The sequence below is a fragment of the Cygnus olor genome, chromosome 1 (genome assembly GCF_009769625.2).
Source record: "Cygnus olor isolate bCygOlo1 chromosome 1, bCygOlo1.pri.v2, whole genome shotgun sequence".
Taxonomy (NCBI): domain Eukaryota; kingdom Metazoa; phylum Chordata; class Aves; order Anseriformes; family Anatidae; genus Cygnus; species Cygnus olor.
The window spans coordinates 198339694-198483872 of NC_049169.1; the positions used below are offsets into that span (position 1 = coordinate 198339694).

The window sequence follows — 144179 nt, forward strand, 5'->3', positions numbered from 1 at the left end:
CTTAGGTGCCTGAAAACAGAAGCAAATAACTATCAGGATCTTCAGCTGCTCTCAAATGCCTTATGCTTCTTTATTGCCATGATAGCTGCAAATAGCTAGACGATATGTAGATGTATCTGTACTATATGGAATATATAGTGTAGTACAAAGTATACATTATGTAGTATATAGTATATATAATGTAGATATACTATACAGTATATAGCGCATATATAGTATGTATTATATACACACAAATATATACTATATATGTATATATAAAAATATAGAATCATAGAGTGGTTTGGGTTAGAAGGGACTTAAAGATAATCTAATTCCAACGCCCTGCCATGGGCAGGGACACCTTCCACTAGATCAGGTGGAAATATATATATATATATATATATATATATATATAAAATATATATATAAACTAAACTTATATAATCTATATATATATAAAATTCTCACTATACATTGTATAAAAACTAAGGGAATAGTTGCTATGACGAGTAGCAATACACTTGCATTTGAGCATGGAAGATTGACACCGAAGTTAAAAAGAAGTATTTTGCTGGTGAGGATGATGAAGCACTGGGTGGGCTGGCAAATTGCCTTTACTCAAAATCTATAAGAACGAGACAGGTGAGCCCCAGGACCATCTTCCAACTGCATGAGTCTGTGTTACTATAAATGGATGCTTTTGAGTTTGATTTTATGATACTAAATTACATACAAATCATTTTTGATCAATTTACTGGAAAATATACTGCTAAAGTACAAGTGTATTGAAATAGAATTTTTGCCAAAAATATTCACATAAGCAAAAAACAATCTTTAAAATAACCCAACAGTGTCTGACTCAAAGTTAAATTTGCTGTGCTGTGAGAATTTCTGAATGCTTGATAGGATCCATTTGTTAGTGTTTATTACTGAGGGAATGTCTTATTTATGCTCTTCATTTTTGTGGATTGGTTTTCAACTTCATATGATGAATAATAACACAACTATTAATTGCAATTGGAATATTAGGTATTTTTGTTTCTTTTTGGCATGTGTATAGCATGGTTAACCATAGGTAAGGTTGGATTATTCTTAGATTTATTAAGATAAGTCCAATTTTTGTCTTTTTAACAAGTCTAAATCTGACCAGGATAGTCATATTGGTGCTTTTCCTCAATGTAATCCTTTCTTCGCTCAAGATGATCTCTTGCATGTCTTTCTATCATATTGCATACATTTTTTGGTATTATTTATTTGCTTACAGAAGTGTTTGTAAGCAAACAAACACGCAGTGTTGCTGAAGAGGGTGGGACTGTGAGCCAGAAGTGAATAGAAGGTGCTCTGGGAAGCAGTACAGCTGGGGAGGTTAAACAGCTCCTGCTGCCTACAGACACGAAATCTCACCCAGCTGACGTTTTATAGCTGTGCTAAGCTGGCTAACATGGTTTCTGGCAATCGTTTATCATGTACGAGGCCACGTGCTAAAAAGGGCTGTGATGTTAAGAGGATCTGAACAAAACAACTGACGTCGATGTTCAGGCAAGCCAAGGGACTTCTGCTGATGGATGTTGGTTCTGCCATGAGAAACTGAGCTCGCTTAATGGATGGGCTGGGAACTGATTACAGTTATGGCTCTGCAAGACATCAGTAACCACTGCCTGCCGCTGACACAAAGAGCAGAAGGCATCACGCTGACCGTGGAGTGCCCGTTGGTACAGGCTGTGCTTGTGTCACAGCGCCTGGGAAATGCCAGGTATCTCAGAGGGCTTTCCAGGCCCTCCCTTGCGGGCACGCTTCCACAAAATGTCCGCTAGCTTTTTGTTTGTGCCGTGATTTGTGGTAAGAACAATTTGCATCCTCCCGAGTGCTAAATGGGAGCTTGCAGTGCTCTGGGGTGCTGCAGGCAGCCCCAGGTCATCCGGGGTGAAATGCACAGGACCACATGGAGACTGGGCTCAGCCTTCCCGTACTTGACTCTGACACTGAGAGCCTTTATTATCGGCAAATTTCTGCCATTCATCTGCACTAGCCAGGTATTGGCTTTGGTCAATAAGACTATTTTTGTAGAGCTTTTTCTTACAGAATAGATATTGGAATTCTTTACAGCCTGTTAGGCTATTATGAGATATATTTAGAAACGCAATTAGTGATCCTAATTCTCCATTCCTCTATCCCCAGAGGAACTTCATTGAAATTGTTTCAGGTTTAAGCCTGTGCAGCAAAATAATATGGCTTATCATATGAGAAAAACATTTTGTGAAGATAAACAGAAATTTAAATATTTTCAGTGAAAACTGCATTCTTCTTGGGTACAGAGAGAGATAAGATTATGTGGCAGGTGTTGTAATAAATGCATTGTTTTCCATAAAGGAGGCAAGAACAGAACAGAGTTAAGCTACATGAGTACTTGTTTCCCATTTTTTTTTTCCCATTGCATTTTTTTTCCCATTGCATGAAAAATTACATTTTAAAAATAATTTCTGTCCAACTGGTCTTTCACCTAACTTCTAAGGAGTGTTTCAATTACTTGTAATGTATAAGTAGTTTTCAAACGTAATGCTGAGTGCTGAGTAGCACAGCACACCACAGCACTGCTCTGTCATCAGTAATCTCTGACTTGTCCCCTCTGCCCTCTTTAACTCCAAATTGAGTCACAGTACAGAGGCAAAAGCCTAGGTTATCATGACCGATCTACTGCAGATCTGTTGGTGGACAACAAATTCTGTCATAAACCCAAGATTCATTTGTCCCATTTAATTTGGAATGACCGTTCCTGCTATTGAGAGTAGATTGGGAAAGTAGATTTCATTTTCTGTCTCCAAGAAGTGTGTGAAAGATCCACCAGGGAAACATTTTTTCCAAAGGGATTTTTCTGTGTCAGATTTACCACACGTACAGTTCCTGAAAAGATCTTTTGGAAACACAGAAGAGGTGGGATGAGCTCCATGAAGAAAGGCAGTACAGGAGCAACCTCTTCCCTCACAGAAGAGAGAAGTTGGAGACATTTGTGATGGCCTTAGACTGGAGAGCTCAAGATGGAACCAGGGACCTCCACCTGTAAAAGTTCAGGAGCACTTGGGAAGGGGGGGTTATAAGTGGTGGCATTTCGTCACTGATTTTTCATATTTTGAATGGTGTTGCATTGCTGCAAGGTTGCCAGGTAGGAGTAATATAAAACATTATCTCTGCAAAGCCAGCTGGGATTTGTCACCTATTACGAAGTCCATTACACAGCAGTAACATGTGAAAGACAAATATGTAAAAAATCTAAAATGAGTCGATTAAAGTACCAAGTTAATATCCCAGTCATAAAGCTATGACTTGAGCTGGTCGGTATGGGCTGGAGTATGTGTTATGTAAATTGCAAATTAATTGAATGTGTGAAGGTTAGACATTTCCTGTGGATCATTCCTCAACATTATTTAACTTACCTCTGTGTTTGAAATTCAGCCATGTAATACCTGGCTCTTGATTACAACAGCTAGCTGATCCTTACAGGACAGACTTTAAGCATGTCCACATGCAAACATACACATATCTTACATATACAAAATCTCTCACAGGACATACTGCCTGCAAACACAAACTTTGAAGTTGATAATTGATGAAAAGAACTGTTTTTAAACAACAGGGTTTTGTTTTTATTTTGTTTTGTTTTGTTTTTAATGACTACTTAAATCCATCCCTCAGTTGCTTTTCCCAGTTATCTGAGGACAACTATTTTTAGTGAAGCTGAATATGGATGTGAGGACATGAAAACTGTAGATTAATTGAAATCACATAAATAACTGAAACTAATCATTAAATGACTTAACATCCTCTCCCAGTGTGAGGATGTGCATGCCAGGAAAGCATTTGATGGAAAACTATCTTTGCCACAGAGAGTGCTGTGCCTGCTGCAGCAAGCCCTGTCTGTCCAGGGCGGGCTAGGCTGGCCAGAGCACTGGGCAGGAGCATAAGTCAACCATAACGAATATCTGTGACTCTGTAAGAGTGAAGCAAACTGAGGATGGAGCATAAGTTTTGAGATGTTATATATTTAAGAAGTTGAGGCCTTCTGTTGAAAATTACTAATTAGCCATTTTTCTAATTGATGTTCTGTTCCAGCAGGAAGGCAAGGATAAACAAAACTTGGCATTAAACGATAAGTTTGTCCCATGATTGCAGACAGCCCAAATGTCCTGCTGGATCCCCTAGTCCACTTAAAAACAAACAAAAAAGTAAAAATCTAGAATCAGGAAAAAAAGGCATCTTCTATTGACTGGGGTAAGTTTTGTTATGGTTCACCACCTGCATCCCGTTAGCACTTCAGAATAAACTTGTGTTTACACTGATGATACCATTGCAGTTACGTTGGCCGGCTGACAAGGGAATTGGGCCCTCAGTAGCTCAGTTTACTGCTGTCCCCAAATGTTACCGCAGAGCAATACTGTTAGCAGCTGTTTTCCTCCACATGAGACATTTGCCATTGTGCTCTAATTTGTACAGTTTAACTCCTGCAATGGGAGCAATTACAGTATTTCATTAGTAGTACTCCTTAACAATGAACTCCTCAAGGAGCAGAAGATTACCAAGCGGCAGTAGCAGCTAAGATCAAAAAGTCCTACCTACTGTTTGGTTGTATCTTCTTTGTATAGAGAATAAACCCATCAAGGTATCACTGAAGACACTGGCCTAGCCATGACTGAACATTAATACAAACCATGAGGAACCACAGAATAAATCTTTACCTTTAAATAAATGCAAACTCATTTTTATTTAAGCAAATACCATCGGAACCCCTGATTAATTTTCTTCCAGAAAAGTATCCAAACACAGGCTTTGGAATTGCTATTGGCTTATATTAACATGTGTGCTGTTACTATCCTGCCCCATTATATCTCAACAGTATTTGGGCTCTACCTAGGAGTATTTAAACTTTTTTTCTCTCTGTTTAGAAATGACCTCCATATCCTGTGCCCAGCAATTCTCAGTGATAGATAAAGACATAATGTGATTTTTGTTGTTTATTAAATGGTAAGCCAACCATGTCTTACAAGCCTGAGAGTGTCTGTAACTTCTCTGTGAGGTGTGAGCTGGCATAATTACTTCTAATACTGAGAACTAGCTGCTGAATGGAAACTAATTCTAAGATCAGGCAAGGCCTGATTTTTTTTTATTTTTTTTTTAGGGTTGCTTAAAATGAACTGGATGGATATGCATGCATGTAGCAAAGGGATCTTTCTGTGACAAAAGAAAATATTTTAAAAGGGATACAGCTAATTAATGGTGTTACTTGTCTACCGATAAATTCTATCTACTGCTGCTCTGCCTGTCCTTAGTTTGCAATGGAGCATCTCAGGATGTAGAAGTGTACAGTTCCTTGACGTAGATGTTCTTTGCAGAACATGTGTGCATCTGAAGTAGGCTTTTTCCAGCAGAATAAAGGGACTAAGAAGGGCATGTGCGTAGTTCTTCACACACTCCCTACCAAACCTGCATCACTGCAGGCAAGCTCTGTGTTTGCAAGCAACACAGAAAAGAGCTGTTTTGGTAGAAAGTCCTGTCTTTTATGGGTAAAGCCTAAACCTCCATAACACAGCAGAGATAGCTGGTTCAGCTGTACAAAGGACTCGATAATTATTCTGCGGTAGAAATCAGAATTGTGTTTTATGGCTTCTTCTCACTGGCTTGCTTACACAGACTTGTGGTTTAACACACCTCGTGTCTATGTCAAACTCTTGAGCTCACCTGAACTTGATTTCCTGAGCTTGATTTCTGGCTGTGAAGATGCTGGGCTGGTGCTCAGGAACAGAGTTCTGGTTTCCTGCATATTGCTAAATAAATACAAAAAATAGCTGATGAAACAGCAGTTAATGATGCTGAGTTCACATAAAAATCAGTTCTGGAAACCACGCTTCTATAAGGAAAATATTTTACTACATTGCCCAAACTCTGGATCACTTGCATAGGACACAAAGTCTCAGATTCTAGAGGTTACCCAGATTTCTGGTTTTTCTTCTCAGTTTGTTAATCTCTAGCTTTAACATCTAAAGGTTATAATAAGGTTTAACATCTAAAGGTTAAAGGTTTAATTTAAAGTTTATAATAAGGTTTAACATCTAAAGGTGATAATTGTTTTGCTTACTTACTCAAGGTGGAGCCTAAACCCATGAAAGCCTATGAGCATCTTAATATTTATGCCAGAGAAACCGGGTAGTCTCCTGTGCCAACAATGTCAATGACTCCCAGGAATGCAATGTGAATTAATTGGTATGCAACCAAGACACAAGCAAAGGACAGAATGCCTTTATATAGACAAAAGGAATCAAAAAGTCTTTTGAATTAATTGCTTAGATGTTGCTAGAAAGGATAGCAGTGTAACATAGTGATGTATTTCCTTCTTCTCAGTGGAAATAGCATTGCTTATCCGTATTTACACTGCAGTTCACACCAGCACAAAACCATTATCATCACTAGAAAATCAAGTACCATTTAAACAGGCATCAACACGTAACAGATTGTGCGGTTTGGATAGAAACTCAGTGGGCTTGATGTGAAAATAAGCTTGATAGGTGCGTGTTAGCCTTGTGTAGACATCACGCTAAAAACACTAATTTGCTGAAAACTGCAAGGATTTTGTATTTTCAAATCATTCTCAACACAAAACTACTGACAGAGATAATAGGACAGCTGGGGCTTGGCAGCCAATAATGCTTCAAACTGTACCTCGTCACAGCACCGATCACACCACAGCCACCACTGTAGCGTGTTGTCTAGAGCAACTCATTTTCTAGGAGAGCACGTGGTTTCAGTGCAGAAAGGAAAGTTTACCACAGCCATTTTTAACAGGTTGTTGAAATTTCTTCCAAGCACCATCTTCACACCCAGATCTTGCTTTTCATTACTACAGAGGTTACTGATTTGTGTTTATTAGTGGAAACCTGATTCAAGAATCTCTGGGCTCTAAGGACATTTTGTTTTGGGGACTCTTCATGGAGTATCATTTATTAGACAAATCTGGTTGACATGTATTATAACAGTATGCTATTTTCCCAAACTTGCTTGATTACACTTCTGTCTTGGATCAGCTATGATGATATTTATTCCAACAGGATCTCATTAGTTGCAATGCAGGAAATTATTGCTAAATTAAATGGCTCAAAATATTACCTCAGTATATATTTACTCCTAGAGCTATTTTTAAAAATCTGTGGGCTCAGTAAGTATAGAATTCTTCTTGAATTAAGTGATGCACCCATGTTAGTAGCTCAGTCTTTTGAGTCTGCCAGTATTTAGGGCCCAACATTCAAGTTATTGAAGGTGTAGGAAGGTTTGCATTATCTTAGATGAGCTTTGGATCAGACTGCTGATGGTGAAGCTCCTTTAGATAATGTTATATGTAAAAGAGAATAAGGGTTGTAAGAGAGACTAAGGGTTAGTTTTATCCATTTACAAAGCTGCCATTGAGCTTTGAAAGCAGAAATAGATCAAGCAAGATTTTCAGAATGAAAAAATATAATGGCTGATTTTGGAATAAAATTTAACAAGGTAACTTCTTACAGAGTCTTAGAAATTTTAAAACAGCATTTTCAACACTTTTGATCCTCTTCTGGCCAATTCTACCTCAAATGGTATTTTTAAAGGATATTTGGTGCACTGAAGTGGAAATAAATAGAGGACTTTGCAAATTTCCAACTTTTCTTGTGTTCATTTATAATTGCCCATTATTAGTTCTTTACACATCTATGACACAACAGTCGCTCCTGCAACTCTTTAGGCAATAAGCCTGTTATTTTTCCTATGTATGGTCTTTATTAGGTATACAGCCTTTGCTATTTGAATTATTTTCTGCAGAAGGACTGGTTAAATATGTTGGACACATTCTCAGAGTTATTATTTAAACATCTTTGGAAATAAATTAACTGAATTGAACTGAACTGCTGGCCTTATAAAAGAAATACATCCCCATATCACTATTCAATAAAGATCCAGAACACTGCTCCTTACTGCAGAGTACTCGCTGCCAAGGGATTTCTTGTCTTTTACTTAAAGAATATCAGTACAAATAAGAAATTAAATCTAAATTTAAATTTAACTATTTCCTTACATTCTCAGGAAAGAGAAGGATATTTACATGCAACAGCTCCAAAAGTTTTTAGCAATTTTGGGCTCCGTGGGCTGCTTGTTTCAGCAAAAAAATCAAATTTCTGCAATCCATGATGAGAAGAAGCTCTCCAAACTCTGAATTTATGTATGTAAAATGATATTATTTAAATTTTCAGTCTGCCTCTTTTATTTCCCAGCAGTATGGATGTAGCCAAGGGCAATGGCTGCAGTACCACATTAAATGCATTCTCCAGCACTGGGGCCAACTTCCAAACTCTTTTTCCCTCCCAAATCGAGCGACTGTTTAATTGAGAATGGTGCATGGCCTGTGCCAAGTCCTAAATTATGCCTGGGAGTTGTTTAGGAAACTTTGAGCATAAAAATACCCCAGGCACTATCCTAACAATTAAATAGGATAAACTATAATTTGTTAGTGCCCTGGCATTGTTTAATTTACTATTCTTGCTCATAGTAGTACATACTGGTGATACAAAGTGCCTCGGATGATATCAATTCTGAGCCATGCTTAGATGCTGAATATAATTCAGAAATGGATAGGTCCTATGTTGGAATAAAACCCAAAGGAGTTATTTCCTATTTAAGAGCTAGAAATAGTTATTTATTAACTATCATATGCTCACATGGGATAATTCCCTGCTTTGCATTCTGCCCACTACACTCCTCAAGAGGGCAAATGCTTACTCTTTATAGATGTCTGATGAAAGTTGCATTCATTTGGGTCATTATCCCAAGCACACGAGCGCCCAGATGAAGTCTGGCAGCCAGGTTCCTGCAAGCATGCAGCTGCTTTCCAGGAGCATCCTTTCTGGAGCATCCTTTCTGCGGCTCTGGCCTCAGGTCAGGCCTCAGCTAGGGCAGGGAAGGATGTAAAGTTAAAATTTTGTGTTCATTTAAGGTTTTACTGTAGGTGTTCAAACCCTTAGTTTTTTTTTTTCTTACAGTCTTCTGGAGTGAACTTTCCTCACAAGATTTTAACCTTGAATCTTAAGATGAAAAGCAAGCTTTCTGTTTTGATGGTGGCAGTGGAAAGTTTGTGAACACAGCTTCGTTAGGAGGCTCAAAATCCTGGAATCAACAGAAGAAATCAACATATATATATATATATATATATATAAATCTCCTCACTTTCCCTCTCCTAAGAAGATGTCTTGAAGAAACAACAATATCTGAATAATTGGGTTTATTGATACATAGCAAAGTTCGTTATAAAATTCTGAGAAATGGGGCTATTGCCTTACACTGCCCACTGAAGTTATCCTATTACAATAAGTTATTCATCGCATGCTCGTTTAGTTATAGAAAAACAATCTAATTGTCACTTCTGCTAAAAATCACTTGGCCTACAGACAAAGTACTTGTTCAGCAAATTAATTAAAAAAAATATCAGAGTGAAATATTTGGTGTGTGAATGTAGCCACTAGATGGGAGGCAAGAGCTGGTTAGGAACTGGGAGCGTCAGCTTGGATGCACTTCGGGAGCTCTCATCCGCTGCCACCGCCAGCTGCGACACGCCACACTAATACATCTGGGACCACTTCTGTAAGTGTACACAAGTAGCTTATTCACTGAACTGGAAAGCTTTTTTAAAAATTATTATTATTTAAATGAATCGGCAGCGGTGGTGATGCATTGTTGAGGGAGTAACGTATTTCAGAAATAACTGTGATAATTCTTTGCCTCTAAATGGCTTTGCTGTAGGAAATTCTCCACTTTCATCGGCAGTGCTGACGGAAAGGAGGAACATCCTTCACATTATCTCATCTACATGATGACTATTAAAGATACATCTGCCAAAAGCTTTTATGGAGCAGGAGTGGTATTAGTCTATGTGTTGAGAGAGAGGAGTTCAAGTCCTTACAGCGTCACAGATTTCAGTGTAGCTTCAGGCAAGCTGCTTTTTTCCTCTGTACTTTAGTTCTTCCTATGCTTCTCTCTCTATTATTTTTTCCACTATCTTTTTTAAGTGGCATATAATGGAACTTTCTTCCCCAGTGGAGATAAACACTATAGAGATTGCACTATCATAATACTGTAAAACACAGAAATGTCTTTGAGTAATTTGTGGATATATATTTTTAATAAGAAAACATCAGTTTTTTTTTTTTTTTTAATTTTATTTTATTGGTGTTGTGTGTCTCCTTATATTTTAACCTTAGCCAGGGTAAAATAAATTTGTTCCACCCTGCTGCATGAAATAAGACGTAAAAACTCATGAAAGTGAAAAAATAAATTTAATAATTTAAGTCAAAAGACACACCGTTCTCAGATAAAATCTGTGCTCAGGTTACATCTAATAACCAAAAGGGACGTGGATTGAGTCCTCACTGGACTAAACTGGTCAGATAAGAAATTAAGACTAGCAGATGAATAAAATAACGAAATAAAAGGCAGATTTAGTCCAAACCTTTTGCTGAAGTTTGAAATATACTGAGACAGACAGAAAGAACTGTAATTTAACATCTCTGATAAATGACTTCTGTAGAGTCCCAATAGGACCTTGAAACACATTGCAACATGAGTGTACTTTCACAGTCCCAGTTTTGGGAATATCACTATCTTCACTTAGACAGAGAGAAGGAACAGAAGGATCCCTCAACTCCACCTTTGCCAGCTTTGGCAGTGTCTTGACATTGGACTGGAAAGATTGAAAATTCATAGATCTTGGATTCCTGCCGTTGGAATTATGCTTTAAATATGATACATGGGGGAGGAGGGTCGTACTTTGGAGAAGCAGGAGCATGTTTCTGGCAGACCAGAAACAAACCTGGGCTTCTAAAGCTCAGTCCCCCATGATGACACAGTCTTCTTTGGACAAGCAGTTCCCCTTTTGCTTTGGCTCTAACCTCTGTAACAGATAGACAATGAAACATAATGCTGTAGGTTCGTTGCAGAGATTGAGTACAGGCTAGTTTTTAGCATGATGTTCTAGTTGTGTAATCTGTTAGCTGTACTGCAAACATCAGGTAGGTCAACCAAATCCGAACCAGAAAGTTGGTGACCTCAAAGACATGAACTTTATTCCAAAAGAGGAGACATTGATAACATTGTCTACATTGTCAAAGCTTATCTTCTGGATCATACCGAGAGTTATAGCCTAGCCAGCTCTGGTGTAGCAGATGGACACAGAAACAGAGGTCAGAGTTTCCTGCATCCAGTTCTCTCTGCCAGTACCCAGTAACAGGGGCTGTAATGCCTTTTTTTTTGGTAATAGCTCGTTCCACGGCACCTGACTCGGTGGTAGCCAGACCAATGGCAGTGACTGGTGAAAATAGGTCACAGTTATTTTACCTTGGCCTGTTCAGACAAATTAAGGTGGTATGGAAATAAAAATATTAGCAGCAGACATTTATCAGCTGCTGGTTCTGATAGCACAGCAGTGGGAGGCTCTGAGGAAAGCACGGATGTGATTTCTGCTCATTTCATCCAATCTGGGTCAATCTCTCCACCACTACAGAGTTATAATTACTAGCCATTCAATAACATTTCACAAATGAGAGTGTTGTGCAATTTGTTCCCCTATTCAGCACAGCACTTCTGCTCTTAAGGGACAATCCCAGCCACAAAACAACCTGAGGCTCCATGAAGAAAGGCTATCACTCCTTGGGGAACAGAGGGGAGAGAACCAAATAAGCAAGGTCTCATTTGTATATTTGTATTCTAGGTATGCAATAGTTTGTGACATTTTGGACTGAAGTGAAATTTTGCTAATAAAAGGCTGATAACATGGGAGAGGGAGGGCAGAATCAGAGGAGATGAAATATGGCTGGGCTAAGAGATGATCCTGGATAAATTGGGTCTATAGGGTATAATAAAGCTGGTTTACAAACCAGAAGGAGAGACAAAAGGGTATCTTCCTTCCTAGTCACAGTATACGAGGGCTTTACATGCTACTTAGTCCTCCACAAACACTTTGAACCTCTGTACTGATAAGAGGGCACAGAAGGCTTTTCAAAGTGGGTAAGGCTCCTGTGTCACGTAACAGAGGTGACTGCCTCCTCTCTGGATTTCACAGGCTCTGGAGAGGACACCAGCTCCTTTGGGACATCTCCATATCCCACTGACCCAGCTACATGGGAGAGGAGGTGGTCACTGTACTGATAAAGGCAATGCCACGCAAAGTCAGTATTACAGAGAATGACAACTGTCATTAGTGCATTCTTCTGCTCCTCTAAAGGCTTTACTTATGGGGTTTGGGACACGCAGATTTATGGAGCTGATATCCGGAAGCAAGCATTCTACCGAGAATTAGATCCTTAGGGTGAAAAACATTTGTGACAGGATGTAGGAAGATTTATTTCTAATTACAGTGCAGCACTACTTTGTGAATAGAAGACACCACCTCATTGTGTTTATACCAAAAGCTGAGATGATGGCAGCTCACTTGTAACACTGGCATTTCGTGAATCAAATGGGATGGCTATAAGATGAAAAGTGCGTGAATTTTCTACTGCTCTCCTTCTCCCTGTCCCTTGTGCACTTCCATTCATTCTGCTCTGGCTACCAGTATTTCTTACATACCTTGGATGTTTTTTGATTATTATTTTTTATAATGTTTGCTTCAGTGTAGCTTTATCGATTCCGTGAGGTTTAATTTCATCTCACTGTACTCATGAATGTAGGTGGACAAATAAAATCTCACAGCACGCCAGTGAGAGAGGCTTCTACAAGCACCTTCAGTTATTGAAAATGGGATTGATACATGAGTAAAATCTCGGATTAAGGTCAGCATAAGGGAAAGGGATTGCTTTGGTTGGCAGTCACAGGAACTAAGTTAGAATAGTAAAAAACATTAATAATTTTCCATTGCCTATTCTCCCTTCCTACCTTCACAGAACCACAGAATGGCTGAGGTTGGAAGGGACCTCTAGGTCCATCTGGTCCAACTCCTGCTCAAGCAGGTACACCCAGCAGGTTGCCCAGGACCACGTCCAGGCAGCTTTTGAAGGTCTCCAAGGAGAGGAGGCTCCACATCCTCTCTGGACAACCTGTGCCAGTGCTCTGTCAGAGCATTCCTTCAGGCATTATTGTTTGAGTGGTGGATAATGTGAAGATTTCTGAGCACACACTGTCTGTGGACCCAGCACTACCTACACCATGTGAAGCAGAACAGCCCAAAACCTGACCTTCAGAGGTTCCTTCCAACAGGAACCAAAAAGGAACGGAACCTGAATCAGTGCCTATGCACTGACAAACAGGAGTGTGCATGCAAGGAGAAGTGGTGGCTATTCTTGATTATATTGCAGTGGTACAGATGGCCTATTGCTTGCTTGCAGATTTAATACATTATGCAGGCAGAAACAGGTCATCAATCATTTTCTGAATTACTCACACTGGGTCTGGCTATAAAGACAATGTGTGTGATTGATTTTTACCCTGTTTAATAGAAAAGAAATTTAATAGAAATTCTGTGGATAGAAGGACAGCTTCTAAATGTTTCCTGGTGTGTTGCTGAACCTGAATTTCTAAAATAAATGCCAAAGGGTAGACTTTTTAGTTTTCATTGAACATTAAATAAATCTAAGAGCAGATGAAAAAGAGTTGGATCACCATGTTCGCTGAACAAATCAGTGCTACTGCAAGTCTTGTACATACAGACCAATTTCAGAACAGGGAATAATGATCCTGGAAAAATTCTATAGATGTGCTCACTGCAGTGCTCAGTTGTCTGATTATAGATTTCCTAGGATCTTCCTGGCTCTTTCCAGGATGCACTAAATAGTTGTTTGATTGTTTTGTTGTTTGATTGGATTAATTTCTTCCTTTGAATTAAATGGAAATTATTTACGTAGCCATTTTTTTTTTTGAATTTCTATTATTTACGTTTCCTGTAGCTTTAAAAATATTTCCGGTAACATCTTTTGATCACCAACAGGCTATGATTTTACGGTGTCCTCCAACTAGTTTTACTTCAGGAAGCTCAATAAGGCAGATAATCCTCTCTCCCTTCACACTCCACTTTGAACACTACTTCAGAGGAATACAAGGGCCATGAAAGCTGAAGGGAGAATTCCCACAAGATGCATGAAAGGAGTCCCCGCAGTGCACGTGGCGGTGTGGATTTTCAGTTGCTCTGAGCTGTAGTTCTCTGGAGGTTTTCTTAAATTAGAGCAGACTCTAAGAGTAATGCTTCATGCCATAGGCTATGCTAGTTCTCAAAGCAGACATGAATCATAGGAGCACGAGGGTGGCTGACAGCCACCCTGGGGCTCTGCTGCTGGACCACGTCTTCTTGTGATATCACAGCCGGTGCCTACAAAAGAGTTCTGGGCTTATGTATTGTCTAGCTGTGAAAACTAGGAATAGTGGAATTCCCTTTTAAAAAGGGAGAGATTTGTCTTACAACACCGTGATTCCTTTTCTTTCTTCTGTCATCTTTTATCCATTCCTGTATATGTATTAAATGCTCATGGAACACTGCATGAAGATGTGTGGGCTGTCTGAAGGTGCAAAGGCTGCTGGAGTAGTGCTGGGGGACTGTGGAAATGGGGATTCTTGTCCACAGTGCTTTTTCGGAGCAGTCTGTAAGGGAACTGTCCCTTGAACAGTCCGTGGACATAGTCTTGCAGAACTCTGATTAGAGGTCCAGAACAGGGCCACAAAATAAGACCTTCCTGACCACTTTTATTAAAGAGCATGGATGCTCCCAAGATTAGAGTAGTACAAGACACAACCTGCCATAAGCTGGAGACCGATGTCAAAACCTAAAGTGTCTCTGGCTATGTGCAAGATTTTAGACACCTAAGTAATTTCACAAGCATTACGGTAGGTCCATACAGGTGTTCAGACTAAATAGTGTTATACTTCTAGAACACCTGCAGAGTTCAGGCACTGCTCTTCAGATTGTAACAAAGGTAAAGGTAGTAGGATAGTATGGAAAAGCATTACAAATCTGAGAAATTACCCCAAATTATCACATGATCTCCTTAGTGTGACTTAGTAAGTTTGTCATGCAGTATATCTGGTCATCTTTATTTTAAATATTTAAGATGAATGATATAAGAACTTACAAAGATTCACAAGCATCTAAACATCTGTGGTATTTTCCCAAGTGATCTACTTTCTTCTCAGAAAGAGCAGTCAGGCCTTGGGACGGGTTGCCCAGGGAGGTGGTGGCATCACCGTCCCTGGGGGTGTTCAAAGAAAGGTTGGACGTGGTGCTTAGGGACGTGGTTTGGTGGGTGACATTGGTGGTAGGGGGATGGTTGGACCAGATGATCTTGGTGGTCTTTTCCTACCTTAATGATTCTATGATTCTATGATACTTATTGAAGGGATGCTGCACTTTGACTTTGAACTGTACTGAAAGGAAATTTACAGTGGCAGCCCATTAAGTTAAAAAACAAAAGAGAACCTTGATGTTGGCAATGCTTGATTGATAAGTCCCAGTATATACAGATCCATATGAAAATATAGATCTTTTATTTTCATTAAGTGACAGAAAAATATGTTACTTAGGCCACATGATGATGATTCACATTGGGAAAAAACCTGGTGGCTTTCTCGTATGTTTCTGATATTTGAACTGTGCTGAGAATTTCTATTTGAAGTGTGAACCACCAACAGCACTTTTGACAGCTGCAGCATCTTCTGCAATCATATTTATTCTTCATCAAAGCTTAAAGAGAATCAACACACACCAGGCTTTTAACATTTTGTTAATCAACAGCTGTATTTTACAGTGGGCTCCATCTAAAACGTTGTGTTCATCTCAGCTGTAGCAATCAAACGTGAACAGCAGTTTGGGAGTTTTAAGCATAGCTGTTGACCACAACGGTCCTTTTAAGATTTGTATTCTTAATTGGTGACATTGACAACATGACTGATCTTCAGCTACAAAGTACTTCTTGTACTACTCCTCAGTACAAGAGAGACCTGGATATGATGGACAGAATCCATCAGAGTGCAACCAAGATGATGAAGGGCCTGGAGCACCTCTGCTGTGAGGAGAGGCTGAGGGAGCTGGGACTGCTCAGCCTGGAGAAGAGAAGGCTCAGGGGATCTCATCTCAATGTCTATAAACACCTGAAGGAGGGTGCACAGAGGTTGGAGCCAGGCTCTTGTCAGTGGTGCTCAGTGCCAGGATAAGAGGTAGTGGGCACCAACTGGAGCACAAGAGGTTCTGTCTGAATATCAGGACACTTTTTTACTGTGAGGGTGATCAAGCGTTGGCACAGGCTGCCCAGAGAGGTTGTGGAGTCTCCCTCCTAGGACATGCTCAAACGCAGTCTAGATGTAGTCCTGGGAAATTGGCTCCAAGTGGCCCTGCTTGTGCAGGGTGGTTGGACCAGATGACCCCAGAGGTCCCTTCCCACCTCAACCACTCTGTGATTCCATGAATCTATTAAATGCAATGGAAAACCAACCTCCAGACTTTCTTTCAAAAATCTTTTCATGTTGAAGAAAGGCAAGCTATTCCACGCATAGCATGAAACTTCATAGCAAGAAGGTGTAACAAAGTAGTCCCTGAGACAACACACATCAAACTAACTCCCCCTAAAAACTTTAGTCTGCTATCTATTACTTGTTTTGAGTAGTACTGACCTTTAAGATGCTGACATTTTCAGACAGTTTAGGATTTTCAGTGCTTGATATTTGTACTGAGAAAAAGCAAAAATAGGAATCCTTGGAAATGAGCCTTTACAGACCAGAACAAAGAAAGTAAGGAATTTATATGAAAGGAAGCTCACGTTTGTGACCAGGGAATTTGAAACAGGTAAATATATATATGTATATATATATTTTTTCAGGTCAGTGATAAAATGACCAGAGATACTGGTTTTTGATACGTGGGTAAGCAATAGGCTATTTTGGATCTAGTGAAATGGGGACGCAGTATTCGTATTCAAGGTGATTTCAAAGTGTGCTCTTAAATATGAAACAGTGATACGAACCTTGGAGCAATGCCAACCATTTGCCAATCAGACAGGATTATAGTCCACTGGCAAACAGATGGCAACATAATAGAAGGCTACCAATGGCTCATTAAAACATCATGCAAAGTAATCGCCTTGTAACTTAGTACCTGAATAAAAGTTAAAATGTGAACTGTCATAAAAAGAAGTAAGAAACAGTCAGATGTAGGTGGAAAGCTTTTTAGTCTGTTTGTATGTCTGCGCTTTTGACGTCCCCAAATGAAAATGAACACAGAAGATCTAGAAAAGACAGAAGAAAGGGACAAGAATAATCAAAAACACTGAATGGCTTCTCTGTGAGAGGAGGTTAAATAGACTAGGAGTCTGTCTGAAAAAGATAGGAGAGAGTACATGACAGTTATCTGTAAACCAAGAATGACTTGGAGAATGTAAACAAATAATTATTTTTTTACATTACTAAACCGCAGGTTAGCAGTTAAATGTCAGGTAGCAGGCTCAAAAGGACACACATTTTTGCACAATGCATAATTAAACTTTGGGACTTACTGCCATAGGGGTTCTCAAAAAAAGATTTCATGAAGAAATGGGAGAAAAATCCAAGACTTAAGAAGTCCCTAACCTAAAGCTAGCTGACATCTGTGTGGAGGCATTGCATACAAAAATAATATATTTCTGTCTATTTGTTCTGTTCGTATATTTTTTTCCCCTAAGAAAGTTTGGAAGTTCAGCCAAAAATTAAACGTGGGTTTAGAAAGACCTAGCAGAGCAATTATTCTAATAAAGAGCATTTAGTAGTCAAAATCCTTCCTGAAAACATACTTTGAGGATTTCAGGGTTAACTTTGAATAAAAAAAATTAAACCCCAAGAAGCTGTATATCCTACTCCACCCAGCCTTGTTCTGAACCAACAAAAACGACATGAACAGAATCCATGATTTCTAATAGGCAAGTTTTATAAGCTATTCAGAATATGAACTTTGGGTAAATAAGCATTTGGTGACTGCAATATTCACATCATGAAGTAAATTTGCATTGATGGATGAATGACTAGAAATAAACCAGATGTTTGCATTAAAGCAAATCTTCCTGTCCTTGTTAAAGAGAAACAAGACAAATAGTACAAATTCACGAATATCCATCACAGCATAGACTTGTGAATTTTCTGAACATTTATCGATCACCACTGGCTGCTCAGGTACTTGACACATTTATTGGAGCATACTACAAAAATCTCCCTGAACAGATCATAAACCTCTTCCCTGAGGAATGATCTCTGATGCAAATAGTGGCAAGTAGTAGAAACAAATGGTTTTCCTCTGGATAGGATGTGAAATAATGATGTATTATGTCCTCAAATCTTTTCAACACATATGAAGGATTTATTGTGTGCTAAGTCCTGAAATGCAATGACAAAGTAGAAGAAATGAACGCTCTTAGCTGAATACACATTTTTAACATAAATTAATGATTGGATACACTTTTCTGCAGGCAACAAACTTTGGTGGTGTTAGAAACAGCAGAGAATATAGAATATCCATGAATATAAACAAAAGAAATATATACTAAGTAAGTGATTGACTCAAAAATTGTAATTAGCAAGTCAGTTCCTTAAATCAATAACATGCAGTCACAGACTGCCTACAGAGACCCCTCTTCCAAAATAAATTTGAGGAAGCCAACAGCTCACATGCACAGTTCATTTTTGTAATGAAACTTTGGAGAAGCATGATACTATGAAATAAACATAAAACTGGCAAAAAGAATGTCAATGTTTTTCCTACTGGAAGTTATACTTTGTAGATAATTGAATTAATGATGCTTGTATGAAGATAATTGAAGCTTCTTGGAAGCTTCAGAAGATTCTTGCATTTCTCCTAGGTAGAAAAGAAAAAAGACTAATTATTTCGTTGTACACTCCCATTGCAAAAACAGTGCTCTGATTTAGGAAACTGACAACTGGAAACTTTATTACTTAAATCATATCAGGCATAGATACAGGCAAAAAGTTGTGATAAAAAAATACCGATGGGTTATTCTGGGAGCAACTACCACAAAGATGCTAGTTAAAGTATGGGAGCCAAATTAATGGGAGATCAGTCTCCAAGTGTTGAAAAGTAGCAATAGAGTAAGCTTGACTGGAGAAGGTTTTATCAAAGGCTGTTCCTTTTAGGCTAGATAGCATAATTTCAGCTGAAAATCATTGGAGCTTTGTGTGTTTCTTTAAGATAAGACACCATACCTTCCATTCCCTTCTTCTCTTACCTCTGTATCCTCAAATAGCATTATATTAAGGTCTTCAAACCATGGAAATAAAAATTCATGGAATTATAGAAGCTTTTATTGTACACTGCTCAAAATGCTTAATTTCAGAGTAAAGGTTCAGGGAGCAAGGATTCTGAATATTACTTCAGAGTGACCTGGAGTTCTGGTTATATCTTTGATTACAGACTATAGCTGAAATTTGTTTTAACACCTTGAAAGACTTGATTTCCGAAGATTAAAAAAATAAAAAAATAAATAAATAATGCTAGTTTGTTTGGACAATGATAAATATTACAGAAAATACTTTTTTTTTTTTTTTTTTTTTTTTTTTCCCCTAATATGGATAGAAACATTTACTTATAAGCAAAAGTTTTCGTAAAGTGTGCTGCTTCAAACTGTTTCACTTTCTATGTTTCCCTGAAGTTTATTTTGCTTATTGGTGAAGCTCTTAGGAAATCATACTTGTATCTACAGGAGAGCACAGAGAAAATGCAGTATTTCTGTGGAAGTTCAGAAAGTGAGGAACTTCATAAGAAACAACTGCTTATAAATAATGTATCATATCAGAAACTCTTTTCTTGTTCCAGCTGTTGATGCATAATTAACTATGATTGTTCCAAATATCCTTTTTTTTTTTTTAATAGTTTTTTGTTTTCATATAGGGAAAACAATTTGAAATTGTTGGAGCTGGTGTGCTTTCAGGCAGCCAAATCGCAAATCACCAACAGATCTGTTAAGCATTACCGAATTCTTGACTCCAACCTTGTGTTCAGTCTTTGCTTATTAATCACGGCTTTGTCACAGCAGTGCCTTGCCTGAAGCTGGGCTCCCCACTCTCACAGAGGGTGGCAGATGTCACCGTCCCTGGGGGTGTTCAAGGAAAGGTTGGACGTGGTGCTTAGGGACATGGTTTAGTGGGTGACATTGGTAGTAGGGTGACGATTGGACCAGGTGATCTTGGAGGTCTTTTCCAACCTTAATGATTTTATGATTATATGCCAGCGGAACTTTATGGGGTCACCAGACCTGGGACTGCAGCAGACACAAGAACCATCAGGCAGCCTGTGCTGGCTTAAGAGCAGCTGCTCCTGAAAGATATAAAGGAGATTAAAGTGGATGCAAGTTAATTCCGGTAGCAATGGAAGGCAAAAGTGTACTATGCATTGTGTACACAAGGGGCGAGCTTTGCCTCAGGCTATGCGACCCTGAGGGCTGATTACAAGGTGGAGGCAGGAGCTCCCTCACCACAGGGTGCTGTGGGGAAGCCGTGGGGAAGCAGTGCACAGCCACCACAGGTGGCCACCCTGAGAGGCCCAGGAGGCTGAGGGAAAGGCTGGGCCAGCTCTGAGGGCCATGAGGGGAGGCCTCCAGCAGCACTGACCCTGACCTGCAGCACAGCCCAAGCAGGGACAAGCCCCACTTGTGCAGATTGGAGAAACTCGGGTATTTGAAAGGGCAGGAGCTTAGCAGGGCGCTCAGTGACAGGACCTCATCAATGTATATAAATATCTGAGGGGAGGGTGTCGAGGGGATGGAGCCGGTCTCTTTTCAGTTGTGCCCAGTGACAGGATGAGTGGCAACAGGTACAACCTGAAGCACGGGAGGTTCTGGCTCAGTATGAGGGGGCACTTCTGTACTGTGAGGGTGATAAAGGACTGGGACGGGCTGCCCAGAGAGGTTGTGGAGTCTCCTCCTCTGGAGATATCCCAAACCCGCCTGGATGCCATCCTGCGCAATGTGCTCTAGGTGATCCTGCTCGGCAGGGCGTCGGACTGGGTGATCTCCAGAGGTCCCTTCCAACCTCGGCCATTGTGTGATTCTGTGACTGGTGTTGTGTTGGGGCACAGACACAAGCTCCGGGCTGAGGAGGCGCCATCCCCTCTCTCCCTCCCTCAGCTCTCTCCCTTCCGCCGGCTCTCTGCGGCTCGCCCCCGCTTGCCAGGCGCATGCGCAGCGGCTGTGGGCGCCGGCCGGCTCCACCGTGACGGAAGGAGAGGAGGCCGGCACGGAGATGGACGCCGCCGGCAAGGAGGAGCTGGGTGAGCCGCGCCGCGCCGCCCGCCGACAGGGCCAGCCTCGGGGCAGCGGGGCGGCAGCGGGCCGCGGGACGGAGCGGGGAGGGCTGCGAGGAGCCGCCGGCCGCTTTCCTCCTCCCTCCCCCCGGAGGCGGAATGGTTCGGCCCGCGGGGGGCTGCGCTCGGGGCGGCGGGGCGGGCGGGTCGAACCATCCCACCCGCGGCGGGGGGGCGTCGCTGCTGGGTGTGGGAAGGGGCTGAGGGGAGGGGAGCGGGGATGGGGGGTTCGGGGGGCTTTGGGGGCTCAAGGGGCTTTGGGGGCTCGGTTCCCGCAGCCAACAGCCGGGCTGAGCCGGTGGGAAGGAGCCTGCGGGGGTGTTAGGGGAGCAGGCGAAGGGATTGGGAATCACTGCAGGGGTGTGAAGACCCCCAGAGCCTCCCCTGCCCTAAAGACCCCGTTCCCAAAGCCTGCCCCCCACCAAAGCCTCCCCCCACAAAGCCCGACTCCCCCCCCCAAGGCTCCCCCAGATGGTTTTGGAGTTCGTTAAGAGGTTATGATCTTGGCTAAAAGTTTCTGGAAACCCTTTCCGTTCACTGCTTTAATTTTTCATGACAAACTCCGTGTCTCGTGTGTCCGTGTGTGGATATTTTAGCTGTATTTCTTGCAGATTGCTCCTCAGACCTACTCTCAGTGTGCGTGGGTACCTGTATGTTCACCTCTTTATTTGAGAAAGATTTTACTTCTTTGATCTTTTTTTACTTCTTGATCTGTCTCCGAAGAGTTCTTCCCGTCCAGGGCTGCTGGTGGAAGCAGGAGGCTGACCAGATTTTATGTTCCCTCAGGCTGGTCCATCTTGCAGCGAGCGATTGCTACCTAGGGACTAAAGTGAAAGGAGGAAATTTTAGCTTCCCTGTCAGCTGCTCAGGTTCACAGACCTGCCGGAGGTCGTGGAATACCTAGAACCAGATTATTTTTATTTTACAGGATTACCTGTTTAAAAGTGGAGATAAAGACCTGATAAGATTTCAGAAGCTTTTTACATGGTTCTGTCGTATTGACGACTTAATTTAAGTTCCTACTGATAAACTATCAGTGAACACGCTATCAATCAGACTGTCAATTAGCAATTGGCAGTGTGTTAATCATGTAGAAATGTGTAGTTTGTTCTGGACAGGACAGTGGATTATTTAAGACTAATCTTTTCCCACATAAATGATCCATTGTTGGTTGGGGTAGAAATGTTTCTCTGAGAGAGAAGAGAGTATAATAAGCTAGGAAGACCTTTGGTTTTATAATTCAAGTGTCTTGTTCTATTAGTCTTCTGGATTTGGGGGGTTATGATGCAAAAGCAGACAGTTCTTCCTGCTTACTGAGTGACATTATTGACTTCTCAACATTTATTAATGTTGATAACTTTTAGTCATAAACAAATGCTATCATAAAGTTGGATAAATTGACTTTATTACATTGCAGTCTGCCATAATAAAACATTGCAATAGCTTTAGAGTTCATGGCAAACAAACAAAGCCAACGAAAGGTAATGTGAAACAGTATTCTTCTGGAAAATATATCTAGTGGTACTTTATAGCAACTAAAAAAAAAAACATTTATTTTAAAACAGATGAGGTTTCCTTTTTAATTTTCATTCTGGAAAATGCATTTATTTTATTTTTATTTTTTTATTTCTCTTGCATCCAGTAGGAGTTAGAGTTGTGGAAAATAAGAGGGAGATGATTTGTGTGTGGTTGAATGGGATTATCTGTTAGCTGCCCCTTGAACTAGAAATAGACTCAAAATACATCCAATCCAGGCAGTCCTGCCCCTGCCACTTGTGTTCACTGTCACTTCATGTTGATCAGGAGTTCCTGCGTCCGTTGTGGGAGCACATGACTGAGTAACTGGGTACATCCCATGGGAGTCCATTGTTTGGAGAGTACTTTATAGTTTGGCTTCTGCAAAAAGTGTTGTGAAGGTTCTTCATAGGCTGAAGTTTGGGGAGTGGTATTTGTGGTTAAAGGATTAACTGAAGGTTGTATTGTGAGTTGCTTACTGAACCAGCTGCAGATTCTGGAAATAACGAGTGTTTCTTTGGAACTAAATTTTTAGAGCCTCGGTTCAGACTGCTGAATCGAAGAGCTCTTCCACAGCTTTAAGATGATAAATTTACCACCTGTAAACTGAACCAAGTTGCTGAGCAAGCCAAGTGCTTGTCGCAATGGTGGCTGTTGCCTGATGTGGGTGTGTTTTCTGTGTTAAAGACCAGGGGAGCTCACTGCAGGGCATCAGCTGCTCAGAGACAGTCATGAATCTTGTCCCGTAGGAGAAGCCTGCAGGTTTGGTTAGGTGACAGCACCTGTAGGCATGCTTGTAAGTTATGAGTATGGCACTCTACCCTGCGAGAAAATACCAGCATAAAACCCTGTTGGGGCTAGTATAAAGATTAAGTGGGTCTAATTTTCACTTCTGTGCAGCGATCAAGGCAACAGCAAATTAAATTGGGTCTGTATCCCTCTTACAGAGAGAGGTAATAAATCTTTCACGGGACTGAATCTTCTGCCGTGTTTCTGGCCGTGTTAGCATGTTCTTGTGTAGAAGCTGTGACTAACTGAATTATCTACAAGCCCCCCTTTGATTAATGCTTTAGCAAAGCATTTTGCACGTTGAAAGTGCTGCTCCAGCAAGATCTGTCTTCCTTCTCCCATAAACGGAGCAAAACCAGCTGGTGTAAGTGATGATAAGCTATATCCTGTCCCCCAAGCACTTTATACTTATACGTCAAATCCAGTTCTTTGTAAGATCGTACTGACTTCAAAAGCCCTCAAGGAAAAAAAGAAAACAAATTGTTAAATTGGATTTGGAAAACAGGTTTTAGATAGGAATTTGCTTAGGAGGTGACCTTCTCAGAAGGAACAATGGCAGATTGTATTTGACTGTTTTTAGTATTTCCTTTGTCTTTAACTTGTGAGGCAGCTGTGGCAAACTGCTTCATCGTTTTGTCTCCGTTTCAGCCCGAAATGACCAAGCTTAGTTCTGTCTCTTGTGGTGATAATAGGTTCAGATAATTTTTGAAATGCTAATTGCTTGAGCAGTACAGAAAAGCTGAAGTTCTCAGTGAAAATTAATTTGCTTGCAGAGCTTTCCAACCAAAGGGTTACTTGAGTATGCTATAGCCAGCTTTAGAAGTAAGTACGTTTAATTACAGTTCAACAATTTCTTTGTCAGTATGTCCATAAAGGTTGGCAAGATGCTGTCAAATATACTTGAAGATACGAAACTGGAAATATTGGTCAGAACAATTTAAACACTATAATTTAATCCCCCACTATATAACGAGTAATTGACTTGTGACTGAAGTTCCACAAGACGTCTTTGAGGGTACAGTGTTGTGTGATTGTAGCGTGACACGTATTTGTAATGGATCAGTGATTTCTCCAGTGCAATAAGGAGTCAGTGTAACGTTGAAGTGCTAATTCATGGAGAAGATAAGCATTTTGTGTCGCCTCACTGATAGTAGTGGTTCTCGTAGAGCTTTTTTAGCATCCTTCTTAGGTGGGTGTTCACAGAAGAAAGCAGAAACAATGACAGATATTCAAATAACTGGTAAAGACAGTCTGGATGGGGTATTTTGTCTGAAAAGAATTCTGTGGTAGCACAAGGAGAAGAGAGATTTGTATGGGGTGATGGAGAGATGGGGTTGAAAATTACTTGGTGCTTTGGCTAATTAAAAACAAAAGCATGCATGTAAGTGAGTTGCCTTATTCTGAATTGTGGTGAATCATGAAAGATGATGCAAATCATGGAATCATAAAATGGTTTGGATTGGAGGGGACCTTAAAGATCATTTATATCCACTGCCATAGGCAGGGACACCTCCCACCAGACCAGGTTACCCAAAGCCTCATCCAGCCTGGCCTTGAACACCTCCAGGGATGGTCGACAACTTCTCTGGGCAAAATTTTCGGTGAATACCGTAACTGGACTGGATCTTTAATAGTGCTATTTGTATACATTTGGGACAGCTTGGTGGAGCATGGACCTAAGGTAGGCTAAGGTGTGTGCTTTGTGAGACAGCAGTCAGCCAGCCTCACCTCCGATTCAGGTATGGCATGCTTGTGCTGCTCTTGTGGCTGGAGTGTCATACCCTATTTATGCACACTGGACCTTTCTAGGAAGAAACCTAAGTGAGTGTGTGTATTCCATGCTGGTTTTCTGTCCGTGGCTGTGGACTTCTCAGAACAGAAAGTTTCAGGCTAGATCCAAGGATGCAAACCACTAGCTTTTCTACTTTGTGGGTACGTACCTCCTTTATGGGGCAGAGAAGCCTTAAGCTTTCTTGGCTGGCATGCTCTGGACCACAAGGTTGAATCCGTCAAATCTGGATGTCGGTGGGAGTACAGATTGTGCAGCTGGGACACAGCTGCAGTACCCAACAGTTGAAATCTATTAGCAAACGAAACCCATGCTTAGAAGTTGCATGATTCAAAATTTATATAATGTCTCTCTGCTGTTACTGTTAACTGGTTCACATATTTTAGGGCCGGGTATGTGCTAGCCATGGGATAAAGGAATAATGGTGGGAAGAAGAAGTAATTCAGGAACGTTTTTATTGTCTAGAACAGTAGCCAAATGTTGTTGGAGTGCTTTACGTAACATAATATTCGAGGGAAACCTGTAATAGATGTCATCATCACAATGTGAGTTGGTGTTACTTGCCGTTACCTGGGTTTTAAATCTCTTCTAGTGGAATTTATTCTCGGAGGAGTTACTATATTAAAATAGGACATGAACTGTCAGCTTGGGTGTACAGATAAGAAACAGATGTTGAGAGTTCTCATTTTAGCTATTTCTGGGAACGTGGATGAATAATTGACTGGATCTACTGCAGTTCTCTCAGTATCTGTTGCCCAGGAGTGGTATGCTAAGGGATGGTTGAAGACACTTCAGTGTACTGTTACCATGGTTATGCATGGGTCCCATGAGACAAAAAATATACGTAAATGTGCATAAATAGATGTAGATTGGAAAGTGCTAATGTTCTAATTGTGAGTTTTACAAACAATGTTTTAGTGGGTGCTTACTTTACAATCTGATTCTTCCACTCGAGAGTTTGTTTTCAGAGGTTAACCTGTATGTTCTGGATTTTTAATTTTTTTTTTCCTCTCACATGTAAATATATGTGAGAGATTTTTGTGGCTGTACACAATTTCTCCAGACTTCCCATGAGCTATATGCATAAAGGACATACAACTTCAATGTCTGTTGTATAGGGAAGGACATTTAATGATAGTAACATTTTTCTTGGTTGTCTACGTTGCCAATATCAAATTTGTTGCTTTTGACTTCTTTTTAAGAAAAGATTCTGTGTTTCCAGGCATGTGCTTAGGCTGATAAATGTCTGGATAATAACTGGGTTAAAACGTCTCGCCTTTGGTAAAGGAAGGCCAGTCATAGAGGGTAATTAGTTAAAGCCTCCTACTGTGCTCTAGTTGTGTGCAATCTTCCTGTTCTTGTGACCAGCTACCAGTGGCCGTGGAACTTTGGAAAGCCTAGTTTTATTTTTGAGATGCGTTAGATGAACTTCTTCTTTTTAGGATTACCAGTTTAATCAGCATTTAAGAAGTTTTGTTTAGTACAGCAGTGTGGTAAACTAATATCCAAATTAGTTACACAATGCAAATAGTATGAAGTGAACACCAGGAGATACTATCTGCAGGAAAGAAACATATACAGATGTTTGTTTGATTTTAATAAAGCTTTACGTTTTTTTTTAGTGGGACATTCGGGAGAATATCGTCTTCTTTCTGTGGTCAAATAAATCTATTTTCAGCGTTCAAGGTGAAATCTCTTCCTTTCTCTAGAACAGCTGGTGCTATATTCTTCAGGTAAAGAAAATCTGCATAAGAATACTGCTCTGACGTTTATCAGCTTGGAACGTGAATGTTGGCTGGCTTCTGGTGTTTGGATGTGTTTGGAAGAAGCACGTTTAAAAAAATGCCTAACACCCCATCATTCTGTTAACTTCTGTTGACATTCAAGCCTTCCTTCATATCATCTTCTATAATTCTTTGGTGATGATGGACAGCTCAGCGTGAGGTATACTGAAAGCAGAGTGTAGGTAATGTATTGTGCAGCAGAACGTGCTACGTATGCAGAAGGAGTTTGGTTTGTTTGGCATCTTGTGACTGCAGAAGTGCAACCTCTCCGTGCAAACCAGGTTCCGTGCTATTGGGACTCAAGTTTTATGTGAAACTTGTTGCGCATCAAGACGCTTTGTAAATAAAACTTTAACGTGGTTTTCAAAGTAAATATATTTTTTTTTATGATGCACATCTCTTCTGTTATCAGCAGTAGTTCACAGCCTTCTCTTGAGAATGCGACGGACTATGAAATTGGGGTGTTCTGTTGCGTAAGTGACGTGAATAAAATAGCACAATAATGGGGGAGAACAGGTTCTAAAAAAACCCGTTGTTTATACCTCCACAGGATTTGGAAATAAATATTGAAGTCACCATGATAAACGTATTTACACATGTTTACACGCCACGTTTTCCCTGAAAGGATGGTCACGTTCTTTCCCCAGGTAGTTAAAATCTGGGGGCTGTATTAATTTCAGTGTTGCCTTCCTTTTGGGTTCAGATGATTGTGTACTGTGGAAGACCCTGCAGTGATGAAGGAGCACAAACTCGAAGCAGTCTATGAAGTTGGAATAAGCTAATATGCTGAGACCACATGCTTACAGTCGTTTGTTTTGCTTATGAGGTTGTGTGCTGTAGTTTAGAGAATTCAGCTGTGAATTTTGGCAGTTTGATGTGTCTTGAATCTCATCAAAGAATCTTGAAATGGCAGATTGTCTGGAGAAGTAGGCTCAAGTACAGAACAACATATACTAAAAGGCATAGGGAGAAGTTACAGAGCAGATCTTAAACACGTTTGTAGGGTATACGGTACAAATTCAGGAAAAAAAAAAGTATTCAGAAAAAAAAATAGTACTTCTGAAGCTGAGGAGAAATATGTTGTCTTGGAGGGAAGCGTACAAAGGTGAAAATAATCTAGGGACTGGCATGGGGCTGGGACAGGGGAGGGTCAGGCTGGGTGTTAGGAGAAGGTTCTTCACCAAGAGGGTGGTTGGGCACTGGGACAGGCTCCCCAGGGCAGCGGTCATGGCACTGAGCCCGAGAGAGTTCAAGAAGCGTTTGGACAACGCTCTCAGACATAGGGTCTGATTTTTGGGTGGTGCTGAATGGAGCCAGGCGTTGGACTTAATGATACTTGTGGATCTCTTCCAAGTTGGGATATTGTATGATCCTGTGAATCAAACCTGAAGTATTTGTGTTGTTTTGACTTGGAGATAATTTAATGGATCCAGAAGAGAATGTCTGCAAGAGAAAAAGAACGTTGTCAAAGTTGTCCATGGTTGAAGATCAATAATATGGAAAATCTTTTAATGAAAAGATTAGGAAATAGCATGATGAGAAAATAATCCGTAGCGAAAATTCAGCCCCAGAGGCTCTCTCCTGCATCATCCCCAAGACAGGGGCTGTACGGTCACATCTCTCCTTTTTGGACAGCATGGCACCTGCCCTGCCTGTCCCTCCTGAACAGCACTCCAGTTGTGGGACTCATCCCACCAAGTCCCACTGATAGCAATGGCATCATAGCTCTGGGAAAGGACCAAAGCTTCCAGTTTGTCCCATTCATTCCTCATACTGTGTGTGTTGGTATACAAGCATTTTGGATGCGCTCCTGAACCCTCAGCGCTCCCTGGAGCATCATAAATGCTCCTGTTAGCCTTGCCACCCTCAGGCAGCGCTGCACCAGCCCTTGGCTTAACCTCGTTTTTCCTAACAGTGTCCCCTTCCCCATCTATCCGAGTTTCAAGCTCTCTCAATCAGTCTTGCCAGGTTACGAGCCAAGAAACCTTTCCCTGTTGAGACAGCTGGGTCCCCTCAGGCCCCAGCAGACCTGATGTCTTGAAGACTTCCATGATTATAAAACCCCAAATTCTGGTGGAGGCACTGGGCTTGGAGCCAGGCATTGATGACCTGGGCTCACCCGTTTATTTCCTGTCTCTCCCCATTACCGGGAGGGTTGAGGAAAACCCTCTCTGTGCTCCTGAACCCTTTAGTCATCTTCCCGGGGCTCCAAAATCTCTAGGTAGACCCCAGGCTTCCTGTAGCTACATCCTTGGTACCGACACAGAAGAGGAGAAGTGGGCAATAGTCCAAGGGATGTTGTTTGCTAACAAGTTTTGTGGTAACGTCCCTGATCCGAGGCAGCAGGCTCTGTAAAGAGGCCAGACCTCCTGCAGGTCCAAATAGCAAAGATTTTTTTTTCCCCCTTAGAATTACTATATTGGGGGGTGGCGGTGCATGAACAGACTTAAACATTTAAGTACGTGAGGGCAACTGAGTGGTGCGAAGGATGGAGAGGCAGGAACAGGATCATCAGCTGGGAGAGGCTGATGTTTTGGAGTGGGTCATTGGTGTAAACTTTACAGTGTGAGCTTTCTCCCTGCCTCTTTCAGAATGCTCATCTTCTCGTTACTGCCATAGTACCAGTCCTGAGTGAAGGTAAGGTAACTCAGACAAAGAACAGATGAATCATTCTGGAGAGTCAGCACCTCCATTGCACAGATTATCTGTCGTCCTGGTCTTCTGGGGCTTCCATGACAAACACAGTGAATTTAAATAAAAGGAGACAGTATATTTTGTATGACCTGCATATATCTTCCTTCTGTTCCATTAATTCTTACATCTAAAAAAGCTTTGCTTGTTGTCAATATCAGTCAACTGCGGTGTGGGACGGATGGGTTTGTGGACAAACCTGGGGAATAGAAAGGTGGCTGGGACACAGGAGCTTAAGGCTCAAGAGCAGAGGTAAGCTCGGCCACGGGAACAGAGGGGCGAGTGTCTGCTACAGACCACCAAGAGAAGAAGAAGAGGTGGATGAAGCTGTCTTTAAACAACTGGGAGAAGCCTTCTGCTCATAGGTCCTGGTTATCGTGGGGGACGTAACCACCTAATACCTGCCAGGGAGGCAATTTGGCAGGGCCCAAGGAACTGAGGATTTTTCTGGAATTGCTTGTATTGCTTGTTGATAAAGATTTTGATACTGAAATCTTACTCTGCAGTACTTTAAAAATGTTTTAAGATGTTCCTGGTGTGAATTAAATTACCAGTTGTTGCAAATATGTGTATCTTGCTTTGGGCTAATTTTGTATGATATTTCCTATGTTTTTGTGGAATGTACTGAAATAATCATGACTTTTTTTTTTTTTTTTTACATAGATGATGAAATAAAATGTAAAAAAATCAAGGATTTTTTTCTTTATTTTTGGACCATCCTTCAGTAAGCTACATAACTGCATCACACAAAAAGTTAATGATGGTTAAGAAAAAAATCCTAGCTAGACTGAAGGTAATTAGATTCTAAACTCTTTAAGGCAAAGGCTTTTTTCTTTGTGTTTCTGTGGAGCGGTTGCTGGCCCACAGTTAGCAGTCAGTTAAGCAATTATCAGAGCTTTGATAGCGATAACATCGACTCTGAGATTGCTTTAGGCACGGACAAACGAATTTTCGAGGGAAAAGCTTGTTTTAGAAAAATTCTCATTTAAAAAATGAGGGGAACGCTGGCGTATGTCTAAATCTGTTCTTAGTAACTGTGTTTGCAACCAGAAAAAATAGTAAATTGGGAGAAAAGTGAAACGGGATGTTTATAAAACTTGCAGTCTTCTGAGAGGGATCCCAGAGAAAGTTACGTGGTGAACTCTGTTTTCATCTCTGAAGTTTCGGTGTCAGACTGGAATGGAAGAAGAGAAATTCACTTTTCTCCCTTGACCGAGCAGTTACTGACATTCAGCTGTGCTGCTGGTCCTGAAAGTCGTGCTGGCATCTGGAAGGTAAAGAGGCAGAGCTGCTTACACCAAGGGTTTGAAAGATGCTTGACAATACCTGAGTGTAATAAGTGTGTGTGTATATATAAATATATATATATTTATTGGCATACAATACAGTGTGTGGCCAAAGGTTAAAAATACAACTATAATTCATGCAGATTGAAGCGTTCCTGGCTGCAAGGGGATATCCAAGAGTTTTGTGTTGTCTCAACACCAAGGTGAAAACATTGCTTTGTGCTCTTCTGCCTTACTCGTGGGTGATCCCTTTGTCATAGCGTGGCAGGCACAGTGGATGTAATTTAGCTTTTGGTTGCCAGAGGTGTTTCTTTCAGGATTACTGTGAAGGAGTGGGCTTCTGAAAGTACAAAAATACTGTTAATTAATTACAACTCAGGTGAGCTTCCTATCGACTAGAAGTGCTTCCGCAAGAAGGGTGATTGTGGCAGCGTTGTTCCTGAGAAAATAAGCGTTAATGGAAGTTGGTTTGAAGAGGAGCATCTAGCAACAGTGTAGGAACAGAGGTGGGGAACCCAGATTGTGGACTTCAGAGGAACAAACACCCTGTCCAGCCTCCTCCCAGGGCTGTCTCAGGAGAACCTCCAGTGCCCTGATCCAGATGTGAAGCCAGTCAAGATGTCAATGGGAGCGGCTCAGAGGCTCAGCTTTTGGATGCGTGTGTACGAGAAGCACCTCCAGGCTCTGGTTACTGGAGAACCAGGGGGTCAAGGACAACTCCTTGAGAGAGAGACTATGAGGCCTGGGGGTCAGGTGCCTTGGAGGCTTTTGTGCTTGGTTACCAATGACTGGGAAGACTGGCATGAAGGGGCAGCCGCTGGGTAGGCTGTCTGAACCCAATTCTGGAGAGATCCACGTTGAATAACCGCGTATTTCCCACTAGTGGACCTTCATCCTGGTCAGACAGAGAGGGGAGCGGGATGAGACTGGTGCTTTTTGTATTTCTGTCTGTGTAGTCAGCCATGTGCACGTGAATATGTGTACAGTCTCCATTTTTCCACAGTGCTGGTTGTGGAATCACGTCCTCAGCATTGCCACATCCTCCTAGGAAACGTGGAACCTGCACCAGAACTACCCAAATCCTGGTATTATACAGTGATCAATAGCAGCAGTGTTCCCCATCAGTAGTTTTGCTAGATTTCCTCCAGGCATCTGCTTTAATTGTATTGTATAGGAGCAGGATACAGGCTGTTCGGCACCTTTAAAGTGATGTAGCAGGGCAGCACTGGGGGGCTGCTGTTTGCATCCTCCCTTGCTGCAGTGCTTGGAGGAGCAGTCCCAAGGGAGGCTACCCCCAAAACGGGCAGGTGGTGGAGGGGGAGAGGCAAAAGAGACGTGGCAAGACGGCAGCGTTTCAGCAAAGGTTTCTTGATGAAAGCAGGTATTCAGCTAGGCCAAAGAGATGATCAAAAGCAAGAAATTCTTGCAGGAGATCCCAGGGGCGATGATAGAGTTTGATGCCATCTGGAGCTGCTAGAAAGAAAGGGAAAAAAGGCTTTACAAACACTTTTATCATTTGTGGTTTTATCCAACCAATTCTTAGTTATATCTCTTCTAAGAAGCAAAGTAGCGAAGCGTTCTCGTGATCCTGGCTTGTGAGTTGAAGAAGTCTTCCCTGTCTTTCTGGGGTGCTTGATTTGAAGAAGAAAATTAAAGCAATTCTATCTCAACACTGTTGGGTCCATCGTACTCCTAGATAGGAACCTTACTTGCTGCACACGCTGTCACTATTGCTTAACTTTGCAAACACTGCTACAAAATGTAAGTCAAAACAGGAGAAGTAAATTAATGATGATTTCTTCTGTATATTGTTGAATCTCATGTTGTCACAGACTTTGCACACTTTTAGTTTGTTCTGTTCCATGTCAAAACATTTAATCTACCTCAATTTGTATAACTGGAATATTGCTGAGTGTAGACTTGATTTACACTGGCCTTGCCAGTTGGGTCTCTGACCTCTGACGTTGTATTCCACTGGGCACCTTTTGCTTTTGTCAAGTGCTTTCATTATTGGCTTTCAGCTTTATCGAAACTTAATTCAGATGACCTGTTGCTGTCTTTAGTATACTTTGATCTATCTACTGGATAAGCCTTCTGTTTTATAGGATATATAATGCTTGTTTTGTGGTTGTTCTTTGAAGTTCCTATTGCTTATGATTGTATTCAGTGCCTTGCTGCTGTGTTAGACATCGTTAAGGTTTCATAAAGACCTTAAGGATTTGTTGAACACCCGATTTTCAGTGTGTTCTGCATTTCTGATCAGGTTTCGTGCACATATCTTGTTTCCACAATAAGTAGTAATTTTATTAGATTGAGCATAAAGAGTCCCCAAATAAGCATTGTACCTGCTGCTTTCTTTTAAATGCTTCTGCAGTCTCATTGGCATTACAAGTTTCACGCATGTGAAGTGAGCATCCCTATTTTTCTTATGAAATGGATAAGCTTAGCATGGCTAAGGTATTTAAAGTTCACTCAAACTGTGGGTTTTTTTTTTTTTTTTTTTTGCTTTCTTAAGTGAAGCATGTTTTAATATAATTAATGCTTATTTAATGTTTTCAGAGTTCTGTAATTAATGCGGTAAATCGGTAAGATGTGCTGTTGCATTCTTAGAAATACTCAGTAATTTTTAAAAATAAGTAGAAAAAGTTAGACAGCGTAAAATCACGTAAGAATAGGATTTTCTTGTGTGTGTGAAAACCACAGAGGTTGAGATTTATTCAGCCGATTTTATGAATGGGTACTGCAGAAGGCAGGTAATCTTTTTGGTTTTGGCAAGATTTGTTTTACAGAACTGTAGTCATTTAAAAATGGTTATAATTTAATCGACATTAAATTGCAAAAGCTGCAAGGTTTGCCTGAAAGCCATTGTTCATTGCTTGCTGTTGCTTAGCTCTTTTATTTAGCTGGATAGCAAGGCTGCATTTGTTGATGGCAGTGGCAGTTTACGCTACTTTAAAAAGTTCATGAAATTGCAGCTCAAGCATGTAGTATAAATCAGTTATCTTGGTTTTCTCACCAGTGTTTGGAGACATCTTCTGTTGTACCTCTCAGTTTTAGGATGGGATGGCTCTGGGGTGTGCCCTTGCTCTCCACTAGTAATAGGCTAAGTGCTTAGCATTGAAGCAGCTAACAGCACCTAAGATGAATCTCATCTTTTCCTAATACTGGATGACTTTTCCGTTTGGCTGTACGTTGTATTAGCTTGCACAACGGTCTAAGCCATCAACATTTTGATGATACAAAGTTGTTTTCCTTAATGGGAAGCTTTAGTGTTTGACCATAAACCAGCCTGTTTTGAATAATGTGAATGTGTGCCCCTGGAAAGCGAGGCAGAATTTCTTGTGCAGACTTGTGCTGTAACTGTGTTTAAATCAGCTTTATATTTGGTAATGCAAATAAATCTCATGAAATGGGAAATTATTTCAAAATCACCTTTTACTTCTAAACTGTACATTTGTTTCTAACGCTAAGTTGTGTTAATTCTGTTGTATAGATTTGGAAGTAATGAAGCCTTTAATTGATGAACAGAATTCAGACGAAGTCTCAGATGAGGAGCATGAAAATGACATCCTGCCAGTTGAGAAGCATTACCAACTTGAAAATGAAGAAGGCATTACGTATGTATTACTCCTAAGTATCAGCTTGTTAAAATTCCTTGCCTCCGACTTGTTTTCCATGAGTAGTTTACTGAACTCTCAGGGGGGTTACTTGCAACCATGGTATGGTTTTATAGGGCTTTGCATAGTTCTAATTTAGGGCTTTGCATGCGTCTACCAAAAAACAGCACATTTTGAGTAGGTTCTTTGGTTTTTGGAAGCTTAACAATATACTGGCTGTAAAATATTCCAAGGTGACGACCATTTATAAAGTGATTGGGTCGCTCAGAATCCAGGCATTGTTTACAAAGGGGTTTGATTGATTTTATTTTTTAATAAAGGAACTTAAGAAGACTTTGGAAATAGATTATTTGTTACAATTGTATTTGAAAGAGTTGGTTTTTTTTTGGGGGGGGGGGGCTAAAGCTGTAGCTGTCAGAATTGTGTTTTGTAACTGGTAATTATTTTGAATGTTATTGATTCTAAAATAGCATTGATGAAACTTTGACACTTTCTGAGGCAAAAAGACGATAAAATTGCACAGAAAGTAGCCTTTCACAAACTGGGAAAAGGAGATGAAGATCAATCAGACTTGTACGTTCCATTTGATGGAACTCATATCTAGAGATTAATAAGAATGTCCTTTGAATGTGCGGGACCAGTTCAAAGTAGTTACTGCTCACAAATTGTTCCTGTATGTTGGTGAATTATAGAGGGTGTGCTTTTAATGGGACTTTTTCTGTTTTTATCATCAGGTTTATACAAACACTTACCCACCTCCTTAAAGGAAACATTGGAACTGGGCTTCTTGGTCTTCCACTTGCAATAAAAAATGCTGGCATTGTGGTAAGAATGCAATTGTTTTTCTTAGATTAGAAATGTTATCTAGAAAGACATACAGATATGTGACTGAGCCTGAAAAACTAAATTCTTGATACCTGCTGGTTGTACCTACCTACTTTGAATTGTGTTATATTTTTTCTTTTCAGTCTGGTGAAGTTATTGCTGAAGGTTGAGACAAATTAAAAAAAACAAAAACAACCAAACCTTTTTTTCTTTTTTAACTATGTCATTCTGGAGACTTTATAGAATGTTTTGTATTTTTGCTTAGCCAGAGCATTTTTCTGTGGAAAACTTTTTTTTTCTGAAAAAAGAAAGATTTTGATTCAGTCAGACTCCTATGATGGCTCATGGGATTCTTTTTTGGGTTTATTTTATCTTTGTCCAGACATCACTATAGCTGGATAATGTCATAGGATGCACTGTCATCTTCTTAAATCAGTCTTTTGTTTCTGGGGCAACAGGATATAGCACAGTCTAGTTTATACAGGGATATAAACAAAGCATTTCCTAAGGCAATGTAAATTTCATTAAATTAATTTTTAAATTTAAGACTAAATAAATTTAATTCTTTATTACAGGATGTTTAGTTTAAGGGTGAAAGTTACAATGTAAAAAGCAAGTACTTTCTGTGAAACTTTTGGTTTAACTTCTGTTCTAAAACAAATGATTTAATTCAAAAGATTATCTGTAACTCGTAATTGTAAAAGTTGTCAGGGTAGTGATTGTGGTGTTTTGTTTTTTTTTTTTACTATACTGAACATCATCAAATGCTCTAATGTAATGGAAAGAAGCCTTTAAAATGACAGTGTTGATGACAATGAAATGGTCCAAACCATTGCTTAGAAATGTGCGGTCTTCTCTCATGACAATTTTTTGGCAAATATCTTAATGAAGATGCTCTGAGAGTGAAGTTGTTCATGTCCACTTGCTATTTACTGCTTGATCACCCTTGAGAAACTTCAGTCGAGCCATCAATTAGAAGTAAGGAATGCGGCAGAAATCTGTAGTGAATCCTCCTCTGAGGGGAAAAAAGTTGCATAAAATTTTAATTCCTATAATTTATGTATGTGCTAAAATATGAAATTTTTGCATGTAAACATTTTTCCCTGCCATGTTTTCATGAAAAAATCTGTTTATGTGACTTCAGTTGCTTATATCCTTTGTTCTCCCTTTTTTCTCCACACCAGATTGGACCAATCAGCCTTGTGTTCATAGGAATTATATCTGTTCATTGTATGCACATCTTGGTACGTTGCAGCCACTGTCTATGTCAGAGGTAAATGTGGAACTACTCATTTTGTTGCTGAGATTGTTTTTTTTCTGAGTTTTGGCCTACAGAATGACCCAGTGCTGTAGCAGTTGCTTCAGGTCAGAATCTTGTACTTCAAAGAAGGAATACATGTTCTTATGGAGCAGCTACAAATGATAGCTGTGGTTTGAGTAACAGTATGTTAATACATTGAAAAAATATTTCTTTTCTGGTTCTACACAAAAATAAGTTGGTCTAACTTGTATTGTCCAATATCCCATTCCCTGTCGTAACTGGGAAATAATCAGATCTTTCTCAGTGCAGTTTTAGCTGCTTAGCTTCAGTCCTTAAGTCCTTTTATATCTTCATAACTTTTGAATCTTCATAGCTTTGAAAAGCATTCAGTTTATAAATTGCCACTTTGTAAGTACTTTATAGGACTACAGAAACAACCAAGAATTGCTGTTAATGTCTTTTGTGATTGTCTCTTTGGATTGTGACAACTTGGTTCTTAAAAAATGTGGTGCTAAGTAATGTGGTAAGATGATAATAGTGAGCGGATTAATGCTAGGTAGTCTTTCAAGTGAGACGTACAATAAAAGTGCAATAAAAGTTCTTTAAAAGTGCAATAAAGTTGCTGAACTGAACAGTAACATGAAGCTGTTAGTGTCCCTGTAGCTGGAAAAGCTATTATTAAAAAAAAAAAAAAACAAAACAAAACAAAACCAGAACTGATTTAGTACTGTTGAATTAGTGGGAAGCAATTGTGGTTTACATGCTTATAGAGTGCTTCCCTCCAAGAGTCCTTCCTCCAAGAAGGAAGCCCAAGAAGCCTAAACTATACTTCTAAAATTCAGCAGCTGCGGAATGGTGTCACAGATGATTCTGTATAAGCCTGTGTAAGCATGTAAGCCTGTATAAGCATTTTCAAGGTAGAGATGTAGGCTCTGATCGTTTCTAGTAACTCTATTCTTTCTTCGCGCTTTAATTTCAGGTTGAAAAAATCCTCACTGGGGTATAGTGATACAGTTAGTTATGCCATGGAAGTGGGGCCTCTGAGTACTCTTCAGAAAAAATCTTCCTGGGGAAGGTAAGTTTGCGGTCTAGTTTTGCAGTTAATTATTAAAATTGATGTCTACACTTGGAATGGTTAGGACATTTACTTTTTACTAAGATGTTACTAGTTTTCAGAGTATATTCTCTGTGCTTGAAATAACAAATAGCACCACATAAAAATATTTCCTGGGGTCAACTAGTGACGCTGGGAAGGACTGGGGAGTGTGTGTGTCTGTCAGGAATTTCAATTTTCAGGTCTACAGGAGCTGTGAAGAAAATAATTCTCTTCTATAATATAGGAAGAGATGTTGTATAACCAGAAGTGCAGTCTGTATTGTGTAGTATAAGTTTTTGTCAGCTTTTACTACAAACACATTTCACTGCATCAGAGTTCACTCTCTAAGCTGACTGATACTGCAAACACAAATGACTTTATTTTTTTCTGAAAGGAAACAAAGCATTCTTTGATTTGTTGAAATACCAAGTACAGATCATGGAGAAATATTTACTAGATTTTTGCAATAATGACCTGCAGATATTAACAGCTTGTTGTAGCTCTTAAGTGCTTTATCCATCTTTTAAAAAAGACCATTATGTGTTTTTTGCCATCTGTTGCTGTATAGCTGTTTATGGAGCTTACAGTATGACTACATAGTGATGAAACTGAAAACCTGAGATGTTGTTCAATGTTAACTTTAAAGTGTTTTTTTTTTTTCCTCTCTTGATGAAGAGAATATTTTTGCCCTGTTATTTTCAAGGACAGCATCTTGTGTCATTTGTTTGTGGCTATCACTTGGTCTCAGATAAGAAAAAGATGAGGTAATATTTTAAGATATTTTCTGATGACTTCGTAGGAATGGACTGGAGCTGTACTAGAGGGAAATATTTTTGTTTGTGGGGAAGTAGAATGAAAATACTGTAATGCTCCAAAGAGTTATAAGCCACAAATGACAATTCTATTTCCCGAGGCATCGTGCTGCAGCAAGATTGTTCTCTGGGGCAATTCTCTGTTGTATGTTGGACTATCGAGAGAGTTTCATTATGGTGTGTCTTCAGGTCACTATCATGTATATTATTTTTCAAAAACAGTATGAACCATACTTCAGGATTTTTTTTCCAAGAGATACAGTGTCTGAATGTGTATTTGGATACATTCACATAGAGCCAGTTAGCTGTGAAAATGTTTGTTGTCTTGAATTGCTGAAACTTAACAGTGTGAGACATTTCATCTCTGGTCTCAGTGGAAAATGGCTGTGCTAAAGTGCTAAATTATTGCAGCAGAAGTTATTTGCACATTGAGTATATATGTCCATCGTTTATAGTTGTACCACATTGCTGTCTTTGAATTTCATTTTATGCCACTTTAAATGTGATATACCTTTTTTTTGAGAAACTTTCATACCTATTTACTGTTATCTTAAAAAAACAAAACACGCCACTACCACAACCACCAACCCACAAAAAACACAAAATCACCTTATTTTGCCAGAAGAACAACCTTTCCGGTATTCACTACATTAATGTGATACTTGAATCTAACATTATGACTAGTATGACAAGGAGTTGTAATTGTGTATTAGGTAGAAATGGATTAATCATTTATATCCTAAGTATAATGTATGTTTGTTTATTTTTTCTTCCTCAGGTATATTGTGGACTTTTTCCTAGTGATAACGCAGCTGGGATTTTGTAGTGTTTATGTTGTGTTCTTGGCAGAAAATGTGAAACAAGTGAGTAAAGATATTGTATGGAAAGAGTTACAGTTTTAGATTTGTTTTTCCTTACTTTTTTGTTTCCTTGTAAAGTGCAAAAGAACTTGCAGAACATGAAGTTGAGAGATACACAGAATAGTTCTGCCATGATTTACACAATAGAGCTCTTGGAAAAAGGAGCAATGTGCAAGGTGATCTAAACTCACATCTTGCGGAAGTGCTTATAGTTTCATTGCCTTCTCATTTGTTTGTTGAACTTAAAAATTAATTGCAGAAATTATAGGAAACAAGGTTGAAACTGGTCTGGGATCCAGTTGTCAATGAACATTTCTTTTTGCCAGGATTTGCTGCTGACTTTTTTATTCCCTGACCTTCTGAGAGTATTTTACCCTTTTTGTGTCATGGGAATCTTTCTTTTGAATATGTTCTTGTTTAACCTCTTCCATTTTTCAGAATTGTCTCACAGTTACTCATCAGTGATGGGTCTCTCGGACCCCCAGAGTACTGTGTGCAGTTTTGGGTGCCACAGAATAAAAAGGACGTAAAACCATTAGAGAGTGTCCAAAAGAGGGCTACAAAGATGGTGAAGGGATGTATGGGGAGCAGCTGAGGTCCCTTGGTTTGCTCAGCCCAGAGCAGAGCAGGCTGAGGGGAGGCCTCATGGCGGCCTGCAGCTCCCTCATGAGGGGAGCGGAGGGGCAGGCGCTGAGCTCTGCTCTCTGGGGACAGCGACAGGACCCGAGGGAACGGCATGGAGCTGGGACAGGGGAGGGTCAGGCTGGGTGTTAGGAAAAGGTTCTATACCGAAAGGGTGGTCGGGCACTGGGACAGGCTCCCCAGGGACAAGGTCATGACACCGAGCCTGCTGGTGTTCAAAAAGTGTTTGTACAGTGCTCTCAAAGATACGGTCTGATTTTTGGGTGGTGTGTAGACCCAGGAGTTGGACTTGATGATCCTTGTGGGTCCCTTCTGACTCAAGATAATCTGTGCCGTTCTTTTCTGTTTTGAGAATGAATATGGATCTTTGTCTGAAAATGTGTCTCTGTAATTAGTGAGGCAGGTGAGGAATAAGGTATGGCATGTTACCAAGCATTAATCATCCATATGGACTTCTACCCGAAAGGTAGAATAAAGGTGTCTTTGAATAGCTTAATTTATGTTATTGAGGAAGAAGTGTCCCCATGGACAGTTAGTATGTAGTAAGCACATTTTTTTTTGCTCCCTGTGAGGTGAGTATTTGTGTTATGTTTAAAAAGTATTCCAAGTTACAAAAACGTCAAGGTGAGAAGAATCTGTGTGTAGAGAAGCTGGATACTCTGTAATTTGTGTACTGGGAGGTTATGACAGTCCCACTGTCTATCTCAGTATCTGAAAATCCTAATTTATATATGATGTCCTTTTGCTGGCCTTCTGAAGCAGGAATTTTTATGGCATCCTTTGTAATAGAAGTTTGAATTGAAACCTTTCCCATTGAACAAATATATGACCAACTAGTCATGATATATATGTTTTGACCTTAAGCAAAAGCAAAGACTTGTTTGCCTTGGCTTTTATAAGTTTTGGAAAAAAAATGAAACCTTTTCAGAAAACCCACTGTTGCTGTCTTGAAGAATTGAAAGCAGGGAGCAGAACTTACAGAGAAAACAACCTCTACAAAAGCAGTAGCTGCAGAAACCCATGGCATGTACTCTGTGAATGAATTGAAGTCATTAGCAATTCAGAAGAGAAGTCCTGTTTGCAGGTGTATTTGATTTACTTTGCCCTGTGCTCTTTCCTCTGGGAGGGAGGTTGTTTCCGTCTGGGCAACCTTATATTGCAGGAATCTGTCCCGTAGAGGGCACCAAAGAACACAAGTTGGTACAGCTTTAAATCTGTTTTGGGTAGTGGAAGGATGAGGCATATGAACGGAGGGAATGAGGGAGTGGAGAACTAAGATAAAGGAAAATCATGGTAATAATGTTAGTAAGCTTTTCTAAAGGAATACTTCCCTGGCTCACCAAAGAAACTCAGGTTTGTGTAGTTCTGGATATGGGGTCTTATTTAGCAAAAAAAAAAAAAAAAGGGGAGGGTCTTACAGGTAAAAAAGACTAGAATTGGAGAAGAATGATGAAGTTGGCACAAAGATCTGCAGTTTGGCTGCAACAAGATTGGAGCAGGATCACAGTGGGGTGGACAAAGGAATCTGCCCAGAAGATGGTCCCCTTTCATGTCATAATTACTTGACTTTTCCCTCCTGAGGAGCAGAAGATCTTAAGTCAAGAGTCTTGGCAGCTATCTACTTGTTCATGAATATTTGCTGAGTTCTCTGAAAATGCGTCTTTTTCTCATTGTTTGATGGTAAAGCTAAAATATGAAAACATGTTCTTGCTGTGTGGGAACACTTTATTACATCTTTGACACTTTGAATGACCCATCAGTAGGATGCTACATAATGGAATTTTTATTTTTCTAGATTTTGTAAAAAGCAGGGGGAGGGGGAACCACCCCCTAAAAAAAACCAAATCCACCACTTAGGCAGTCGTACTCAGACATGGAAGTGTTTGTAGTTTGCAAAGTTGAGTAATAGTTTTAAATACCAGAACTAAATGAAAGGTGAGACATGCTTTGACCTTTTCTTTCATAATTACAGGATTACAGTATAGTCCCATATACAACATATACCTGATTACACACTGTTTTGGTGCTCGACTGGGCCCTGTGTTGTATGTTGCTCTGAGTTGAATAAGGAAGGAGTTACAGGAACCAATCAGCTCAAGGACTGCTATTTTGATCCTACTAGATAAAAAGTTTGAAAAGTTTGCAGACTGTATGACAGAAAGAGTAGGGTTTGAGATGTAGGCAAGAGTGGTCTTGGCTGAAGGGACTAAGGAAACTATTCTTTGTTGCTTCTGATGTAGTTCTTAAATGAAACAATTTTCTGTGTGCCTGATATCAGGAATCTGATAACCAGATTTACACAAATGTGTGGTCTTCATGGATACAGCTGAGGGCAGTGGATGCTGTGCTTGGGATATGTAAATGAGACATTAAGTGAAGCACTCCTGTAAAGGAAGCTGTTTCAGACACCACACCATCACGTGAATTAATGCTTGAATAACTAAAATGACTTCTGATGAAGTCACTCTGTGAATTCACTAGTCTTTGTAGTCAATATGCAAGTAGTAGTCACTATTTGCTTTCTAAAACTGTAGTGATATTTCCTTGTGGTTTAGGGAAGTGTTTGTGGAAATCCTAGGTACAGTTATGGTAGTCACAGAACAAAATGCATATAATGTATTCAGATTAGAAGTTGCTCAATGTACACTGAGCTCTGTGACACAAAGAAAAAAGTACTGTGTAGCAGCTCATGAAGTCCTGCACAGACTTTATTGCATCTTGGTTTTTGTCTCTTTTGTAGTCAGAGCGAGTACAGGCACAGTAAAATTTAATGACTGTTCTCTACAAATCAGAATTACTTTTATAGGAAGACATTCTCTGTTATGGTTAAGAGAGGAAGCCGTGATTCTTAAATGGCAAATGTACATTTCCATGTCTCAGATCTTTAGTGGGAGGATCTGAATTATGATTGTTTATAGAATGCGTTTTTCAAGCACAGATGTATTGATTGAATAAGTGAAAATATTTGTCTAAGTTGTCTGATATTCAGATAGTATTTCAGACTGCTTTGCTTTCTTTAGAGGAGAGAGAAACAGCATGAGAAACAGCTTTTTATTTTTTTATTTTTGAAGACACTTCTGCTGCTTTACATTGTTACTTGTTAGAATGGTTTTCAACCTGATAAAACTTTTTTAAACCTAATAAAGTACTTCAAAAGTGATAGTAATGTTAGCTTGCATCTGAACAAATGAGTATAATTTCATCTTCATTAGATTTTTCCATTGCTGCTCTTTAGCATCAATCCTCACACAATCTACTCACAGGCAGAATTGTATTTTGGGCGGGTTAATTTTTGTATTTTACTTTCAGACTTACTTTTCTTCCACTCGTCAGTCTCTCTTGCCTGTTTTTTAGCTCTCCCATAAGATCATCTGAGATACTTCTTCTGAGTCATTGTACAGAATCACTCTTCTGTCATGCCTCAAAATCCACCTGTGTGGTGTGGCAGTTTCCCGTGGCCTTGCCTAAACCCTTAAGTGGTGCTGCCCTGACTGACACGGTGGTTAAAGTAGATTGTTAACCAATCTAACATGGATGCTGCTTTCTTGATACAGAATTGATTTAAAGGTGTATATATATCCAGAAAACGGAATAAACTGTCTTTCTGTGCTTTTATATCAGTATAACTGTATCCATTATATCAATTACATGTTGTATATATATACATGAATATGTAAAATTCACCCCCAAACACAGTGTTTGATAATGCAGAAACCTGTGCATAATGAACATAATAAAAATGGCTTGGCAGTCAACAGTGGAACTGAAATGTTCAAAAGTTTTTTTTGTTTTTTTTTTTTTGTTCCCCCCCCCAAAATCATAGAACACCTTGGGTCGGAAGGGCTCTTAAAGATCATCTAGTTCCAACTCCCAATTATATGTTTCTTAAATAACACAGCAATTTCAGACCTGAGACAAAGCAAAACTTTAAGACAGTTGAGTATTGGAACAGGTTGCCCGTAGAGGTTTTGCAGTCTCCATTCTTAGAGGTTTTCAAGAGAAACAGCCTGGTTTGACCTCATATTGATGGAGCTTTGGGTAAGCAGTTGGACTATGTCATGAGGCCGCTTCTAGCCTGAATTATTCTATGGTTCAGTGAATCCAAACCTCCATTTCTGGATAATGTAATGGAGAATATATCAGGAATATAATGTTTCTCTTAGATAAGAGATGACAAGGTAAAGTGACTCAAATGAGAAATGGTGTGGAAGAGGAGCTTTTGAGTTAAAAACATACCAGAAATAGGTGCTTTTTGTAACTGGGACTAAGACAGCTGTGACTGCAAATCTGTTTACTCAAAATATAAATCTGAGTGGAGCAGGTTCAGAATTGCCTTTTTTATTTTTTTTGCCCTTCCAGCTGGAATGTTTTTGCCCTGGCTTCTGCCTTTCAACTGTATTTCACAAAACAGGATCTGATGAGACTCTTGCAAATAATAACATTTTAGAGAATCTGTTTAACTTCTGTTTCCTTTCCCTGGTGAATACTGGGCCAGGGAAGAGTGTGGCAAGAAAGGGTACCATGTTCACTCTGTTGTAAAGTGGACTACAGTGTTGTAGTTTGTTACAGGAATATAACTCATGTTTGAAGCATGCAAGTGGAAGGTAAGAACCTAGGGTAAGGGAGTCACATTTTGATAATTTTAGCTGACTGTTTTTTACAGACGTCTGTCACCTGATGATGGTTGTGGAGAGTTTATGAGCAGGCATAGTATGTTCTGTCTCAGTGCCTTCCTCAGTATTTTTGTGAAAATAAAACATACTTTTAAAGGCTATGTATGACCACTCTTTACTTAACACAACCTGGAGATGTGAGGTGATCATCTTGGCAGCTGTAGAGATCACAGTAGATCTGAACTCAAATAGAATTCTGACCACAGAACTTTTTAAATAACTCCCTCTACCTTCTGGAAGTCTCACAGTACAAATGATCCCTTGATTGCCTACTGTATCTCCAACTTGTCCTCTTCTCTTCTTCCTCAAGCTGGAAAATTAATACCCTGAGTTATTGTGACGTATAAAATGAAATAGATGTCATAAGGTATTGGTAATTGTGCTGTTTGCTCAGGACTCTTGTGACTACATTTAAACTTGTATGTAATAGTAATACTTGGCCTTTTTATTGTAGCAGCTTCATGTGTTTGACTTTTTAAAAGAGGATCTATGATCTTGTTATTTTCACTTGCACAGATAACAATGGACATTTTGGAGAGCAAAAAGAAAGCAAAAAAAAGAAGCAATTTTTTTTCCACTGTCTAGGAATCTTTTCTCATCATGCCAAAGGCTTTGTCTAGTGTGAACAAATTAAACGCAGTCATATACTGATTTATAAGATGGCAAATACAATCAAAGGGAAAAAGAGTACACCTTCCTAGGGAAAAGGCATAAGACTTAAACAAGTGGATGTGAACTGTTTTCATTTTGCAGCAAGCAGAATAACCACCAGCTCTTGATGTTTTGGTCATGGTGTACACACAGCACAGAATATGTTTCCTTAAAACAGTTTTCGGCAGTTATCATAGAACCAGAGAATATCCTGAGTTGGAAGGGACCCACAAGGATCATTGAGTCCAACTCCTGGGTCCCCAAAGGACCACCCAAAGAATCAGACCCTACGTCTGAGAGCGTTGTCCAAACGCTTCTTGAACTCCGGCAGGCTCGGTGCTGTGACCACTGCCCTGAGGAGCCTGTCCCAGTGCCCAACCAATTATAACCACATTAACATTCTTCCAAAAGATCCAGTGAGAGTTGTGAATAGTCCCAAGCTCAGTCTTCTGAACTGCACTATGGGCAATTATGGTAATAATATATACAAGATATTTAATACTTTTACACATTGTGTACTACTATTTATCTACCAGTATGAATTTATATTGATTTAATGTATACAGCTCTATGTTTTATTTATTTTTATTTTATTTTATTGTTGTTTTTATTATTTGCACAACTTTTACAGTTGAGTTAAAGTTAATTAATGGAAAAGTGAAGTTAAGAATAAAATAATTTGAATTAAAATAAAGACAGATGAATATTCTACCATCATTCTGTGTGTATGCTGACATGATGTGGATTGCAAAGGCATAAGGTTATTAGGCACTGAACCTTCAGACAATTAATAGTACTTGGTCATATGAACCCATTCCTTACTTTAGGAAAATTCACACTCCAGTGTTTAGGCCTAAATCCATCTTGCCCACATTTGTTTGACTGAATGCTTGCTTTCTAAAAGGCAGGCATCTAATCTAAACTGATCATGTGGATTTCCTCCTTAGTCGGTGGGTTAAAGACAAGGTCTTTTAGGGCCTGATTTCATCATTTCACAAGGATGAAACACTTGCTCAGTGCCTTGTTTTCCTCTCTGCATTGAGAGTATAGATAAACCAAAATGCCTGACATTCAGCAGGTAAAGTGAAGAGGTAAATTCCACCCTAGAGAAACAGCAGTGTGTCCATGTACAGACACTCAGTGCTACCAGTTTTTATTTATTTTTCTACAGGTCCATGAAGGATTCTTGGAAATCAAGTCTGCTTCTATAAATGTCAGTGCCGCCAGCAATTCTTCTGAGAAAAGGAGTACGGATTTACGAGTGTACATGCTGTGTTTCCTGCCATTTATGATCCTCCTGGTCTTTATTCGTGACCTTAAGAGCCTGTCCTTGCTTTCACTGCTTGCCAATCTGTCCATGGCTGTCAGCCTTGTGATCATTTACCAGTATATTGTTAGAGTGAGTATAACAAGTTTATAATTTGTTTTAATGTGATGTCTTAGTGGTTGCTTGGGGTAGTTGGTCTCTGAAACATACTGATCGACAATGGCTGAAAGTCAGAATTATCTTCTAATTTGAGGTAAGGAGATGTCTTAATACTTGAGACATGCATTAAAGAGACCTTTATGGTATTTTTTGAAAGAAATGGCAATATTACTGCACTTAAGATACGGAGCATACAAATTTTGAAGTCTCTGAATCCTTGAGTGAGTAGAAGTCGCACCCAGAAGTTCAAAGGCTTCATCTGTGGCCAGTCGTTTCATTGCAACAGAAGAACAGTTTCAACAACAATGTTTGTTTATAGCATTTTTCCGGTACAATCAGGGAAAAAAAAAAGATTTATCTTACATATTTAAGAATAGATATTGCATACTTCTATCGCCTGAGAAGTTGAATAGTTTTTACATTTTCTGGGTTGCTGCTGTTTTTAACAGTTGGAGGCATTTCAGAACAGAACAAATTGAACTGAAGGCTGAAAAAAAATCACACCCAGGAACCTCTACAATTTTTCATTCTTACAGTTTTTGAAAAGTATAAATGGCAAACTCTGTTGCATGCACAGTATCTAGATATATGGTCTGCACTGATATTATTTAGATGTATCGGCTATGGGAGGAGGTAGAAGTTACACAAAAGATATTGTGGGAGTTGAACAGCAATTAATTGTTCTGCAGGAATTCAGCTTGTGTTAAAAATACTTTTTTTTTTTTAACTATCCCTTATGGTTATGAAAAATACTTGTAAAGTATGAAGAATAAGAAAATTCAATGTTCTCAGGGGAGCCTAATTTTTTAGAAGGTTAAGCTTGAGTCTTCCCTTTCATTTTAATTGACGCTCACTTATATACACCAGAGTAACACTTTAAATATGAAAACTTCTAATGTCATTAACAAGAACCTAGAATAAATACATCTGCAAGTGTCTGTGAGTGAGTGGGAAGGAAGCTATAATTGCATGTAAAGGACTATAAGCTTGTGGGGAAAACTATGGAGTATAACTAGCAGTGTATACTCCGTTGTCAACACCTACAGATTTTTCTTTCCTAGACAGCAATTAAAATTGTAGGAACAGCTGACATTCTTTAAATAGCACTGTTTTGCATTGATTTCTTTAGGATATAGCAGATCCTCAAAAACTGCCTCCTGTGGTTGGCTGGAAGAAATATCCTCTGTTTTTTGGGACAGCAATATTTGCTTTTGAAGGAATCGGTGTGGTAAGTCTTTATCATTGACTCTTCAGAATACCTGAGTTTGTGACAGATGATGAAATATAGGCAGTTTTTAGTTTGTTGATACTTAGTTTTTTCTTGTTGGAGCACTAATCTCCCAGTCATGAAATGTGTTACTTTATCTAAGGCAAAAGTTGAGGACAGAACATCCTTGTCAAAGGGTATTCTAGTGAATACTGATTGCTACTTGAACACTTAGCACCTTCCCAATTACAAGGATGTCTGTAGTTCATCGAAACAGATTAAAAATAGTTTTAAAATAGATTAAAATCATAATTCACTATTCAGCTAATAATAATGTGATTCTGTAATTATGATGATTCAGCAGCTCAGTTTGAAGTGATGAGTGAAGAAAAAAAGAAACGTATTCAGCATCTTTCTTTTCCTTTGGGATCACAGAGGACAGAAGTGATTTATCAAAAAAGTATTATTCTTCCTGCCTCAAACTTGTCTATAGAGATGGCTTCATAGCAATGGTGATAAGAAAAAGGCTTGAAATTCCAGAATATTGTTTTGATTCATAGACTTCTGACAATGAACTTCAGTTCCTCATTGTTTCCTGAAATAAGTCAATTATTTGTCACTCCTAAAATGTGTTTTCTAAAAGTGAATCTTTTTTTAATCTCTTATATTCACATCCTACTGCATCTAAGGGCTTTCTGATTGCACCTCATAGTAGCAAAGTTTGCAAGTTAGTTAATGCTTTTGTTTCACGTTACAATTTTAAAAACAGCCAAAGAAGCATCTGGGAATGGTAGGTTATAATGTCTTTGAACTGTTGGGAAATTACCATATGCACTTCATTTTTTACTAATATAACCACATACTTCAGCAGGTGTTATTATGTGCTTAAAACTAAAGCTAAAGCAACACAACAAAAACAAACAAACAAACCAAAACAAACCAACCCTTCCCCTGCCCCCCAAAATGTTATACACCCAAACCAGCATACGCTTTGTCTGAAATGATTATTGTCTTTCATTGGCATAACGTGTTTTGAGATTTCAAATATCTTTTCATTTCTGGAACTGTCAGCTCTGAATCAAGGCAGTGTATTTGATCCAGCTGCTGTATTACTGCCAGAAGAGCTGAAAAGCAGAAGTCCTAACTCCTAGTATGTTACAAAAGTGTTTTCACAAACAGGATGCGTGGGTCTAGTGACAGTGAATCTCCATTTCTCAAACTGTTTTCAGTGATTTCTCAGACTGTGAACTGACTGATGTAGTGGTTTAGCTACTGTACATTTGGTAGTCATCTGAAAGTGTGTGTGTGTGTATATATATACACACACACATAAATATGTATATTTATATATATATGCATATATATATATGGAAGAATGTTTGGTCATCTGGAAGTTTTTTCACAGGAAAATGGCCTGGGCTGTTTGATGCCTGTAGCTCTTGGGCAAAAAAAAAACAACCAAACAAAAAACAAACCCAAACCATGCTCAGTGAATCTGACAGGCTGGGATGTGTTAAACTTGTTGCTCTTAAGTTGTATGGTCTGTCTGTATACACTGTTTCCCAGACTGCACTTACTGTGTGTGGCTAAATGCAAGGCATATACAGTAGGTCTGATATATTTATAGTTGTATTGGATTTATTGTTGATGATCTGCGTGGGATGTGGGTATGTAATTGTAGTCAGGAAATGTGTGAGTCCCTGCAAATCTATGAAAAATGTGGAAGGTTTATTATTTGGTAGCTGTAGCTTACAGAATTACAGATAGTGAATTGATTTATAGTAATTATTTTTTGGCAAGTTAGATCCCACATTAGTCAATTCCTTAAATATACATCAATAGTAATAACGCTGACTACTGATGTAAACCTTTAAGGAGCTGCCTGGAGCGTTGTGCTTGATTGAATCCCTGGTTGTTACCAATGACGTTCTTAACAGCTGTGGACCTTTTTCCTTTGTTTATTCAAGAGCGTGATTCATTCTTACTGTACTTCTAAAACATGAAAATATTGCTCAATATTATTAGATATTAGCATTGCATAGTTTTTGAGTATATTTCTGTATGGTCTGTCTCACTTACTTGATCATAATTTATTTTTCAATGCAAACAAATGGTGCATTTTAGTTCTTTCACTTTGTTACTGATATTTAGAAACCAATGTTCATGTTCAGTATAGTTTGATATACTGTGTGTGTGTCTACGTCACACACAAGACCATTCAAACAACATGTCTGTCTTTACAAATTAAAATGAATGTTAAGGTCCCTCTCGATGGCAGCATGGCCTGCTGATTCACCAAAGGGCCATGCTGCCTTCCAGAGGGACCTTGACAGGCTGGAGAGGTGGGCTGACAAGAATTTCTTGAAGTTCAGCAATGAGAAGTCCAAAGTCTTGCACCTGGGGAGGAACAACCCAGGCACCAGGGCATGCTGGAGAGCAGCTCTGCAGAAAAGGCCCTGGGGGTCCTGGTGGATACCGAGTTGAAGATGAGTCAGCAATGTGCCCTTGCTGCTAAGAAGACTAACTTTGTTTAAGAACCTGGATGCCTTAGGCCAAGTATCACCAGCAGGTCAACAGAGGTGATCCTTCCCCTCTGCTCAGCATCAGTGAAGCTGCACCTGGAGTCCTGTGTCCGGTTCTGGGCCACGCAGTTCAAGAGAGACCTGAACATACTGGAAAGAGTCCAATGGAAGGCTACCAAGATGATTGTGAGACTGGAGCACCTCTCCTCTGAGGAAAGGCTGAGAGAGCTGGAACTGTTCGGCCTAGAGAAGAGAAGGCTCTGTGGGATCTCATCAATGTCTGTAAACACCTGAAGTGAGGCCACAATGAAGACAGAGCTGGGCTCTTTTCAGTGGTGCCCAGTGACAGGACAAGCAGCAGTTGGCACAAACTGGAACACAAGAGGTTCTGTCTAAACATGAGGAAGCACTTTACTGTTCAGGTGACAGCCCTGGCAAAAGTTGTCCAGAGAGGTTGTGGAGTCTCCCCTCCTTAGAGGTTTTCAAAAGCCACCTGAACGTGGTGATGGGTAACCTTCTCTGTCCCTGCCTGAGCAAGGGCTGGATCCAGATTACCTCCAGAGGCCCCATCCAACCTCAACCATTCTGTGGGTGTTTGGATGTAAAACTGAAAATCTAGAGTGTAAGGTATTTATTTCTTATATGCAGAATGATATTAATATGTCTGTGTTTCTCAGGGATATTTTTAATGTGCATAATGTGTACTGTACATGCCTATACTGTAGTTGCATGCACCATAGTGAAGATTTGAAAAAAAAGAAAGAAAAAGATTTTATGTATTTGAACAGCTAGCACTTCATTTAGTGCTGGTAAAGTGGTTTAAGCATGAAATAAAAAAGATGAGCAAAGCAAATCAACACATTTCCACTTAACATAGTTAATATTTCATACAATTCTTGGTCATTGATATAATTAGTAATTTGTTATTACAGCTCAATAAATTACCATCAGAGACTGAACTGCGATTTGTATGCATGTTTGTGACCTCTTGCATATGCAAAGTGAAAAATGTTAGTTTAAAATTCTTTCACTGAGATCTAAGCTAATGAATTTTGCTCCAGCTTGCAGTGGATTAAGAACACTCACATAGTCAGTTGCTGTAGTATAGTTGATGTGTGATAACCAGTTACTCTGTGTCTTAATTACTGGCCTTCTGATACTCATATGGTTGGATTGTTCTGTTAAGGAAAAAGCAAAAAACAACCCAAAACATTTACTAAATTGTCTTTTCTGATTGCAGGCAATCAAGATTCCTTAATCTTGGTTTTTATTTTAGAGACATGATATTAGATTTTATTCTGGAATGTCTTGCAAGTAGCATTTACTTCTGTGAAGTTACCAGAACGTTGCATTATAAACAGAAGCCTTAATGTCTTAGTTTTATCAGATAACTTTATTATGATTGATTCCTGTTATGCAATAAATTAGCCTTAAACAGTTCGGAGGCCATAACTTTTTTTCTTTTCTTGGCTTGAAACGTGCATGACACTAGTATTTCACTGCATTCATCTGAGAACAGCCAGATTGTTTAATGTTATGAATATGGAAGCAAAAGAAATTTAGATTTTTTTTTTGGCAAGTTCAGTTATCTTATGTAGAATCTGACAGGAGAGGAAATAGGCCCTCAGTGTGGTTTCTCTACCACTGTCGTTCTATGTAGAATGGTCTTCCTTCTAGGAATACATAATTTTTGAATAGAGGAATAAATAATCTGTAAGGTACAGTACAAAATGCTGCACCTCAGCTAATACAGTTGGGAGGATTTATTTTTAAAGAGACTTAATTGATTCTGCTGTTAGTAGCAGGGAAGTGGCTAATGTAGAAAGAGTATAGTTGTAAATTTATAATGACTACACAGTGTGGAAAGTTTGGTTGCGTGGTTTCTTTGAACCAAATAATAGACTGTAGGGGAAATATTCTAACACTGATTTTTTTGAAATGAGGGTCACATCAAGCTGTCAGCCATTCACTAGTGGGCTTCTGCAGAGCATTTTAGGGCCAGTTCTTTTCAATGTTTTCATAAATTACTTGGACGCAGGTCATGGTATACTAAGTAAGTTTGTGGATGACGCTAAATTGGTAGGAGCTGTTGACTCTGCTGGAGGTGGAGAGGCCTTGCAGAGAGATCTAGACAAATTAGAGAGCTGGGCAATCACCAACAATACAAAGTTTAAAAAGAGCAAGTGTCAGATTCTGCACCTGGGAAGGGGCAGCCCTACCTATACATACAGACTGGGGAACGAGATGTTGGAGAGCAGCCCTGCAGAAAGGGCTCTGGGGGTTTTAATTGACAGCAAGCTGAACATGAGCCAGCAGTGTGCCCTGGCAGCCAGGAGGGCCAACCGCACCCTGGGGTGCATCAAGCACGGCATTGCTACCTGGGTGAGGGAAGGGATTGTCCTGCTCTGCTCTGCACTGGTGCGGCCTCACCTCAAGTACTGTGTGCAGGTTTGGGTGCCACAGTATAAGAAGGACATAAAACCATTAGAGTGTGTCCAAAGGAGGGCTACAAAGATGGTGAAGGGTCTAAAGGGGGCGATGTATGAGGAGCAGCTGAGGTCCCTTGGTTTGCTCAGCCCAGAGCAGAGCAGGCTGAGGGGAGGCCTCATGGCGGCCTGCAGCTCCCTCACGAGGGGAGCGGAGGGGCAGGCGCTGAGCTCTGCTCTCTGGGGACAGCGACAGGACCCGAGGGAACGGCACGGAGCTGGGACAGGGGAGGGTCAGGCTGGGTGCTAGGAAAGGTTCTGCACCCAGAGGGTGGTCAGGCACTGGGACAGGCTCCCCAGGGACAAGGTCATGGCACCGAGCCTGCTGGCGTTCACGAAGTGTTTGGACTACACTCTCAGACATAGGGTCTGATTTTTTGGGTGGTCCTGCGTGGAGCCAGGAGTTGGACTCGATGATCCTTGTGGGTCCCTTCCAGCTGGGGATATTCTATGGTTCTAACCCTCAGTGGACCTCTTTGAGGACAATGTCCTTCTGTGTATGGGAGAACATTCTCCCGCTGCCTTCCATCTATGCTTTAGCTTCTCTTTGGCTGGTTCCCTGTGCTGGATAAAGCTGCCTGAGAAGTCACAGGGTTGGTATGCAGACCACAGAAGAGAAGAGGGTACCAACCATACATTTTAAATACCGGAGCTGCAAGTAATACATACAATGAATGTGTTCACAGAATGTGTAAAGTTGTTTTTAAAGAACCATGTTTGAGAGCCACTTTCATATTCCACTGGTGAATAGGTCTGTTTTTATAAAGAATGTGAAATTTTTGTGACTGAATTAAAAAGTAGCTTCAGATTGTGCTGCCGATTGGGCCTAAGATGCAGTTAAAACTTTGGGATATACTTTTCAGAAAAGTATAACACTGCAGGCTTCAGAGTTGGATATGTCTGTAGCATTACTGTGTGCATGTGATAACTTTGCATGATGTTTTATCTATACAATCATAGTTATAATTAATATTTTGCTGTGAAATTCCATTTGACTTTCTTCTTTGAGGTATAAAAACAGATCCAAACGTGGAAATGATATTTTAATACAAGCTTTGGGGGTAGGAGGATAAATTAGATTCATAAAGTTTAAACAAGGTGTATAATTTGGCTTCTCTATTGCATATAAATATGCTCAGTTAAGTAAAATCATAGGATTCAGTGCATTCTTTTTTTCTTGTTGAGTGCTGCAGACTGATTAGCCTAGCAGAGAGAAAATGTTACTTAACATTAATTTCAGGTTTGTAATGTAGGGCTTCTGATATTTTAGCCTTTTTCTTGAATACGTCTATTAAAACCACTTTTAAACTTGGATATCAGAGCTTTGCAGTAGGAGGTAGGGTTGTGCTTGTATACCAAAAGACAGGCTCTGGAATCCCATTAAGCACCATCTAACCAGTTCCAGGAGATTTAAAGTGAGAAAACTAAGTGGATTATCATTTAAAAAATGTCAGTATTTGGACTTTGAAAGGCCCGGGGCCTGCTCCTGCAGGGGCTCTCCACGGGCTGCAGCTTGGAGATCTGCTCCATGTGGGACCCCTGGGCTGCAGGGGGACAGCCTGCTCCACCAGGGGCCTCTCCACTGGCCGCAGGGGAACTTGTGCTGTGTGCCTGGAGCACCTCCTGCCCTCCTGCTGCACTCACCTTGGGGGCTGCAGGGCTGCTTCTCTCTCAGCTCTCACCCCTCTCTCCTAGCTGCTGTAGCACAGCAGATTTTCCCTTCCTTCAATCTGCTCTCCCAGAGGCCCACCCAGCGTTGCTCATGGCTCGGCTCTGGCCAGCGGCAGGTCCCTTTTGGCGCTGTCTGGAGCTGGCTCTGATCTGACCTGGGGCAGCTGCTGGGTTCTGCTCACAGAGGCCACCCTCTCTCCCCATGCCAGCCTTGCCACATAAGCCCAATGCACATCTTTATCAAGTTAAATATTCCTTACCTATATCCTGCACCTCATACATATGGAGGAATTTCCTTTTACCCTGCAAAACTATTTGTTTGCCTCCAGCCAGTATCTTGTTCATACTGTAACATTAATACTTCTTACATTTATGGCGTATCTGATTAATAGAAACAGAAGACTCCAGAATATAACTTTTTAGGCAGCTTCCCATACCTGATGCATGCAATATTCAAATGTTTCTTTTCCCTTAGAAAACCCAAGACACCCATGCATTTGCACAAATAAGAAAATAAAGGCATTTAAATATACTGCTTGCTTATCTTAAACATTTCTCAGTCCTTAAGTGATACTGTGACTTTTGAGAAATGGGAAGAGAGGAAGAGTAACAGAGTGCCAAGCCATCGCGTTCCGCTGTGCCAGCTTATGGCAAGCAGATTTAGTGGTGTGATGATACACGACTTCCATGAGACACAAAAGCTCATTCTTCTGTTTGGATGTGACCCTGTCTCAGATGGAAGACTCCTCTGTATTAAGTATGCGTGCAGTAAGGATGGAGAAAGACTTAAACACATAATTAGGCAGCATAAGAACTACTTTCAGGTAGAAGCATTTTCTGTGGCTTATTTTGCCTTTTTTTTTGTCAGATTTTTTCATCCTCCCTGCCCATTCTCCAGTAATTGTTCTGAGCTGCTGCTATTTTGCACTTATTTGTAGTTGTCTTAGCTAAGGTATCTTCCTCCTTTCTAGTACGTTATGAGTGAGGACTGATCTGCAGTGGATTGAATTATCTAACTGGTATTTAATTATGAGTCTTCATTGTATGACTATTCTTTTAAATATAGCTGTGAAGCCACAAAACTGTTAGTAACTTTTCCTGGAGTAAGCAACTAATTAGAATAAATGTTTGCTTTCTTAGTCTTAGGTTTTGGTAGCTTTTGTGTAATTGATGTCATCGTAACTCCACCAGCTGTAATCATTCCCCCCCATCTGAACAGTGTTTTGCATTGCTTTGTATGCTTGCATGTATATATATCAATACATAAAAATGAAGTTCTAGTTTACCTCTTAAATACTTTGCCAATGTATCTACTTTGTAAATTAAATCTATTACATGTCCTGAAACCATTTACATTTATCAGATCAAGCATGATATAAAAAACAGTTAAAAAGAAAAAAGTATGTGATTTTACTATATGGCTTAAAACATGCGGTTTCGTCAAAGTACTTCTAAATTCAGTAATCTTCTTGAATGTTCCGTGAAGAATAGAGTTCCTAAATCCAGAACTTTTTATTAATACATGTGTTGCTGGAATATGAAAGAGCCCTAATCATCCACTGTTGAACACTGTCACGCTTCAGTATTGGCTCTCTTATAAACTTTATGCCTTACAAGTTGCACACTGGGAGAGGAGATTTGTCAAGAGCAGTATAAGAAAATTGTAAGGGAAATAGAAGGCGTGTAAGAGAAAAGTGTCATAATGATGAAGGCATTTGAAGATTATACTAGAAAGCTGAGTGTTGTGTATTCTTAAACTTGTATATGAGCTGTTTTAGTGCTTCACAGAAAAAAACAGCTAAGTAGTTTAGATGTCAAGGTGCTGTGCCATCATTTCAAATGGAGGTGTATGATGGTTTCTGTTCTTCTGAGAAAAAAAAAGGGTCAGTGTCTTCTCTTCCTTCTCCTATTTCAGGTGGATTAATTTTTCACAATAGGATCATTACTCCTTTTGATGATTATAATGTTAAAATGTCAGATGTGAATCACAAAAACCTTTATATTGCTAGGGCTTCTGAGCTTCTGTCCTGTCAGTTTTTAACTGTCTCAGTCCTGAAGCCTGCACAGCTGTTTTCCATGCTCCTTATCCCTTTCTACCTGAAATACTTATTCAAAAAATATAAAGGAGGAGGATTGCTTCATTCTTGTCATTTTAGTGGCAGTTTGTGAAAGAAGAGAAGATTAGCATATATGTTTAAACATTAAACACGTCTGTTACTGAGTTATCCATTAAAAGATTAGTTTTCAGTGGCAGTGACAATTAAATCAATCTGATTATCTGCAGGCTGAATTATCTTGTGCTTGTTATTTTGGGTCTGGTAATAAAAAAAATGTATAGTAGAGATTTCTAATTAGAATTAGACAGTCCCCTGGAGCTTACATCTAAAAAGCAGTCTAATTGTAACCAGGATATTCAAGGCAAGTAATGAGGAGACAGCGTTGTTACTGGGGGGTGGTTCCAGGTACTGCAAGCAGCTTGAGATGAAAGGGGTGATACTTTAAATGATGTGTGATGGTAGATTAGCCAGGTTGTTTCAAAGATTAGCTGATGCTGCTTTGCCAGTAAATTACGGGTAGTTTTGAGTTAATCGTTTGGTGGATTAAGGGGAGATGGATTTCTTCTAAACTTACTTTCCGTTAGATTCAGAAACCAAAGGTTGATGGTTACTGAAGGAATCAAGTATTAAGGTCTAAGGAAGATGATAGTAGCAGCATGTGCCCATGTCTCAGAAATTATAGGAATATCTCACTGAAACAGGTGACAGGAAAAGATGGAAAATTTATCAGCTGAGGAGAGAGGAAAATGATGGAAAAAAAGAATTTTTGAAAATGACCAGGTTTTGGTTTAAAAACTAATTTCGTAGGTGTTTAGAGCTATGACAGAGGACTAGTGTGGACTGGGGGAGAAAGACCGTGAAGGAAACAGACAGAGCATGGAAATCATAAGCAGAGAAAAATCCACTCAAAATAAATCCCCCAAACTCTGAAACTAAACTCTTCTTCTGGATCTCATGGTTCTGTGTTCTGCCTCTGGTGACCTTGCTTGGGAGAGAAGATTATTCACCACAGTTTTCCCTCAGCGTAGTATTTCACATCACTAGGTTGTGCAACGGTAATATATTTGGTGAATTTTTATAGGTCTGAAGAGCGTGGAAGGCATTGGACTAGGCTAATAATGCTGCCTGTTAGAGCAGAGGTGGTTGTTTGAATAGCATAGAGCAGCATCGAAGTCTCGGTGTGAGATACTGAATTAATGCAATGTCTCTCTTGAGAGAATATGTTCCGATGCCAGTATTGGACAGCTAGAGAAAATAGGAGGTGTGTTTGTGTTCTTTCAAAGCCATTCAATCATCTAATTAGGGTTTTAGCTTTTTAAGAAAATAATTTAAAATAATATAAGAATGAAATTAATTTCTGGCTCCCAAAAAAAGGACAAGAAAAGTGTTCAGCTTTGGTGTTCCAAAAGAAAGCGAAAAAACCCTAGAAAGCATTTGCAAAAAGAGCCTTACCTCTATGGCTGTCAGTTAAAATATTAGGCTACATGAAGTCATTGCAACTGGGACTATACAGGCACTGAAGGAAATTCAGAATGAAAAATCTCTCCAGCAGCTGCCCAACAGTGGTATAGAAAGAACAAGCCCTGGCTCATGTCACACCTTCTTGAACTTCTGTCTTTTTTTCTGGACAGGGAGTGGAAGATATTCTACAATAAGCATTATATATATGTGTGTTGTGGTTTAGCCCGGCTGGCAGTCAAACACCACACAGCCGTTCGCTCACCCTCCCCCCTCCCTCTCCGGGATGGGGGAGAGAAACGGGAAAGTGAAGCCTGTGAGTTGAGATAAAGACAGTTTATTAAGACAGGGAAAAGAATAACAACAATAATAATAATAATAATAGTATTAATAGTAATAATGTGTACGAAATAAGTGATGCACAATGCAATTGCTCACCACCCGTTGACCAATGCCCAGCCTATCCCCGAGCAGCCGGCCACCCCTCCACCCCGGCTAGCCACCCCTATATATTGTTCAGCATGACGTCAGATGGTATGGAATACCCCTTTGGCCAGTTTGGGTCAGCTGTCCTGGGTCTGTCCCCTCCCAGCTCCTGCTGCATCCCTAGCCTGCTCGCTAGCAGGACAGAGAGAGGCTGAAAAGTCCTTGGCTTGGTGTAAGCACTGCTCTACAACAATTAAAACATCAGCATGTTATCAGCGCTCTTCTCATTCTAATCCAAAACATAGCACCCTGCCAGCTACTAGGAGGAAAATTCACTCTGTCCTAACTGAAACCAGGACAATGTGAAATGTTATTACTGGTCATAGTTATTTATTAAAATCTGTTGTCTTGGACTGCTCAGTCATGTAAACGTCTTTTTTCTTTTAATGTTCTTTAGAATGGCCATAGCCAGCGTTTGTCATAAATATACAATATTGTGCTATTTAATTGAAGGTGTAGTCAAAAAGTAAGCAGTTTCTTTCTTTCTTGTATTTTTTTATGAGTAGCCTGCCAAAAAATCAGCATGGCTTTTTTTTTGTTTTGTCTGAAAGAAGGCATCATAATGAACAGTCCAGTGGTGCCAGTAAAAGGTCTTAGATTTGAGCTCCCTCTGACAGTGAAGCCACAGGATTTTTTTTTCCTCCATTAGTAGTCTCCTACAGATTGCTTTTGCTGCCCTTCAGAGGGGCAGACAATCCTCAGGAAACCCCCAAGTTTTTCATGCCTGGTATATGTATCTGAGTTCAGTGCCCTCCTGCCAGGAACATAGGAAATGAATGCTGAAGACTCTGGAAATCAAATCTCAGGGCCTGAGAACTTATTAAGAGTCTCCTCATATCTGTAAGCTGAGCAAGGAATTGCCATGAAAGCTCTGCAGGGATGATGGAGCTTGGAATAAGGTCTTACTGTAACAATTTATGCTTATTGGGACTCCTGGAAGCTGTAGAACATGGCAGAACTTAGTCAGAAAATATTTATAAATTGCATTTATAACCATCAGAGTGTATGCACCAAATGAGTATATCTATTACTTGTTCAGGCCCAAATGCTACCCATTGATTCTTTGTTCCAGAATGTTTTGTAGCAAGTCAAGAACGGGAAATTTCCAAATTAAGGGGAAATTACATGGAATTTACATTCTTCAAGGTTCTTAATAAGGTGTTATGTTAAAACAATCTAATCCCAACTGAGGACAGAAAAAAAAGAATCTGTCCGTCCTACCTGGCAGGAAATTTAATACTTGTAGCCATGTGACTGCATACCTTCAGTCTGCGTCTTCATTAAGACACCAAAGGCTCTGTTACACCGATGAAACTCAAGGTGAGAGCAGCAGCACTATTTGCCACTTACTGTGATCTTGTTGCTTGGATTTCCTGCCCTGACTTGAAATTCTGTGTTGGTGACTACAAGGTTATGTTGGAGCTTACTAAACACATTTTTCTGTACTCTATATAATATATGTAAAAGGAATTTCTCCAACAGGCTGCAGGCAGTAATGGTTGCAGTGCCTATTTCCGCACTTTGAAGTGATGGCAAGCCCAGCAAGCTCTCTTGGCTACAGTTCAGGCTCAAAGCACCCATGCTACATTTAGGAAAAGCACTGCTTAGTATGCCTGGCCACACCCGTGTCAGCAAAATGAATACGAGCACCAAGAGCACAGTTCCATATTCTAGGAGTTCATGGACTCAGCTTCCCCTCCAGGGAGAGCTAACTGCTCAGCATCAGCTTGTGTGTTAACCACCTGCATGATAGGTTTGTCTGTGATGGAGACTGACAGTGCAGACCTTCCTCATAAAAACTGGGGAATTACTCTGGGATCCTGAGCATAATCCGTTACAAAACATTAACGGTACTCACATTGCATATGCGTTTTCATCCAGGCACCATAAGTTTCTCTTGTTAGTTTTCCTAACCTATGAATACGGCTTCATATTTTCAAAATGATGCTGTTTTCCAACCGTTTCTTGGTTGGTGCTCTTCAGTAATTGACTGAGCATTTCTATATGGTATATAAAACACTGTGATCTTCCAGGCTGTAAAACATTATTGTAGAGTAGTCTTATTTATTAATAACAACCCCTTAAATTTCAGAAATTAACTTTGAAAGGAAGAAGAAAAACATTCTTATTCTGTACCATGAGGACATAAAATGTAAATGCTCTCCATCTGATTCCAGGTACTGCCATTGGAAAACAGAATGAAGGACACCACGCGGTTCCCACAGGCACTGAACATCGGCATGGGGATAGTTATGACCTTGTATATCTCACTAGCCACCCTGGGGTATCTGCGCTTTGGGGATGAAATCAAAGGCAGCATCACTTTAAACCTGCCACAAGATAAGTGGTAAGTGAGAATGTGACTTTAAAATCCTTAATCTAGAAGGCAAAAAAAAAAAAAAGATTGCATGTGGTGAAGTGTTGTTCAATGCATCTCTGCTTCCCTGCTTACAATTGATAGGTGCTCAGACTTTTAAAATTACACTGTACATACTATCTCTGTGCCTTCTAAGGCTTAACAGTGACCCTAGTCAGCAATTGCTTGCACATTAGAAGGAATTGAGCATGATCAGATCAACGATTGTTGTAGTAGAGGATTCCATCTCCAGCAGGAGCTAGTTCCCAGGGTATAGAAGGATGATACATACAGTTTGCATATACAGTATATTATATTTCTGAAACCAGCTAGTTTTAAAGTGGATATCCTGATATAGTGACCTTTTTTTAGAGGAATGACTGAGTTTAGAAGGTAAACAACTGGAATAGAAGACATCAAAGCTGAATAGGTTCATAGTTTAGACACAAGTTTGTGTATAATGTATTAAAATGGCTTCCTATCAGGAAAATGAAGCTTACACTTGCCAGTGTCTTGGGGTTATAATTTTTATTTAGCTTTTTTTAAAAATGCTATGGGAGCTCCACATGTCATATGCTGAAGTGCTAAGACTTCCATCTGGTTAGCATTTTTTGTTATGTATCCATCTACGGATGCATGCATATGGTAGGTATTAAAGTCACTGTGCTGTTTTAATATTTTTCAGAAGTTTTGTTCAATTGCCTGACTGATTTCAGTGAAAAATACATGAAATGATAATAAAATGTGTCTTGAAAGATTAATTTTTTTTTCTGTTTGCTAGGATTCCCATTAATCATTTGGTTTTTTTTGTTTAGTTGGTTGGGTTTTTGCTTTGTTTTGTTTGAGTTGTTCTGTTTTTTGAGGCGTATTGCTTATAATATATATTCAATTGTGAACTTTAATTCAGCATACATATACATTAAAAAAAAACGGAAGTCTTCAAACACTTACTGCATCGCTTTATGTCTATGTGATGCATCTGAAAGGGAAAATACTTCCATTTATGATATTACATGGTATTATTCATAATTGATAAAATTAGTGAAAAGTTTGTTTTAAATGGTAGCTCTGGATTCCTGTGTCAAAGCCAGAAGCAGCAGGCAGGTCCCTTCGATAGCTCAGCTGGTAGAGCGGAGGACTGTAGAGGCACCACCCGTGGGAATCCTTAGGTCGCTGGTTCGATTCCGGCTCGAAGGAGACACCATCCTTTTAAAGGTTGGACGTGGTGCTTAGGGACATGGTGACATTGGCGGTAGGGGGATGGTTGGACTAGATGATCGTGGAGGTCTTTTCCGACCCTCATGATTCAATGATATGATTCAATGATGATATATGCTGCTAAAAGAGAAGAAGAGGAAGGTAGAATAAAGTCACTCACTGTCTTTCTCTGTTGCATTTTGTTGAGCTCATGCAAACAGGATGAGGTTTATTAGCTGCTGTCTAAATTCAAATATGAATTTTCGAAGAGCTGTTGGCTACGGTGCAGATGTGATGATAAGATGACATTTATCCTGATGCCTTTGTAGACCTAATGCAAAGAAAGAGATAATAAAAGAGATGGAAACTGGTGCTCTATAAGGTGGGGAATTGGCATTATAAGTTAATAACCTCAGAGCACTTGCTCAGAGCACATACGTAGAGATAACAAACAGTCTGTTTTCCTCTCGCCCTGGGTGGTACCCCAGAGCACCACCCAGAATTAGGAGAAGCAGCTCAGTGGTACACCCGTGGATTATGATGCACGATGCCATCTATAGCTTTGCGGTACTGAGGGTCTACTTGAAACAGTATTGCTGAGCAAATACGTGCAATTAGCTGTGCTATCAAAACAAATTTCCAGTCAACCATATGTCAGTATTTTGTTATTTGGTCCTCACATAAAAAGCCAGTAAGTGGCGGGATTGGGCTAAAGAGATGCAAGGAGCAGACAAGTTTTCACAAGAAAGTGATTGTGCAAAAGAGCCTGGGATGTAGCTAAGCAATGAAATTTGGCTTATGTGTTTAATATTCCAGCTGGGCAATCCCTGTTCTACAAATAAGTCTTTCCTGATAAAGAAAAATAAAATTCTGCTGCTGTTTTTTTTTTTTTCATCAAAGAATTGATCAGAAGGCATATACAGGCCCTAGACCAGTTAAGTCCTTAAGTTTAATTTAAACAGAGGACTGCTCCTACTGCAAAAATAATAAAGTCAGAGCCTTGGGATAAGAGACTTGCTCCAGTTCTAATTTAGAAAGTGTGTTGGAGAAGAAACTGTTGGTCAGCATAATGTCTTAATTAGAATATGTTGAAAATTGGTTTTATGAAAAGAGAGTAGTTTTCAGCTCTTTTTTTTTTTTTCCTTAACAACAACAACTTTATAAAAACATTCTATTTTACTACATCAAATATTTTTTATTTCTTGCATCCAGTTATTTATCTGGTTTGGAATACATTTGTAATGGTGTTTCATATCCTTAGAATTATGCAGAAGAACTAGTTTCCAATTTTCACATTAAGAGGTTCAACAAAATCTAAAATGTAGACTTAGGAGAGGCAGACCTTTTTTTAACTTCTTCTGCCACATATAAATGATTTAACATTTTTAAGGGAGCTATCTTTTCCTGATTGGAATATAGTAGCAAATTATCAGTGAAGTTAATTTAATATGAACAAATATTTCCTAATTTGAACAATCTGAATCCTTGTAGAGCTAAAAAATTTGTGTCTTGGAGACACTTGCTTTGAACTACGGTGCTTTAAAGCTTTGAATCCTGTTTTTGAATTTCTATTATTATTATTATTATTGTAAAGTTTTGGGGTGATGTGAAACCTGAGGATTAAAGGCTAACTGGGGTTAGCTGATAAGTTTTTTTTTATTGTTAACTGGCCAATATGCATCCAAGCTTATGGAATCTGGACAGTGAGGCAGGGCTGATAGAAATGTGCCTCTCTGTTTTGTCCCCTGAATTACTGAGCTGCTGAGCAACCAAAAAGAAGTGAATTACAAAAGCAGTGGCTCCTAAATTATCTATAGTGCTTTACATGGGGACTTAATGGTGCAGTAGTTTTTTCAATCCCATTAAATATGCCTTTAGGACTTTATGGAGCTCTGTGCAGTGATGGTCAAATTTTTGATACAAATAGTTCAGGACCTGTTAGCCAAAATACAGTGTATTTTTCTTCTTTCCTCATATATACACTTTTAATTACTTCTGTATTTGTTCAGCTAATTAATTCTTTTTTTCTTGTAAGCAGTCTTTTGGTATTGTCAAAAATCAAAAGAAGACCCGAACTCTCCTGTAGATGTGAGGGGAGAAGCAGAGAAATTGGGGCTGTCAGGGCTATTAAAGCTCAGCTGCATTCCTTGCTCAAAACCATGCCAGTGTACCAAAACCATTACTGTGTTTAGCACATCCGTCAAAATGCTGAATGATGGAGACTGTAACCCCGCAGGTAGTCATCTGTGACAGCATTTCACTGTTCTCTTCTCTTTGAAGGCCATTTCCAACACTGAACTAAGCCTCACTTGCCGCTGTTTAATCATGCTATTATTTCTTTTGTTTGGACATGGAGGACAGCGTGCCGACCTTGTACAGCAATCTTTTAAGTATCCGAAGATCTTTGTTATAACTTCCCTCAGTGTTACCTTTTCTAGACTACACAGTCCTCATCTACAAACTTTCCCAATAGGTCATGTTCTCTAAACCTCTAATTAGTCTCATTATTGTTCTCAAATAACCTACATATTTTTTAAGTGCAGTTTTATCAAACCAGGGCTTACTTAGTGCTGAACACTTCACGTGTGTTTTGGGTATTCTTCCTTACAAACATGAGATATTGTGAATAAGGTAAATATAACAGCAGTGCTGTTTGTTACCCACCCACCATTTCTGAAGGTTTCATTTCAATTTAAGTGTAAAGACTTATACATCTCTTTATGGAATCATAACCTATTTTTTTTTCCAAATATTTTTTCCAGTTTTTGAAGGTCATTCTGAATTTGAAGCCCATCTGTTCATATGCTTGCTGACAGCTGTGTATGGTTACTACCCAGAGATGTGTGATACATATTCTTTATCAGGGCTTTCCGTAATAAAAGCATTGATTTGTAACAACTGCAATGCAGATTTGGGAGGAAGAACATTGCAGTTTTCCACTTCTGATACTGAACCTCATATTATAGCTTAGAATAAGCTCTAATTGCATCAAGGAGATGCAATTACCTTGCTTAGGGCTCACTGTATATGTATAAGCTGTTGTTTGCCATTCCCAGTCAAGTTTATTTTATTAATGCTTGCAAGGCTCCTGATTAGTTATTAGGTTTACAGACAGGTTAGAATACAAGAATAGAAATGTCAAGGTCATAAGGTACCTCAGAAGATTTTTATTTAAAAAAAATAAAATTAAAACATTTACTTTGATCAAACTAATTTTCTTTTCCGTAGTAACATATACTGTCAATCCACTACTGGCATACGTTTGGCACAGCTCGGAACAGTAGAACTTGGTACCCCTTTGTGTTGCTATAAACCCTATGAAATCCTGTGACAGATGATACTCTGATACAAAACAGAGTTTTTTTCCTACATTATTGACTCTCAATATCAGGGCCATTACTTACACTTCCACCAACTCATAATATATGACACAATACTAAGCCAAACTTCCTCAGTGTTATTTCTCTTTTCTGACATGGCACGATAATTTAATAGTGTTCTGTATCTAGTGAGTCTGAAGAGGAGGTTGTAGACAGCAAGAAAATTTCATTTACGGATATTTTCCAGCCTTAGAAGGTATTTTTTCAAATCTTAATAAATAACGTTTCCTGAGATGTCCTCTCCCCAGCGTGAAAATTCTTTTTAGGAACACTCTGTCTACAACTTCCAGTTATTGTACTTGTCGTGTATTTTTTTGATATACACTTTTAGAAAAAAGCCACTGTCATTAACCAAGAATAGCCGTGGGGAGGTAAATTATAGCCACTTTACCAGTGCATTTAGTTGACAACAACTGTGGAGATTTTTTTGGTAAAACTTAGAATGAAGAGAAAAAAATGCATTGAAGAGAAAATGCATATATTTTGTTAGGCCTTAAAGCTTGTTAAATATGATGAGCTTAGATATGAGATAAGGAATCTGGATGTAATTAAAAGTATGAGGGTTTACTTACTTAACTATTAATGAATTCTCAAATTCATACGTTAGAAAATTACTTAAAAGGAAAAAAAAGAGATATTTTTAATGAAGAATTTGCAACTTACCTGAATGTGTGTAAATGTTTTGAACAGGTTGTATCAGTCTGTAAAAATTCTGTACTCCTTTGGGATTTTTGTGACCTATTCGATCCAGTACTACGTTCCTGCAGAGATCCTCATTCCAGCTGTTACCTCCAAAGTGGAGCAGAAGTGGAAGTTACCCTGTGAACTTGTGGTGAGAACACTATTAGTCTGCTCAACCTGTAAGTATGTACAGAATACCCATAAAAAGCTTGCTCTTGTGTGTTGCTGAGGCCTGCTTATTTTGTTACATATTTTGCTGGAGGCTAGCAAATCTGATTTTTTTTTTTCAACGATTCAGTATGTTTTGATTTTCATGAACATGTGAATCTAATGGTGTATTATATTTTAAGTGCAGTTTTCTTAGTAGGTGTGACCAACAATTTGACAACCAAGTATCTTCGAACAACACTCTGCCAATAATAAACTGCCAATGTGAAAATATTTTTTTTAGAATAACTTTTCAAAGAAATACACATGGCCATTTGATGTCAACATTTCTCTATGTGATCTGCAGTACGTGCTACTCACAAAGAAATCCTTTCTCTGCTTTGTCAGCTTCAGGATTAAGCCTACGGTGTGCCACCGTGTGTCCATTAAATATCACTGGCAAATATAGATGTTCGATCAGAGTTCATGGAGGGCCACTTAACTTTCATAGATAGTGCTCTAAAGTAGTTTTGCATCTCTGCCCTCGGTGTCTGTAATTTTTTTTACCCCCTACTCTTCCCATCCTTCCTATTGCATCTGTGCTTCTGTCACATCTAGTCTAAGTACTGGAGACAGCAGTAGTCATCAGCAGTGCTCACTGAATGGTGAGCATGGTCTCATTCATGTCAACCTTCCTGAAGATGATGAACTGAGGAGGAAGTTAGTTCTCTCTTACAGCTCCCATCAAAAGTGCTGAATAACATTTGAAGCTTTTCTCAGAAGTATTATAAAAAATAGTTTCCAGTAACAGTTCATGACTCCACCATTTTTACTAAAACCAGATGCTTACTTCAAAAAGAACCAAAAGCTCCAGTTAATCAAAAAATGCTAAACCTTGTTTTTCAGAGGAGAAAATGTTGATAGAAAAGGCAAATTCAGGTTTTCATTCTGTTCTCTTGGTGAACACTAAGCAGTAGTTAATGTACTGGGCAGCATCTAATAATTCTGTTGTCTAAGGAACCTGAACATCCAGTGAGACCTTCTTAAAGTCAAGCCTGTTGAGAGAAGCTGTTTAATGTTGGTGCAATTTAATTACTGCAATAAGCAAAGGGAAATGCCATTGTTCTAATAACGTGCTGCTCTGAAAACACATCTGCTATGTGAAATACATTAAAAAAAATGTGAAAACTTTCTTCAATCAGGAACTGCGGATTTCCTGAAGCATGATATAGCGTATATCATACTTAGTGTTCATGGTGTGTAGTGGAACTTTTAAGATTTTAAGACTGACGATTGATGAGTAGCTCCTGTAACACTTGAGAGACACCTTGATCAAAATGCTTCAAGCTCCAAAATGTTTTTTAGTGTCTTTCCACCCCAATAAACTCCCTGGTCTTAACTATATCTTGGTGTCCTGTAGCCCTCAACTTCCACTCATTACCTATTGCTCTTTATGTGTCCCTTACAGCTTTCCCTGATAAAGATAGCACAATGTATTTGAAAAGCTAAAATACTTGCAGATCTAAACAGTTGTTTACAGATGTAGGTTTTGAGAGTTTGTAGGTAAAGGATGCTTTCAGAGGTGCAAGCAAAGCATGTGGTGAATAGGTTTAAAAGTACATGTGTCTATTTGACTTGGGGAAAATTATGAATGACTCCATGATATTCAGCCCTAGGTTTTTTGTTTGTTCGTGTTTTTTTTTTTCTTCAAGTTTATTATTGAGCTCTGTTATTAATGGGTAATCTGGGAAGGCGAAACTGGGGAACAATCTTAAAGAAAAGGAAGTAAAAAAAAGAAAATGAATTAACTTTAAAATCTGGAAGAGGACTCTGTGAAAGGTGAGAAGAAATAGAAGCAAATAAGCATGGGGTAATCTTAGGAGCTAGACTTGAAAATGGAGTGATTGTCTTTGGGTATAATTAACTACAGTTGGGTGAATTGGGACAGGAAGAATCCAATAAAGCATGGATGGTGGTGGGTCCCTTTCTCTCAGAAGTATGTAGGCATCTATTCTTTTTCTCTTCTTATTTTTATTTTCAGACAGTTGTCCGTTGTGATTTTTTCAGGTACTTGATTGTTTCATTACAAGGAAGCAGCTAATAGTCTTTCTTTTTTGAAAACAAAATAAATACTTTAAAATGATTAAATATAATGTGGGTGCTGTATCTTTATTTCATTTAAAGAATATGCAGAATTGGACCTAATTTTTGTCAATGAAACTTATCTGCGATGCCATTCTGTAAAATGGACCTGTTACAGTTGTTACTGGGATATCTGAAAGTATTGAATTGTTTACTGCAAGGCACAGAAATGTACCACTGAAAACTTACTCTTACATGTTTAATATTTACCAGCCTGTTGTAGGGTCTGTTGTGTTTATCCTAGCTGGCATTTCATTTTTTACCAAGTGGCTTGTACAGATTCTGTGCAGGCTACTGCCTATAATTCTGTTTCCACCAACAATATTGTGTGTAAGCTCCCATGCTTACACTCCCCTTCTGCTTCCCATCTTTCACTGTATTTCACTTTCATTGAATTCTGGTTTTAAACCAAAACCGATTTAAATAATGCTTCACTTTCACTAAATGCAGAACATGGTTCCTAAAAAGGTTCAGGAAGTGTTTCTTTATTGAAAAAACAAACAAACAAAAAAACCCTTTGAAATTGAATTTTAGAAGAGAATTCAGTGATACATCAGTCTCATGTCGGTGACAGAAGCTGTTGTAATGTCTGGACCACTCAGAGGTTACGCACTGATGAAAGGGACTCTACCTACTTAAAAATATATATGTATATGTATATATATATATCTCAACAGAGAAACTTCAGCTGTGTTACTAATAACACACTAGCCTCTTAAGAGAAGATTTGAAAAATCAGTCAGCCTTTCATTATTGTTAATTTTAGGGGGGAGAGGGGGCTGAATTTCTCAAATAAAAATCAATGAGGTCATGGTTTATTATTGCAGTATATCATAAAATTTGCTAGGGAAAATCATACTCTGAAGGTTTTTTTCTTTGGTCTGGTGAGGTTTGTTAGAAAGGAAGAATTAGACAAATTGCTAGAGAGGCAGTGTGCATCCAAAAAATTTCCTTTTGCTTATGTTTTTTCATTATTTAGTTGATCACTTTGTGACACCTACTACTGCAGGAGGATGGTCACAAACGTGCTGTGTGTTTTTAGATTCATTTTTTCTATTTCCTCTGCTCGTGCTTCACAAAAGAGACCTTATCTGAAGTGTGCAACATACACTTCACCCCTAATATGGCCCATCTGAACCAAACCATCAAGCTTGGGACAGGGAAGGAATGCACCCAGCTGCTGGGAAGAGCATGGCTGGTTGGATGTCGGTCACTCTGGGAGCAGGTCAGTCTTTCCTCCTTGCAAACTGAGCAGCTCCTGATGAACAGTGAGATCACCTTGACTCTCTTTCTAGACAGAATTGGTAATTAAAGCTGTTTAATAGAAGTCTTTTTTTTTTTTTACCATATCAGAAAGGAAGTTATACATTGATTTAAAAACAATGTTAGCTGTAGCTATCTGAAATTTCAGATCTGTTCTTAGAAGCATTTTTGAGACAGACACTATTATTCAAGATAAAAGCAAATACTAAGGAGTATTTTTGCTGGGAGAGTGTCAAAGGCATACTTTTCCTTTGGTTAAAATACTTTCTTTTGCTTTTTGAATGATGACACAGTGAGTGCAAGTGACTTGACAGGCTTTGTTCCCTACTGCTTTTCTCCTTTCTTCCTACTTAGTTTAGTGTGAAAATAGTATCTTTAGAATTGCATGGGTAAAAATGCAAGTCAGATACTCTTGAATTTAAATAATTTAAAGATTTCCACTTCATTTGATATTGAACTCTTCTCTCCATTTCATTTGCAAGAGATGTACATCTCCTCACTTAGATGAGCACCTTGTGCACTGGCAGGCTCTGGATGGATGAGCTGGACTTCAGGTGAAAGTCCTGAGTGGAGTTGGAAACTAGATTTGGTCGCTGTTGAAAGCAGGTGGGCGCTGGTCGTGTGGATAGATAGGCAGAAATATGACTGAAAGCTGGGCTAAGCATCACTGCAGTGGGGTGAAGATAGAAATTGAGAACAAATACAGAGGTAGTGGGATGAGAGCCCACACAGGACTGGAAAGCACTGAGAGCAAATATGAGGGCACAGTGTTGTGTGGATTGCCCTCACCTCATGCCTGGAAGGTCATCATGTGCCTAAGGATCTCCAGAAGCTGCCTGCATTGCAGCCGCTGCCTGGAGACTTGCCAGCTGTTGTCCTTTGGTGAGTCAGTTCAGCTCATCCCTGATAGTTCAGGGACACTTCTTGTAAGACATGAGAGGACAGAAAATCTATCTGATCGTGTTCACATTGTACAACTGCACCCATCTAGTTTCAGGAGGTTCTGTTGCCGTTTCATTTGTATTTTTGCTTGCAGTGTAAATGCTTTTCATTTATTTTTCTGTTTGAAATATTTGCTGGGGTGGAATTTTTATAATGTGAAAGTGTTCCTGGTGATTTTACATCTTTAAAATGCATCATGAAGATAGCGTGGGTCTGTGTTTGCTGTATCTGCTTGGATAAAAGTTGGGCTCCCTGCCCAAATCTTGCCATGGTTTGGCTGAGCTTCTTACTTGATGGGACTGCTGCTACTGGACATTGGGACTGACCATATGAGTGTGAAGTATTTTCGTTTGTTTCTGAAAAATCTGGACTATCCTGGCTGAGTTTTAAAAAGCTCTGTAATTCTTTTTAGTATCTTTACATAGAGCTGTATAAGTTTTGAGACACCAGTTTGTCTGGAGGAACAAGACAAAAACCTTCTACCCAAATGAGTCCTGTGTAGTGAATGGCTTGAAACGAGTTGCTGTTGTATCATGAAAGTATTTTACTCTTCCATTCTTACCTGGTGCTAAAATCATGGAAATTCTGGAAGCGGGCAGTTTGGAGAAGTTTTGTTGAGCCTAACCAGTTCTTTCTCTTGTATTAGTAACTTGAAAATAAGCTGAGCTCACAGATAGGAGACCTTGAGATCATCTGCTTCAACTGCCAAGCATTAGTCAATATTGACGCTAACTAGCATCAAACTTATTAATTTCTTTTGATACCTCTCTGTTGCAATTGTGATTAATAAATTTAGGATAGAGCAAATATACACGTTTTTTGATGAATGTAAATGAAAATTTGTTGCCTAATGTCTAGCAAAGTCTTAATCCTGTGTTACCTTGGAAGAGTATTAAAGATTAAACTGTGCTTGCTGGAGGTGCTGGAAGAATTGCAAGAAAATGAAGTATTGAGAAAACAGTTTTCATCTGGATCATAGTATTACAGAATATCCTTAGTTGGAAGAGACCCACAAGGATCATGGAGTCCAACTCCTGGCTCTACACAGCACCACCCAAAAATCAGACCCTATGTCTCAGAGTGTTGTCCAAATGCTTCTTGAACTCTCTCAGGCTCAGTGCCGTGACCACTGCCCTGGGGAGCCTGTCCCAGTGCCCGACAACCCTCTGGGTGAAGAACCTTTTCCTAACATTGAGCCTGAACCTCCCTTGTTGTAGCTTCATGCTGGTCCCTTGGTCAATGGTGGCAGCAAATCCATGAAGTGAAGGAATAAAATAGAGAAGAAAATTTAAGCAGTACTTAATTTTTAAAGAATAAGTTGCTCTTGATTTATTTATTTCTAGATAGTAGTAAAATATTTTTTTTTTGTGAATTGATAAAAGCTGCTGAAGAGCATCAGCAAATAGAATGGATAAAGCTGTAGTTGAGAGGTAATAATATCTTTCATTCATATAAGAAATAAAGATATATCTATATTTTTGTGTGTATGGCTTAATTTAGGGCTATATCCCAGAAGCCATGGTGCACCTATAAAAATGACAATGAAGAAATACTGCATGTGAATATGGATGTGGAGATATTGGTGGAATTGTCAGCTGTTTTGATTGTTAGCTTGAAATGAAACAAATTTGAATGGCTGATCCAGCTGAGCGTAAACTGAGCTGTTAAGAGAGCTTTGTCCATTAAAAAAATTAGCCTGAGCTTGCTGTGTAATTTTACTAAGAATATAAATTAATTATTCAGTTGAATTTATCAGTTGTACTTGTCTAAATATTTCCCAATTTTAACTCCACTTGGTTTTAAAAAAGAGCAGTTCTCAGTGCAAAACAGCTAGGCAAAAGATAACATGATGTTTACCAGATCTGTTACACTGTTTAATGGCATGGTACCAATAAAATATTTAGAGTAGCTGAAGCATAAGTAAAATGGAAGAATTTTAAGATCTATATATACATATTAATTTAAAATATTTTAGTTACTTAAGCTACAGTAACACTTAGTGTGAAGTGCAGGTTGAAAATCCGTGATGCCATTTACATCATAAAACTAAGTGATGGTCTGTGCTCTAAAGGTTTTAGGTGATACATGGCATAAGGTGCAAGGTGCGACATGAGTTAAGAGTCATCTTTTTTAACATAAAATAATAAAATGGTCTGGCTTGCAAGGGACCCTTAAAGATCATCTTGTTCCAGCCCCACTGCCACGGGCAGGGACATCGTTTACTAGCTCAGGTTGCCCAAAGCCCCATCCAGCCTGGCCTTGAGCACCTCCAGGGATGGGGCATCCACAGCTTCTCTGGGCAGCCTGTGCCAGGGCCTCACATCTGTTCTGTAGACCTCTGCACCTGAAATGGTCATCCTAGCTAGACTCCTTATAAGCAAGGAAGAACACAATTCATTTGATCTATTTTAGATTATTTCCTTTTGGATGAGTTGAATTTGGGCCAAAGAAGTGATTCTTTCTTTCTTTGGTCTGTTGAAAGGTGAGAAATATATCTAGCATTCGTTGTGATGAATCTTTCTCAGGAAGACAAAGAAACAACGCTGAATATCATGCTCAGTTACTGGCAGTTCAATCCTGTCTTCCTTATCTAGCAATAATTTTAAAAAGCATTGAACCTACTTTTGTCTTTTGTTCCACTTCATATTTCTCATCTGTATGTTTACAAATAAAAAGAAATGGTGATATGTCCTCATAACAAATATAAATATATATATAAGTTCTTTAGCAGGAACTGCTGATCAAAACTCAAATTTTTTAACATATTCATTACTTTGTTATTTTGGCCCATTGTGTTTATATGCATAGTATGATTCAGAAGGGAATTTAATTTATGAGGTGCTTTCTTCAACAGGAGCCAAGGATTTTCTGTCACGTTCATTGAATGGGGTGGCTATTTCTCCATGTATTCCTTGCCCGTTTCACATCTGTCCAGCAGGTCATAGACTTGAAATCTCCGTAAGATACAAGAATTCCTCAGGGTGAAATCAGGGAAAAGGCAGGTGGAAAAGCACCACTTTCCTAGCACTTAGTTCAGAGGCAACAGGTAATGGTGCTTGGCATTGTCAAAAATCTCCCCATTATTTTCAGGAAAGTGACATGTTTTTCTTCCCCCATTTTGATATTTGAACACACAGTTGAAAAGGTGTATTGTGTTAATCGGAATACCAAAAGTGATAGGATATCATGATATGCTTACTTTGTTGATCTGAATGCAGTATTACTGAATATTTATCTGCACTTCTTCACTTGCAAGGGTCCAACAGTGTACAGATAGTGATAACAAGCCACATTCATGTACAGTTTAAGAGCTGTATCACAAGTGATATCCCATTTACTTTTTAATCCATTTTCAAAATGATGTTCAAGGATTCATCTGTTTGATGTTCTTTCCTGTTGCTGTGCATCAAAAAAAATAAATCTAAATAATCCTTAATGTAGGAGTATAGAGCTGCAGAGTTTGGGAGATCCTTGGACATGGAAGAATGGTAATGAATACTTTGGAGTCATTGCTTTATCATTATTGTTAATTGCTTATTGGCTTTGAGGCAGTATGTACGTCTGCAATGACATGTAGCAGACTTGAAGCGTTGTGAACTTACTTGCTCACAGAGCTGAACTTGTGAATCAGTAGGAAAACTAACACCCATGAGGCTGCTGATTGACAAGTTAATTCCTTAACTGCAAGTGCACTGTATGGATTCCTCCCCGCTTATACCTATAGCTGGCATATCAATTAACAGTGTTGTTGCTTTGCTGGCATAATTGCTCATGGGATCATGCTGTGAAATAGCTCAGGGAGCTGATCTGGCCTAAAAGCGTCCTCATTTTTCTTCCCCTTTCTCTGCATTTTTTTTTCTTTTTAATCTGGAACTTCTCCTACACCTGATGTGCATTGTGGCACTCAGACCTTTATGCAGGTACAATCAGAGGAGTGGTATTCTACAGCGCGGGAGATGGAGGGAAGAGCAGGAGTATTGTTATGGTATGATTTTATGATACATGAGTCAAATTAACAGCTTACTACTTACAAGCACAGGATATCTTACTCTTTTCTCCATCCTACTGTGGCATGAAGTGCTTCCATCTTCTTCCTTGTGCTGGCTTTGGCATTTCATCAGAAAAGAGCAGATTGGATTCAGTGATCAGCACAAAACCACACATTTTGTATTTAAATATTTTGCATATTTTGTGTTTCAGCAAATGACGGAGTGTATTGTGTTTTGACTTGCAGTAATTACTGATCATAGCTATTCTGCAACACATCAAAATATAAATTCTGTGTCTGTTCTGCAAAGTTAAATTACTTTTTCATGTTATGTAGGCTTTTCTGGTAAGGTTCTCGAGGCTGTATTTCTTACTGAAGTGAAAAATACGTTGACTCACGTTACTGTTTTGTAAACTGGTAACTCATTAGCAAGTCATTTCTCTGGTAGAATGAAGTGTGCATAACCAATGATTAACCCATAATTATACAACATTAGGCAGTCCATTCTTAATTGTATGGTTGAAAATTGCAAACAGGCTCCTTTTGAAGTTTAATATATTCCACAGTATTTCAGTTGAACATTCTACCTACTGATACCCCATGTTATCAGAGGGCAATTTTGATGAAATGTCTAAGAACAGACCACCTGCAGATTGGGTGCCTGAAGCACTAGAGGGTTCCAAAAGATGCTTTTCTGTAAATTCCTGACTGGAGCTGTTGATTAGTATTAACAGTTTGCCTCATCTGGCCTTCATGCTATTTGGTAGATATACTGAGTGCTTCAATTCTGCATTGAGGTTCAGGTACCTTAAATTTTGTACCATTTTGGCTGATTTTGAGGGTAATATTTCACAGAGACTCTAGTAAAGGAGCTTAAATGAAAGCCATGTCAGAAGGCAGGCGGTGCTCTATGTAATCACAGAATCACAGAATTGGAGGGGTTGGAAGGGACCTCCAGAGATCATCGGGTCCAACCCCCCTGCCAAAGCAGGTTTCCTAGAGCAGTTTGCCCAGGTAGGTGTCCAGACAGGCCTTGAATATCTCCAGAGAAGGAGACTCCACAACCTCTCTGGGCAGCCTGTTCCAGTGCTCCGTCACCCTCATCATAAAGAAGTTCTTTCTCATGTTGGTGTGGAACTTCCTGTGATCCATTTTGTGGCCATTGCCCCTTGTCCTGTCCCCACAAGCCATTGAGAAGAGGTTGGCCAAATCTCCCTGTCTCCCACACTTAAGATAATTGTAAACATCAATACGATCCCCTCTCAGTCTTCTCTTCTCAAGGCTGAACAGACCCAGGTCTCTCAGCCTTTCCTCTTAGGGAAGATGCTCCAGGCCCTGTATCGTCTTTGTTGCCCTCTGCTGGACTCTTCCCAGAAGATCCCTGAATGGGATGGGGGCTGGACCATACGGAGCCTGCAGTTGGCAGTGACATGGTGGGGAGCCTCTGGGTAAAGATTAAGGGACAAGCAAATATAGAGGATATCATTGTGGGAGTCTACTACAGGCCTCCCAGACAGGATGATGACACCGACGAATTATTCTTAAAGGAACTAAGAGATACCTCTAGATCAACTGTCCTTGTCCTTATGGGTGACTTCAGCTTGCCAGATGTTAACTGAGAATAGCACACAGCTGGTACAAACAGGTCCAGGAGATTCCTAAAGTACCTTGAGGATAACTTCTTGGTACAGGTATGAAGGGAGCCAACTAGGACAGGTGCCCTCCTGTTGCTAGCAAACATGGGTGAAGTGGTGACTGGTGACCGTCTTGGCCATAGAGACCATGAAGTAGTCAAATTTAAAATCTTTGGTGACAGAAAGAAAACTTTGACCCTGGATATGGTGAGAGCAGACTTCAGGCTGCTTAGGGAACTAGTTAGGAAAGTCCCCCTGGAAAACCACTTTTGAAGGTGTTGGGGTCCATCAGTGCTGGTCACTGTTTAAGTACCACCTCTTAAAAGCCCAGGAACAGGCAATTCCAAAATATTGGAACTCAAGCGAGTGGGGCAGAAGGCTGGCTTGGCTGAGCAGGGTTCTTCTACTAGAGCTCAGGTGGAAACGAAATGTGTATGGATGTTGGAAGGAAGGCACAGGAGGACTACAGAGATGCTGTTTGCCACTGTAGGGAGAAAGTTGATGTGGCCAAAGCTTAATTAGAGTTGAAGCTTGCCAGTACCATGGAGGATGACAAAAAGGGAATTTTTAAGTGTGTTAGCAGCAAAAGGAGGACCAGAGGTGACATTGGTCTGTTATTTGATGAAGTTGGTCAGTTTACAAACAGGAACATAAAGCAGAGACATTTAATGCCTTCTTTGTCTCTGTCTTTTAACACCGATGATGGGCCCTGGGACCCCTGGAGCCCTGAGTTGGAGGACCGTGACTGTGGGAACAATAAACTCCCAGCCAGTTCCAAACTTGTGCGGGATTTGCTGCTCCAGCTGGATGCACATAAGTCTATGGTGCCCAATGGAATTCAACTCAGGGTACTCAGAGAGCTGGCTGATGTCATCACGAGACCTCTCTCAATTATTTTTCAATGGTCTTGGGAAACTGGAGAGGTCCCAGTAGACTGGAAGTTGGCAAATGTTGTTCCAATTTTCCAGAAGGCTGAGAAAGAAGACTGTGGTAGTTACAGGCCTGTCAGTCTCACTTCAATGCCTGGTAAAATTGTGGAGAAGATTATTCTGGGAGTTATGGAAAAACACTTGAAAGACGATTCAGTCATTGGTCACAGCCAATATGGGTTTGCGAGGGGAAGTTCATGTTTAAAAAAATTAATTTACTTCTGTGACAAGGCCACCCACCTAGTTGACTAAGGAAGCCAGTTGATGTAATCTTTTAGGATTTCAGCCAGACTTTTGATATTGTCTCTCACGGTATCCTTCTGGACAAAATGTCCAACATACATGTCCAAAACATGACACAATGGGTGAACAATTGGCTGATGGGTTGGGCTCAAAGGGTTATGAATTTTAAGAACCTCTTCCATCTGAATCAGTATAGATGTAATGGTAATGTTTTTTAGATGTAATGGTAATGTTTTTAAGGAATTTTAAGGAGTAATTCGTTACAGGCGAAGAGGTGAAAATTCCATATAAGATAAATGTTATTTATTGCATATAATCCAATACCTGTGTAAAATTAGAGGTGAAAAAGTGTGCTGTACGTATTATTTCTCTTGAATTATTTCAGCTGTCTGCTGTCCTTTTCAGTTGCATGTGCACATGTGCATTATTGTACCACTGCAATGCAATTAATAGATGAATTGGTACATTTGTATAAATATTCTCTTTTGCAATTAATAGATGAATTGGTACATTTGTATAAATATTCTCTTTCTGGATAATAAAATCTTTCATTACAATGCTATGCACTGGAAATACAAGAAATTATGCTATGATTGCCATGATTCCATGAAATATTTGTTGGTATTACCCACCTTGAATTTTTGAAATAAAATTGGAGACATTTAATTTCACAATGTCTTAAGAATTTTGTAGGTGTCACTTGGTTTCTTTTGTATGACTGTGGAGTGGCTTTTTTCTAAACACTACACAATTTCTGTGTATCAGCTTACTACTTTCTTTGACATGCTAGAAAGAAGAAAATTCAACTTGTTCAGGGGTAGAAAAGGAAACATTATTGGAAGAATTATAGAATCATAGAATATCCCGAGTTGGAAGGGACCCACAAGGATCATTGAGTCCAACTCCTGGCTCCACATAGCACCACCCAAAAATGAGAATTCAGACCATATGATGGATTTTTGTTTGGTTTCATGATTTTGTGGAACTTGACAACCAGTTAAGATATTTACAGTAACATGACAATTGTGGGATGTAAAAGGCTGACAGGAGTTGTATATCTAGATCTGTAAATACTTGTGTTTAAGTTTTGAGAGGGTAACCAGCTTTTTTCGTGTTAGAATCAGTATCTTAATTTTTCTTATTACACTAACTCTTTTCAATTTAGCTTTTTTTTTTCTTTTTTTTTTTTCTTGAATTCTGAACTTTGTAATCTTGTAAATGTGAATGATTTGCAGAGGTGATGACTTCCTGCCAGTTGCATTCAACTTAAAGTGTCAGATATTATGTTCCTGCTTATTAGTAGCTTATAAAAATAATGGAGAAGTAGAAGGATGTATTAAATGCCAAGGTTGTTTTGTATTGTAAAGAAGAATTCAGGACAGATAAACTGTTAAGCAATTATTTGCTGTAGAATCATTTGCCTCAATTCTAACGAGCTATTTCTATTTTAGTTTGCTTCACTCTGTGAAACAATTTAATAAAAAATAATCATATTTTTTCAAGGAAAATATGTCAAATAAGATTTAGCTACAGATATGGACTGATTAGTTTGAGACATAATTTCACGCTATTGAAGACTAGTGGGTGTAAAGTTAGGTTTCCTAAGGAATTAAGTGTATACAGTTGTTCCACCTATGTACCCCTTATAAGCAGCACTTAAAATCATAGATTAATAAAAATCATGGATTAACAGATAAAATTAAGGTTAGAAGGGACCATTGAAAGTCACATAGTCCAGCCTTGTGCTCAAAGTTAGTCTAACTTCAAACTTTTCAGCCACTTCTGAAAGAAGGATGCTGGTCTGAATAATGAATGAATTAATGCAAATTTTTCATAAAATTTGTCTTAAGGTTGGAGAACCAGGTGCTTCCAGTGCAGGAAAGACAAGTGGAATTTGATACTGTGTGCTATGTTCAGCATTAGCAATTCAGCCTAAATGCTTAATTCTGGACAACCAACAAAACATGAGGTTTTTCTGCGTGTAGCAGTAGGGACATGTGGAATAGAAATCAAGGGAGGCAATTTGGGGGAGTAAAGAGGGAATACATGAGAAGGTTGAGTGGCAACGCACGGAATCTTCTTTGAGGAAAATACTGAGACAGCGTGTTTCATGTTGGACTACTTGTGCATATATCTCCTATACGGAAAACTCAGCTCATAATTTATACCTTAAAGAGGAATTATAGTGTGTTGTTTTTTGGAAGTCTGATGAAAAGTGCTGTAAGCATGCTAAATCATACTATTAGACTGTCAACAACAAAATATTCTATTCTGTTCTCCTATGCAAATGCAATTATTTCCGTAAAATGGACTTAATACCAGTGTCAAGTAAATCAATGAGAGTTACTGTTGAACAAAGACATCTGAGAAGGGAGGAAGTTATAGAAAGTGACTTATTTGTTCAGAATTTGTTATTTAGGCCTTTTTTTTTTTTTTTTTTTAACGTAAGTAGCTCCATTCCAATGGTTTCAAATGGTTAGTAAAGTATACGGAAGATAATTAATTGCTTTAGAGCAGTGTACGCTTGTGTACTACAGACAGTACTACATCCTAGAAAGGTTGTTGGATCTGCATATATGCAATAGATTTGGAACCTATGTGATGTAGTAGCATTAACTATGCATATGGTTGGCAAGCTTTCAGCGGGTGGATTTCACCATATCTTGTTGAATCTGAAGACCCTCTGATGTAAATTGTGCTTCAGAAAATGGCTCTTGCATGCTGGGGGAAGGGAGCGTCGGAGAAATGGGAGGCTGGGGACATTTTTTTTTTCTTCTCTGGGTAACTCTTAATGATGTGATTAATGTGATGCTTATTTCTGTGATACTATATTCTGAATCAGGGTATCTCAACAGACAGAGGTGGTGCCTCATTAACAGAGAAGTATTGCATATAGGCCGCTTACTGCAGCTGCCATTTCTGAGATCAGGGAAGAGGAGGGTCTTCATGCATCTTTTTGCCCTTTTGACACTTCTGTGAGTGTGGCAGGTCAGGATCACTGGCTAAATCTACAGAGCTACTCATTACCTTTTTGGTTACTCTTCCACCTCTACAATCTGTTGACAGCTGCTTCTAGTAGGAGTGCATCTTGTGCAGCTGGGACTTACTAGGTCTTTTTCTAACAGTTACAGCCTAGGGAGTGTGTGTGTATTTATATATATATATATATACAAATATATATATAATGTATATGTAATGCATATATTTATGTGCTATATATAAAAATATATATTAAAACATAATATAGCCATTCACAGAATGAAAGCAATACTCTGCAGTATCATAACTAGCACATATATATATATATTATATATTGTATTATATGCATTGTGGTACGTATTCAGATTTTTGTTCTTCCATTGCCAATTTTCAGCCCCTTGTTTTGCATAGAAGTGATTTTAGATATATCACAAAAAGTCTGATTGCCCTCTTGTTAGGAATAAATCCTTTTTTTTTTTTTTTTTTTTTTAATCATGATCTCACACTGACAGCTCTTCTTCCTTGGTTCCCAATGATGGTTCTCTTGCAGTAGGTTACCAGAAATCTTGTCTTCTTGTCGTGCTTCTTCCTTTGTAGCCTCTGCTAGATCCATCTGTCTTTGCAGGTTTAAGTTCAGATGCTACATTTTTGTTCTTCCGCATATCTCAGCAGTATTTCTGTGAATTACTGCTTTTTCACTCTTCTGGTACTGCTTATGGTCTTTTTCGTAGCATCCTCCTTGAGCTTTCAGATCTCTACCTACATTTTTTGCAACTCGTAGGAAAAGCCACTCAATCTATTCTGTGTTAATCTACTGCTCATACAGTACCTGGAATCCTTTTGTAACTTTCCTGGGTTTAAATTATTTTTTCATCTTTATTCTTATGCCTTTTCCTTTACTTTATGCTTGTCTGTACTTTAATTGTATGTCATAATTCATTGCAATATCAGACAAGGAGCCAGAGGATTATTAGTTTGAATGCATGGAATGAGCCATTATTATTATTACGTGACATGTAGTCAGCTTGACAGAATATATTACAGATCTGAAGTCGAAGTGGCTTGGCTAAGAGAGCTACAGTTACGTGGTTTGTGTTTCCTTTAATTATCCCTATTTGATAGTTGCAGAATATATTTCTTATTGGAATATGGAGGCAAAATGATTGCAAATACTTGCTGCAAGTGCACCACTGAGACTATGGTAACAGTTTAATTTTAAGACATGGTGCTTAGAATTCTAAGCTAGGCTAAAAAAATTTACTGTTCAGTTAAATGTAAAATGATACGTGCTAACTGTATTTGAGGTCTGATTTAAAATTTTGATCTTCTTTCTAGGTTGTCACCTAGAAGTTGGATATCCTCTGGACATGTCCAGTAGAATTAATGTACTGCTTAGAGACCTGAATGAGTTTTGATTGCATAAGTACATATTCCAGTTTTGATACTCTTGGGAAAATAAGTATAATCATTTTGGATATTATCGCTTAAATTCAAGTCCTGTCTGTACAATGAAGTCATTTTTTAAACAAATCTGAAATAATATTTACTGGGCTAAAATTGGAAGGCAGCTAACTGAGGTTAAGGAGAGGTTGAAGTGTTATGAACGAAAACTAAAATAATTCAGTTTCGTGACTCTGTTGAGCTGGATGTCTTAGGTCTAATTCTTACTCAATTTTGTGCTGAATTATCTATGGAGCACTGATAAATAACCTGCCTCCCGTGGGCAGAGCAGCCTGATGTGGTAGTATTGTAGTATTGGAAACTGAATTGCTTGGCAATGTTGAGAGTTGTTCAACAGAGAAAAAGTGACCAGGGCCCTTCGTGTTTTGCCTCTTGTGCACATTTCGATGAGTCAATAAGTGTTTTAGAAAGGCCTTTTTCTCTTTATAGCTCTTTTAGTATTATTGATAGAAGGAGCCAACATCCTGTGTAAATCTGGTCTGTTTCAGAGCAGGGAAGAAGGGTGGAAGTGTCAAGCGTATCAATCTCAATGATAAAGATAAAAACTCTACCTGTTTTGTTTGTATATTTAAATTTTTTTCTTTGCTTGTTTTGCATCTATAGAGCTTCAACTTTTAGTCACTGTATCTGTTTATCTTTTATCTGCTAGACTTAGGGATCCTTTTTTAATGTTTTTTCCCCACTTGTTAATGCAAGCAGACTACAATTAGTTTATACTTTTTGGTAAAGTAAATAGATTGATTGTAGGAAGCATTTTCCCCTCCTTGTTTAAGAGGATCCTTTTCTGTGCAGGCTATAAGAGAATTCTTTCTTAACAGTCACACAATCTCTTTCACATCTGCCAGATCAGAAACAATTTTCAGTACAGTGCAATAACCTCCCTATTTTAATAATGTTCTCCCATGTTTACGGCCACATTATCAATTTGGGTTGTAATTTGGGCTTCACATTCACTTGTGTAGCTGCCCTGGTTCTCAAGGCAATAAAGTCAAGCCATTCCAGCCCCACTTAGCTCGTTTATGGGTAGTATGTCTAGCACCAAAACTGTACTGCTAACCCATAACTGTATGTTTGTCAGGAGTATTGAGCTGATGCATGTCTCACATAAATGCAGGTAAGAACTGTGCATCTCTCTCACCATGTTCTGTCCTGAGAATAAACCATTTTCTTATGTATTCCAGATATATTCTCAAATAATGCCCATTGTAAATACTTCTTAATTAATCAGTGGCATAAATAATTCTTACCGAACATCTATTGGTGACAATTACTTAAGAGTATCAGGTGTGGTTACTTATTTATAGTGTGAAAAAGAATTACCGGTGAGTTAGATGTGTTACTACTTTCCAGAAATTTCATCCTATCAGTTAAACTTGATAACTCTAATTCTCTCTGACTGTTGCCCTGCTGTATTGTTGTGTTTAAGACTCACGTCAAGTCTGTTTTGTCCTGTCAGATGTTCCAAACCGGTTTTATGCTGCCCCCAGGAAAATGTAAATTAGATATAGCTTCTCAGCCCTGACATCTGCTAATATATTTATAAATTAAATTATTGCATAAAGGCCTATCTTTACAGCTCAATTTTATGAGGTATTAGGGGAGAATAATAAGAATAATACTGTTGTGTTTTAAAAAATAGTATTTTTTATTCCTCTTTTGTTGCTTTTGTTTATGATGCATTTAATAATACATACTGCAGAATATGGATAAGATAATGTACTGCTTACTTTCCTGTCTTGCAACTATAGCTGTGCCTTTAGCTTCCAATAAGTGAGTTAGTAAAAGCCATGCCCTGTGCCAGACTTCTGTGGTCTTTCTGGTAAGCAAACCTGGGTGAACATTTTACTTCTGTTGCATGTGTAGACTCAGTCATCTCTGATTCTACATAGGTATCCTTATTTAACACAGCTACTTTTAATTTCCTTTCAGACTCCACCATACTCATCACTCTTGGAATTTTGACAGTTTTCCACAGAATTTTTCCCTCTTCTTGGGAATAATCTGGATGGTGCTTTATTAACAAGCTGCAAATCCTAGTTTTATCCATTTCACATTCAAATGTAGTCTGGAAACTAAATAATTTCCAAGGTCTTTCTATTTACATTAGTTTTTAAATACATTATGATGTGTATTTGGAATTTAGTATAGGCAAAGTGAATGGTGAGAGTTAAAGTGCAAAAACTGAGGACAACCATATCCTGTGGTTGTAAGTGCCCAATTTTAATCACGTAAAATATGATTTTTCAGAATACTTAGTATTGTATAGTGTAATAGAGCTCCTCATGTAGGTTCAGAGCAGACTCCATTGGCATCAACTGCATCAGAAACCACTCTGAACTTGTGTATCTCCCCCCTTTCTCTTGAAGTGCTTTTGTAGTTTGTTTGGCATGTAAGTTCTCATGGGCAGTGTCTGTATCATCTTGTGCATGGGTACAACACTTACTCTCTTATGAATTAAGGCTGAGCTTAAACTCACAAGGGGAGGGTCATGTATAACAGTATACATTACAATGGCACCTTGAGTACCAGGTAGAAGCATTATCTGTCCCGTTTGCCTAAGGATAGTATTGTTGTTAAGTTCCATATCCCAGCAAGTAAGATGGGCAATACTCAGCATTGTGAATTGATTTGAACTCACTCCATGAATGTTACTACTTTCGCAGCTTTTAGATGCAAGCACCTGCAATAGCCTGCTGCACCAAGAGCCGCAGAGACCATGATATTTTTTTTTGCAAAAACATATCACATTATGTTTTATTGTATGCAGTCCTTTGTTACAAATAACTTGAAGATTGATTATCTTTAGTGAATGTAAAATGCTACCCTGCACTTTGGTAACCAAATCAGTAGCAATGTTGCTTTATTTTGCTATCAAGCACTTTGTTCATATTTAATCACAGCAATTATTTCTAGTGTGCTTACCCCCTGTTATTTTATATTATATAGGATGACAGTTATTTGCACTAAAACAATTGCTCACAATATTTTCTGTTTACTCTTATTGTAATTACTGTCATTCCAGCTCTCTCACTGCAAGAGCAAAGCATTCAAAAGTATTCATGTACAGACCATTTAATACCTAAGCTGTATTTTCCTTGGGATTCAACCATCTACTTAAGAAAAAACAAAACCACACTGTACAAAAAATGAAAAAGCAAATGAAAATGAGTTTTCTTATCCCTCTCATACTTGCCAATAAAAATTATAGTAGGACCATGAAAAAAGTTGCCATATTCTTTATTTTTCCTTGGAAGTATTAGACTTTTTTTTTTTTTTTTCCCAAGGAATATCTTTTAAAGTAAGATATATTTGCCAGCATGTATTAATAAGAAACTTAACATCACAGAGCTGAACCTGGGCTGAAATCTGCTCTTTTCTGTACTGTCTCTCACTCCAGAACATTCTTCTCAAAATACAGAGACCAGAAATGCACCAGGAATTGAAGTGTGGGGAAACGAGTTTTACATGGCAGCAAAATGATGCCTTGTGCCTTGTTTCCTGACATTTTCATTGGCCTTTTTGTTGCCAGTATCCCAGTTTTTGTTGCCAGTATGGTTTCAGAAGCCTGTTGACAATGACTCCAAGATCCCTTCTCATGTTTTAAGGGGTACTTCCAAGTCCTGCACTATGTAAGTGCTACTAAATTATCTACCCCTTGATGCATTACCTAACATTTATCTAAAATGAATTTCATCTGCCAACTATTTGCCAGCTTCTCGTCTTAGTAAGGTCCTTCTACCATTCCCCACCAGTGACATGGCATTCAACTACCCTCAAGGTCTGTTTTCCATCTTCATCCCAGCTAGATCCTTTCTATACATTCAAGTTCTACTGACAGCTGACCAGACCAAAGACACACAAGCAGTTTGGCACTACTTTACACACACAATGAAATGTTTTTGCATTTTAGCACTAAGTTTCCTCAGGATTCTTAGGTGAATAGAGTTAATGGGGAAAGACAGGTCTACAGAAAGTAGCTAGTTCTCCACATCCCATGGAGGAAACCTAGGCAGATACCTTCAAACAGAATTGTATCCTTCTCACCGAAATCTGGGTGCCTACAAACGAGCTAGTTGTATAGACTCCATCATATAAGGTAGAGATCTAATCAACACTGTAAATTAAACTTTGGGCTGAATTCAGCTAATCAAATACGGAATTCATCTTCAGAAAGCAAGACACAATTCCCTCATACTCCACTGGTATGATATTTACATAGTTTTTGATTGCCACCATCCTGCAACTGCTACATCACACATTGCATTCCTCACGGTTAAGACATAACTAAGCAATCTTAACATGTTGATTACACCTTGTCAAGCATTTCAGGCTGCTCCTCTATACTTAACTAAAGTAAGTATTTTCTAAAAGTATGGGTCTCCAGCAACACCACTGAATTTCGGACTGTGATAGGTTTTATTTTATAACATCTTTGACGGTAGTATTATACAGGAAAAGATTTTCTTTAAGTTGATTTTTGCTTGCTTAGTTGGAGAAATGTAATTGTTTCGGATCCTTTTCAATGTCATCTCTCAAAGGTTTCATTTTTAATGTACAATTTTATGGGCAGCTGAATAATAATGTAGAATAGACTGCCTTTTTACTTCTGGCACTATAATACAAGTCTAACAAAATGTAAAAATGCTTAGCAGTAAAGCAGGCAGTTATTTTTGTCCTGATGTGCTACTACGGCATTTTATTTTACCTGCATGTGTTTGGTTATAACAGATTCTCCATCGATTTTATCCAATGATAACATTACTAATGCAATTGGCTCTTTCTTGCAGTCCTTCCGTGTTTCTCAGATACCCCTTTACAAGCAAATTGTTCTGAAGTCAAAAGGCAGATTCTCATTCACCTCAAGGCACAAGAGATTTGCTGAAAGGAAATAGTCTGTATGAAATAAAATCAATTGTGTTTTTATCTGGCACTTAGCACGGCAAGCTCCTGCCATAGTTAATATTATAGATGTCCAAATATTAATCATCACAGTGTCTTACCTTACTATTGCATTCATTATTACTCTGATATTTCCTTTTCCTGAGAATCATTGCTTTTTCTTTTGTTTCACCTCTTTCCATCTCCATTTCTTTTACTGCAGCTAATTCAGGGCTTCCAGAAAAGCTGTATTACAGCCAAGAACCAGAATCAGTCAGCGCGGTTGTTTTCAACTACTCATAGTGATATAGCTTTGTATCTCTTTGATTTAGTACGTTGAACTGAGAGTGAGAAGTTTGTAAGTATTAAAAGTTGTGTCAATTCAGATGAAAAAGTGAAATAATGCCTCTCTACTAGCACTGAGGAAAATTTGAGCAGAAAGCTATTTAAACTGCAATAGAGCTGTATGATTCAGTGCTCGACTGGCTCTCTGGGTGCATCATCTTTCTGCCTCTGTAACTCCCCCTCAGATGTTTTCTCCTTGCATCTTCTTTTGATTGCATATTGCCTAGGGAGGACATTCAACCATGGCTTTTATCACATTCCCTTAAATTTTCTTCTGAGAATTTAAGCTGGCTGGTCAAAGACATATTGTTGCCCACCTGTAGCTTAAGTGGATGTGCTTGGTTTTGGAAATTTGGCTGCTGTGTTAGAAGTTTCCCATTTAACAACCCATTATCTGAGTTTCCCATTGAAAAGTTGTAATTTTGTTTGCAGTGTGACAACTAAGAATAAGATGTTCAGTCACTTTGAATAAGTATCTGACATAAACTGCTGTTGACGTTCCTGCTTGAGACCCAAGCCCTCTTTATTAAGAACCTCTGAACTCTTCCCTTGACATAGCTTTTGAGTAGTTGTGTGCTTCATTATTTCCCTTATTAAAGCCTGGGCCAGTAGGTAACAGTTTGTGTCACCTGTATGTACTTCTCAAGGTCACTGATCTCCTGCACCGTGTCATTCTTCTAGAGGTGTTCTGGGTTTTGGAGTTGATTATTTGGGCTTTTCTAAGATCAGAAAGTAGTAGGTTTACAAAAAAAAGAAGTGTGGAAAAAACATATAGGATCTGTAGGGTTTTTTTTTTTTTTGGTTTATGTTTGTTAGTTTTTTTTAAGTCTACCAGAGTTATAAGTTGGTAATTGTACAGCAGTAAGTTGTCATTAATTAGAAGAAATAAATATTGTAGCAAGAGTTAAAGCCATTCTGGGGCAAAAACTTGTTTTGTCATGTTTAGCAGAGCTAAAGCATGTGGCTCAGGGGGAAGTTGTGCTGAACTGTTTTTGGTGTGGGCATTAAAGATGAAAACGAAAGACTTTAGTTTTCTAATGCAGAGGTTTTGAAGAAATGCTAATATTTGGAGAAAATTAAACTATCATTAATAAGGATAAAAATACCATAATAATGGAAAAAAAAAGCCAATGAAAGAAGTGTAATCTGAATATAAAGATGTCATTGTGGTAATATGTCTTACATAGTAATACCTTACTTTTAGTATTTGAGCAGCAGCCAGCTAAAACGATAACTTGTCCATGACAGAAGTCCTCCTTTAAATTTTGTTTTGTTTTGCTTTGTTACCCATTCCCAGCTGCTTCATTATCCTTTTGGTGGAAGTTTACATTTCAAAAATTCTTAAAAATTCGTTTGCCTTTGACTGAAAAAAAGATTTTCACAGAATGTGTCCATTTCTTTGTAGAAGCCAGTTTACAGCAAATGAACAAACGAGCCTGTTCTGTTGCCTATAAGATGACTTCCCTGTTTTAGAGCAGTAAATGAAATAAGCCTACCTTTTTAAAAGGTGTCTTGTTAAAGAAAACATACTTTTTTATCATTTCTCTGCATAGCAGAAAAGTTTGAAGAATTTGTTTCCTAAAATTCCAGGAATTTTAGGGATAAATACCCTGCCTAGGTGTGGTTTATCTCATCTATCTTTACCCTTTCTGACTTGTGCTGCTGAGTTAAGCTGTGGTTCTTGCAGTATCCCCTTACAAGAATGGCTTAAGAAAAGGGAAACACAACTTTTATGTCATTCCCTTGTTCCATTGGGATTTATCTTATTTTCTTACCTTAATTATGAAGTTATGTCTGCATCCTGAATAGCATCCAGTCAGTCTGCTGAAAGATATTCAGCAAAACCAGCTACCCAGTATTTGCTCAAATAGATTCCTCTGACTAATTGACAATGAAGTTTAGCAAGACTCAGCAGGGAGTCTTAAGATGTTATTTAATATACTTTTGAAGGTCACTTAGGTACAATTCCAAGTTGTTTTCTGATACATGCTTAAATAAGACCCAGCAAGCATGCTACTAAGCAAGGGAAGTAATATGACTGGGGAGCAAAGTAATTCTATGTGGAAAGGAAACTGAAATGTACTACCAAAACCGTGGAAAGTATTTGTTTCCCCTCAGGAATCTATAAAATGTGGGGCAAAATGCTAAAAGATACCATTGCTACCAGTCTTTGCACTTATATACAAAAAACATTTCTGCTTTGGAGTAGTGCTAATTCAAACAAGGAAAAAAACAAGAAAAGGGACCGGTAAAGCACCTGTTGTCTATGGGGTTTCATTTCTCTTTGGATGTGCTGTCCTCACAATAGGCTTGTGGAAGAAAATGAACAGTAGAGCTAACAGATGAGTGAAATGCTTCAAGCAATGATGTTCAGCACATGGAACAAATTTACTGCAAGGCAAGAAGAAGCTGACTCTGCTCAACATACCTAGGTTCATCTTTGGTTTACAAATTATTGACAGTTTGTTTTAGCTTAGTGGTACTTATTTTTCCAAGCTATAAGAAGACCTGCAAGATACTCAGCTGCAGTTCCAGCAGGGGCAGTGTGGTCCAGTGAATTCCCTGCAATGGACTCTACACAGAGCTAACTGAAGAACTGACACTCATCTATGCGTTACAAGCATGTGGCATTCTGGATATCACTCAAATGACAATGGGCATTTAAGTAAGGTCTTATCCAAATGGAAGAGTGGCAGGGGGTCAGAGTGATTACCCTCCCTTAGCAACACTACTTTGTACAGAGCAAGCACATTCCCAATTAGCATCACAAATTGATTGCAGTCTTGTGTGAGTTCATGTAAAAATGAGTGTAAACTCTTCTTACCCATCCGTATTGGTAGGTTAACAAGAGAGCATTCAATATTTGAATAGCAAAATACCACATTTAGTAAATACTGAATTAAAAAAATAATCAGAAATTGATTGTCAATCTCTTAAAATGAGCCCCAGCATGACATCTGTTGCTAAGGATGGGGTGGTTTTAGCATGACAGTTGCAACTAGCAGGAGGTCCTGAATGCAGACTTCTAATGAGAAAAGCCCTTTATTTTCAAAATAATTTCCTAATTTAGAGATAAGGAAAAAGCATTTATGTGCCAAAAGTGTGGAGTTTTTCTTTCAAACTTCCAGAAATTATAGACAGATAGAAGGTAAGCCTTTGAAGACTGTAAAAGATACAGGTAGCAACAGTATATCTTGAAAATATTTGAGAGCTTTTCACTTTGTATTGAAAACAATTAGCAATAAAGAAAATACTCAAGGCCATCAAACTATAGCTTTTCTGCCGCTTTGGGTACTGGCATCCTAGTGCTGCTTTTTCTTTTCAATAAAAGTGAAACATTGCTTTGAATTCTCTGCTTTCAAATTATTTCTTAATTTTTTTTTTCATAGTTGGAATTAGTCACTCCAGGCATCTTCTTTGCTGGTGCTTCAAATAAGCATAAAAGCTAAAATATAATGGTGCCTCAATGTTATTCATGATTAGTGGCTTGATAAGCTGATCCTCGCAACAGGCTTTCAAATGTCTTTCTAATGTTTTTTAAAGTTTTGGAGAGGAAATGGCTTGGTGGTGGTAGTTTGTTGTTTCTTCTGAACTGCTGTAGGTCAAAATTAGCAGTTGTATAAGTTTTATTTGTTTCATTTCCTCTGCCCCCACCATGTACAATGAGAGCAAAATTAACTTTGAGTCTTGAGATCCATATGGAACCGTATGAGAATGAAGTCCTCCGTGACTTAATTATAATGTCCTCAGTAGCCTGCAGGAGATTTAGGACTTTGAAGATCTGTTGTCATAATGAAGTTGTATTGCTTTAACACATCAGAGTAACCAGCATGAAACTACTGTTTGTTAATAAAATTATGAAAAAATGTATAGCATGTTTTAACCTACTACATCCCTGTGATGTTACTTTTTCACATGAATATTTTATTTTCGTTTTACATGATTTTCCTTTCTCTAACTTATTGAAATATTGCAGCTCACCCTGAAAAGGAAGATGCTCATGAGTGACTGTATGATCTGCTCATGTGGATGTACTTGATAAATTCATGCCGTAAATGGAAGGGATGGATAAGACTTTGTCATTTAATTAACTGGTTGAAGCTATGCTCCAAGTACTGTGCCATGACTGAGGAAAGGACATACTCATTATGCTTTTCAGGCAGAGGAATGTTCATCTTAATAACAATATACAATATAAAAAAAAGATGAAAAATATCTTTGATAGAAGGAGGATTATGAAGTTCAGTGTGTTATCTGTAGTGAATAGTTAGGGGACTTCTGCTAGTGGTTAGAGCTTTGATCATCAAAAAGAGATACCAAGCGTTACTTGTCTTTAAGCTGAAATCACACTAATTCATATTAGAATATTGGAAAATGCAAATTTTCATTGATGAGGGTAATTGAGTTGGCTCACCTGTGGAGGCAGCACATCCTCTCAGCAGGGATAGCGTTCAGCTCTGTATGAGCCTCTTAAGTTCTCGCTGAATCAAGTATAGGTGCTCACACACACAGTTTTGCATGAATGAGTGTGTAGAGTAATTCTGTTTGTGCTGCATCTGCCAGTGCCATGTCAGCATCCAACATGCAGCCTCGGACATCAGGGGACTCACCTGGGAAATCGCTTTAATCTAATGCCCTTTGTATTTCATATTTTCATGACACGTGTAAAAAGAAGGAAGATGATACTTCTTTCTCAGTCTGGCTTGATGATTGTCAGTCTCCTGGGGTATGGGAGCTGGCAAGCTTGACTTCTCTGAGACGTGGATATTGTGCTGGACTCAACAATATAGGAAAACGTTAAGCACCATCAAAATAGATCTTTCTTTCAGAGTCTGGAAAGGGCATAAACATGGAGATGACTGAATTCAGGATCCCAAATCCCCATGAGAAACCAAATTGTAGGTGCTCAGGTCAGTTACACTTGTGGCTGTGTGTGGCAGAACACCAGCTCCTCTTTGGGGATTTTGTCCCAGCTTGCCAGGACTTCACAATGAGCGGTGCTGTCCCTTGGTATCACCATCATACAACTTTTGGGTAACAGTACTTTATGTGATGAAAAACAAAGTCCTATTGTCCTTAATCATCTGTTTATTTCTTCATTATGCAACTAAGTAAAGACATGCTACCAGATTTTAAGTTTATTTAATTATTTCATCTGAAATTTTGCCTCCTTTTGATGCCTATTTTTTGAGAACAAAAGGAAGATTGACCCAACAGTAACAGGTGGGGAAAAATAAATCTTTTTTTTTTTTTTTCCCCCTGTGGGAAGTTAGATAATGGTTAGACATCAGTACCATGCTTAACTCTCATCTCGGATAAGCTATAACTGAAGGCATGCTCGCTAGACTTCCCAGGTTTTCACATCTTTATTTGGAATGTCACCAGCAGGCAGCGTTTCTACTTTATGTAGTTGATATTTTCAAGGATGATGGCAGCAGAGATTGCAATACCTGCAGATTAAAAGATGGCGTTGTAATACAGTAATATCTTAGTGTTGCCTTTTATCCTGTGGGAGTTCATACTGCTTTACAAAGTGTATTTACTCACGGCTGTTTCATTGTCCACATAAAAGCATTACAAGAGCATTATGGTACAGTTTGGAAAATACAATCCCTAAAATCGAATGCAAAGCATCTGAGGATAGCCAAGCAAGGTATCTGATTCACGTAACAGGAGCTCAGTTCCTCATATACCATGTAGGCACATGGACAAATATGAGTAATTCTCTTTGATATTAGAGTTCCAGGGGAGCTATTAAAGCTTGAATAGCTACTGCAATGATATTAAAGTTTATTACTTTCATATTGTTTTTTATCCGTCACTGTCAGGGTGCCTTACAAAGGAGCTCACTATCCTTATTGCCATCCTGCAGATAAGGAAGCTGAGCATGAGAGGGGAAGGGGTATGCCCAAAGCTACTAAACAGACCTGTGCAAGTGAAATATGCTAAAAACAGGTTTGCTAAGCACAGATTTAAAGCTTTATTTCTAGGGCTACAGTTCCTTCCTTTTGCTTATGGAGACACAAAATTCCAGGAGGTACAATCACACGCCATGGGGGATTTAGAAGATGTTTGAGAGATTATGTTCTGGTACTTTTATAGCATTGAAAATCACTTTCATTGACCGTTTCTTTAGACCAGTTGCATTCCTTGTCTCCTCAGAAACTAAGAGAATATTCATTTTCCTGTCTAGGTGCTTTCTGGTTCTTTGCTGTCTTTTCTCTTCAGATAACAGAGCACCAAACAAGCCCTTATTTCTGAACAGCCCGACCATATCTTATGCAGATCTGTCACATCACTGGCTCTTACAAGTACCTTCTTCAGGAAGGGTATTTAACTCATCACGGGACAATTTCTGGCAGAAGGGACAGTAAGGAAATTAGGGATGGTTTAAATTTTAAACCTAAAAAAAAAATTCTCATTTAAACAATCTTTTTTTTGACAAACATGATACTATTTTTGAAACCTGCACTATTTCTTAAATGAATAAATGATAAAGGAACAGTTATCTTGAATACTGTTGCTTAGCTTAGGACCAATTCTAACTCAATATAAATTCTGTAAAATTTGTCATTAAAGTAAAATGGGATTTTTTTCATCAGCCTTAGTGAACTTATATTTTTCCCTATCTTTCTTAAGTTCCAAACCTGAGTTAATGGATATTTTTCTTTGAAAAGTTGTGGCATTTAACAGCCACAACACATGCTTTTCATAAGAAATGATGGAAGTTGCCATAAAAAGAAATAATTCAGTATTAAAATGTTGTGTTGATGCATTCAATTCACTTTCATGAAATATACAGCTAAAGGAAAATACATTTTTTTGGAAAAATGTAGATAACGAGAACGTTACGCTTCTGTGACCTTGCTGCTTGTTTGCTTCCAAGTGTAAATAAAGTGGTCCAGTTACAGGATAGGTGTATGTATTTAAGGTGCATTTAAGTAATATAACTGGATATTTTCAGAGTAACCCCTTAGATTTTTTAATGAAATTAAATACTTGATATTCACTTTCATGCAAATAATTAAGTGAATATAGACTTCAAAAGAAATTACCTAAAATAAGACGACATAGCAATGATGTTGTACCTGTTAGCTGTTTGTCACATGATAGGTCATTGTTATTGTTAGTTTAGTAGACATTTTCTTCTTAGATACTGATGATACTGTGAAAAAATGGATGAGTTTCTGTGCCTGGCTTTTGAAGTAAATAAGAAGAGATAATTTTGTGAGAAAGATAGTGGCTACTAAAGTGGAATGTTGATAATTAATATATTCAAAGATTTATATATATATATTTATCTTTTATTTAGTAGGAAACATTCTATCTTTTTGTATTCTTCTGTTTTAATGCTAGAATTTCTATCTGTGAAATTTTGAACTGAGGAAATACAAGTACTTAAAAGGTCAGTAGTCCTGAATTAGACACTGATTATTAAAAAGCAAACAAACAAAAACAGCGAACAAACCACAAAACAAAACAACGAAGCAAACACACAAAGAACACGTGGAAACTCTGTTCGTTTGTTTTCTGTTCTGATGATGGTAACTGGAATATGCTGAAGATAGGGGAGGGAGGAATCATAAAAAAAATCCAAAGGAAGCAACAAATCTTGGGAAGTTATAAATGCTGATAGTTACTCTGACGCCAGTGCATTTCTTAAGGGTCTTATGTCCAAGGCTTCCGACGTCTGTGAAGAGTAACGTTTGTATTTCCATGGAGAAAGGAATAATTATATTCCTAAATGCATATGAAATAGTTCTAGGTTAGACTTTTGTTATTGTAATTTTCTATTCAGGTCCTAACAGATCATGCCATTTTCTTTAAGAAATTTCTAACTATTACTAAATATGAGTCACTTCAGGCAGCTATCTGGAAACTTATTGTGAAACAGAAATGAAGCTTACCTCTCTTTACATGACAAAACTATAGAGCTTTGCACAGCCTCTGTGCTGGAAGGGCAGAGTCTGGGAACAGCAAACTCCATTTGCCTTACTATGATCAGGAACCTGCGGTGGTCCTTTGTGCAGTCCCTTACCTGTTGGAGGTTTGAATATATGAATTAGCTGCATATGCAGTGAGAAGAGATGTATTGTAAGGCCCTTAACATGCAGGTGTACTGCTCTGGCCATGCCTGTGCAGGGATTGCTTGATTCAGAGAGTTTGCTCAAGCACAGCAGTGCCAGTTGGCCAGTTTTACAATGGGTAGGTGATCAGAGTGTAAGGTGATGATAATTTTGATTTTTCTTTGAATTACCATTGTATTATTATTGAAAATCCTACTGGGAACTTCAAACGAGACCATAAAGGTGAAATTCACCTCACCAAATCTCAGCCATCTGAAATTCAGGTACCAGATCCAAATACCTTCAAGCACCTGGTCATCCTTTGTCAGCTCTGGAGGAGGACAGAGCTGCAGACACACGGCCATGCCTGTTCTGGGAGCAGCTATGCATTTGACAGCCAGGTTTCCCCACATGATGAAGCAAGCTGTTCTCTGAACTTCACCTTGTGAGGTGAAATGCCAACAAATTAGGATTAAAAACATCTGTAGACGACTGCATTATGGCCTGTAAGCCATAATTTAATACTTCATCTGCCTAAGCCTGTGATCACAGTGAGATGAACCTGCAAGTGGGTCTCTCTGTGAGGCCAGGCCATTTGGCAGCTTGGTCTTTCTATATCATCATCCATCAACACAGCAGGCTGTAACTGTCTTGTGCCTGTAATGCCAGCTGTTGCAAAGCATTGTTTTGAAAATACATTGGTCAGTATGATGGTTGTCTTTTTATGGCCACAATTTCTGAATTTAGTTTTAATATGTGGCAGTGAATTCACAAGCTATTTATTTGCATGTCAGTAATAATACAGTGCACTCAGGCACAGTGGCTATTGATTGTACCAAAAAAATCTCAGTTTTCATACCCCCAAAATAAGCAGGCAAATTTGGATACTTATAAACAACATGAAAATCCAGTCATTTGCTTCATTACTGCAGCACCGCTGACATCCACACCACTATGTGAACACATTTTCTTCCCTGTGGAAATCAGCTGAAGTGATATAACAATTCCACAGAAGCTGTACATGAGGAAAGACAGCCGTGTCCATTCCCATGATGTCATTCCCAAATCCTACTCGGTGTCAGAGGTTACCACAAAGAACTGTATTTCATGAAAGTTTTAAGGGTTTGATCTAGAGTTTTAGTCTGTATTAGAATGAAACAGATACCTCTGAATCTGGAGGGAAGGAGAAAGAAAAAAGAGGAGAGTGAACGTTTTCTGCCTGAGATCTCTGTGATCTCTTTTGCCATCCTTAGTACGAACTCCTCATTCAGCCTTTCTGGACATACTTTCCGGCATCGTTATGTGTTTGGTCTCACACGTGTCCTGTTATCATCACTGAAAACTGGGTTCTGAAGACAGGTATCAGAAACTTGAAAGCAAATACCAGCTTTTGCTCAGTTCATATAATAATCAGGAGGTATATAGTGAATTTTTTATTTTCAAGGGTGAAGGCAAGAAAAGCTGCTTTTTATGCAAAAAGACTTTAACTTCCCAGGTCTTGTTTTTGGCATGAGATGGCAAAGTAGCCATGTGTCACAGCTCACCTGCGGGGAGGGGGGCAGTGACCCCGCTTCACAAATCCCCATGATATATACATAGTGCAGCCAAGGAAAAAAATGGGGAATATAGAGTGATGGCAGTGAGGGGAGGGAAATACAATTTTCCAGCACCACTGGAAGCAGCATGAGTGATTCTTCAAGGCTTTGCTGCTGCTCCCAACTCTCTTCTTTTCCTCTGCTTCCCATGACAAAAACATGTCTTGTCCTTGAATGAGCAACATTCATTTTTGCTTGCACTGCTGGGAGCCCTTCAGCTGTCTCAGAGTAGCAATTTATTTTAAGAGACTGAAGTAGAGGGGACAGTTTAATAGCAAATTTATTTCTAGTGGATCTATAAGATCAGATGCCTGAAAGAGACTGATTGGCAGTGGGAGCAGTGTCAGTACTGTAATTGTATTAGATCATCCATTTGGAGCTCAATATTGGTATTCTGCTGCATACCTTACACTCATTTGTTGAATCTAGCTGCACATTATACTTGCTTAAATTGTTGTGCTAAAGTACATCTGATGTGATTTGTAAGTATCAGTAGCAAAGCTGAACTAAATTTACTGCAGAGACCAATGAATAAATGCAACATCTCAGATCTAACAGTCTAGCCAGGTGTCGTTTGTGAGCCCACGGGTTATTCTTCACTGAACATTGAAATACCTTTGCAGATAATTCAGTGTGCTGTGCCAAGCACCTCTGCACGTTAGCTTCAGGAAGGCCTCTTGGTGTTGCAGTTCCATGCGAACTGCAGCACGAGGGATTTCGTAGGGCCTCACGGCCTGGTTTGCCTTCCATGCTGGCATCCAAAAGGGGTGCTTAGTGAAAACATAAACTTTGAAGATCTGATGAAGGGCAGACATTACCCCTGTGTGAACGGGGTGAGGAGGCTGAGAAATGTATTTACTACTACTTTGGCATTTTACTAGGTGTAAGCAAGTTGCTCTAAGTGGTCCTAAGGAAGTGAGTCAGGGGAAGAATTGCCTTATAGGCACATCGCTGCCACTCCTCCCCTGCCCCTGTAAATCTATGCCTCCTCCTGCATGTGCTTGTTGTGACACTGAATTTTGTTTAAAATTGGTTGCAGGTCCTGGAAATTACAGTTATCTCCGATATCATTCTTTAAGCTTCTTTCTGCATAAGGAATAAAGAGAATATAAGTTACTAAGCTCTTGAAAACAGCTTTGAAGCCTGTGCTGCAAAGTGCTCTAAAAGATGAATTCCACACCTTTGAGATATGAATGTGGAGGGCTGGGGGAAGGAATAGAGCCCCTGGAATGGAGCAGGTTGTTAGGGCTCTGCTCTTTGCCAAGACAGTGTCCTTTATTACCTCTCGTTGTGAAGGGCACGGTTATTCAACCCATCCTCTGTTGAATGACTCTAGGCCTTCCAAGTAGCATGAGTAAAGCAATCATAAACAGGGAATTGTAGTGAGATGGCAAATGGAAGGTTAGATGAGAAGGACCTTCTCATTAGTGATAATGATCGTGTTTTTCACTCTACGGGGACCAAAGCCCAACCACACGATGTATGTGGTTCTCCTGCACGTGAGCTGCCTCCTTTTTTCTCTCCAGTGTGAAAATAGAATTTGACACTTTGTAGTACAACTACAATTTATTTTCTCCTTTGTTTTGTTTGATTTTGGTTTTGAGATTGAACTGCTGTTTAGAAGCATACATTTAAAGAACTTGTGTTAAGAAAATGACTTTTTTTTTGGTGAAAATGCAATCACGTTTTAAAAAAAATTATTTTCTCTATGTCTCATAGTCTTTTGATGTCTCAAAGAACAGCTAAAACAAAGAGCACCTCAAACTCTATGTTAATTAGCTTTTTTAGCCAGAAAAAAATAATTTTCTAATTCACAATTATGTAATACCAGGATCTTTATCTAAATCTTTTTTTTCTTAAACTTCACTCACCAATGTGTACATTTTTGCTAAGTGTGTGCAAAGCTCTGAAAATTATTCACAAAAGCTTTAATTATTTGCATTAGACAGTTTCTCTTCAGATTAATAACAGGTTTCTACTTGGTTTTGTGTTCCTTTGTATATACGTATCAAAACAGTTTCATTTCCATTGCGGAGCTCTCAAGGAAGGCATTTTTTATATGAGGGGGGAGCACAGGCTGGGATATTAAAATAATAAGGAGGATTCAGGCTGGTATTTTAAAGTCCCATTTTGCCTGCAGACAGAATTCTTTGACTGACATTTAATTGTAGGCATTTTTTTTTCCTCCTGAAAGGGACTCATTCCTTGCCATATCATAGGCAGCTGTCTTGTTAAAAAACAGTTTTGTTTTATACTTTTAAGACAATTTTATTTTGGACAATTGTCCTGAAAATGTATGTCAAGCACCCATTTCTAATATATCAATGCTCTTGGAAAAGCGGTAGTAAAGAGGTGGTGAAACTTTTTATTCCCCACAGAGATCTCACTGAAATTAGTTCAGCATGCAAGTCTGGCTAGTAGTATACTGATTTTGTAATAGGGAAAGAAATTAGTAAAAGAAGAAGTGCTTTAAAATGAACAGAATAAAATTAATGCTATCTCTCCACCGGCTTGATATGTCCCTTAAGAAAATAGAAACATTCTGCTATATTTCCCCTGGGTCCCCCAAAGCCCCAGCTGACACAAATGTGTTACTACATTATTGAGACATGCTAGAAAATTTATTAATACTAGTTTTTGAGATTAGACAGCAGAGTTTAAAGTAGAAGTAATGTGTTAAAATCCTTTATATCTTTGTGAGATGCTGTGTTCGTATGGCTCTTGCTCTTTCATTAGAGCTTTCTTTCATTCAACATTTTAACTGCTGGCCAAAACCCAAGTCTGACATTAATATTGTAGGGCTTCTGTTTTCAGTTGGGATTCCCAGAGCTTCCAAACCAGAAAGTTTCGTGACTGTTGATAAATGTTCAGAATTTCTTCTTGACTTGGTATTTTGAAACCTATGTATGGCTGGGAAAATCAGGCTCTGTGCCTGTCAAATGCACCTTGTATACTTCTCTTGGAAACTGGGAGAAGAAACTGGCCCCATTCATACCTGTTGAGGACATTCTTTGGTAGATAATAAATAGGACTTGCATTTCCCTTGGATTGTTAGAGAATACATAAGACCTTGAAACATGTTTCCAAACTTCCTCCCACAGCAATACCCAGATTCATACAAATACATATAAGTCAAACATTTGACAAGATCCAAACCAACACACAACATTTTGCTTGCCATAATCTGAAGCAATTATAAACTGTAGTTTTTCTTTTTTTCCAGTTAAAAAGTATGAAAAATATTCTCATTATTTGTAATAAAGCAGAATGTTTCAAAGCAAACAACTATAAATTAATCAGTACCTTCTAAATTCTGGACACATGTAGACGTCAAAGAGGTCTATTACAAAAATTGAAAATCTATGCTTGATGAATACACCAGCAACTCAAATTTGCAAGATAATAAATGTGTAGCCCTCCCCTATGCCTCAGAAGATCACATTAAGCATATTCATTAGCTGAGAGTCATTGCAAATGTACTTCAACTGCAGTTTTCAGTTACTTACCTGTTGTGCATTGCTGTGCAAGTATCGGTGCAGCAGAGTGATGGCCTGAGCAGAATTATGGCCACAAAAGTTATAGAGGTGGGTACTGTGTTAACTTTGATGTAATTCCTTTGTCATTCTATTCAGCTTTGTCCTAGATAATGTGTAAACATTTTATGTTTCCAGTCTGTTAGTGTCATACTCATGCAGTGGAAGAAACTGTTTGTCATTGAGTAGGTCTATCATAACAGTGGGATAAAAATTTAGGCTCATCAATTTTTGAGTGTCATGGTGTTCTTAAGGGTTCCCAAAGGATACCTTCATCTTTACCCAAGCTTCCTCTGGCCTCATTGTGTCTCTCATATCTCTGTGGAATCACAAAGAGTTCATGAACTACAGTCATGGCAACCAAGAACAAGTTAACGGAGTTTTCTTGCCAGATCTGTGCATTACATAGTTCTTTCAAATAAGATGGGTTGGAGAATCCTTTATCCTTCTGTGGTCTTGTACCTTCAGCCATACCTCTTTTTTATGTGGTATCTCTGTAGCAAGGGTTTTTATTATGATGTGTAGCAGATGGTGCCTTGTGGCAGCTACCTGGTAGCAGCAGGTAACTGTTGTGCTGTGCAAGTGAATTTGATTATCTTCACCAGACAGGACTGAACTCCTTCAGCTCATGATCATTTCAAAATTGGAAGTGTAGAGAAGTTTGGTATAGCAAAGGAAGAGCTCTTAGCAAAATAGGTGGGATGATGTGTTGTACCACATCGGAAGCCAAAATATTTGCTACTGCACAGCGGTATGAGCATTTACTAAACCATGTCTCTGTTTTCACGAGCGTATTTGCCTGTGCAGATTTCCTCAAGTTGGATATTCTCAATGGAGAACATTAGCAATAACATAATTTGGCTATGTTGCCTTTCATAATCAGATTTGTCAGAATTTGAGGCAGTCAGTGGCAATCGGCCCCCAGCAAAGATGCTCTGCAAATGGAAAATTCAGCCTGAGAAATTATGAAGTCAATACACGCTTTCTAGTTTTCATCCTTGCGTGTTATGTGAGGATTTCCGTCCTGCTTGGGCCGTTTGTTTATCACCATAAATGTTACTTCCAAAATATTTAGTTAGTGGAGGAGTTGCTCTAAAGCCAAACGTTTTTGGTATGGCTTAAGAGTTAAGAAGGGAGGTACGGAAGAACCAAAACATATTATATGCTAATTTTGGTATTCTGGTGTTTACAGCAGTTTTCCCCATTCCCTTTCTTTCCAATTGCTTCCTTCTCTCGATCATACTGGGGTCTGTGCTCAGCTGGCCTTTCAAATCTATTTTCTAACAGAGAAATGAAAACGTTACATGACTCACTGGCATATCTAAGTTAATACTAGGGTGTCTTGCCCAGGGTTGCCAGCCAAAGGGGTTAAAACCAGAAGTGGTTCTGCTCCTCCTGTAAGGATGGGCTGTTTCCAAGAAGGGTCTGGCTTCAGGAGGTGAGGCTGGCCATGCCGTGCCACCAGGCTTAGTGGGCCTTGGTTTCAGACTTGCATCTTGGCAGAACTAAGTTCTCATTCAGCTAACCAGGCAACTAGTACAGTGACATTTCTTACATTGAATGCAATTGTATAGACCAAGAGTTTTCCAGAGACAAGTCTGTAGATAAGTGATGGAAATGTTTGAGGCTGCTGAGTTGCCAGTAGGTTTTGTGTCCATTTTGAAGACCTGTATGTCATTTCATGTTATTAATAGTGATGTATTTTTTATCAGTATCTCCTGAGCAGCATTCACCATCTCCTTCCACTCTTCTGCCTGAACTTTATTCTTTTGGCTTAAAAAAAACATACAAAAGTAAAAAATCTCTCTGTACAATTTAATATTTCTCTGTAATTTGCGGGCCAAGTTTATTTACCATGTAAGTACTAGAAAACTTTAACTTAGAGCTATGTCAGCTCATACAGAAATTAAAAATTAAAACTGGGTATCTCACATGAGCATGAAAATGTACCTCACTCACAAATAAATACATACATCTATGCAGTGTGTATAATCTATACCACTTGTATCTGGATAAATAGTGAATAATAAGTTATGTATTTGTCACAGTTTTGTTTTTCATGAGGATGTTGAATGTGCAGCCAATATTGCTCTTCTTGTGTTTTAGGTGCTGTAGCAGTTCTGATCCCTCGCCTGGACCTGGTGATTTCTTTCGTTGGAGCTGTCAGCAGCAGCACTCTGGCACTGATTCTGCCACCTCTGGTTGAAATCCTCACTTTCTACAAGGAAAACTTAAGTTTGTGGACGATATTCAAAGACCTTTTCATAGCTGTCATTGGAGTCGTCGGCTTTTTAACAGGGACGTATGTGACGGTTGAAGAAATCATTTACCCTGCATCCATGGTTTTAACTAACACAACTGAGAGCATCTCTGCTGATTTAAATGCTACAAACTTGGTGGTTGGCTAAAAGTAACAACCAGATGCCATGAACTATTTTGTTCCTTACCGAGAATCCAAGATGGATGGCAGACCTGCACGTGGGACAAATTACAGTGGATTTTAAGTGAATTCTTGAAAAATTGCATGCAGCCCTTTCTCACTCTGTTGTTTGTTCTTTCTCTCATTACTTCAGATCTGCTATCTGAATAACCCCTTTGCTCTCAATCTTCTGTGCTCATCTAGTGAAAACTGGATTGGCGTCAGGATTTAAAATATATACAATGATACAGGAAGGTAATATGATCTTAGATTATTTGCAAAACAGAGGAAGGATTTTCCTAAGGAAGTCAAGATGCTTTCCTCCTCAGAAAAGGTGGAAGCCAGTCCATCCATCATATCTCTACACAAAGTCTAGGCACTACTGTTTTCCCTCTAGCTCTGTTTTAAGGGCTCCTGTGGGAGTTCAGTGATGCACAGACCTTCTCTTGGCTGTCTCTAGTGGGATGCACCCCAGTGAACCAGAGACACTGGTTTTAGAAATGAAAACCTGTGTTTTTTATTTCCATTCTGGGGACTTTGATGTTTGCCTTGGAAAAACTTCCGGGTGGTTGCAGTTGTGTAGCTCTGGTCCCTGGAAGCTGGTTTGTCTGGAATCACGGTGCATTGTGCAGAATGACAGTCACTCTTGCTCAGTCTTTTCACGTTGGCTCCAAGGGGAGTTCTTCAAGCAACGGGAAGCACCAAATCCTCCTAGTACAGGCTAGCGTAACAGACCACTTTAGTTGGTGGGTTACATGACAGTAAGCATAAAGGCACTTTTTCATGCTGACAGTCTGAACATTTAAGCTGAAAAATGTACAAGACTGACAGAGGGGCAAGGCTCAGAGGTAAAGACTGGATCCTTTATTAGAGCAAAGAGAGCCAGGTAGGAGTGGTTTTGCCATCTTGCTTGATCTGTTACTATCTGTTTGTGTACCATGAGCTGCTCAGCATGGCCAGACCCTTGCTCCAGGGAAATGGCATCCATGGAGCTCTGCAGAGCCATGGGGGTAGGGCTGTCCCGAGCAGCTTCAGGGTTCATGATGGTAACTTCTGCTTGAGAAAGAAAAGGATGAAACACTACTTTCTAGAATGGAGCTTACGCCATACTTTCACACATATAAGCTGTGGGTTATCTGTGAAGAAACTTATAATTCACAGCACTGTAAGTTGCAGGGGGGCACAGAGGGTGTCTGCTTTGAAGCCTATTTTCCCTAGAGTGCCCCACCTGCCTGCAGGCTGTCTGAAGGTGTGGGCTGTCTCAGGACTTGCTTTCGATTACTGGTACTGTGTAGAGGGGTACAGCTTATATGAGATATAGGGCATACATGTGAAAATGATATTTTTTTAGCAAGTAAGTATTTATCTCCTTTGGATTTTGAAGGAAATGTTACAAAATGTTGTTTATTAGAGCAATATTACTTTCTTTAATGAAGCAAAAAACATTCAACACCACAAAAGATAATATGAGTAGTTTATTTTTGTACATTTTGGTAACTGCTGCCCTAACCCATTTTTTACACTATTACTTTATCCTTAATTTCAAATGTATAAAATGGTATTTTTTCCTTTACATATTGCTATGTACATATTGCTAAGTCTGTAGACTAACTATATTTCTACTGGAGCGTATAACAATTATTTCTGCATGCTTATGTTCTGCCTTAAATGGGATCTAACATGCCCTTTGCTAATTTTTGCTTCTTTTGTCCATTTTGGAAGGAAAAAAGAACATGTTGATAAGTTGGTAATTGGGTAGAAACGAGGTCTGTTCAGCAAGCCTGCGTGCTGAGTCCCCAGCCAGAATCCTGATTTTCAGGGCTCATATTTGACTTTTTGGCTCACACTGCAAAGATGATTTTCACTCCAAATGCCAAAGCTATATTTTTGGTCTTGTTTCCTAAAAACACTCTATATTTTGTAAAATAATAGAACTGTATTTATCATAGTCCTTTCTGTTATGAAGAAATTCCTTTTTCTAAGGAATATATTAATTATAATGTTCCTCCAAGACATATGGTATGCCAAAACCTCTTTATTATATTCATACAAATGAAGATAAGAATATATATAATATTTTGGTTGCTTTCTGTATATTCCTCAGAAATTTACCCTTTGGTAATCTACCATTTTTCATTACAGTGCTAAAATAATATAGAGCTAGATATATCTATACTTATTTTTTCTCTTCAGAGTATTTCTCCAGTCATCTACCATGTGGTGACTGTATATGAGCACTTTCATCTCCACTGAAGGCATTTCTGATAGGGATTTGTTACAGCGTGTAGTTTGAACTGTGTGTCCTTGTTCAAGCAATAGTTCTGAGCAATGTTCTTATTTTTATTTTAGCGTGGACGAAGTTAAATACTTCACAGGCACTTTGAAGGGCTGAGTCTCAGCTGGTTTAATGCTATGGTATTAACCTGTTGTATGAAAGTGTCACTGAGGAGCAAACACAGGTAATTATCAGAGAGGCAAAAGGTAACTTCAGCTTTTTGTCTTCAAGGCTTTTTAGTCTTTAAGCTATTTTGAAACACATTGAAGATAAATGTTTCAGTCTGCTTGGTAATAAACCTGCTGTGTTCCTAAACCATACACTACACACTGATAGACTGTGTTTCTGTGCAACGTATTTCGCTTGATACTAAATATTTCTACATGGAACATTTTTAATGGGACCAATAGGATTTAAATTAAAGCTATTTTTCCCGATTTGCATCTGTCTACCCACGTGTGTTTGGAAAATAACGGATTGTCAAGTCCATTCATATCATCTGTTCTTCAGTGATTGTGTCCTAGTGAACACCTCTGAGAAAGTCCTTCTGCCTGGGTGCAGAAGAAGTTGACCAGCTCAGAGTTTGGTGGTAATTTTTGACAGGTGCAAGGGAATAATGACGTGAAGATTTGCTGAGATGGGTCCCTATAGCATAGGTGAATGCAGCAGTTTTTTTGAAATTCAGGCCACCTGTTTAGAAGCTTGATAGGTTTGAGGAATCTAATGTGAGCCATCAAACTTCGGATAAGCTGGCCCGAATACGAAGCCTTACAGATCTTACTACCATGTCTGACTGGGGAGCAGCCTGTCAAGGAGCAGATTTTCAGACAGATGTATTGCCATTGATTGACCAGGTATGAAGTAGTGTTTTTATGCAGTGGGTCACTGTTGCCATATCTAATGGTGTATCTTTTGCATCTTTAAAATGTTTATTAATATATTTTATACAATGTTGATTTTCTCCTACAGTGTAGGATTTTCATTACTTTAACACTCATGCAGGGCTTTGTGTGGCCTGCTCTTTCAAATAGAAAGAGTGAGGAATCAGAATATCTTGCTCTGGATGCAACTAAAATGTCACTAATAGAACTAGAGAAGAACTACTACGTCTGAATAATAAGAGTGTTCCTGTGAAACATTGCCAAAGATTTAAAAGATGGGAAATCTGACAGAAACCTCTTCTGAATAATAAGAGTGTTCATTCAGCTTTTAAAGTACTGTAATATAAAGTTCAAGTTAAGATGCAAGGAGTGAAACTCCAGATTTAATGGGTATGGTTTACATTAATATATATTTAAGAAGGAAATGTACTTTAGCACAAGGTAAATTAAACTGAAGAATGTGATTGGCTTATGTTCTTGACAAGGAACAGAAAGTTATTGTATTTATATACTGAACATGCACTTATATTTTACAGCATGATATTGTTAACCATTTTAATGTAATCATTAGCTGCACTATAAGTAACTGGATCATTTTCTTGTCTGTAACTGTTCATCTTCAAATATTGGGCAAAGAAGAGGGTGGGTTCACCTAATGTTCTGTAAATTAAATCTTCTGTATCAATAAAGACAACAATAGTAATCCTCTGGTAACTTACTCTTTTCCTGGATATCACCACATTACATCACTAGAAGAAATAGCTGCTTTAATGCAGAATTTACCTTTGTTTTTATTTTTAAGTTATCCAAGGAAAGGCAAGCAATTGACAGGGGACTATCAGACATGCTCAAGAGGTGAAGGTTCATCGATAATAAATCTCACTTCAAAGTCATAGGGGCACTCCTTAATAATCCCACTTCCACTCCAAGGTTGTTCATGAAAGCACACTTAGCATCTTCATGCACATTTCTGCATCTTTTCAGAAGTGCTTTAGTAAATGAGATAATTCCTAACTGGAGAAAGGCAGCCAGGAGTTTCCACTGAAATTCTAGTTCACTTCTGAAAACTGCAAAGAAAAAGCCTTTTTTTTTTAAATAAAAAAAAAAAATAGGACAAACCCTTATCATAGTTGGGTACGTACTTGGCCTTCACTGAAGTATTAACCTTGCTTAAGTATTGAGTTTTGGATAATTAGGTATGGAAGAAATCAATGTGAAAGTTCTGAACTTTCTAACTAAAATTGAAATTACTGGTTGGAAACAAAATCAGAAGTATAAGCTTTCATGTGCTCTCCAATTGTCAGTCACAAATTTGGAGTTCTGATTTTGCAAATATACTTATGCTCCCCATTATAATACAAGGCATTTCAAAGGTGTGTTCAGCTGGGCATCCAGAATCATTCAACCTATTACCGACTTGCCTGAATGAACACAATTTAGACAGAAACTGTGTACAAATGTCCCTGGGAGTCATCCACCAAAAAAAACCCCACAACTGTTTTATGAGTAAGACACCTAGAATGTTCTGAAGCTCCCTTCTCACCAGCAGAGAGACTGGAAAGATGGATTTCAGACTCCCTGCAGTGAGGAAGAATTTGAATCCCAGTTTCCCTAAAGGATAAGCAAAAGCAGACGTATGCTCAAATTATCTCCTGGGTCTAGCTGTTAGTGATGTGTATTTCTAGAAGCTGACTTTCAGCAACACTCCCACTTCTGAAAGTCCAGAACTTTAGTTCAGGACTAGTCAGAACTTTAGCCTGAGTTTTCGGTTAAGTTTTATAAGCACTTACAATAATTGTGTCTGTTTATTTCTTTAAAATAATGGCCCTAGATGACTAGTTATTGAGAACACTAAATTCCAATATTCTCCTCTAAGATGTGGAGAACAAGCAATTTCTAAGAAATGCACATTGCAGCCATCAACTCACATTTTGGATTATTTTGTATGTCTCAGATATGTGAGACAAAACCGCTGCTTCACAAATGTAAAACATGAAGTGAATCCAAGAATGCAGATTTCCTTTTTCAAGATTTATTTATTAAGATGAAAATTAATATTTACTAAATGTAGTACATTGGAGGGAAGTTAAGGAATAAAATCATTTAATAATTTTCCTCTCTCTCCAGTTTGAAGCCCTAATCTTGCAATGAGCTTGACACATATAGACAAAGAACTTAAGAAGTATCAATACGAGTATTCAAGCATAGGATCTTTTGCCCACACATGACACGGCCCATTTTTTCCAGGACAGATGCCAATAGTGAATCTCCTCTAATGTTCACACAGGGGTAGCGTCATGGTACTGCACACATACCTGTTCTTGTGCTCAGCAAGGAGGGCAAGCACAATCTTTAATTCCTGGTTTGATTAATCTATTTATGAGGGCATGAATTCAAATTACTGAAGCCAATTAACTCTTTTCAGCTCTGTTATAGCACATGCACACAGAAACAAAGTGTTATTTTGGGAGCACCCCTATATATATTTGCCTTTTTTAATGCTTGGTGCACAGATGCTTAGGGAAAATTGATTGTTCTGCATTCTAGCAGCTTTCCAAAATGGTATTGCAAGCACCTCAAAGTTCAAATAAAACATATTTTAAAAGTATCTTTTCCACTGAATGTTGGCATAAAAACATATTGGAATGTTCAGAGTTTATTGATCCTTTTACCACTTTCATATCTGATATATTTGCTTTGCAGAACAGAACTGTTTTTGTTGTTGTTTCCAACTGCCAGACCTGAGAAACCAGAGTTCTGGGAAGCCAAGGGCAGTTCTCTGCTTTTCAAACTTCATCACCTTTAATAAACTTGTTGTGAGGATTAGGTAGTCTCTTAGCATTGTTTGTGCTACACCATCTTCTTCAAAGCCCATGACACTATTGCTGTTAATGAGTTTATGTTAATGCAAATTAGTGGAGCAACTCTCTTGGTTCATGAGGGTGAGGATCAGCCCGTTCCCATAACTGGGCAGGCTCTGGGGGACATCAGCCTGGCCTCAGCAGACTTACTGTCAGTGAAGTGATTAAATATAATGCAGCTGTATGTAGGGAATAAGTCCGCCAAGGAAGAGCTTGACCTCCTTCATCTCATCAGTCTTACAAACCACACTTGAAAGGGTACCCGGTATGTGGGTTTTCCTGTGTATGCATTAGGTTTTACAACACAGGCACTACTTTACTTTCATCTCTGTAACTTCTCTCAGACTTCTCAAAATATTTGCATGGATAGTTGGATCAGATTCAGATACTTGCTTTTCTCTCTCACTTGTCAGCTCTTTGCTGTCCCAAGCTTCTATCAGAGCAGGTGGTGCATATGCTATCACTGCAGGGTTATTGCATAAGACCGCTTGCACTCCTGAGTCCCATGAGTCCACAGATACTTTCGTGATTTCCCAGCACAATGCTTCAACTGTCAATTAGCAATCTTACTTTATTAATTTTTAGCTTGAATTCTCTGCTTTTCAAAGTTCCATATTTCTATTGTTATTGCTGAACTACTGTTGGCTTGGATGAAAGGTTAAGCCAACATGGGTTCACTAGGGGAAAGTCCTGTTTAGAGAACTTAATTTGCTTTTATGACAAGGCCACTCACCTAGTTGATCAAGGAAGCCAGTTGATGTAATCTTTCTGGATTTCAGTAAAGCTTTCAGTACTATTTCTCAAAGTATCCTTCTGGACAAAATGTCCAGCATACAGCTAGACAGATACAAAGTATGATGGGTGAACAATTGGCTAATGGGTCAGGCTGAAAGGGTTATGGTAAATGGGGTCACATCAAGCTGTCAGCTTGGTGCAGCTGTCACTGGTGCAGCTCCTCAGGGCTCCATTTTAGGTCCAGTTCTTTTTAATGTTTTCATAAATGACTTGGACGCAGGACTTGAAGGTGTACGAAGTAAGTTTGCAGACAACACTAAATTAGGAGGAGCTGTTGACTCTGCCAAGGGTAAAGAGGCCTTGTGGAGAGATCTTGAAAAATTAGAAAGCTGGACAATCACCAATATCATGAAGCTGAACAAGAGCAACTGCCAGATTATGCACCTTGCACGGGGCAATGCTGGTTGTATGTAGAGACTGGGGGACAAGAGGTTGGAGAACAGCCCCACAGAAAGGGATCTGGAGATCCTGGACAATGGCAAGTTGAAAATGAGTCAACATTGTGCCCTGGCAGCCAGGAGGACCAACCGTATTCTGGGGTGCATCAAGCACGGTGTTGCTAGCTGGTCAAGGGAAGGAACTGTCCTGCTCTGCTCTGCACTGGTGCAACCTCACCTCAAGCACCGTGTGTAGTTTTGGGTGCCACAGTATGAGAAAGACATAAAACTATTAAAGAGTGTCCAAAGAAGGGCTACAAAGATGGTGAAGGGTCTGGAGGGGGAGATGTATGAGGAGCAGCTGAGATCCCTTGGTTTGCTCAGCCCAGAGCAGAGCAGGCTGAGGGGAGGCCTCATGGCGGCCTGCAGCTCCCTCACGAGGGGAGCGGAGGGGCAGGCCCTGAGCTCTGCTTTCTGGGGACAGCGATAGGACCCGAGGGAATGGAACAGCGTGGAGCTGGGACAGGGGAGGGTCAGGCTGGGTGCTAGGAAAGGTTCTGCACCCAGAGGGTGGTCAGGCACTGGGACAGGCTCCCCAGGGCAGTGGTCACAGCACCGAGCCTGTCAGAGTTCACGAAGTGTTTGGACAGTGCTCTCAGACATAGGGTCTGATTTTTGGGTGGTGCTGTGTGGAGACAGGAGTTGACTTGATGATCCTTGTGGGTCCCTTCCAACTTGGGATATTCTCTGGTTCTATGAGTTTAATTTACATATGCTTATATATATATATGTATATGTATCTTTCATATGTATTTATTAAATTTCTACATTATCTTCCTGTCAAAGCAATTTTCTTGCAAGTCACTGCTATGCCTGCATCCAGTGCTATTTCCTGGTTTAAAATGCAAGGCTTGCTCTGTCCCTGGCTCTCAATTTTAAACCGTCACGCTGGTTGTCATCCTGCTGTGTGCTGTTATTTATGCTCTGCTTTGTTCATTCAAAACACCTATATATCATAAGTCCATATCTGAATTAAATGTCTTCCAGAATCTCAAATTTCTGTGTATTTTGTCGAACTCAGTTAGCACAGCTGATTTTAGAAGATGAGAATCAGAGGAAGTTCAAGGACTCATTTGGCAGTGATGCTAATAAGAGAATGTGCTCACATTTGGTGGAGCTATCTAAGAAACAGGGTATGTTCAATTGTTGTTGTGGTCCTGAACCACATGTACCCTTTCTGTTACAGTGGTGCCAAAGATTATACTAACAATGGTGTTGCAAAAATCATGAGAACAGCATCTCATTGGTCAGTGCTCACAGTCTCGGGCATTAATGGCTGAGGTCCCCAAGCATTCCACAGTGTTTGTCTCCCTGCATTTACTCCATCTTCAGGATTTTCCCCACTTTCAGGATCCTTTCTCCTGCCAGGGTCTTCACCTTCTTCTGTTATCTTATCTGTTATCAAGATTTACATCCAGCCAACTTGCAGCAATCAAGTTGCAGGCTTCTGCTCCAGAGCTCAGAAGCTCAGTTTTGCATATGCCCCTCCTCCCCCCCGCCTAATTATCTTTTCCCTGTATTCACAACTAAGCTATTTTTGCCAACAGCATGGGTACTAAATGTCCTACCAAGTCCTGAAGTGTTGCACAAGGCACCGGACAAGAAAGATAACATCCTGGCAAGCCCTGAAATAGACTGAACTGAGACACTAATAGAAAGTTTGGCTTAGCCTGGAGATCTTCAGCTGAGGACTCTGAGAGATGAGCAATCACCCAAGAAGTGTCTCAGGTGCACTCACCATAAACTCTTCTTAGAATACCCAACTGGACCATGCCTCTGTCCTGGAAAACACACCATTTGGTTCTAGGGAGGTAGGAGAATAGGAGTGGCATGGGCCATATTGTGGTGGTTTTACCCAGCTGGGCAGCTGAGCTCCATCACAACCACTCTGTCACTCCCCCTCCTCAAAGAAAAAGGGGAGAAAATATGATGAAAAGGGCTCAAGGGTTCAGATAAGAACAAAGAGAAGACTCAATAATTACTGTCATTGGCAAAACAGACTCAGCATAAGGGAGATTAATACAGTGTATTGCCTATTAATACAGTGTATTGCCTATTACTAACAGACTAGAGCAGTGAGAAACTAAAAGCAAACTAAAAACACCTTCCCCCCATCCACCTTCTTCCACCTCCCCCTCGAACGGGGAATGGGGGCTGCGGTCAGTCCCTGACGCTTCGTCTCCGCCGCTCCTTCACGGTCCCCCTCTGCCCCTGCTCCACGTGGGGTCCCTCCCACGGGATGCCATCCTTCCCGAACTGAGCCTGCGGGGGCTGCCCACAGGCTGCAGCTCTTCAAGAACTGCTCCCACACGGCTCAGTACCACGGCGCCCATCCCTCAGGAGCAAACTGCTCCAGCACGGGTCCCCCACGGGTGGCAGCTCCCCTCAGACCCCCCTGCTCCTGCGTGGGCTCCTCTCCACGGGCTGCAGCTCCGGCCCGGGGCCTGCTCCTGCGGGGGCTCTCCATGGGCTGCAGATTCCTCCAGGCCATATCCATCTGCTCCGCCACGGGCTCCTCGACAGGCTGCAGCGTGGAGATCTGCTCCATGTGGGACCCATGGGCTGCAGGGGGACAGCCTGCTCCACCAGGGGCCTCTCCACGGGCTGCAGGGGAACTTCCCAATACACATATCACAGCCAAAATGCAGCTGAGAAAGCAGAGAGAAGTCCTGGGCTAGAAGCTGAAAAGCTCTTCTGGATCCCATTTTTTGGATGTAGTTAAAATGCATGGTGACAGTGCATAGAGACTGTACATTGCAAGACCTGATTTGCTGCTGAGAATACCCTACAACAGTAAGGAGGTGCCCCAGTGCTTCCCTAAAGTGTTTACAAGCTGTTTTCGGACTCCCTTTCTTTCCCACCTATATATATATATTTTTTTTCAGCCTCAGAATACACAGTTTTGCTGCTGCAAACTCATTTTCCCTTTTTGTTAAGCATTTTATGGATCTTGCTTCATCCACAAAAATCTGTATTGAGCAGTTAAGCTCTTGTTCTTCCTGTGATTTCCTTCCCTATCTATTCAGCACACATCTTATGTTTTCATCAGTTTTAGCCAGTTCAGCTGATTATCTTTTCTCTTTATAAATATATTTCTGCCATGTTACATTTTGTTTATGTAACATGCCTTGCCTTGGACTATCGCATGAAATGCCAGATGATATCTACAGCCTCTATGCTTTTGTCCTATAAATGCTGGCATTTTCTTGTTTTGGAGGAAATATTGTAGTTAGTAAGAAGCTTGTCAAACATTTTATTAGAGTCCTGGACCTTCACATTGGAGATGTTTTATTCATAATATGGAACTATTTTCCATTGTTAAATTGTAAGTGCTACATTTCTTAATTAAAATACAGCAGGGTGACCTTTCTCAATGTCCTGAATTATAATGCTCTTCATTTTTTTGTACAGAACAGAGGTATGAATTTTGGAACTGCTGGAGACAGCCATGTTGTCCAACTCAATAAGAAATGAACCCTTACAGATATTGCAATGCCAGCAAAAGTTGTTCATATTTGTACCTCCTCTAAAGTCTTCACTGTTCTCACCTATAAACAGCTTTAGTTCCCTGTGAATTATCTTGAAAGCACCTCTGTAAAATGGATCTCCAGGATGCTGTGATTGCAGGAAATGATTCAGATTTGTACTTGCTTCAGTGAGGGTTTGGCTTACTGTGGCAGTTAAGTAGTTAAGAATAACCAGTATCTTTCCCCTTCCTTCTCTCCTTTGCTGCTGAAGGAAGACACTTAAGAATAATAATACAATATATTTCTATCAGAAGATCAAGGGTAAAGGGCAATTACCCAGAACTGTCTGAAACAGAGGCTATTTTTTTGCAAAATCTCAAGTCGGGCACCCAAGCAACATGTTCAGGTCCTCTAGTTACTTTTGAAAATTTTGTCTCATGCTGACACAGTTTTAATTAGGAAGGGATCATCCAGAACATAATTATGGCAGATGTTCAGTGCTCTACATACATAGATGTAGATATGTGTAGCTCACTTCAGGCAATCTTTACTGTAAACTACAGGCTTTTCCTTTTACAACAAGTTTTCCCTGTGAATTAGTACATGAGCAGTTAAGTGGGCTTACTGTCTACTTAACTCATGAATAATCAGTGTTCTCTTCAGTCATATAAAGAGCTCTGGCTTAACTATAGTTTTGAAATGTCTAGGAATGCTTCAAGTTGTGCTGCAAGAACAGTGCATTACAACGCCATGGGCTCCAAGCACATATGGACCAAATACCTGCAGAGCTCAGTCTGTCCTTTTCTCTTTCTTTCCCTCTGTACAACACACATGGCAGATGCAAATACATGTATTAGGAAACAAAACTTCCAGCTAGATCACCCTGAGGAACCATCACGTGATGTTTCCATGTGTCAAACATTGCCTTCTGCTGGCTTGATTATTCTTCATAATCCCAGCTAGGACTCGGAACTTTTCACCTTGTTTTATTGCAATGAACAGAGGTAATGCAAGAAGGGCACTGTATCTTTCTAACTTACAGGTACTTGGGTAAGTAGGTGCTTTGTTTAGTACAGTTGTGCTTTAAAACATTTTAAATCAAGAGAGGTCTCCTGCAGCATATTGCAGGACACTCCACACCTTGAAGTATTGGTCAAATGATGGAAGAATGAAAAATCTTCTAGTCTATGTAATATATCATTTCTTGGCTATGTGGGTTTTCTGTTCTGGGGAGACATGGAGAGAAGACTCTGGAATTGAAAGGTAATATCTGAAGGGTAGAAAAGGGTAACACTCACAAGCAGTCAGTTATATTGTTCATTATCCATTACTGCCAAAGAACAAATTACAAATTTTGCTTGTTCTCTTTTCTATTTTTCTTTCTCCTTTCTCATAAATATGTATGGCCTCCTAAGCTATTAATTTTGAGCAAAGTAAATTTATTACTTATGGGTGAGTTAAATTTTCTTTTTTTGTGATTATCTATGAATAATAGCTGTTTAGATGCATTCACTGGGTTCTCAAATACTGTCTTTCCATGCGGCTATTCCTGGCCTTGTTTGGCAAGAAGTCTACACCTTTGTGGTTTATTCAACTGTTTAGGATATGGCTGCTTCAGAACTGTACTATTTTCAGTATAATCTCTACATAGGATATTACAAAATCCTTAGCAGAAAGGTGGCTCCATGATGCATTGATGGCTTGTTTTGCCTTATGTTCCTGTCAAGAAGTAGTTCCTGTGTGAAAAAAAAAAAAAAGGTGTAAATACAGGAGAAAGAAATTATGGAGGAAGAAATGGGGTACCCAAGAAGCACAGTTTCTGGGCCTGGATTGTGCAGGCAAAAATTAGGTGCAGACACAGGTGCCCGATGATGTCATTAGTATGCTGCCCTCCACCTGTGCTATGTGCTCTGCAGAGGTTTTGTGTTCTTCTGTTTTCTCCACCTAGGCAGGATTTCTTCTTGTTTCAGATCCAATGCAAAGCCTGCACATTAAATTAAATCTTATTTTTAGGGCTTAATTCTTAGCAAGAACACAGGTTGTTTAGGGACACTGCATTGTGTTTTGGCAATGCCTCACTTCACGTTACTTCACCACAGAGAGATCTTTTCTGTTTAGTGTGGTCATTTTCTGGACTCTGCTGTCACCTTGGAGACATTTGAAGGCTTTTGTGGAGCTTTTTCCTGCCCCAGCTGAAGAAAGTATTGGACATAAGTTTATGACTCTATGCAATCCCATGTCTTCAACAAGATCTATTAATCTCTGCTCCTGAGATGCTGGTTTTTCCTCCTCAGATCTCCTTCTTTCCTGTTTTCACCAAATGAACTAGTAATGTCACATGTGTATCCAAATATTGTTTGAAAGAAGAAAGAGAAGGGACATAAGGCATCTAGCTTAACTGTGCCAGCAGTTAAATGTTGCTTGTATTTACCCCCACTTTGACTAGTTTAGGATTAAATATCTGGAAGCTGAAAGTTTGGAAGCTCTTATTCCGTCCTATACCTTTTTTTGTCAGCTGCTCCTGATTAGGGTTGGTTGAGTTGATCGTTGGGAATATATTCAGCTTTTGAGCTAAACCTTCTTTTTCCACCTCCCTGATCGTGAATCTTCCAGCACCTCACTGAGCACTGCTGCTATAAATCTGCCTTTTAAATCATGTCTTTAATTGGAGCTTGAGAAAGAGAAATATATTCAGATTCCCCTGTAATAACTGTATTACCTTCAGCTTGCAAATTTAAACTTTTATTTTATTTTATTTTATTTTTATTTTATTTTATTTTAATGCTTCTGTTAAGTCTATTTTGATTGGTATTATAATACCTTTACATACAAATACCTGCAAGAAATAATGCAGTTCAGGATAATGACATGCTGCTGTAAAGCCTCCCAGGCAATATAAAAACAAATAAACAAACAAATAACAACAACAACAAAAAACATAATTTTGGAATATATTTGTGAAAATGCTGTATAAATATATAAAATAAACTTCTGTTTATTTGATTTCACTATTTCACTTCATACTTTGTAGACTTTAAGCGGAATTTGAAAAAAATATGGAAAAGTGTATAGCCCAGGAGTAGAATTAAGGAACTAAGCCTTTTGTTCATTACTGTAGAATTTGACTGTTGCAGTAGAAATGGATGTATATTAATAAAATAAGCACTGCTCATAGTAAGGCTAGGCAAAAGGTATTGGATTTCTCAGTTTGGCTAGTGACTGAAACAAGAAAAGGAGCAGCTACATAAGTGTAAAGGCAACAATATTCACATATTCATAAAGCTTAGAGATGAAAAATGAATCAGATCAGCATACCTGAGGCTCATGCATTACAGTGTTACCTGACATCCAGTAACCTCAGCCCTTAAATAAAAAGGCATCAGTTATTACGTGAGAACATCAAAAGGATGAAAATTCAATATTTCCTGCACCATTTGGTTCAAGAGTTTAGTCTTCCTCACTGCTAGGATTTTGGCAGTAGCTTTATATTTTTGTTTGTCTCCTTTGCGCTTTCAGGCATCTTTTTGTTGTTGTTTTGTTTTTGCTTTCTTATTCCCTGCTATATTAAAGAGCCATTCAGGAATTAAGACATTGTATTTTCTCCTAGAGCAGTATTACTACATTTGAATCAAATGGTTTATTGATTATTTTTGAAAACAGAATGAACTCTTAAGTCTCTTGATGAAGAATAACCTTTTGTGATCTTTTATTTATGCAGCTTTGCACAACAGATCTGCTTTGTGTGCTCGCATTGAACTGCCTGTCCTCTCTAACCCCTTACAGATTGTACTGTTTCCCTTTGGTGCATTGTTGCATTTCCTTTTCTCAGACATATGAGTTTGCACTTACCTCACAGAGCCACAGAATGGCTGCGGTTGGAAGGGACCTTTGGAGGAAGCCTTCTGTTCTAACACCCTGATAAAGCAGGGACACCCAGAGCAGATTGCCCAGCACAATGTCCAGACGGCTTTTCATTTGAATGAAATCACCTCCCTGACACCAGCTTGCTCTGAGTGATGCCATGTCTCCTCTACTATTTTCCACTCTGTTGTGTTTTTTGTTTGTTTGTTTGTTTGTTTTATACCATCAACTTCACAAAAATCTGCAATCTGCAGTGATTTGATATTTACTTTTAGATCATTGTTGAAAATGTTGAATAGTGTCAGGTCTAATATTGATCCCCAGCTGTGACAGCTAAAGCACTTTTATGCTGACAAGGCAGTGAGAAGCTCTGGATTGTTTGCAATAAGGCCCAAGTCAGGAGACTTTTGGGGTATATGTGAAAAAGCCCGTGAGAAGCAGCCTTGGGGTAGTGTTACAGGATGATACTGCTGCCAAAAACCAGGGAGTATCGCTGCATGGACATTAAGGTCTTTGGTGCTCTTCCAGAGCCACCATTAGGGAGAGAAGGTCTAAGGGATTTCCAGCAATATCCTACCAGAAAAGGAGTCCAGAGAACGTGACTAATCCTCAACTCCAATACTGATCTGTGGGGGAACTTTGGATAAATTTCCTATATCCCTTGTTCCTTAGGTTCCTTGTAGGAAAAAGAAGAGGATATCCAAGTGCTTTGAGTTCATAGTCAGAGTGCCTTTGACTATGGTCACCGCAGGAGAATTTTGAACCACTGTAAGGTCAAAGTAGGGTAAACTGGCTTTGTGCTGGCACCATTTAAAGCCTTGGATGTTTACGTGGACAAGTGCAATGACACAGAATCCCTTGTGAATATGAGCTCTTAGAGAGAAATAAATTGTATTTCTGTTTTTTGTATTTCTAGATGTAAAGGCCAAAATACAGCCTTACTACAGTCAAAATGAGCTTTTAGCATAACATGGAAGGTCATGCATACCCAGTAATTCCCACAGCTGGCCTTGGGAACAGTAATGATTCTTGGTTTAAAGCTATGTTAGAGAATTTGCCTTCTCAGCACTGCATCTGCTCTGAGTGTTATGTCAGTTGCTGTTTTTAAGCTATTTATCACTGCTTAAAAGCTGCATTTTATTTCCAACATAATAATCCTAGCTTCAGTCCATAACCTTTGTGTCTTGCTACAGTGTTCATCAGTCACAGAGAGAAAGCTTTGCATCCATTCCTCAAGGAGGTGTGAAATAATCATATCTGGATTATCACTTCATTTTCTTTGATACATAAATACGTAAAGTTTCTGTTCTCTCTCTGTAGATTATATATAGACTGAACTATTTACTCTCTGGTGAAATTTTCCTCTGAAAATTTTGAGATTTTTAGCCTGTTATGCCAAGGCAATGACTTACACAGTTGCACATGTGGATGTTTGCTTGCCTTATCACTTTTGACTAACCTTGACACCTTCTGGCTAATTCACCAGTCTGGCAGAGGGCATAGCCAGCACTACTTTGACAGTCTAAATTGTCAAAACTGTGACTCTGGGAAGGGGACTCGAATCCTGTGTGGGCATGATTATCATCCACTCTGACAAGCCCACTTCCCCATGAAGTGTGATGGTCCAATGGCTCTGCTCCCAAACCTTGTAAGCAGCTACAGCTTAAGGCATCTTTTGCTTCTTCAGTTTTGGGAGATGAATGGGGACTTTTGCTAAAGAAAGAAGGAAGCAAGAGGCCATAAGTGTCATTAAGCACAGACCTGAGTGATATCAGGATTCCTTAGATGTGGTCTCCATGAAGGAACCTGTTCACATGGCAAACACCAGCTGTGATCAACTAAGGGGATGAGGTGGATTGTTAGTTTACTAATTAGTTTAGCTGGTGTTTTTTATTGTTCTCACATCTCACTCCAGAGTCTATCTACATTTATAGTCTTTCATTTGGAAAGAGGGAATGGATATTCTATAAAATAGAAAAGCGTTTTTTCAGAGAAAAAAAATATGCCTGGAAGAACATGAAGGCACCTCATTATTTTTAACCTGGTTTGGAAAATAAAAGGACTACTGATGTTGGTAATGTCAGGGCTTTGATCTTATTACCACAAAACCAGAAGAGAAGTGTGGAGAAATTTGTCAGAGAACTCTCTGGACTGCAGCTTTTGAAGTAAAAATGACTGGTTTACGCCATTAATTTCACACAGACAGAACAGAGTGGTGGTGGTCTTTCTTCTGCTGATTGATATAAAGTCTAGAAAGCCCTCTGCAAGTCCAGTGATGTTTGCAGAACAAACTGCTGGACTGCCTTTGGGATGTTGCTCTTGATGGGAAGGCCAGAGGCTGGCAAGTCTGGAAGGCTTGACATTAGTTCATTACAGAGCAGGCTTCATGTTAATTGACTGGTTTTCTGAGAATTAGGGTTATTTTTCAAATGATGCATGGGAATAAAGTATATTCCACAATGTGACTTGATGGCAAGAAGTATCAACTCATAAATGTAAACTCCATGGCATAAACATTAAAATCTTACGGACAGACAAAATTAAACTTAAAATATATGTATATATTTTTAGCATCTGTTTTAGCAGCTTAAAAGTCATATACTTGATTTAGTTTATGGCTGTGTGTATCATCTCTGGATATCTGCTCTTCCGGATAAAAATTCTCCTCTCAGAAGGGGCTTGGAAGGTTCAGAGTAGTTTCTTCTTCCTGAGCTGAGGTCATCCGTCCAGTCACCTTTTGAAGTATTTATGCAAATATCAGATGAAGAAGAAAGCTTTCGTTCTGAGATTAATGTACAGCTCCCAAAAGGTGTGTTCTGCATCAGAGCAATTATAGCTTAATTTACTGAAACACATCTAGTCTGGATTTGATTCAAGTTTGGAAGATTTTTGTATTTTTGGAGTCCAAGGGTAATTGACGATTTGAAGACGAGGATTTAGAAGACCTCCAATAGCTGGTTAAAATGGAAGAAAACGCACCAGGAAAAAGCACACAAACTTCTTATCCTATCAAGTATAAACTAAAAATCACAACTGTTACAGTGTGTGTATTTTGCAGTCGTACATGACCTACATGGCACAAAGGGGTAGATTGTATTTTGAGTCAGGCTTGTATTGCCTAAATGTTATCTTCCTCGTGTTTCTTATTTCAGTGATTTATTCTGAGATAACAGACCATCCTGAGTCTGTGAAGGACAAAATATAGAATGATGAAAAGTGGCATTTCATGTTTTAACAACAGTAATATAACCACAGCTGAAGTATAATAATTTTCAATAGGGTAATAGAAGGGAGGAATAAATAAATTATGTCTATGAGGCTGTCTACTGGTATGTTCTTCACTAGCACTTTATCTGAAATTTTAATTTACAGTAACATATTTTTCCTCATAATATACCTTCATGATAGCAAAGCTGTTTTGTATTTCAGGACAGTGAGTTTACACAGGAAGGAGGAAAGTTTGTATTTAAAAAAAAAATGTTAGTTCTTCTGTGTATCTACAAGTGTCAATATTCTTGCAAAAGAGATCCAAGATGTCTCAAAATGTGTAGCCAAACTCCAAAACAAGGAAATGTCAATGTGGAAAATAATGGAAAAAAATGGTTAAGGTCATATAAAGAATCTTTGACACAGATGAATATCGTATCTAGAACTTCTTGGCTATAAAGAAGAAGAAACTTAAAATTTTAAAAAACAATAAGTAAATAAATATGTAAATAAATTTAAATAAATTAAATAAATTTAAATAAATAAATTAAATAAATGTTAAATTAAATAAATATAAATTAATATTAAATTTAAATAAATTAATTAAATAAATTTAAATAAATAAATAAATAAATATTTTTTTCATGCAAAGTTGGCATAATGATATTTACCTTGATGGAAGTATTCCAGCCTAATAGAGGAATATGTAACTAGCCTAACAGAGAAAATGTTTTGGTCTCCAGAAGCATGAGGCAGAAAATGAGTATGTTTATAAAGAGTAAATCTTGCTGGATTATTTTTTTTTCTCCCCGCAGGATTTCTGTAATAATAATTGAAAACAAAGCAGTTGATCTAGCTTATTACCCCATTGAGTTATGGCAAATCCTTTCATTAAACAGTGAGCATGAAATACAGTGTCTCAAAATCCCACACTCAAAAGAATTCAGATAAGCCTGAATGTGAGCTCTCCTGGGATTGAAAATGAAATGAAGAACAGAATTCAGATAAGCCTGAATGTGAGCTCTCCTGGGATTGAAAATGAAATGAAGAACATGAAAGGTTAGGACTAAGGGTGATAGTTTTAGCAGAGTGAGATGATAAGCCAGTTTCTGTTGTAATGTCTTCCTTAATGATGCAGAAGGAAAAGAAGAACGTATATTAATGCGATTGAACGTCCTACACTGAGAAGAGCTGGGTGAAGACAGAGATGCTGAAGATGGAGATTGGAGTGAGAGAGCAGAAGTAAAAGTTATTGTGGACATATTGTGGAGGAGAAGGAAAGGGAGAAAGTATAATAATGGAAATAAAAACTGCTGAAGGCTAAAGATTCAGTCTGAGGTGGTTTGAGGCAGTTAGAGGCTGACAGACTATGTGTCAGGGCACCAGTAAATGTTGTGAGATGTTAGGCAATGAAAAGATGGTCCCTGTGTTCTGAATCCAGCTACTGAAATACTCAGAAAATACAAAGAACAGACCCAAGGAAGATACATGCATCAAAAGATTAGCTGGCAGGGAAGAAGACTAGCCTGTCTGAACAGAGAGCTGTGGCTACAGCTCAGAAAGAAAAAGAGGGTTTATGACCTTTGGAAGAAGGAGCAGGCCACTGAAAAAGACTACTGTCTTAGTGGCTGTCCCCAAAGAGTTGTGGTGAATGGAGTTAAATCTAGCTGGAGGCTGGTCACAAGTGAGTCCCCCTGGGATCAGTAGTGGGGCCAGTTCTCTGTAATATCTTTATCTTTATAATATCTTTGTAATATCTTTATCTTAAGTGCACTTGGGGCGCAACAACCCCATGCAACACTATGGGCTGGGTGATGAGTGGTTAGAAAGCTGCCTGGCAGAAAGGGACCTGGGAGTATTGGTTGATAGTTGGCTGAATATGAGCCAGCAGTGTGCTCAGGTGGCCAAGAAGCCCAACAGCATCTTGGCTCGTATCAGAGATAGTGTGGCCAGCAGGACTAAGGAAGTGATCTTCCCTCTGTTCTCTTCCACAAGCTGAATACAGGAAGAAAGAAATGGGTGTCATCATTTCTGTACCAGCCACACCAAGTTTCAAAGGGGAAACACAAAATATCCACCTACCAAAACTGCAGAGTGCTTCATAAAGGGATGAAATATTTTACCAGGAGTAAGTGTGTAACTTAAAACAGGAAACATATTTGATCTTTTTACAACCTTCTAATGAATTGCTTAAAAAAAAAAAAAAAAGAGAGAGAAACAAACAATAAATAAACCAGCACAGTTGCCTTTGCTCCTCTCCTTGTGTGTGTGAGCAGCCTGGAAGGAGTATTTTCTTCCTTTATTACAGTCAGTGTTAAGAGGATAGTGTACAAGTCAGAAGATGGAGACCTTTGATAGACAGCTAGAAAAGAAAATCATGTGAGGCCTCTCTCAAGTTTATATTTTTTTCTTTCTTTTGGTATTAACATAAAATCATAGAATCATAGAATATCAGAGTTGGAAGGAACCCACAAGGATAACTGAGTCCAACTTCTGGGTCCCCAGAGGACCACCCAAAAATCAGACCCTATGTCTGAGAATGTTGTCCAAACACTTTGTGAACACCAGCAGGCTCAGTGCTGTGACCACTGCCCTAGTGAGCCTTTCCCTGGGCCCGACCAGCCTCTGGGTGCAGAACCTTTCCCTAACACCCAGCCTGACCCTCCCCTGTCCCAGCTCCATGCTGTCCCTTTGGGTCCTGTTGCTGTCCTCAGAGAGCAGAGCTCAGGGCCTGCCCCTCCGCTCCCCTCGTGAGGGAGCTGCAGGCCGCCATGAGGCCTCCCCTCAGTCTGCTCTTCTCCAGGCACACATATGTGCACACATACATCCCTCCCAAGCTGCCCCATACTCTGACCAGAGTACTCATAAAACCTTCCAAAAATACTGTTGTAAACATTCCTACATTCCTCCCTTCTTCCTCCTTATTTTGTTGATTTTTTTTTTCCTTTCTTTTTATCATGGGCTTAATGGGTGGAGCTGCCTGAGAGCCATGTATTTTTTAAAATCACATCTCAGTCGGAAGCATTTTCTTTTTGTCATTTCAAAGGTACACTGCATAAAATATCTTAGGTGTTATCCTGAAAGAAGTACTGTGTATTTGTGTACTAACGTCTCAGTAAACCTCTGAAGGCCCTTTAGAAGATGTGAAGTGCAATAAGGTTTGTGTGATGCTTTCAAGGGACAGCTTCTGGCAGAACTTCCCAAATCACAGAATCACAGAATGGTTGAGGTTGGAAGAGAACCCCAACCTCATCTAGTCCAACCCTCCTTCTGAATGGCAGCACAGCTCTCTGGGGTATCAGCCACTCCTCCCAATTTTGTGTCATCCACAAACCTGCTGACGGTGCACTCTATTCCATCATCCAGGTCACTGATGAATAAGTTGAACAGAACTGGACCCTGTACTGACCCCTGGGGGACACCACTAGCTAGAGACCTCCATCTAGACTGTGCCACTGAGCACAACCCTCTTGAGCTCAGCCATTCAGCCAGTTTCTCAATCCATCTTGCTGTCCTTTCATCTAGGCCGCGCTTCTTGAGCTTGTCTATGAGGATGTTATGGGAGACAAGGTCAAAAGCCTTGCTGAATTCAAGGTAGACAACTTCCACTGCTCTCCCCATATTTGCCCAGCCAGTCATCCTATTATAGAAGTCTATCATATTGGTTAAGCATGATTTCCCTTTGGTGAATCCATGCTGACTACTCCTGGTCAACTTAGCCTCCACGTGCTTGGAGATGACCTCCAGAACAAGCTGTTCAATCACCTTTCTAGGGATGGAAGCTGACTGGCCTGTAGTTGCCTGGATCCTCCTTCTTGTCCTTTTTGAAGACTGGAGTGACATTGACCTATTCTCCAAATCATTTACTCTCTCCCTGTTGTGTTCACTTATTGTTGGTCTTAGAAAATTGGACTATGCAGGACTAGCAGCATGTAGAGTCATGGAGTTTGGCTCCAGTTGTGCAAATGCACAATAACTGGTTGCCAGTAAGAATTAAGTGCAAAGATGTTAATGAGTTCCCTCCCAGGAAAAAAAAAAAAAAAAAAAAAAAAAAGTAGTGGGAGTCATTCTCTTTCTCCAAAAATTGCTGCCATTCAGTTTGTCTGAAATATTCCCTCCTACACCATGTATTATGTCCAATCAAGTAGGAGTTAATAGTATTTCACTGATACACGGTATTAAAGTAATTCTTACTGGTGATGACACAGCACACTTGAGAAACTGCTCCCACTTTCATTTTTTCCTATTTTTCCAATGTGATTCACCTTCCTACATCTTTTTTTTTTTTTTTTTTTTTTCCATTGTCTCGAATAATTTCTCTTCAAATGCCTCAACGAAATGTAATGCTGTATAAAAGCTGGAAACTGCTGCTTTTGTATTGTAGTTGCTATTAATAAGACTGGTGCAAGCAGTCCTCTTATCAATGCAACCTAATTTTTCCCTTGTGAAATGTAATGTTCAGTTTGTAAAAATTGGAAAAGATACAGATCATGCATTAACAGTTTCTCATAACTTGAGCAGGGTCTCAGATATTCCCTCTACTCTAGTCTGTCATTAGTATAAGTAGGTTCCACATGAATACCCTTTCTGAGGTAAATATCATTCCTGCTCTGCAGTGATATTGTCAGCCACGTAGTAGAAGCAGTATGAGAAGGTACACCAATCCATGTGGCATTATATTTTCTCCCAAGTCTGGGCAATGGAATGGAACAAGAAAGTGCAGCAGCCTGGGATCATTACAAGGACAAGTTAGTCAAGTTGTGTTCAACAAAGTCTAGCAATGTCCCGGCAGTGATATAGAAAAGGGAACCCACTTATGGGCTCATTTATTTCAGCTCGTTTAATGGCAGCCGTCTGAAAATAAATCACTAGTCTCCCTTTGCTATCAGCAGAGACAAGGGCACCTTAAAAAGCCATTAATGCCACCCCTAGGTGAGACAACCTTGTGGAGGTGTCTGTTTCTCTCCAGTCAGTGAAGGAAAGTGAAGACAACTGTGAGTAGATGTACAAAATGCAAGCAAAATTCTACTCTGCATTGTACAAAACTGAGAAATGTCAATGGGAATTTCTGGACCCTCAAATCTTACAAAAGGAAGAGCTAATCTGGTATCCAGTTTAAATAAATGCTATACTACTGCTGGACTAACTGAATGAGCTTTTGAACTCCAACATCTTAGAGGGGAATACTATTACCATGATTTTTCCCTTTTAACCAATACTGATTGGAGAAAGGGAGACCTGACCGATGTACACAGCTTGTAATACATAAAAATTTACATAATAGCCAACTGCCTAGGATGGTGTAATTTTGATCAAATGTATAGGACCAAAACAGAACAAAGGCCTTCGTTGATGGGAAGGAACATTTAATCAATGTAAAAATTAATAAATAAATATATTTAAATTTATGATTCCAAGAGTTTTGTACTGAGAGAGCAGAGTGAGAGGTCAAGTCAGAAGAGTAACTCAACAGTTGCCATTCCCTGTTACTGCTAAACCCTCACACTAAGCCATTCTTGCAAGGCACTGAACAACTTCTATGAGTTATCTTAACTACTGCCACAGTTCCTTGCACTGCTCATAAACTTTCTTCAGAAAGTGTCAAACTCTTGCAAAGTTCAGCCAACCAGTTCTGAGCAGAAGTCAATGGAAAGACTGCTATTGACATTGGTGATTGCTGTAGCAGGTTTGGCATTTACCCTCACCTAACTCACCTAGTGGAAAACAACCATCAGGTTTGAGCAAGATGCCCAGACCCCTTGTACAGCCAATGGTGAGAAAAAAAAATCATCAGAGATGAAGGATTCATCTCACCTCTCCTACTCCCAACTCTTAGAATATAAAGAGATGCCCTCCAAAAGTCTTTCCACACTTGTTCTCTATTTGGCATGAAGAGCAGGAAAAGAGGTGCTATGTGCCTCTTTTAAACTCTTTTCACTGACTTGAAGATGACTATCTTCAAAAACAGCCCCTGTTGCCTCTCCAGAGGAAAGGACTAGTCTAGTAGGGGAAGCAGCAGTCTCTGAGAAAAGCCAGCTGTTTTTGTACCAGTAAGAGAAGTACTCAATGCTGTACGTTGCACGGGCAGGAAAGAAGCATAGCTCCAGCATGCTTGTAATTCAGGTCCTTTGCAGAGAATTAGCAATGACTATGATGCTGCTGTAATGTCCTTGGAAACAAAAACTAAATTGCATTGCAGAAGGTGATTACCATGGTATTGAAAATAAATGCAACAAAAAGACTATAATTGTATGTCATAATAACAGTTGTAAATGTCAGGCTGGTGGAATGGGTTATTTGGAGGAATGAAACAACTTCATAAGCCTTAGATTTTTCTGCTTTGGACTTAGTGTTACTGAAACAACTTCAGAGATATTGACGGTTCACCAATAAATTGTTATGCTGTGGAAAAGCCATCTGCTCCTGGAAAATGCAGATCGTCCTTCCAAAGCTACAAGGAAAATGATTTTTATTTATTGCTCTGGACAGTTTTCAAAAGAACTCAGCCTGTGTCTCCCAAACTAGATATGGGATGTATGAAATGACCACTTTGACAGAATGCTACTTCTGCTATGTATTTTATCTTCTGATTTCTCTTAATTTTAGTCTTTTGAAGTCCTGGTGACATTCCTAACCTTTAAAAATGAATCTAACAAAAGTTACATAGACACAGAATTCCTAACTTATTTCCTTCTGATGAGCAATGATTTCTTACTGTGAGTAACCACTTCCCCTCTTTGAAAGACAGCAGCTCATTTTTACCTTGAGAAGGGTATGCACATGCAATCTACTTTTACTGTTTGTCTCAGCTTTTTACATCATATCTCTTTTGGGGAATCTGGACATCTCAGTGCTATATTAGCACTGGTGGTGCAACATTTTGATGCGAAACTCTAAAATATCTGAATCTGTTATTTTAATATAAGGTAGTCTTTTCCATCAGGATACTGAAGTCATTCAGGTGCTGAAAGATAGATTTTTAATTTCTTTTTCCATGCATATATCTCTTTGTACTTTAAAGACCTGTTGCAAAGCAACAGCAGAGTTAACCTTAAGAACTTGACCTGGATGGAGGTGTTAGTGAATGGCATTAGCTCCAATGAGGATGCTAATACAGATGGAGTGCCTGATTGGTGATGAGAGATTGAATGTCAAATGGCATTGTAATAAACAGCTGATGCTGCTGTCACTCAGATTTAGTCATCACTTCCCTAAGAGCCTTAATCAAAACAAGGAAAATTCAAACTTAGACTGACAGGATGGGTCAAAAGCAGGAGCAAGAGTTGCAGAGTCTCAGTAGCTTTAAATAGGTGCACAAATTTGAAAAATTATGATGGAGTTTGAAATCTTCAAGACCTAGTTTGCTTCAATTTTCATGAAAAGAATGAATTGTGACTAGATCCTTAACGTGGCATCAACAAAACAAAGCTAAGACTAGAAACCAAACTAGCAAAAGAGAAGGCTGAAGGGTAATGAGACAGGTTAAACATACCAAAGTAGTCAGTAAAATGTGCTAGACAAATCAGTCTGGTGAAATTTGTTGTTTGCTGATTGCTGAAGTAATCTCAGAATCTCAACTGATTAGTTCAGAGAAGTTGTGGAGGGCAGACAGGGCCAAAAAAGAGAAAGAGAAAAGGAATACATTTGAGGTAGTCTCATTTCAAATCCAGAAAGACAAATCCAGAAAGTACAAATAATGAAATTATAAATTTGTCAATCTCTGAGGCAAGAAGGGAGATAAGAGAGGGACAACACAGTTTTGTCAATGACAATTTGAGTCAAACGAAGCTAATTTCCTGTCTTTCCATGTAACTGGCCTAGTGGACAGGAAGGAAGTCATTGTAATTAAATCTTCTGGCTTTGGAAAGAATTTTGGCACTCCCCTATTACAGAAGGCAATACAGCCACCTTATCTTACTATAGGGTGGATAAACTGTAGTTGACATTAACAAGAGTCCAGAAACTTGAAAGACTTCCAGGTAAGGTTTCCCCATGATTTTAATCATCTTTTTCAATGGCCTAAGGAGTTAATTTGAATTTGCAGATGACACTTGCCCAGGAATGGCTGCAGGCACTATTGGAAACATGGTTGGAATTCCTAGGTCTTTTTTATTAGAAAAAATAGCCTGAAATCACCTGAAATCAATGATACAAAATTAAATTAACAAAAAAAAAAAAAAAAAAAAAAAGACTGTTTAGGGAAGTGAATGGACAAATAGAAAATATAATGCACAGAAAAGAATTGGGAAAATAGTGAAGCACTAGGCCAGAAGAAAAGGATCTGGGACAGCATGAGACAAGTTATCACAAGCAGCTGGTGTGACAGCTGTGCAGAGATGTGCTCTCCCAGACACCATATGCAAGGTCTGGCAGCTGAGCAGTCTTTTCTTTTTCTTATTCTTATCTTCATCCATGCTGGTTTGGCCTCAGGCAGTGTGGTCTAATTTGACATCATGTTTTTAATGCACAGATGTGCATTTTAAAAAAGAAACACACAGTATTGAAAGCCAATACGACAATGATAACAATGATGAGAGATGTAGAAAGCAAAAGTGAAGGCTAAGCATTTTGCCTTGACGATTCCAAGAAAAGAAAAGACATGACAATTGCATTTGATTAAGGTTTTTATAAGGAAGGCCTGTCTCAGCAATATTTTTAGTGGAAGGCATTTTGCACTACTTCTACACCTTGTGCTGGATTCAAGGCTATCAGAGTGAACTCAGAGCTTGTAAGGAAATTCACTGGTTAAAATTTGATACAGATTTTTGAGATTGCATCCTTCAGTTTAGGTGCCTACCTACATTTTACCAGGGGTTTAAAAGAAGTGCCTCAATACTTTGGATCACAGCCTGACTTCTGATATTCAAACACCCAGTGTCCAGAAAGCATAGGATTCCAGTTAAAGTTTGGGCAGTGTCTTACAAATAAATACAACAGGAAGATGCTGGTCAACAGGAAAGTGGTTTCTTTTGCTTTCACATAGCTGCTCAAATGGGTAGTGGGGAGAAGTGGGGCTCCAGGGCCGTGTTGAAGGTAGGTGTGAGATTCATGAGCAAGCCTTCCTCCTTCCAGCTCCCTGCCCTAATACTGGGCAGCTGCATGAAATGAAGAGTGCCGTACTGCAGGGGTGGCAATGTTAGGTAGGATGTCTTGGGTAGGTGTGCTTGGAGAACACCCACAAGAAAAGACGAAGAGGCTCCCCCAGGTAAGAGGGCTAAACAGACTGTCTGGGATTGGGTGGGAGCTTGGGCTGTCAGTGTTAATCTATTATTATTATTATTATTATTATTATTATTATTATTATTATTATTATTATTTATTTCATGCCCACGTGCTGAAAATGAGCTGCAGGAGAGTGCAGCCAGCAGCAGGAGAAGGCAGTTGCTGCAAGAGGGTTTAGTCAGGACCTCAGTTCCAGACACAGGCACTTGTGGGCTATTCTATATCAGGCTCCAAGTGCATAAATGCACAGATGATAATAAAGCCCTCGATCTTCTTTAGCAGTGATCTAAGAGTACTCTTGACATATTGTTTTATCATTTTAGAAAATACTTGAGCCCATTTTTGGCAGAGGTATAGCTGCTGGAAAAACAGGAGGTTCTTTGTTCTTCTCGCATCAATGCCATCAATGGGCCGCAACTTAAGGCTGTATTTTCTACTGCATAGTGCAGCTCCCTGGTTAGGGAGAGATGAGGTGGTGCCAAGTGAGCTAGGGTATCTTCATGGCAAAACTCAGCATCTGCATGTGTGCCAGAAGCAGCAGAGCTCTGCTGACTCATGCATGCACCTTTCTGAAGTTAGCCTGGGGATCTTCCGCAGTCTGTGGGGTGGAGATCTCCCCACAGGCCCTGTGTCCAAATCTCTACCTTTAATTAGTCAGGAGCAATCTTGTCCTGCATACTGTACCACACACACAGAACTAATAATTGTTTATAACCCCACTGGTTATGAAACATATTTCCATGCTTCATAAAGTCTTGCAGCTGGTTTGCAAGCGTTAGATCAGGTGGATCTCCGTACTTGTCCTGGTTTTGGCTGGAATAGAGTTAATTTCCTGCCTAGTAGCTGGTATGGTGCTGTGTTTTGGATTTAGGATGAGAATAATGCTGATAACATGCCAATGTTTAGCTGTTGCAGAGCAGTGCTCACACAGAGCCAAGGACTGCTCAGCTCCTCGTGCTGCCCTGCCAGCGAGGTACCTGGGGGTGCACAAGAAGCTGGGAGGGGACACAGCCAGGAGCTCACCCCGACTGGCCAAAGGGATGTCCCACACTGTGTGGTGTCATGCTCAGCAATAAATATAGGGTGGATGGCTGGGGGATAGGGGGACATTGCTTGGGGTGGGTGGGAGGGGGGGTAACACTGGTCAGTGGGTGGTGAGCAATTACATCGTGCACCACTTCATTTCTATATGCTGTTATTATTATTATTATCCCCCCTTGCTTTTCTGTCCTGTTAAACTGTCTTTATCTCAATTAAACCCATGAGATTTTACCTTTTTTTTTTCCTTTTTTTTTTTTTTTTTTTCCCTGATTCTCTCCCCCATCCCACTGTGGGGTTGGGGGGAATGAGCAAATGGCTGTGTGGTGGTGATCCACCTACTGGGTTAAAACACAACACTGCTTTAACTGGAGGGAGACTAAAGAAGGTGGGTTTGATTTCTAAGAGCTTTGAGTTGCTGAGCTGAGCTGTATCACAAAAAAAAAAAAAAAAAAAAAAGGAAGTGTGACTATGGGCGAAGAAATAAAAGTTAAGTGATAGAGTGTTAAGGAATGATCATTAATGAATCATTAATGAATTATTAATGAATCATCATGATCATAATGATCATGCATGATCACCTTTGGGGTGTGTACTTTTCAGAAAGGTTTTACCTTTCCATGTGAGATTGTCTGAATGTAAAGGATTTTCTGCTTTAAGTGTATGTGTTGTCTATAATTCTGTTTAGAAGGGAAATGCATATTGACACACTTAATAGGTGATTTGTAGAAGAAGAACAATAAATCTGATTTTTCTATTCCAAGGCTTTTGGAAAAGTATGGGTTTAAGGAGCAGATAAAAAAATGGATAGTTGATAAAAACAGTAAATAATGAGATGATGTGAAAGCAATAAGAAAATGGGGACAGAAAACATGATCTCAGTGAAGATATGTCTCTGAAAAAGGTAAAGGGAAACATACAGAAAATGAGGAGCCAAATAAATTGAAATTAAAAAAGAAAAAAGAAAATTGAAACTTCAGGAAAAATATAATATGTCAAAAAGAGCAGTGAATTTGATACAACTATAATGAGTGCAATAGGGAGAGAACATCTAGCAGAAGGGCCTGGGTCTCGTGGCATGGCTAAAGGACACTGCTCATCTCAGGTGTGAAATGCTGCAGTGCAATGTGTCTTTTCAGGACTGAAGTCTCCAAAACTAGTTAACCCTATCAGAACAAAGTGTTAACCTCTCATTCAGAGTCTGCTAAATCAATACAAAGACTGAGGGAGTGTAATTCACTGGACCAGACCTAGATACCCACATCTGACAGGTCATGTGAGGCTGTCTCTATACACCCTAGAGAGAAATGGGCCCTGATGCACCTCATGCTAAAGCAGTTGACTGAAATTGGCCAGAGGAACTCTGACCTGAAAGGGTTTCACTCCACATATTAAAAGTGCTGGCTGAAAATTTAGATTTAGGTAAAACAGATTTAGTGGGACAGATTAACTGGCATAGTGTGGTGGCGAAGTATGGTTTGTTAACTTCAGCACAGCACAGGGATTGCTCTCATCTGATCTATGCCCTGCTCTGCTCTGGGTTTTCATAGCTGTGTGTTCCTGTGGTCTTGCTAGCTTGTGTCTTTCCTTGGTTCCTCTCTATCACTCTGCTCTTCGGAGGGTGAACAAAGAAAGCCCTTAAGTGTGACTGAGGACAGCCATCACACTGGGTCTAGAGAGTCCCTGTCACATCATGTTGGGTGGGTAATGCATTTCGTATATGAAGTAGTGCCTATAATCTGGGATGCTTAACCTCCATTACAAAACTAGAGACAAGTAGCAGAAATTATTGAAAATAAAAATGAATGGTATTTATTTGGGTAAGGAGTACTGTGCCATCACAAAGCAAGTGGTATTTTCAGCTCTGCTTCTGCAGCTATCAGGCTGCTGACTGCTGTCAAAGCAGCAGCAGCAAGGGAGCCAGCAATGACTCGAGGTTTACAAAAAGTGGGCAATTAGCAAGCAGTTTTAGACCATCTTTTCATGCAATCAATAGTGTTTGATGGTCATTGATTTTTGTAAAGCCAGCAGAAGGCATGTTGTTGCTATTTGCAGCGATCTCCTAGCATTTAATTTAAAATGTGACAGAAACTAGGGCCATGCCTCAGCAGTCATTGATGGCTTCTACAAGGGCTGCTGAATCCTCGTCCTTCTGGGAGCAAGGCTGTCCCAAGCACAGGTGGCAAACATGATTTTCAGGTAGAAAATAGGCAAGGCTCAAAGAAAAACAGCCTAAGCTACCCTAAAATCAGAGTACTTTGGCCCATACTTTCTCTCGTATGCTGAATTGCTTCCTACCCTCATAGAAAAGTAAGTTTGAGAATTACCCTTCAAGCAATCACTACCTGAGTTTGTGACTTCTCTTGCATGTATGCTATTAAAGAGCTTAGACTATTAAAGAATTAGGTACTGGGTTTGTAGCACAGAGGTTAAGTAGACCCTTATTTTTTGTGGGTATAGCACTGCCAAGCTCCTTAGTGTCGTTCTGTTAAGAAGAAGATGAGAAGAAAGCACAAGAACTGCATTTCAAGTAGTTGTGAGTCTGTAAGAAGCCAAAAGTGACTGCCACTTAGTATCTTCACAGATCTAGTTTGGTACTTCTAAAGTGATGAGGATTCTGGCTGCTTTGCAGGCTTTCTCTATAACCTTGAGTGACTTCTCCCAGCCAGACCTGCAGAGAGCGACCTGAGGTGCTCCTGCACCACCGAGCATCCCTGTCCCTGGGAAGAATTCACAGAGAAGAGGGAGGTGTAACACAGAGGAGAAAAATGTGCTTTCGATCCCAGTTATACCCTGATGACTTGTTTTTTTGAATGTAGCACTGCATCTCAGGAAGACTGCATATATCCTGTATTGTCTTGGGGTCTAGGCACCTATCATCCTTTTAATTACAGATATTTTACCATCTTCTTTTCAGAAAAGTAAGGGCAGCATTTATACTACCCAGCTTTTATGTAACAGCTTAGTCAGTAAAACACTTATTCAGACATAAGGGATTTTTACTTAATAACACCAGGTCCTGACAAAGCCCCATGTTATGATGAAAAAACTATTCACTGGAGGAAGAAAAGAAAGAAAAATAAAAAGGAATAAAAATCAAATTAGCTTAGATATAGTATCTGAGCCAAATTGCTTTATTTATTTATTTATTTTTTTTACATTAGTCTGCCTAATTTTCTCATCAGAGTTTCACAGATTTTTTAGGCAGCGTAGGTTTTTTTCCAGATCTTATCTCACATTTATTTGCAGATATCATATTAGTGCATTAAGGAAATCATTTGGGTTTTTTTTGCTCATATGTTGAAAAAGAAAATTTAACAGAGTTGTAATTTTCTCTACAGCCTTTTTTAATGAGAAACACTTCAGGAATAGGCAAATTTAAAAACCATGATGTGTTTCTCCCTCTAGCCAAAAGCCTGCAGTCACTGATGTAAGGGCCTTTCTGCTCTGCAGTGCTAATGGACAGGCAGCAGAGCTCACATCTTCAGCTAACCAGGCAGGGGGCTATCGATTCATGCCAAATATTCTGGTACTCTTTCTTTACCTGCGGCGGAAAGGAACAGCTGCAACAGAACAACCACTGTTTCCCTCCCTGAAGGTCTGAACTCCTTCTCTTGGTGGGAATGGCATCACAGTCTGTGAGCCAGATGCTGGGGCCAGTCCTGAACTCTTTATCCCAGCAGATGATCTATGGAGATGGGAACCATTCGCTGGAGAGATCCCCCTGTTGGAGGGGAACAAGAGTTATCATCCCTTATTCACTCTGCAAGAGAGAAGTGGTACTTTTGCTTTGTTATTAGGTTTTGTTACTTTATGTTGCTTTGAGGTCATAAGGGGATAAGGGAAGAAAAGATTGCAAATTGTCACAGAGTTTTTTGTTGTCACATTGAGTAAAGACCTAGACGTGAATCAGTCATTCCCCTGAAAAGAGATGTCAAAAAAGGCTTCCAAAAACCTTCCCAGCCTTCTGCTAAAGCTCTGAGTTGGAGCCCTAGTGGCAATTGTTGTGAATAATGTTTCTATTGTTGTTGATTTTTTTTATTTTTTTTTGTTTGTTTTGTTTTCATGTGAACAAGGGTACAAGAATCTGTTTTTTTTTTTTTTTTTTTTTTTTTACTAAAAAGAGGTGATGCATCCTTTCTCTTATTATCAGTCTTTCTGATCTATCACAAACCCACTGCATTAGCATTTCTGACCCTCCTTTAGACCTTCTTCTCTCTCTTTCAGTTTTGCAGTCCAGTGGAACAGGTTGTCTCACTTAAATTTATTGGCACTGTACTGCAACTTTTTTTTTTTTTTCTTTCTGAAATTTGCATCACTTTGAGCAATGTTCAGTTGCCAACCTGTCGTCGTTTTTCTCTGGCCCAATTAATTTAGACGTGGTCCATTTCATCCTTGGATGGTTTGCACAGACGATTGCATTGTTGCGTCTCCTGTACCTCTTTCCCTGGAAGTTTATCTGTTGGTGATACCAGCTGCCTGTCAGCCCATGTTGCACATTCAGATGTACCATTCTTCCACAGATCTCATGCCAGCATCTCAGACAGCAAATAAGGGTGCTCTTCATTCATGCAAACCTAAGCCAGAGTTACGTTCAGCCTCTCCCACAGGGCTGATATAAGACTTGCATGACACCAAAGCAACTGCTTTTGTTCTGTGAAAATAATTTTGTTTACAGAATGGTCTTAAATAATTTTGTAAAAACATTGCCTTTATATAGGATTACAGTGAATATGGACCTTGCATGAATAGATCACACTGAGTGCAGTATGTGGCTGAACGTGAGGTGGTATAAAAGATGTCGTTTTTTTCTTTCCTGCACAGGATCAGAAACTCATTCTTGATATGCAAATACAAGTTCAGAAGATCAGGCGCATCCTTAGCTGGTGCACACAAACCATGTCTGGTTTCTGTAGCAGAAATATGCAATGCTTTCTGTGTCTGGATGGATGATTTATTCTGCACCTTCACAGATATGATGAGGAGATGTTATTTGTACTTTTCTGCAGCACTTGTGTGGAATTTTGAGTAGGCCTAGAACAGGGCTTTCTACACATCTGTTTGCCTTAATCATTTTGGAGAGAGGAGGAAAAGAGCTAAGACAGTCTTTTCCTTGAGCCATTTAAAAAATTGTGAGGCATTTCATCAAGGAAAGTTAGTGACCTTCTGTAATCTACAGCAGTGCTTATGAAGGTATGAACCTGCTGTCGGTAGTAAAATGAATAGCATTTTCCAGATTAACTTTTCAAAAGGAGTTTTAAAGAAATTGTGCCAGAGCCAAAAGCTGAGCAGAAGGAAAGGAAAAGAGCCGTAGAGCAAAAAGCAACCAGTAGCAGGAGGGTAGCACTGTGGGTAGCATTTAAAATGGTGACATCTATGTGGCACTGCCATGTAAAAGCTGTAGTCAGAGGAAATGTCCCTATAGCCCCTTTAGAATATGCTTGCATGGAGGTAGGTGACAAGAAGAAAGCAATGTGGGACACATGGAGCAGTGGAAAGCTGATTTTGATTTTCTGCCCAGTTATAGCCAATCCAACCTTGACATTCCCGTGATTTCTATGGAGGTGTGAAGTCCTGAATAAAATATCAGTGTTCCCACAGCAGTGCTAGCATTTTAGTAGCAGGCTGGGTATTTGAAGGGTTACTGCAACCTCTGTCCTGTGCTTGGATCCCGTCCTCTGAAATCCTGTTCATTCACAGAGCCATGTAAATTGGAAGGGACTTCCAGAGATCGGATAGTCTTCAAAGCAGGGCCAACTCAGGCAGGTTTCCTTGATAGGTTGAGTTTTGGATATCTCCAGGGATAAAGACTCCTCAGCCTATTCCAGTGTTTGGCCATCCTCATGGGGAAGACATTCTTTTTATTTTTATTCTTTTCCTTTGTCTAGCTATTTGGAATTTCTCATGCTCCAACTTGTCAGTTGCTTCTTGTTTTATCACTCTTAACCTCCTAAAGAGCCTGGATATTTCTTCTCTGTATTTCTTATTAGATAGTCTGGACAGAAGTATCCTGCCCCTGTGTTAGATTTCTCTTTTTAAGGTCAAGTAAACCCAGTTCTCTTGGTGTCTCTTTTCATGCCACGTCCTCCTGTCCACTAACCACTGTTGTGGCCTCAGCTGGACACAAGCCTGTATGTCAGAGACTTTTTAGCATAAAGAAGCCAAAACCTGGAAGTGGAATTCCAGATCTAGTGTAACAATTACTTTTTGCAGAGATTGTTTATTAATCCCACAGACAAACAGTATCCTCTTTCCTTGTCAATGTTCTAACACATGAAGTCATTAATTTTTTAAAATTTATTAGAACATTTATTGAGTCTTTTTTCCTTGTGGGAATAAAAGAAAAAAAAGTCTTTTTTTTTTTTTTTGTCTTTTTTTTTTTTTTTTTTCTAGAGCTCCAAAAGAAAAATTATTAACAAACAGGAAACTGTTTAAACAAATGGGAAGGTTTATAGATTGGAGTTAAGCACAGCATAAGTGCTTAAACCCAATGACATATTTATCATGCTCTTATTTTCCCTTTTGTTTAGAGCCCTACATGTTATGAGGTAGAACTGATACTGAAAACAAATATTTAATCACTTCAACCTCATTTATTAGCCAAGACTGTTCATGCCCCTGTCTCCCAGAATATTCAAGTTTCAAACAAAGGAAAACATTTTCTTAAAGTCCCAATGGTCTTTTCAGGTAGATTTTCCCAAAGAGCTTGCTTTCTTCTTCATTTTCGTTTTCATTTCATTTTCAGCTGTTACGCTCCCTCACTTCTACGTTTACTCTGAGTAAACAAAAGCTGCTGTATTCACTGGCTGCAGTAAAAATTTGACACAGCTTATATTATTTACCATCTGTGTTGATCGTAAGCCTAATAACTCAAAGCCTTGGCCCAATACAATAATGGACAGTGGACAAATGTTCAGTATAGTTCTTTCATCCTAATAGAGACAAGGAACAAAAAAGTCCTGTAATCTGAAGAGACATGTCACTTATAATGTGGGATCAAAAGAGTTATGAAAAATGATGGACTAGAGGGCAGATATTAATAGCTGGATTTTCAGAAGATTGTGAATTATCTCTCAGGGACCTGAACAAAATGGCAGGTCTACTTAAAACTGCTGAAGACTGACGGCCTCTAAAATAAAGTTTTAAGTGGCATACTAGTATCAAGCCAAAAAATCAGCAGTAAAGTAAGGAACTGAATTCAGATTTTCTGACTCCTAGGTAAGTACCTACCTAGAAGCTCTCTGGGTAGAATTGAAGTCTTTGGCAAAGTCTTTGGCAAAACCCCATTACTCATAGGAAGGATTTCATTCTCAGTTTTTCCCTGTCTGTCATAAAATACTTCTCGAATATCCCATCTATAATATATAAAAGAAAATAAAAAGAATCACTCTTGCAAGGTGGTAAACAACTCGCATCCATCTTAATGCAATGTTAACTTTAAAGCTGCTCTCTGCCTCCCTGTCGGTGTTTCTTCCTCCTGTGGGTCCATCAGGAAGCCAGGGTGAGCACACAGGTAGCATTCTCAACAAAAGCAATATACCAAGCTGTGTTTAATCTTATAGCTTTTGCTTACCTCCGTTGTGGAATGCATTTTGTTCTGTATAGTAGCTTTGTCATCTGTCAAAAAGCTGAAAAATTTCTTTTGATGGAGAATAAAATTGATCTGCTGGCAAAAAGCAATTTTACTTCTCCAGCCCAGAAAACTGCAGAACGTCATATTTTGCTGAGAGAAGAAAAACATGAGAAACTGGAAAACTGAATAGAAAACAAATATAGGATGTCTTTGTCTTGAAGATTAGGAAGAAAAAGAAGAACTGGCCTTAAAGAGAAAGCAGGGAAACACTTTCCTTCCCAACAGGTATCAGACATTTAGAAAAAAATGAAAGCAGCAGCACAGAGCCCAGGAACTGGTGGACTTAACCCAACATAGATGCAGGAAAGAGCTGCCACCTGTGCTGGGGGTTCAGCAGGACTTACTGTGGGTCAGCCCAAGCTGCTACTTTTGCAAAAGTTATGGGTGTTGCTGTCATGAGCAAAAAATGCCTCTGAGATATTCAGTAAGAATTCATGCATTTATAAAAGTAACCCATGGCATGTATCCTGCAGCAAAGTCATGGGTCATGGCTTTTGGTATTAGGCTGTAAGTTCATTGAAGGGTCTGGGAGTGCTTTGCAAGGAGTTCTACAGGGGGATACAGAAGGTAGACTTGCTGTGGATCCCCCTTTCTTAAGCATCATTTTCAAGGCTGCCAGTGATGGGAGGTGGGTGACATTGGTGACCCTATCCTCCCTGGTGCTGTGGGGACAAGCAAGGCAATGATTGCCCCTGGCTGAAGGCTCATAGGCAAAATATCAAGTGACATATGGCTGCAGCCTGGAGATGAGAGGCTCAGAGGAATAACAAAATTGGTATAGTGTGGTGAGCAGGGTCAAAACAAAAACAGCTTCGTGATTGTTCTGCATAATTTAAAACAAAACAAAAGACAACTTTCTTTCTTACTGCCCAATAGGACTTTTTTAATCGAAACTTTAGTAGAATTGCACATCCTACCATTAGCTTAAAAAAAAGTGTTGCGTGCCTTTCCATCCTAGGTTAAGAGTTATGTGAGCCCCCAAACAACCTCTCTTTGTTTTTGGTCTTAAGACATTTTAAAAACTCTTCCTTAAATCACCATTGCTGTCAAAATTAATTTTGATTTCATATAGAGAGGTCAGATAAGCACGAAGTGTGATTCTCAAACAGTGTGGATTGGTATGATTTAGTGATGTCAGCGTGCTGATACAAACTCTCTGTCTCTAAAATTTTAGCCTTCATTGTGACAAATTTTCTTCCCAGTGAAAGCATTCTGTGACAGCCAACACAGCCTTTGTTGCCATTCCAGTCAGTAATAAGAAATACTTGAACACTATTATTTCATTTGCCTTTGGTGACCTGTATTTTATTTCTGAGGGTTTATTGATATCTTTAAGTTGCAGTCATGTCTCTTAAAAAATTCATGTTTTTAAATCAAATGGCACTTTACTCTTGGCAAAGTGATAACCCTAACAATATTTTTACTTGTCTTTGGACATGAAATCTTGCTGGCAGGATCATTTTCTGTTAGAGTCTAATGAATCTCTTTCTGATAAATTATTCTTATTTTTCAAATTAGTTAATCCACAATAAAAAATAACTAAGATGGCTAAAATTGAAAATAAGGAAACATTAAGGAGGGAATTTTTAAAAAGCAATTTTTCAATATAACTGTGCTCAACCATCATAATATGAGCTGCAGTCTCTCTTGAGATGTCTCAGACCTGACTTGTGCACCATCTGAGATTTTTCTGTTTGTAGCTAAACATCTGGAGCTAACAGAAGGGAGGCAGAATTGTGACCTGCAAGAAAAGAGCTTGTACTACTCTCTTTTTGGAAGCTTGTACAAATCAGCTGCACCGATGTCCTTCCAATCTGATTAGCTGAAACGGGGGCCTGGGGAACCTACAGTGCCCTCGGCATCTTCAGGCTGTCCTTCTGGCAGGAGCCAATCTTACTGGAAGATAATAAGAACCAGCGGAAACGAGGCGCAGTTGTGTACCATGATCTAGGACTTGCAGGAAGTGGTTGAGTGCCTTTCTGCTGACTTTGAGCAGCAAAGACCCATTTTTGTAGGGCATTTGGTATAGTAGGTTTTGCCAGTGGAGAAACGGAGGTTGTAGTTTCCAAACTGACTAGCACTGGTGTCCCAAGATGCCAAAACCCTGGGGATTCAGCAAGGTGGAATATGCTGTTGTGTGGTTGATAGCAGCACATACCATGCTGACTGCTGTATTCTTCCATCAGCTGTCTGCTATTTCTGTGGGTTTCTCCACTTGGCTGCCTCCTCTTTTTTCTACTTCCTTTTTTTTTTTTTTTTTTTTTTTTTTTTCCCAGCAGTGCTTTTGTTCAACAACCCTTCCAGAAGTTACCAAGAGACGCTCAAGCACTAGAATCCTCAAGAGTCTGTAGTAATTCTTTATTGTCATAGATAATATACACGTAATTATACATCATGATATAGATAAGGATTTAATTATGCCTTATTAAATTGATTTGCCATATAAACCTGAGCTATAGTATAATGAAAATTAAGCAGGAAAAATATTTGCTTTTGAATAATCTAAAGGGGATTTCTGGACAAACTGAAAGAAATTCAAGCACACAAAAGTATGCAACACACCTCACAGCTTCCTATATGGGCCGTGCGGATGTCTACACTGAAGCTAGTCACCTTGGGCCCTCTTTTTAAATCAATATGTAAAAGATGTTTCAAAATCAAGGCTCACCTTTTCCGGTCTAGAGGTCTAAGTTAGGAGGAATTGAAGTGTTTCATACTGGTGCTCATTTCTCTTTATCAGTTACAAAGTGAACACAAGGTGATTTACTTAAACATGGGCACTACACTTTCAGATTGCTCCCCAATCTAAGCTTCTCAAGCCAGCTGCAGGCATTAGAGACAAAAAATGGCTAGAAAAATGGGTTTGGCATTTGACTCTCTTGCCTAGCCCAATTTCTTATTACTTAACAGTGCTTTCATTTAAAACTTTTCAGTCACAAACACAAGGCTTTGAGACTGTGCCCATTCTCCTTCTCCCTAACAGAAGTCTCCTATGTCCTGTCTCACGAGGGGGAGATGTGAACTGCTGACAATAGCTCATCCCATTGGCGGACGCATGGTAAACATCACAAGAATCGCTTTCTGCTGCTATATGTGAGAGCATGAACCAAAGCCAAGTGAGATGTGAATGGAAGTGCTCCTAACAGCTTCACTAAGATTTAAATCAGGCTCTTGAAAAAAAATGCATTTGTCCTGATGTGAGATTGATAAACCTAATATATTCTTTTCATTTTGAAATATATCTTTTTATTAGAAAATGTCATTGTACATCAAGGACAAGGAGTTGCTTTTTTAAAATGAGACTTACAAAATCATTAACCCCCTTACATCTTTGTTACAGCTTAAATATTAGCATATCTTCATTACAGATTCAGTTAGACAACAATAAGTTTCCCAAAAAAAGGCTTAAAAATGGCATACTGCCAAGGTAATTGTTGGGCTAAATACAGGAAAAAGATGGACAAACCAAGTAATTATCCTAGGATAACTGGTCCCAAAGAAAGCTCTGTCTTACAGGGACCTGCATCTTCCAAAGGTAATTTGCAAATGTTTCTACTGTGCATTTCAATGGAAAATAAAATGTTTCTAATTGACTTTCCACAAATAAGAGTCTTAAAAAGTTGACAAGCACTATAAACTCCATCTGTTTGCTGTTTGAGATGTGCCCTGTGTACAGTGATAATGCTGGAAACTTCTAGAAAGTTCTAAAATCCTAAACATTAATCCCAGATGAAAGGATCTCCTGTTGCAGAACTCTTTATTTTTCTCTGCTCAAAATGTGTTGTGTCATTTTTTATTTTTTTTTTTTTATTTTTTCCCTAATTAAATAGTACTGGAGAGAACACAGAATTAACAAGACAATTGGCACACACCCCGGTGTGAGCAGCAGAATAGGGATTCAATTGACTAACCAGCCCATCACAGTTTTCTGCAGGGGTTTAGGAAGAAAATTATTGTTTCCAACTAAGTTCTGATTTTTTTTTTTTGTCATATGTCATTTGTCACTATATCATTGCTAAAGCTGAAAAAAAAATTTTGTGTTCCTCTTCTCTCCCTTCCAAGCACCTAGGTGGTCTTTATTCTGCAGATTTTACCATGATAACAGAGTATATGAAGGGCATAAAAAAGCGAAGCTGTGCAAAAAGCTGAAGTGGTGGCAGAGCAGAAATGGTACCAGGGTGGACAACAGCTGCCAGGAGCTGTGCTTGCTGCTCCACTCTGCTAGCTCTGGCTGGCTCCTGCTTCATGCCTTTAATGACACACGTTCATCCGTCATCTCTAGTTTGTCTGTTACACACAAAAAACAAGTCACAGGTCCAGGGGTGGGGTTTCAATTGAAACTAGGCCAAGCATAATACTTTGTTTAGGAGAATGTAGCTCAGTTTTTGTCACCAAAAGCTAATTTCTCTTTGTAAAATTTTTGTGGGGTTGAAGCAGGTCTGAATTTTAGTAATATTCCCAACGAGATTTGAGTTAAAAATGTGATGTGATCATTTCTATGGAATGGGCAGATTTAAGAGCAAAATTTGATCTTCTGTCTTCAGTGGCATTAGGGAAGGAAAAATCTTTTGCATGCGAGGGATTTAGCATAGGTTCTAAATTGTCAGGGCAAAAGGGATCTGTAGCTATTTTAACAGAGAAATAGCTCTCAAGTGTGAAAATTCAACTCTGAACATCCACAGCAATGCTTTGTGTGTTGCACTGACATTGGCCTAGCACCATGAATTTTTATTTTTGTGTGAACAGGAAGCAATTTCCATGATATTCAAAAAGCAACATACTCCATGGGCAAAAGGAGGTCAGTGCTTAGTCTGGAGAAGGGCGTCGGAACTTTTATGGCAAATGGGGTTGACTGGAAAATGTTTCACAGTTTTCCAAGAAAACTTTAGATTCAGACACACAAAAAGATTAATCTCTATTGTCATTTTTCTTTGAAATGTTTTAGCATTTCATTAAAGATAAGAAATATTTTGTCAGTATAGCATGTCTGGAGACATTTTTTGTTGAAAAGACTTTGACAGGAGATTTTTGACTGGGTCTGTGTCTAATCACTTGTCACAGAACTGAAGCCTCTGAAGAATAGGAAATGTCTGCATAAAAACATTTGTAGATTTTTTTTTGGAGAAATAAAATAAGTAAAAAGGGAGAGTTAGATTGAGGTATTTTTGTGAAATCTCTTCTATTTTCACAGATGTGGAGGAATGTCTGTGATAAGTAAAATATTTGTTTGACATGCAAACAGGATGCGAGTATTTATGTTTTGTGACGAATTGCATGAATCCACACACCTAGCCTGCTGCAGGATAGAAAACCTGAGATTTGGAGTGTTTTAGAGCATGATCTTGACAGTCTCACATGTTCAAGGAATCCCGTTGAAACCAAAAGAAATATCAAGAAATAGACTGTCTACAGGTGCCTTGCC

At 39.2% G+C, this 144179-nt stretch overlaps 1 protein-coding gene and 1 non-coding gene across 4 annotated transcripts; both read left to right on the forward strand.

The window, feature by feature from the left end:
- The first annotated feature begins 21060 nt into the window (after positions 1 to 21060).
- Positions 21061 to 106935, forward strand: SLC36A4 (solute carrier family 36 member 4). 3 transcript variants are annotated; one of them, XM_040544260.1, is made up of 11 exons: positions 21061 to 21265; positions 34646 to 34769; positions 35504 to 35594; positions 36779 to 36867; positions 37835 to 37930; positions 39542 to 39626; positions 46761 to 46988; positions 48145 to 48243; positions 61080 to 61249; positions 66526 to 66695; positions 102768 to 106935. In XM_040544260.1, exons 1-11 carry the CDS (start codon positions 21238 to 21240, stop codon positions 103067 to 103069), a joined length of 1482 nt encoding a protein of 493 aa, XP_040400194.1. In that variant the 5' UTR covers positions 21061 to 21237; the 3' UTR covers positions 103070 to 106935. The 3 variants fall into 3 exon arrangements, with proteins under 3 accessions (XP_040400194.1, XP_040400195.1, XP_040400196.1); XM_040544261.1 differs by lacking the exon at positions 21061 to 21265 and adding an exon at positions 32595 to 32913; XM_040544262.1 differs by lacking the exons at positions 21061 to 21265; positions 34646 to 34769 and adding an exon at positions 36383 to 36572 and having other exon boundaries at positions 35509 to 35594.
- TRNAY-GUA lies at positions 62366 to 62455 on the forward strand. The gene is given in 2 exon segments: positions 62366 to 62402; positions 62420 to 62455. It is a non-coding gene; the product is annotated as a tRNA-Tyr (tRNA).
- Positions 106936 to 144179: the final 37244 nt, after the last annotated feature.

What these genes read in the sequence shown, in the direction of transcription:
- SLC36A4 (XM_040544260.1), top strand. Translation starts at nt 21,238, where the DNA reads ATGGACGCCGCCGGCAAGGAGGAGCTGG. An exon ending in GAAAATGAAGAAGGCATTAC is followed by an intron (nt 34,770 to 35,503) that starts GTATGTATTACT and finishes TTTTATCATCAG; the next exon opens with GTTTATACAAACACTTACCC. An exon ending in TAAAAAATGCTGGCATTGTG is followed by an intron (nt 35,595 to 36,778) that starts GTAAGAATGCAA and finishes TCTCCACACCAG; the next exon opens with ATTGGACCAATCAGCCTTGT.